General features: G+C 34.2%; 14 protein-coding genes and 3 pseudogenes across 20 annotated transcripts; 10 read left to right on the forward strand and 7 right to left on the reverse strand.

The window, feature by feature from the left end:
* Positions 1-11,196: 11,196 nt before the first annotated feature.
* Positions 11,197-23,753, forward strand: LOC129308715 (DNA topoisomerase 3-beta). Of its 3 annotated transcripts, none has more exons than XM_054950045.1 (15): positions 11,197-11,418; positions 11,508-11,572; positions 12,249-12,352; positions 13,516-13,609; positions 14,347-14,446; positions 15,207-15,450; positions 16,360-16,522; positions 16,601-16,720; positions 18,239-18,318; positions 18,418-18,696; positions 20,328-20,496; positions 21,096-21,224; positions 21,306-21,518; positions 21,937-22,188; positions 22,758-23,753. In XM_054950045.1, exons 3-15 carry the CDS (start codon positions 12,249-12,251, stop codon positions 23,394-23,396), a joined length of 2,586 nt encoding a protein of 861 aa, XP_054806020.1. In that variant the 5' UTR covers positions 11,197-11,418; positions 11,508-11,572; the 3' UTR covers positions 23,397-23,753. The 3 variants fall into 3 exon arrangements, with proteins under 3 accessions (XP_054806020.1, XP_054806018.1, XP_054806019.1); XM_054950043.1 differs by having other exon boundaries at positions 11,508-11,564; XM_054950044.1 differs by having other exon boundaries at positions 11,199-11,418; positions 11,508-11,564; positions 21,937-22,116.
* A 7,301-nt stretch (positions 23,754-31,054) lies between these two features.
* Positions 31,055-52,766, forward strand: LOC129308598 (15-cis-phytoene desaturase, chloroplastic/chromoplastic). The gene is made up of 15 exons (XM_054949824.1): positions 31,055-31,226; positions 31,430-31,702; positions 31,789-31,921; positions 32,394-32,482; positions 33,077-33,134; positions 34,757-34,912; positions 35,668-35,816; positions 35,937-36,056; positions 49,415-49,628; positions 49,719-49,821; positions 50,642-50,689; positions 51,277-51,322; positions 51,495-51,682; positions 51,889-52,051; positions 52,321-52,766. The coding sequence occupies exons 2-15, from the start codon at positions 31,487-31,489 to the stop codon at positions 52,375-52,377; spliced, it is 1,740 nt and encodes a 579-aa protein (XP_054805799.1). The 5' UTR covers positions 31,055-31,226; positions 31,430-31,486; the 3' UTR covers positions 52,378-52,766.
* A 1,476-nt stretch (positions 52,767-54,242) lies between these two features.
* On the forward strand, positions 54,243-57,228 carry LOC129309237 (probable amidase At4g34880). The gene is made up of 5 exons (XM_054950703.1): positions 54,243-54,879; positions 55,073-55,284; positions 55,633-55,869; positions 55,956-56,148; positions 56,562-57,228. The coding sequence occupies exons 1-5, from the start codon at positions 54,328-54,330 to the stop codon at positions 56,925-56,927; spliced, it is 1,560 nt and encodes a 519-aa protein (XP_054806678.1). The 5' UTR covers positions 54,243-54,327; the 3' UTR covers positions 56,928-57,228.
* A 1,264-nt stretch (positions 57,229-58,492) lies between these two features.
* LOC129308574 (probable amidase At4g34880) lies at positions 58,493-60,872 on the forward strand (annotated as a pseudogene).
* A 130-nt stretch (positions 60,873-61,002) lies between these two features.
* LOC129308576 (probable amidase At4g34880) lies at positions 61,003-67,659 on the forward strand (annotated as a pseudogene).
* LOC129308575 (oil body-associated protein 1A-like) lies at positions 66,130-67,273 on the reverse strand. Its single transcript, XM_054949773.1, has 3 exons — positions 67,035-67,273; positions 66,555-66,958; positions 66,130-66,428 (listed from the first exon to the last, which is right to left on the reverse strand). Exons 1-3 carry the CDS (start codon positions 67,271-67,273, stop codon positions 66,241-66,243), a joined length of 831 nt encoding a protein of 276 aa, XP_054805748.1. The 3' UTR covers positions 66,130-66,240.
* Positions 67,660-72,702: 5,043 nt separating the features above from the next.
* On the forward strand, positions 72,703-78,202 carry LOC129309446 (MACPF domain-containing protein At4g24290-like). Its single transcript, XM_054951028.1, has 7 exons — positions 72,703-73,481; positions 74,617-74,855; positions 75,793-75,994; positions 76,069-76,146; positions 76,228-76,411; positions 76,732-76,898; positions 77,224-78,202. Exons 1-7 carry the CDS (start codon positions 73,227-73,229, stop codon positions 77,926-77,928), a joined length of 1,830 nt encoding a protein of 609 aa, XP_054807003.1. The 5' UTR covers positions 72,703-73,226; the 3' UTR covers positions 77,929-78,202.
* Positions 78,203-80,196: 1,994 nt separating this feature from the next.
* Positions 80,197-82,996, reverse strand: LOC129309968 (rho GDP-dissociation inhibitor 1-like). 2 transcript variants are annotated; one of them, XM_054951767.1, is made up of 6 exons: positions 82,552-82,996; positions 82,375-82,441; positions 81,752-81,970; positions 81,512-81,636; positions 81,198-81,327; positions 80,197-80,402 (listed from the first exon to the last, which is right to left on the reverse strand). In XM_054951767.1, the coding sequence occupies exons 1-5, from the start codon at positions 82,753-82,755 to the stop codon at positions 81,247-81,249; spliced, it is 696 nt and encodes a 231-aa protein (XP_054807742.1). In that variant the 5' UTR covers positions 82,756-82,996; the 3' UTR covers positions 80,197-80,402; positions 81,198-81,246. The 2 variants fall into 2 exon arrangements, with proteins under 2 accessions (XP_054807742.1, XP_054807741.1); XM_054951766.1 differs by lacking the exon at positions 80,197-80,402 and having other exon boundaries at positions 81,132-81,327; positions 82,552-82,995.
* Positions 82,997-84,089: 1,093 nt separating this feature from the next.
* On the forward strand, positions 84,090-87,419 carry LOC129309465 (15-cis-zeta-carotene isomerase, chloroplastic). The gene is made up of 4 exons (XM_054951055.1): positions 84,090-84,555; positions 86,102-86,248; positions 86,421-86,630; positions 86,940-87,419. Exons 1-4 carry the CDS (start codon positions 84,142-84,144, stop codon positions 87,273-87,275), a joined length of 1,107 nt encoding a protein of 368 aa, XP_054807030.1. The 5' UTR covers positions 84,090-84,141; the 3' UTR covers positions 87,276-87,419.
* A 6,312-nt stretch (positions 87,420-93,731) lies between these two features.
* LOC129307679 (amino acid transporter AVT1H) lies at positions 93,732-96,252 on the forward strand. Its single transcript, XM_054948537.1, is given in 4 exon segments — positions 93,732-94,054; positions 94,874-95,272; positions 95,275-95,492; positions 95,608-96,252. Coding segments are annotated over 4 exon segments (1,422 nt in total). The 5' UTR covers positions 93,732-93,786; the 3' UTR covers positions 96,145-96,252.
* Positions 96,253-101,148: 4,896 nt separating this feature from the next.
* LOC129309507 (uncharacterized WD repeat-containing protein C2A9.03-like) lies at positions 101,149-107,733 on the forward strand. Its single transcript, XM_054951104.1, has 10 exons — positions 101,149-101,408; positions 102,149-102,287; positions 102,405-102,572; positions 102,705-102,791; positions 103,988-104,122; positions 104,834-104,944; positions 105,402-105,493; positions 105,687-105,792; positions 106,335-106,421; positions 107,015-107,733. Exons 2-10 carry the CDS (start codon positions 102,156-102,158, stop codon positions 107,426-107,428), a joined length of 1,332 nt encoding a protein of 443 aa, XP_054807079.1. The 5' UTR covers positions 101,149-101,408; positions 102,149-102,155; the 3' UTR covers positions 107,429-107,733.
* A 1,018-nt stretch (positions 107,734-108,751) lies between these two features.
* LOC129309589 (eukaryotic translation initiation factor 3 subunit H) lies at positions 108,752-113,863 on the reverse strand. The gene is made up of 12 exons (XM_054951213.1): positions 113,704-113,863; positions 113,530-113,609; positions 112,859-112,975; positions 112,666-112,769; positions 112,181-112,247; positions 111,413-111,546; positions 111,266-111,314; positions 110,536-110,607; positions 110,356-110,457; positions 110,196-110,263; positions 109,207-109,359; positions 108,752-109,043 (listed from the first exon to the last, which is right to left on the reverse strand). The coding sequence occupies exons 1-12, from the start codon at positions 113,711-113,713 to the stop codon at positions 108,986-108,988; spliced, it is 1,014 nt and encodes a 337-aa protein (XP_054807188.1). The 5' UTR covers positions 113,714-113,863; the 3' UTR covers positions 108,752-108,985.
* A 1,270-nt stretch (positions 113,864-115,133) lies between these two features.
* Positions 115,134-118,003, reverse strand: LOC129307796 (protein WHAT'S THIS FACTOR 1 homolog, chloroplastic). The gene is made up of 2 exons (XM_054948704.1): positions 117,779-118,003; positions 115,134-117,111 (listed from the first exon to the last, which is right to left on the reverse strand). The coding sequence occupies exon 2, from the start codon at positions 117,075-117,077 to the stop codon at positions 115,593-115,595; it is 1,485 nt and encodes a 494-aa protein (XP_054804679.1). The 5' UTR covers positions 117,078-117,111; positions 117,779-118,003; the 3' UTR covers positions 115,134-115,592.
* Positions 118,004-120,218: 2,215 nt separating this feature from the next.
* LOC129309911 (uncharacterized) lies at positions 120,219-122,132 on the reverse strand. 2 transcript variants are annotated; one of them, XM_054951668.1, is made up of 3 exons: positions 122,088-122,132; positions 121,446-121,727; positions 120,219-120,998 (listed from the first exon to the last, which is right to left on the reverse strand). In XM_054951668.1, exons 2-3 carry the CDS (start codon positions 121,559-121,561, stop codon positions 120,320-120,322), a joined length of 795 nt encoding a protein of 264 aa, XP_054807643.1. In that variant the 5' UTR covers positions 121,562-121,727; positions 122,088-122,132; the 3' UTR covers positions 120,219-120,319. The 2 variants fall into 2 exon arrangements, with proteins under 2 accessions (XP_054807643.1, XP_054807642.1); XM_054951667.1 differs by lacking the exon at positions 122,088-122,132 and adding an exon at positions 121,954-122,016.
* Positions 122,133-125,349: 3,217 nt separating this feature from the next.
* LOC129307815 (uncharacterized) lies at positions 125,350-126,394 on the reverse strand. Its single transcript, XM_054948722.1, has one exon. It carries the CDS (start codon positions 126,327-126,329, stop codon positions 125,577-125,579), a length of 753 nt encoding a protein of 250 aa, XP_054804697.1. The 5' UTR covers positions 126,330-126,394; the 3' UTR covers positions 125,350-125,576.
* A 3,050-nt stretch (positions 126,395-129,444) lies between these two features.
* Positions 129,445-130,180, forward strand: LOC129308316 (adenylate isopentenyltransferase-like; annotated as a pseudogene).
* Positions 130,181-131,251: 1,071 nt separating this feature from the next.
* On the reverse strand, positions 131,252-135,083 carry LOC129308186 (mediator of RNA polymerase II transcription subunit 18-like). Of its 3 annotated transcripts, none has more exons than XM_054949225.1 (6): positions 134,898-135,083; positions 134,059-134,099; positions 133,613-133,712; positions 132,760-132,817; positions 132,306-132,662; positions 131,252-131,531 (listed from the first exon to the last, which is right to left on the reverse strand). In XM_054949225.1, exons 2-6 carry the CDS (start codon positions 134,092-134,094, stop codon positions 131,429-131,431), a joined length of 654 nt encoding a protein of 217 aa, XP_054805200.1. In that variant the 5' UTR covers positions 134,095-134,099; positions 134,898-135,083; the 3' UTR covers positions 131,252-131,428. The 3 variants fall into 3 exon arrangements, with proteins under 3 accessions (XP_054805200.1, XP_054805201.1, XP_054805202.1); XM_054949226.1 differs by having other exon boundaries at positions 134,873-135,083; XM_054949227.1 differs by having other exon boundaries at positions 134,841-135,083.
* Positions 135,084-141,748: the final 6,665 nt, after the last annotated feature.

Here is a 141,748-nt window from a genome sequence, read left to right on the forward strand (position 1 = left end):
AAATTAATCTACAATTGATCATATCCCAATGTGTTAATAATATTATTAACACAATTTTCACTCATACTCTAACACCTAAGTATTTATTTTATTTTATTTTATATTTATTTATTTATTTATTTTTTAAGAAATTAGTGTTAGTCTCTTGAATTCTAAAATTTAATTTCATGTATTTGAACGTATCTACTTGGTTTAATAGTTTCCTTCACAATAATTTCATTCAAATATTTTTCTAATATCAAAATTTCCTTTTTTATTCCAAAAATTCGCACATAAAAATGCTCAAAAATTATAAACTTGATTTCAAGCCTAGAATCATTATTCTATAGCCATAATAATTTATTTCTCATCTCAAATAATCATCTAAATATCAACAAATCAATTTATATTTTTGAATTTAATCAAAAATCTACCCATAGGGATCTATGGATAAACTCAAATGCCTTAAATTTCAATTCTATCAACAAAATAATACTCTAGAATATTTATTATACTACCATCAACCTCAACAATCATATTTTCTCACCGAAAATTCATCCCTCTTTCAAACCCTAGATTTTTCAAAATCTCAAAATCTGCAGTCTCAGAAAAAAAAATGACTAAGAAAATATTTAGAACACTTACCTAGTCTTAGAATACTTAAAATCTCATCTAAAGTATCCTATTATGAATCTTTACCTTCTAAACAGTTCCTATCGCTGGCGACGCTCTGGCTCTGTTCTTCTTTTCTTTTTTGAACTTCTCTATTGCACGCACGGAGAGATAAGGAAGGGATCAGGAGAATTGAAAAGGGCTTGTGTGTTTTAAAATGGGTGTGGGTTCCATGGCAATAATTTACACCACTCTTCCGCCTCCCATCTCCTTTTCTTTCTCTCTTTTTTTTTTATATAATATTACACACTACACACACACCAACGTCTATATTCCTTCTCCTTTTTCTCTTTTTTTTAATATAATATTGCACACTACACACATACCCCTAACGTCTATATCCCTTCTCCTTTTCCCTTTTTTTCTATATAATATTACACACTACACACATGTACAAACGGATGAAGTTCGTTCCCAATTTTTTTTTATTTCATTCATATCCCTTTTCTCTTTTAATGATAATGATAATAATTCTATTTTCTAAAAATCATAATTTAGAATTTGGATTTATGCTAAATTAAATCCAATAATAATCTCCTAACTAAAATTATTTATATTTAAATATTCCTCCAAAATTACTCATTTACACTTGATTAACTTAATTAATCTTGAGTTAAATTTTGGAATGTTTCAACATACATCTCAGTAACTCGAATAAACCCTAAATACTGGTTACAGTTAGTAAGTAAAATCATAAACAAGAGATAGAATAGTATCATTTCAATAAAACAGTATAAATAGTGTATACACAAAAATCATACACAATCATCCACTATGCTCATGCATTCTTAGTTTTCACTATTAAAGTAAGCTCAACGATCGAACTGAGACTTCCAGCCTCACACGAAATAGTACCCACTAAACTTCTATCTCAGACCAAGTATCATCAGTATAGGTGATCTTTCGAGTCCCTACTAACGGAGTACACTCAACGCTTGGATTGTCAAGACTTCTTAGCCTTGCACAAAGTAGGACCACGTATAACATATAGGAAAATTAAGCATAATTAATTAACTTAATGAGTGTGATTAGTGAATTAATAATGTGTGTGGCCAGAAGGGTCTAATTAGTGTATTTGGCTTTGATTTTAGCCTAAGATGTGGGTCCGAATTGAAGTTGGACCATCCGAGTAAGGAAAAAGGAGGAAAAAGTAAAGAAAAGCTCTCTATACTATATGCCATAGTGTGTGGACGATCCAGCGCAGCATATAGAGGCAATCAGGTGTGAATTGGGCCTCTTTGTGCCACACGCTACGGCGGAGGGTAGCGTGTATCGCAACGCATGTCCAAAAATTAGACTTTGTTAGTTCGTGTTTGTGCACGAAAATAGAAGAAGAGGAAAGGAAAAATCAAAGAGCATGCCTAATGCTTTGCTAGGGTACGACATTAGAGGTTATTGGTAATAGTTGGAGGCATCTTAACATCTAAGGTCAGTATAATGAGCTTCCTTTCTTCCTTTTACTCTCATATTTATGAGGATTTGAGTTGAGAGATTGATTTTCAGTTCATAGTAGTTATAGGTTTGAACCCATTGACTAAAATAAATATAATGACTGTAGTTTAGAGTATTTAAACCTAATATTAATGATTTTATAAGTGGTTAATTGGGAGAGGTCATTAATATCCAAAATTTGTGATAAATGAGATTGTTGAGAAATTTTGATACTCATTAATGGTGGTCAAATGACTTATTAATGATAATATGGGTTAATGCAACCCAGTGAACCCATTGAGTATGAATGGATAGTGAATTATAAGATTGATAAAATAGTAAATGTGGAGATTAATGTTGATAAACTCACAAAAATAGGATAATGATAATATCCTTATGTTATGATTGGAGTATGGTTTAAATTGACACTATTCGAGTTTATGAGAAGCTTTAGAAGTTAGTATTATGAGGGGTAAACTTTTAATCTCTTAAAGATTTGATGTCGTAGGGGGAAACATAATTTATATTGTTGAATGTTAATTAATTTTTGTGAAGCATGGTTGATATTTTTAAATATTGATGTAATGTTTGGCCAAATGATGAACTTGTGAATTATGGTATGATTTCGAAAATAGAAACCTTTGGCAAGCCATCTTTTTGTAATTAATAATTTGATAAATGGCTAATTATTGTGAAATGGAGTGAGTTGGGTATGTGAGTGTGGATATGTGAGTCCATGTGATGTGATTAGTTGATTTGAATGCATAATATATGTAAGTTATTCATAGCATGATCATTGACGAGAGTTCGCCTAAGAAGATAAGTAGATTGATAAACCCATGTAGTATTAGTAGTGACCGTTGGAATCGGGAGGTAGCCCTTGTCCCATAGTTGATTTGGGATTGTCCCACTTATTTTATGAGGGACTCAAATCTAACTAGTCTTTACTGATTCATGAGAAGGCTAGATGAGAGGTATGACACCCCATGATTGTTAGTATTAGGGGAAACCATGTTACATAAGTAATTGAGTTAATCCTAACTCAGTAACTCCTCATAAGTAGAAGGCTAGATTAGTCCATGAAGGACGTAGCCACGTAATAGTCATTATTTTTCTGTCAGAGGTAACAGGAGGGTATAAGACTAGCATTTGATTATGCATTTAGTTTTGGCTACATGGTTCTTATTGTTGTGGTTCGACATGTGTTATAGGCCCATAGTTGGTATTTTTACGACCTTATGATGTGATTCATTATTGAATGTGATTATATGTGTTTGAGGTCTTGTCACATAGTTGTTGTAATATCCTCCTTCTCTAATCCTAATTAACTCCAAATCTCATTTAATTATGAGATTGGATTAAGGTAATTAACATAATACCAAATTATAACTAGGTGGAAAAGTTGGGATTCCAAGTGTTCAAAAACTAAAACTATTTTTGAAGTATTTAAAATAGACAAATCAGAGTTCACAATTATGCGAAAGCATGGGATCATTTCAAATAATGGTGCATTTACTAAAGAATCAGAAAACAAAGTAATTCTATAAAAAATAAGACATGCGCCACATCTCGTCGAACATGTGATGTGGTGTGTTCACCTCTGTACCATACATCGTGGCTCGTAGCACCATGTGCCACGGCGCATTGCACGATCTATGACAGCAAATTCTATTATCAATTTAACAGCTTTTAGGGCAACTTCTGACTCGCCTCATTCCTCCGTCTGACATTCGATTGACAAGCACTAGGTGTCTACAGAAAAAACTTTTTGAACTCTAACTAATGGCTTAAGTCTTAAAATCAAATTATTACACAATCAACATTTGGACACTCTTTTCAAAAAGTGCATTTTTTCAATATTTTTCTAAAAAACAAGTGTCCAACTCATTCACTAAAAACCAAAAGCCATTGACACTACTTAGACCATATGTAATACATTGAAACTCACTCGTGCAACGTACCAAATCATATCGAACACTTATAATACACAATTTTAATACTCAACCCCTTGATTTCAAAACATAAAAGGGGGAGTTTAAGTACCTTTTTCATCAACTAATTCAAAATCAATGCATAATATGCCCAACTCTTACTTGCATTAATATTTTAGCCCTATCACATATATTACAATTCATAAAATCATCCCTGGAGCCTAAAATATATTCTCAATTTATAAAACACATAATACAAGTAAGGAATGGACTATTCCTAGTTTACAATTTCAATTGTCACATACACATAAAGACTCAAAAATAAAGAGGCCTACTAAATGGGATCTCAGTCCTAAGCCTCTGGTTGCTTTCCTCTATCCGATCCTCTTGATCTATTCCCTATAATATTAAAGATAGTGGGGTAAGCACAACCACTCAGCAACTAAGATTCAACTAACTTATACTAATGCATGTTAATTAATTTAAATGTAAGTGGCAAGTATAATTAATTTTCAAACCATATAAAACATGCAAGAGCATATATTCACATTTCTAGGCATAATAGCACAATACTCATGAAATAATGCCTTTTAACATCTTCCGTATAAAATAGAGTTTTTCATACAATCAAATGACATATACTCGAAAAGAATTATAACTCGATTCCTGATTTTCATCAGTAGGGTCACAATACAGATGGTCCCATTTAGTATATGTATGATTACACCTCCCTTATATCCTCCTTATTCCTTTGAAATGAAATCATGGGCTATAACATAATGAGATAGTCTATAATTTGAGACTTGCTTAGCCTAAACACTTGTGAAGGGATTTTCCGGGCAAGGCTTACCCAACTCACTTGTAAAACACAGTTTCTCTCATTTTCTCACACTATGGGGTGTCATTCTCCCTAAACTAGCTTCCTCGTTGAACCAGTGGATAGATAGCTAGGTTCGAGTTCCTTATTAAACCAGTGAAATAGTCCCTCATTAAACAAGTGGGATAATATGAGTATAACTAATTCGAGCAAGCCATCAACTCGGATGGGAGCCCTACCATGTGGATTTAATTTTCTACTCCTCTTCCTAAGTTAAACTCTTGTCTCTCAAGATCATCTAATGCATATTCATGCAATAATTCACAATTAACATATTTTATAGAGTTTCACATAACCAATTTCATTAAACTCCACTATTTTGTAAATCATTGAACTCCTACAATACATACACTAATAAAACCTTATCAGAAAGAAATCATTGTACTCTCTAAATACATTTTCATCAAACTTAAAATCAAATAAGTCATTGAACTCCATATTCATCATAATCATTGTACCTTATGCATTCACAATTATTGAACCCCATAAATTTCAAAATCATTAAACGTCAAGGATATCACATCTTTGCACTCCCATAATAATAAATTATTGAACTCCTAATAATTCCCAATACGAATATCATTTTTCAATAGATTGCATTTTTGTGCAAAAATTATCATAGTGGATTTCTAAGCAATTCATGCCACGATTGGATTTAGAGTAATTTCACATAATTCAATTATCACTCATCAATCAATAAACTAATTAACACACAAAAACACAAGATAGAATTCTTCCGATTACCTCAAATCTTTCAGAGGTCAAAGGTTTTACTTTTTAAATACTCATTCTCAAAGCTTTTAAGAAGCTAGAATGGTGTTAAGGATAGTCACTCTACAAACATTTATAATGCAACTCATCAATATCCACATTTGGGCTAATTTTCACTAATAATTCAACACTTATTAATGCTTAAGATTCATTCTTGACTCATATAAAAGTACCCATAGGGTTTCTTAGCTCCCTTTAACCCTCATTAATAATTTTGAGCTCTTTAATGGTCATTAATGGAGCCATATTGTCCCTAACTAACATATTTATGAGAATTTTTAGACACTTAATGCTCCGCAACCATCAATCTTCATATAATCATAAATACCAAATTTACTTAGTTCAATCTAGTTCTATTAACTCTATTTAAGTTAATGAGTTTTGACTCATAGCTTCTATAGACTGAAAAATATCATTATCAATTAAATCCTAACTTTTACCACTAAGAAAATGAAAGAAGAGAGAAGAATTTAGGTATCGAAAGCTTACCTTAATATTTAGGAGCTATAAAATACTCTAAAAAATTGGGTTCTTTAAGCCCTAGCACTGCTCTCCCGCTGCTCTCTTGTATTTCTTTGTTCTTTCTCTCTTTTATGCTTCATTTCACGAACTTATGACAATAAAAATATGACCATGTGCCACGGCAGACACATAATACACCACGATGCATGACACAAAGAGCATCTCCCAGGTATGTTACTACACATGCGACAGCTTATCCACAAGCCATAGTGCGTGGCATAGAACCTTCCCTTTAGAATTTCTTCCTCTTTTCATTTTCGAGTGACCCGATTTTTCTTCAGACTCGTGTTTAGGATTGAAATTGAAACCAAACATGCTTGTTAGGCCTCTCTGGCCATACACCTTGCTAATACACTTAATTAATCTAATTGAGCTTAATTAATCCGATTAAAAATTGAGGATGTTATAGTTGTTTGTATTGTAGGCCATAGTTGTGTTTATCACACATGTTTATATGTGTATTATTTGCTAATTGCATTCATTTTTGATTGATATACAACTGTATAGATTAGGTGAAACTTGATTATTGAGTGGTTGTACCCACCCTTCAATTCTTAATATTTTTAGGGCCTAGGTTATCGAATTCGATAGGAAAAGCATACTGAGTAGGATTTTGGTGAAAATCTTATTTTTATGCCTCTCTACTTTATTTATATATATTTATGTTGTTAAATTGTTAACTAGGTCATATACCATTAATTATGAGTTATTTGCACTGTATTTATGCACACTTGTGTATTTTATGCTCTAGGTTAGTGAGTGGAGGTTCTAAACCTTATATAGGATTAAAATACTTGTGTAAGTAATATTATGTATATTTTGGGTTGATTTGAAATGAAAATGGTTGTTTTGTGTAAAGATTTCCCCCTTTATGTTTTATGAATTATGGAATTGAGTGGTAAATTTATGTTATATGAGCTTTTGGTTGAATGTGGTGCATTGCACAAGTCCCCTAGAGTCTAATAAGTATGGTTGAGTGGTTGATGTACGCTTTTGCACTTGTATGTGAGTTTAGACACTCTTGTGGTGAATTTTTATGAAAAAGTAGTGAATATAGGTTTGGGTGTCCAACTCTTTATAAAAAATAAATTTGAGTATGAAACTTATGTCATTAGCTAGATTTAGAAGAAAGCTCTATGCAGACATTAAAATCACCTCAATCGGACGTCGGACGGATATTTAAAACGCGTCAAAAGTTTGCTCCCAGTGCTATCATGTGATAGTAATTGTTTGCTATCATATTTCATGTAATGTGCCACAGTGCATGGTGCCTCACGCTGCAATGCATGGCACAGAGGTAAGGGACGTCGTGACACATGTCCCATTTTCTGCACAAACTACATATTTGAGTTTTAAATCTAACATTTTAGGTCCTAATCAATTTTCAAACTTCTGTGTTGTTTTAAAACTCTAATTTAAGTATAATGAGTGTTTAGAAGAGATTTAAATGCTAAATCTAGAGATCCCATTGTAAAGGTTTTGAAAATTGTTTCTTCCACTGGAATTTTAGAAAACTTGTTTTTCCCATTTATGAATTCCTTAGCACATGAAACTGTTTAACTAATACCTTTCAAATCCACATAATCCATTTTATATAGTCATTTGTGTTTTAGGCTATCCAAGTGACCAATACATTCCCTTTTTCCATTTATTTATTAATTTTCCCATTTTTAACCAAATAAGTTAGGTTAATTATGCCTATGCTCATAAGGTTCAACCGTCAAACTTCACACCAGTTGCAAAACCTTAGTTTCACACCCAAGAACCCTTTTTAAACATTTTCCTTAAATTTTAAATCCTTAAAACTTTTTGATCCAATTTTTCTACTAATCAAACTTAAAGAAATTAAGTCACTAGCCAATAAGTCACTGGTTGAAGCAAACTCCCAAACCTTGGATATTTGATGCCCTAGTAGAGAAATCTTCTTCTTACCCTTCAGATGCATTTTTCTTACTTTACCTTCTAATTTTCATGAGCTGAAAACGTCAGCTTTCAGCAAAATCTATACCATACACTGTGGCACATGCAATAAATGACGTCATGCATGGCATAATGAACCAAATCTCACTAATGCTTGAGCATTAATTCCCGAATGGCCGTTCTACCATTCAATCTATTAACATTCTAGCCAATTAACACAAAACATCAATCCATCATCTAAAATCATAATCAATCCACTAATTATTAATTTACGCATAATCAGCAACTAGTCTCCTGAATTGAAATTCAGGACGTTACAATAATGAAATCATGTGAATATTTAGAATTTTATAATGAACCTCTAAAAATTTATGTTTCAAGTATTAATAATATCTTGAGTTTGTCATCTCTTTTATCTATTCATGTTTGTAACTTCAATCATTACCTAATGATTGGCATATCAACTTATGGTATTTGATTAATGGTGATGTGCTTTATATTGTGATTTTGTCTTTAATATGTTTTCTTTGTTATTTGTATAATAAAAGGAAAACTTGTTACAACATTAAATCACCCCTTGTCAGTTGTCATAAGGAATCTAGGTTTCTCATAAGATAATTGTAAATTATAATGGCTTGTTTAATATTCTTTTAAATTGTTAGTTGTAATTTTGTGGGTGTTGTGTATTAATGCTTGAATGACTCTCTTGTGATGGCCATTAATTTTTATTTCAGATATAATATTTTAGATGCACTAAAGCATAATGTTTTGCCTGAAGATGAGAAAAAAAAAAGTTCATGTCAAGAAGCTCTTACATATTTATCATAATTTAAGTGAGCTATAAAGAAATACTAACCAAGAGATTCTCCTGGAAGACTGAATGAAAATGTAATTGTATTTTGAATTATACTTATAGCCATCTCCCTTATTTATTTATTTATTTTTTTGCATAGAGTAGGATGTATTTTAACATAGGCTCAATGTTATTATTATCCCTTATGGTATATTTTTTGATATGAGGTGTCTTATGATATTTGTTTATCATATTGATTATATTTGACAAAAAAATAGATCAAACCTAATGGAATTACTGTTGTTTCATTGAAATTTTTATTGTTCGTTCTTCCTCATCACATTTACTTGTTTTTCAAGGATAATTTAGTTGCTCTCCATGTTACATTGTTGAATTTGCATTATTTACACGTTACTATGGCTTGCTATATAATGTATAATACTTAAATAAGAGGGAATTTATTGTGAGCATTCCCTTATTTATTTTTTGTATAAGGTAGGATATAGGTTAACATGGACATGGTATTTTTCTTACTCCCCGTGATATATTTTTTGATTTGGGGTGTTAAAATTAAAGGGTGCAAGGATTTTGGCTTAGGGTGTAAGGGTTTTGGCTTAGATGTAAGACTTTTGGTCTAAGGTGCACGTGTTATGATTTACATGCAAAGGCTATCATTGGCTTAGGTACAAGGGATCTAATTTAGGGTGTAAAGCTTCTGGCTTAGTCATTTCCATGTAATTCATAATCATTTTCATGTAATTCAAGGGCATTGACAATGGTGCACCCTTTGCGTGTTTGATTTACAAGTAATCCGCTAGATATTACATGTAAATTATTCCTCAGGTATGCTTGTGAATTTCTTCACATATTGATTTACATGTAATCTGTAGTCATTTTCATGTAATTTAAAGGCACTAATAGAGGTGTGCTCTCTGTGTATTTGATTTACTTGTAAATCTGCTATAGATTACATGTAAATCACTCCTTAGTCATGCTCGCAAGTTTCTTCATATATTGATTTACATGTATTCCATAACCATTTTCATATAATACAGGGGCATTGATAAGGGCGTGCTCTCTGTGTGTTTGATTTATATGTAATCTGTTAGAGATTACATGTATATCATTTCTCAGTCATGCTTGCGAATTTCTTCGCACATTGATTTAAATGTAATCTATAGTCATTTTCATGTTATTTTGCGGATTGACACAGGCGTGTTCTTTGTGTGATTGATTTATATGTAATCTACTAGAGATTACTTGTAAATTATTTCTCAAACATGCTCTCGAATTTTTTTCCATATTGATTTACATGTAATTAGTTGTCATTTTCATATAATTACAGATGCATTGACAGTAGGTGCTCTTTGTGTATTTGATTTACATGTGATTCACAAGATATCACATGTAATTGTCAAAGTTAGAAGCCTTATACCTAAGCCGAAACACATGTACCCCAAGCCAGAAGCCTTGCACCTCAAGCCATATCCGTTACGCCCAAGCCATAAGCCTTGCACTCTAAGTCAAATCCCTTGCACCTAAGTTAGAAGCCTTACATCTTAAGCCAGCTCTCTTGTGTCCTAAGCTAGATCCCTTGTACCTAAGCCAGAAGCTTTGCATCCAAGTCAAAAGCCTTGCACCCTTTGATTGTTGAGTTAGAATGTAATTCTTGATTATTACATATAATTAAGGGGTGTTGAGTTTTCTAGTGATACTTTCTGACGACCCTTCACCTATCAGTCAAAATTTCGACAAGCGCACCGTCAACTATTGGAGGAGTGGCTAGAGCTTCGATCGGAGCTGGCAACTAAATGTTATACCTTTTCCTTAATTTGTTTTAATTAACATAGAGGGGTATTTTGGTCATTTGATCAAATTTTTTTATGAATAAAATAATAGACTTAGTCCTTCAATCTACTTTGATCCTTGGGCACAATTTTAATTTCAACTATGTCTTTTTTATTAGTTTTCCTTAAATCTTATGATTGTGTAAATAACTTATCTTTTGTGGTTTATTATGAATGTGAAAATATGAGATTGTCTTCATGTCTATCCATAGATAAATTTGTTTGGATAATTTATAAATTTGAGATGAGAATGGCATTTTTAGTGAGTTTATGTTTATAATTAAATCATCACAATCACAAATTTATAATTAAAATTTCATAACTAACAATTAGACTGGTTTAATGTTAGGGCATTATAATCTTTGCACAGTGATAGTTTCATGACAAATTATAATCAGGTTTCAAGAAACTTCGATTATATTTTTACAGAAGTGTGAGACGTGTTATAAAAAAGTGCCTCATTCAAGAGTTATGCTTATTCTTCCCATATTGTCATTTGATAAGATGGACTCCTCCTGAAATTTGCAGGCCGATCGAGGAAACAGTGCCTCAACTGGAGAAAAGGAGTTCAAGGTAGCCAAATAGAGTAGATACAGACAAGAGACATCCATCCCCGGAGGAATAGAAAAGCAAATCCCTTCAATAATCGAGATGGCTCCTCCTAAAGTCCTCATGGTTACTAGTCCAAGTTTTGAGTGTTTTTGGTATATTTGTCATGAATGGCTTTGTGAGTTTCGGTGCTTATTAGCTTTCGTGGCTTACAGGTCGCAGAGAAGCCTAGCATTGCTCTTTCTATTGCCTCTGTTCTCTCCCGCGGTCAGGTACTCTGGCACGTGCTATTCTTCTTCTTGCCTGCTCGCAATATCGAAACCTCGAGCTTAAGTTTAGTCTATTACGACAATAATACGAAAAAAGAGGGAGTGCATGTGTCTGAAGGCTCTGAGCACAAGAAAACTGGGGATGCGAGTCTAGTTAATGGGAGCTTTATTTTTGTTGTATTTAACTTTAGCATATGAGTTTTCTTCTTCAAGAAAAATTGGGGCCCGGGAGGATGTGGTTGTGGGAAAGAAAGGCTCTACATTAATTTTACTTCCGTTCCTTTTTAGCATCGTATTTATATTTGTCATATTTATGATACATTGAAACTTAGTAATTAGTAGTAGTAGTAACAATTCTTTAATTTCTAGTTCACTTTCTTCTGGAACTTGATTCAGTTTTAATGTATTAATTAGAAGGATTTATAGCTTGGTAGACTACGAAACAAGAAATCTTTTATAAAAATGTTATTTGTTAAAGCTTCCACTAGTTTGCGAAATAAAGTTTATTCATCGGTCGCTAACTTTTGCCTTCGTTATGTTTGAACCAGTTCGTACCATTGTGCGCTTTTGTGCTGTTATGTTTGTAACAGTCAATGGGCTCCGTTTCTTGTCTTAGAATGTCCTTTTTCTTGGCACATTATTATTGAAAGAGTCATTGATTTTTGAAGAACATTTGGGTGTTTGCAGATGTCTACAAGAAAAGGAAGCACAGACGTTCATGAATTTGAGGGGACATTTCTTGGATCCCGTTCACACTTTAAAGTAACATCAGTCATTGGGCATATATTTAGGTCCTTTTCTGATCAACTGTGGAAAATAAATACTTAATATTGGGACTGTTATAAATTGTGTATTATATATTGGTACTCACTTCATAATTCATTCCCCACTCAACAAGAATAAAATTGCGTATATATTTTCCAATTCATGGCAGAATCTCCTCTCTGAACTTCAGAATAAATTTCTGGTACTGGATACTTTATGGCATTATGCTAGGGCATTTTGATCTTGTACTCCTCCACAAATATCAAATAGTGAACTTTCCAAAGGTTGCTAACCGAGCTTAACTTTTCATGGAGAAAAATTTGTAAAATTATGTTGGAGAGTCATGTTATATTTATTGAACTATGATTCCAAATCTGATATAAATGATGATCAAGGTTCTTATGGAGTTGATTATGCTTGCATATATAGGTGTCATCTTGTCTTATGTGAATTCCATCTGTTACCGAATTTTAGTCTTGATCACCTTGCTGGAATTAGGCTGTAGAGATTGAGAGGCAGAAAATAAATAAATCTATGAGTTGTATTGATGTTCCTTCTTTTCCGGAAACATACAACTTGTTACTAATCTTTTTCACAAGGAAGAAAACTATTTCTACTCGCATCTTTTTTATTTTTTTATGTGAGTTACTGGTCCTTTTAATAATTAGATCATAGATTTCGAGGGCTGATTGTGAGTTACTGGTCCTTTTAATAATTAGATCATAGATTTCGAGGGCTGACTGTGTGAGAGAGATAATGCTTTACCTGTATTACCATCACTTTCATTGGTATTCAGCACACTGGATTAAATGTTAATGGAATTGTAGAAACTAGAAACTTGGAATGAAAAGAAGTTACAGTCTTGAGGTGTGGAAGCAGGCATGAGAATGAAATTTTGTCATGCGATTCTGTTCTATCTGGTAAAGAAAGAAAAGGAAAAAAAAGAAAAAGATAGTGCATCCTGTGATATTTAAGTAGCTCGTGTTGTTTAGTATGAATATCTATCTATGTTATATGGTACAACTTCATTGTCTTTGGAAGTGCAGCTACTGGCAAGTAATAGCATCCCTGCTTTTCTACTCATTTTTGTTTATGATGTTGACCATTCTACTCTTTGCATATTGCTCAAGCCCAAGCTTTCGTTGATTCAATATTGAACGAAGTCTTTCTGTCTCTCTTGCCAATTTAGTGTAGATTTTCCCGCTAAATATCAGGATTGGGCAGCTACAGATCCATCAGATCTTTTTCAAGCTCCAGTTATAAAGAATGAAACAAACCCAAAGGTAATTCTTACACTTATACAGTTCAAATTTTATCTCACTTATATGTTCTCATAATTTATTCTGTTCTGTTATTTGGAGAAAAATAAGTTTCTTTTCTTTTGTCCTTGATACCCAAAGCGAGAGCCAACTTGATCAGGCTTTATAACCGTTTGTCCTGTGTCATGTCCAAAAATCATAATATCTTAAAACTTAAGCTGTTAGCAAGGTGCCTTTTTTGCCTCCCTTGGCCATTTCATTAGTAAGGGTTTAAGTCTTTTTTTCTTTTAAATAACTTCCAAGTTGTTACAGCTTCGTTTTGGAAATTTAAAACTCCTTATCAGGCTAACTTTTGTTTGGAATGTGATACTTGATAAAGTATTTGTTAGACTTACAGGTGTATAGACGTCACAAGGGCCTTTTCCCCTGACTTTGTTATGCTCTGAAATGGAAAGTCATCTCCTTCCTACATGGTTTTGAGTTTTTTTGGGGAAAATGGAGAATAAGGTGCTTTGGAATTACAATCTTTATGTGGTGTTTGATGCTTTTTGATGAAGAGAAGTACTAGGATTTTAACTCTAGTTTTTAACTTCACCTCTGTTGGATAGCCAGCCAGAATTGTTTTTATAGCTTTCTGCTTTTCCTTCTTTTAATCTTTGTCATCTATTAGTTCCACCAAATGCTTAAGGTGTGTCATCTGCATTTGATCTTGTTTATGTACCTTCATTTGTTATTAATACCAGAATGCTCTTTCCTTTTAGGCACATATATGTAGACATCTGAATCAAGAAGCTCGTGGCTGTCATTATTTGGTATTGTGGTTAGACTGTGATCGTGAAGGAGAAAATATATGTTTTGAAGGTAATTGTAAATTTATCTGTATTGACATATTGTCATTATTATTCTTTATTGCCTTCGTTTCTTGATATTTTAGTAGGTCTAATGCATATGAGCCTTGTCACTGCAATGTAAAAATATTATTTTGGTAGCATGAGTTTAAAAGTAGGAGAATGCTGCCTTTATTTATCATTAACTGCTTTTCTTTGGTCTTTTGTTCTTTATCCTTCAAATACCGTCACCCCTTGCTTTCATTAATTTGAAACCAAATCCTAGATTTCTTGCTATTTATTTCATGGGAGAGAAATGGAATTTAATTCAGTCATGATCAATATCTGTTGAAAATAAATGTTTTTTTTTCCCAGAACCTTGCCTTCTCTACTTTGACCTAAACTACTGAATGTGATCAACAGAAAATGTTTGAGATTCTTTGAGCAAACCTTGAATTAAGGTTATTCTAAATGTAATTAGCTGCTGATCAACCTAAAAGTGCTGATGCCTTATGTAGTAATGTATGCATGCATACACAGGGAACATAAAGATATATCATGTGTCATGATGTGCACGGTTTATGTAGCTACAGGTTGTCTTCCTATATTTACAGTTTCCCTTCTCCATGCTTAGTGAATGGCGGAATTGACTTAACCTTACACTAGTATATTGAATGAATATATTCTTCTCTGAACTAACCTCATGCTTATCTGTTTTATTTGACGTTCTTTACATATTGAATCATGTTAGGAATTTCAAAATTTGAAGCATTTGAATATTGTTTTTTCCCCAGTTATAGAATCGACTAGCTTCAATGTAAATGACACTCGGAAGAGGATTTTTCGTGCACGCTTTTCTTCTGTTACTGAGAAGGATATCCTGAAAGCTCTGGATAAACTTGTGGAACCGAATAGAGATGAGGCACTGGCTGTGGATGCTAGGCAGGAAATTGATTTAAAAGTTGGAGTTGCCTTTACTCGATTTCAGACAAGTTATTTTCATGGAAAATATGGGAACCTAGATGCCAAAGTTATATCGTTGGTTTCCTGCTCACTTCTCTTTTTGAATTGTGACTTATCTTCTATATGCTGTTGTTCTTTTTTCTCCCATCATTTCTTTTAATTCATAAATAATGGTAGTATTATGTCTCTCCCAATCCTAACAGTAGTCTCATCTTCCTGTTAAGAACTGTCTAGATGCAGAATTATGCAACTTCACGTATACCAAATTATAATTTTCTTATCATTGAAGCAATAATGGTCTAATTGAACAGAACCTTATGGTTATTCCTTTCTTTGGTGCTTCAACATAAACCATACTTCAAGCTAAATGTTGAAGTTGGTGTAACATGAGTGCAATGAGGGTTTGCTTCTTCTAGGTTTGAAATGGACTGAAAACTGGATAGCTGAAATAATTTCAGGCTATTCTCAGTATCAGTGAACTGCCAATTGCACGAAAGGCAATTGGTCGAGTATATTCATTGGGTTTTGTTGGCTCATAACAATAAGCCATAACAACATAGTTGTTATATTTAATTATTTATATCAGCGTTTCCCCTTCATTGTGCTTTGTTCTTTAGTTCATGTCCAACTATGTGTTTGGGCACCTGGAAGGGGGTAGTTTTTCTGCCTTTTTAGGCTATGAATGCATTGCAAATTGGTGACAAAAGCCACAAATTTTCTATTTTTTAATTAAACTCTATTCAGTGGCATTCATAATGTTACTCTATGAATGCGATCTCTTAATTAATAATATTCCTAAAAGCTTGATAAATGATAGAGCACAGTAGCGTCTTGCGATCCATGTAGCCAACCCCACCTAGTGGGATAAAGGCTTGTTGTTGTTGTTGTTGTTGTTCTATTCAGTGGCATTCTCGTGTTAATATTTCAACTCAAAGTTAAGCATCACTAGACTGATTGATTCTGTCAATTGTTCGCTTATTTCAGCTATGGGCCATGTCAAACTCCTACCTTAGGCTTCTGTGTGCAGAGGTATTTGCAAATAAATACCTTCAAGCCTGAAAAGTTTTGGACTCTGCATCCGTACATAATACACAATGGCTATGAAATTAAGCTAGAATGGAATCGGGGCAGATTATTTGACATGGATGTAAAATTTCTATTCTTTTGTTGTACTGTTTTTTTCAATCTTGGAAGGCATCCTTTTAATACTTAAATATCTTTGCAGGTTGTTGTCATGTTTCAAAAGCTAGTAACTGAAGATGGACTTTTGGAAGTTACTGATGTATCTGAAGAACAGAAATGCAAGAGCCGCCCTGTTGGTCTGAATACAGTCAATCTTCTAAAGGTTAGAGAAAAGGGCAAAATACTGAGAAGTTCCACACAAGGATTTTAATTACCCTAAAGTCCCATGAAGTGTACAAATCGTTGCCCCTATGCAATGACAACTTGGCAAATGAGAATGACAATGATTTTGTGCATTTCATGGGACCTCTTGGTAATTAAAATCCTTACAAGGGACCTTGGAGTGATTTTCCCTAGCAAAAAAGTGGGGGATCATTGCTTCCTTGCCAACTAGTATTTGATATACAATTTGTGTCAACTGATTGAGGAATGGAGAATTTTCTGATTATGGACTGGCGGAATACCTCATTTCATTGCAAAAGTGACCTGAAATTAACATTTTTAAATAATTATGGAAGTCGGTATTTCATCCTGGCACTAAATGGAAGTAAAGATGAATTAGTTTGATATTTGACTTTGATATTGTCAATTTATTGCGATGCAAGTCTAATTCCCTCCACGGCTAAATTTCTGCCCCAAGTACCTGACTAAGGGTGAATGAAACAGTAAGATTTCGTTACCATGCCTTTTGGAATAGAAAGTTTACTTAATGGTAAGGGCTCATAATGCTGGATGCATTTCTTTCATGACATTTGTCCTTGGCAAGGGAACAGGTATTTGACTATTCAAGGTTTTGTCGTTAGCATAGAAGGAATAATACCCAGATATTCTTCTTGGGATAGTGAGAAGCATTGACCTTCTTGTCAGCAATATTTTCTTTTCTTCAATAAAAAAGCTGATACCGTTTGCTTCATAGAGGGGGTAGTTTTTTCCCTTTTTCGGGGGGGGGGGGGTTACTTGAGTGACGTTGTGGTGGGCACTCGAGTGAGATGGGAAACTCTTCTCTAAAAGCTAGTTATTGAGATGGGAGAATTAACCTACTTATATACCCCATAGAATATCCTATACTACTCGATATGAAACTTAGGTTTCCCAAATTAATCAAGTCTCCGTCAGTTGGCCCCCCTTGAAAATGAATGTTCTGGCAGCTGCACTCTGCATTTCTTCACTTAGGAGTTGCTTAATTCAATTAATTATATTTAATAGGAAGTGACTTCCTAGAAGTATACTTCTTGGAAAGTTAACTTCTCAGGAAGCTTCCTGAGAAGTTAACTTCCCAATAAGTTAATGTATATTTGTATGTATGACATGAAGAAAGCCAGGTTCCCTTGGACGTGGGAAGGATGCGAAGTGTCATCCAAAAATATGTGTAATAAAAACTAAAACAAATGTTTGACATTAAGTTCAAGCAGATTGTTGATCTGGTAGAACGTAGTGCATAATGGTGAGTGTGATGAAAGTTAATTTTCTTTCCCCCATCTGAAAGATTTGGCATTCCAAATATAACAGGATGTTATTTTTTCTTCTGCTTGGGTCATTAAGGTAGTTCAAAGTTATGCATGTGAAGATTGAAACTTTACTTTCAAGGCTAAGTTTGTTGAATAAGTGTTATTTTTATTTGTACCCTCATTTGTTTGATAAACGTAAATTGTAGCTTGAGTGCCATGTTTACTCTATCCAGGTTGCTTCAAGTGCTTTAGGATTTGGACCTCAGATGGCCATGCAACTAGCTGAGCGCTTGTATACTCAAGGTTTCATCAGGTTTTTCATAATTTGTTTAGTATTTTATATTGTGATGTTGTTGTTACGCCTTATGTAGATGTTGACCATTTGATTGGTTTCTGCATGCTGCTTCTCAAGCTATCCGCGCACAGAAAGCACTGCATACCCACCTTCATTTGACTTTCAGGGTGTACTCTCTTCACAAGCAAATAATCCAATATGGGGTCATTATGTACAGGGGCTACTCACTAATGGTTATCACAAACCTCGATTAGGAACAGATGTAGGTGATCACCCTCCTATCACCCCAATGCGGTCAACTTCTGAGGATGTGGTAGGCAGTGACGCTTGGAAGTTATACCAATATGTCTGTCAACACTTCATGGGGACAGTGTCCCCAGATTGCAAGTATACAAGGTAAAAGCTCTTCTCTTTCACCCTTTCTCCTATTATGATTGTGATTCATGACTTCATTCAACAAATGTCCCTTTTTATTTTCTTCAATTTTTAGGCAGCGTTTGAATTAATGGATTTAGATTTGGATTTTAAATTTGAAATCTTGGATTTCAAAGATCACATTTGAAATCTGTGTGTTTGAAATCCTTTGTTTGGATAGGTTAAAAATTTTCAAATGAAGAAGAGAGATGAGTTGAGATTTGAAATGAAGATGAAAAATTGGAAGTGCCGAGTTTATTTCTATTTTTTAATCGACAAGAGATGAGAAAAGATGTGAGTCTTACAGATATTAATAATGAAAACGCAAGGAGAACAAAATATTTGTAGTTATTAGAATTTTAAATGACTAGGGTATAGAGGGAATTTGAAATTACAAAGAAATTATAATTTAGAATAGATTTGGATTTGAACCCAAATTGATAATTTTTTTTTTTTTTTTTGCATGTCCAAATGAGAGATTTGGTTCAGATCCAAATCCAAATTCTCATTAATCCAAGCACACCATTAATGTGAATCATCTCTGATTTGATTAAAATAAGCTGGTAGTAATCTTGCCTAGTCAGTGTATTTATTATATTTCAAAAAAATGTTGGAATTTAATGGACCAAAGCTCTTTGTCCGGGAAAAAAAAAAGACCAAAGCTCAGCATAATGTACTCAACTAATTGATATGCAACTAATTGAAGTAATGAACGATCAAGGCACAGTTGTATTAACTATTATTAAGTGTAGAAAGGTGCATACTTCAGGTCCAACTCAAGGTGTGCAAACTACAAAATAGGGCCATAAATCTAGACTTGTAATCATTAGAATTTTCAATAGTTAAGGTCAAGTTATTGTTAGTAATATTGAGATTTCTGGGTGATGAGGGATGATTTAATGTCCTAAAGGTGATAATGGCTAATTTAATTTGAAGGAACCTGTTGTTGAAGACAGAGGTAGAAGAGAGATATAGAAGAGAAGAATAGGTGGGTAGTAGATTGAAAGAGAGTAGAGAAGAGAAAATGCAAAGCCGTGCCAATTTCATTAACCAAAAGGCTGCCCTTGCCCTATATACACAAAAACGGGCAATGATCACTAACCAACCGACTAATTAGTGGTGCATGCATCTGTTTTTGGCGGCAATTTTTCTCTTCTATTAGATTGACAGCTTTCAATTCTGATGGTGGGATCTGTTTCACAGTTTAGAACCTTTAGGTACTAGAGATCAGAAAAATGATGCTCATTGAAGCATGAGGATTTTCCTAGCAAGAAATTAGGTTTTGGGAAAAGTAGATAACAACAATAATGACACTGGTCAGTGGCAAAAGTTGTGAAACTTCACTTGTGAGGCTAACAATGGTTGCTTAGGTGAATTGAATTCTACTTCAATACCAATGGACTTCAAGCAATATCCCAAATCAACAGGTAATGCTTTTTGACACACCTAATAATCTATTCAGACCAAACGATAAAGGGTTAAACCCCTAAGATATATAATGAACGTTTTCTAGGCAACCCATACCCCAATTCTACTAGGACAAGCATTCTTAAAACTTGAGAGATCCTAATTCAAATTCAGAAATAACATGCCTTTTTTGCCATTCATTCCAGGAGAAAGGTAGAATTTTCAGTTGGCGGAGAGTCCTTTCATTGCACAGGGATGCATGTTACTGTCAAAGGATTTACGGCTATTATGCCTTGGTTAGCGGTAAATGATAAAAATATTCCATCCTTCACGAAAGGGCAGAAAATTGGTGTGTCAAAAATGGAGCTATATGAGGTAACTGGAATTTCCCTACCCAAATTCAGCATCAATGCGGAGTTTATGATTGTAATTTTGGATTCTTTCTGTCCTACCTAGTCTTTTCTTTCCTTTCTAGGAAGTTTTTTTTTTTTTTTTGGTTGGATGAAGGGGTTCTGTTCTGGGGTTATGTACGGAGCATGGGTGCTTCTAATCTAAGTTCAAGTTTTACTTGTATGTATACTTTGATGGGTACTTCAAAATGAGTATGGTGTAATTTTTTTTAAAGAAAAGATTGCTTTCGTTACATGCTAGAATTAGATAAATTGCAAATGTGCTTACAAACTATTAAATCTTAAAAGTTTTGAAATTAAATGTTGAAAAAGTTTAATCATTTGGTCCTTATATTTTTTAAAAATTGCTGCATCATGCACCTTTTCTTGCATCCATACCATTACCTCTACTTTGCAATGTTAGGGGGTTGTATCTTTGGATTAAATTGGGATAAAAGCTCAGTGATGAGATCTTATTGTGAATATACTTAAAAGAGAAAAGGGGGTAATTACGAAAATCATGCTACATTTGACAGCCTCTTATTTTGAACATTTATCTGACATCTGAAATGATAAATTTTACAGGGGACCACCACACCACCTGATTATCTAAGTGAAAGTGAGCTGATTTCCCTTATGGAGAAGAATGGGATTGGAACAGATGCATCAATTCCCGTACATATCAACAACATCTGTGAACGGAATTATGTGCAGGTTGTGGATATAGAGATGTCTACGTAGAATGTTCTTTAATGTATAATGTAGTGATTATTCACTTGAATTCCAAAATCGCAGGTACAAGCAGGCAGGAAGCTTGTCCCAACTCCGTTAGGTGTGAGTTTAATAAGAGGTTATCAGTCAATTGATGCAGACCTCTGCCTACCTGATATCCGTAGCTTCATTGAGCAGCAAATTACTCTAATTGCTAGGGGTCAGATAGATCATTCTCGTGTTGTGCAGCATGTACTGCAACAATTCAAGCAGAAGTTTAGTTACTTTGTTAAGAAGGTTGGGTGACCTAACTAACTATTGATTTGATGGTCGCCTTATGGTTCAATATGAGTTTTTTAAAATAAAAAAAATCAGAAAAATATATTTTCTTTTCCTAATTTTCTTTTGACTTGATAACTTAAACCAAAGTCCGTTTGTTTCTGTTAATTCTTCCTCTTCCCCTGACTCGAATGTTTGATCAAGTATTCAAAATTTTTGTGATATTTATCTTTTCATATGATTCTTCAATTTTCACATAGCGGACCTTTATTGGACTGTGGTCACATGTTTCCCATGTGCTTCACAGTTCTAGTCCATTTTATTTTAGGTCGTCTCAAAATTTGGTCCAGCATAACATTTGCCAGTAAGTTGCAGAGTTCATGGATGGAGAGTTGCATTGTTCTAATTATATTCATTTCCCTTCTATCTGGATCAGATTGAAAACATGGATGCATTATTTGAAGCACAATTCTCTGCACTTACTGATTCAGGGCGTACTCTTAGTAAATGTGGTAAATGCTTGCGATATATGAAGTACATTTCTTCTCAGCCACCACGATTGTATTGTAATACATGTGAGGAGGTTTATCATCTTCCACAGAAGGGAACAATTAAGGTAATGTATTGTTCTGGCCGAAAAAGACAGCATATTACCTATCAAATTACATGGACTCAAATCTATCTTCAAGTTAGTGAACTGCCCCCTTAATCTTTTTATATGTAGTGTGCACTTGTTCTCAGCTTTTGATATATTATTAGAGTGATTATATTTATATCCATTCTTCTTTTCCATCTAATTCCCGTCCTCTGACCCGTAAAACAAACTTATTTTTCTCTATACACGTTGCTGCCCCTCTGTTTTTAGAAACCGCTTCTCCACTAAAAATCACTGCATTTGTGAACTGTTAGATTGAATTTGATGGTTCATATTTGATAGTTCATTTTGGAAAGTACAAATTAATCTATTCCTTGATTAAAATTTGATTTAAATGGTTCAAAACTGCAACGGAGATGCAATACAGCAAAATGCACTGACATAGTAGAAACAGAGATCCTTTTCCCACATCATTTGACATGTTTTCTGTAAGAGATTGAAAGTAATTCTTGGCGTGAATGATTGTATCCACCTCTCCGTGCTTCACTATTTTCATTTTTTTTTGAGGTTGCATTTTTTGCTTTGTTTTGTTGTCTGATATCTGTTTAACTGTATGTTGAATTAACTGAAGATTTAGCGAAGCAATTAATATTCTTCCACAGCTGTACAAGGAGCTGGCTTGTCCTTTGGACAATTTCGAGCTTTTGATCTGCTCCATGCCTGGCCCAGAGGGCAAATCATTCCCACTCTGCCCGTACTGCTACAGCAATCCTCCATTTGAGGGCATTGAAACACTCGTCAATATGGCTAAAATCGGTGCTTCTGGCAAGCTAGGGAAGGGAGCTGGCATGCCATGCATCCTCTGCCCCCATCCCACCTGCCCAAACTCTCTGGTTTCACAACGGGTCTGTGCTTGCCCCGAGTGTAGTGGGACACTTGTCTTGGACCCAGTAAGCGCTCCCAATTGGCGACTCTATTGCAATATGTGCAATTGCCTTGTTCTTCTTCCTCAAGGTGCTCACAGAATCTCCACAACTCGGGAACAATGCCCTGAATGTGACTCCACAATCATAGAAGTGGACTTCAACAAGAAAACAACTCCTCTGGAAGACGGAGCTACGTTGCACCGTGGTTGTGTTCTTTGTGATGAGTTGCTTCATTCCCTTGTGGAGATGAAACATGGGAGGAGTTTCAGTTCGAGAGGGAGAGGGAGAGGTAGGGGGAGGGGAAGGGGAAGGGGAAGGGGAGGTCGTGGCAGAGGAAAAATGATTGACCCAAAAATGAGCTTCCGAGACTTCTAAGGACAACATTTCATGTCTGTGTTCATTCCAACAAGTCCATTATTATGTAGCATGAGTGCTATTATTATGTAGCATGAGTTCGCACTTCTGTGTTAATGATCCTTTGCTTCATCTATTTGGACTTGTAATTTGGTTCTTTCAACCTGTTCTCTATTCTTGTTTTCACTCAATTTTCGCTGTTATCCCCTCCACGAGATGCACAGTTGTGGTCGAACGTGCATAGATTTTCACTCAATTTTGTGACTTTGTCCTCGTCGAACTTAATTTCTTTTGGTAAAACGTTGGTGTGGTCTTATTGACAAAAAAGTTGTAATTCTCGTGTTCGGTATCAAATTGTATGTATCGAGATTATTTCTATGATTCTCGTGTTCGTCCCTCGACGAAGTCATACAGATTGAGAACATTTAGAATGAAAGATGGGGGGAATGCCGAGCATATTAGCTGGAGCTTGAGGTCGACGACGAATCAGAGGAAGAAGAAATTGCATGCCACCTATCCTTAGCATCTCCGCAAACTGCAATACGACAATATTGTTGTGCTTAAGCATCGTTGCTGCAAATACTGGTTGAAACTGTACTATCGTTGTAGAATGCTCATAATTGATGGTGATTATTTTGGATAGTTTACAAATTATTTCTTTTATCACAAAAAGAACTCGGGAATTCTTTTTTTTTTTTTTTGGCAAAAGAAATGCAAGACTTGATCATGTGGCATGTTTCCTCATATGTACAATGCAGAAGACAACGTATTTGCGATAAAAAATTGCTATTTTAGGAAAATTAATTAGTTTGTCCTCACAATCTATCTCAATTTTCGATTTAATTTAAACTTTGTAAATTACTTTTGTACTATACCTCCGTTATAAAGCAATTTTTTGTTTTTGTTTTTGTTTTGGCAGCGCTTCCAACTGCCTCTGTGCAAGAAACTGTAAAAGCATACTTTTAAAGATGTCTTTAAAGGTGTACAACTGTAAAATAATAAATATAAATTATTAAACAATGACTAGACATATCTTTTAAAGTATATTTATAAGGTAACTTGTGAATATATTCCTCTTAAATGTTATAAAGCATTTTTTTCTACTCTTTTCAGGTTTAAAATTGGAAAGCATTTTAATGTTTTTTAGGAGTAATTAATAAGATTTTTTTAAAATGATCTCAATAAATATTTAAAATTAATGAAGTTTTCATATTTATTTATAATGAAGTTGTCTTATTAAATAAGGATAGGTATGAAAAAAGTAGGTAATTTTTATAATATTTTATAATTTTAAAAAAGAAGAGTATGAGTTAATATAAATTTTATAGTTCAAGTTATAAAAAGTTATCATATACCCCTCTAGTCTTAAATAATAAATATAGAAGTTAATTGAGATTTTTTTTTTTTGTCTTGAAGGTAAGACTCCAACTTTTTTTTCCTCGCATGCTTATGATTTGTTTGTCAAACTATCCATATAATTATATTGTTGCATGACGCATAAATTATGTTACTTCAATAAAAATGATTAAAAAGATGTGTATTATATAAAAATTAATACATATTTTTCTATAAGTAACTAATTTACTTAATTTCTTTTATCCATGTGAATTAATTAATTAACCATGTCTTCCATAATTCTATCTGCGGAACGGCTGCCAAACCAAATAGCACCCGAGCTAAGATAACAGAAACATACGCATAAAGTTTTTGAGATTTAGGAATGTGATTATTATGAAATTAATGAGTGGAAACCGGAGTGATATCAATAACTTATTGAAGAAAAATATTTAAATAGATCATAAATGACGTGGTACATTTTATCTATCTAAAAATTTCTCCTAAATAGATGGCAAGTATTATAAATTTAAATCTATAAAATTATCTACTATATTATGTAGGAAACACGCTCATTTATAAATTCAAAAATTGATTTGAATTCATATATGCTTTTATATTCTATCTCTATTTTTGAGAATTACTTCTTTTGTTAAAAAATGTAAGGCATTTTTAATTTTTTGAGGTGTAATCATTATTTTTTTTTTCAAAACTGCCCTTATTGATAATGAATTTATATTTATTATAGAGTATTTAATAAGAGTAAATATAAAAAGATAAGGTTAGTTTAAAAGTAAGTAACTACTAACAAAGGGAGTGACATCTGATTGATCTTACATATTAAATTCTTAAATTTTTTTTGATATTCTTAATTCTTAAATTTTATACATTCATCTGCATATTCAACTCCAACATTCGACATGGATGTTTAATATAAACTACCAAAAAATGATTCATCTTTCCAAATCTTTCTGGTGATCTACCTTAATGTTTAATAAATGAATGAGCATTTATTTACTCAACGTTGATATCTCAATCTCAAATAGCTCTTTTACTCGACCCAAGAGTTTTGAGGAGCTCTAATGGTTCCATCTAAGTGATTTTAATAGTTATAAAATACACACACAACTACATGAGAATCTTGTTAGAAGAATATCTAATTTTCATTTTTATTTCATTGTGAAAAAGACTCTAGATCAATAATTTATAGATTACTCGTGAGTAGCCAAAATTTAAATTAACTGTCATGTGTCTGATTTTAAGAAGATTAATGTAAAATAAACTTTTTTTAAATTATTAATTTACAAGTTTGCATAGCAAATCAACAACTGAACTTAGAATGAACTAAAATTTATAAATTGAAATTAAGATAAAAGTATGAGTGTAATGTAATTTATATTTTGATGATATAATTCAAAAGCCAGTCTAGATATAAAATGATAATGGACATGAATTTTATTATTATTATTATTATTATTATTATTATTATTATTATATATATAATAATTTAAATGAAAAATAGTAAACTTCAATTTACAATTATTAAAAAGGTAGAATAAAAAATATAAAATAAATTTAAAAATTTCAAAAATTTAAATTTCAAAAAGGCAGAATGAAATGATAAATTACAAAATATTAAATTATAAAAAGCTAAAATAAATTGATAAATTACAAAATATTAAATTCTAAACTTTTTTGCCAAGCTACATAATATTTAGAAACAGTTAAATTATTATAAAGTTTCAACACAAACTTTAGTTAAACAAGTAAAAGCCTTTTTTTTTATATAGAGGAGAAAGCAAAACAATAAACAAAACTAAACCAAAGCAACCAACAAAAAAAAAAAAGCCTATGGAGGCTAGAAGAAGCTCCAAGGAGTAAGGCACCATTAAAGCAATATGATGAGGACCAGGAGCTTCATTTAAAGATCTTTTGGCAAGAGAATTAGCTTCACCATTAAGCTCACGACAAATTTGGTGGACCTCCACAATCTAACTCTAGCTAAGTAACTCACATATCTCCATAATGATACTTCTACAGTCATGAAGTTTCATGTTTCCACCTTGTATAAGATCCACAGCAATAGCAGAATTACAATTGAGTATAATGGAATGCCTTCCACTCTCCCATGCACTTTTCAAACCAATTAAACAAGCCCATATTTCAGTAGACAAAGCATCCCCAGTCTGTAGCCCGAGCATAAAAGCTCTCAATATAGTTCCGTTCTGTTCCTTGAGGATTCCTCCACATTCTGCAGCTTTTGTATGCTCTGAGAAAGTTTTGTCTACTAAAAGATTCAAGCAGTCACTCGTCAGCACCAAAGGAGAAGACTCTCCCACTTGCTTCATAAGACTAGTCTTTCCCAAATCTTTTTGGTTTTAGTGCATACTCTTTAGAATGGCTTATGCATGCCCAGAAATTGAGGAGTTAGATTCCACAATATTCTGAAACACTTATTCATTTCGCCTCTTCCATAAAAGCCAATAGATAGTCACAAACCAATAATCCCATTCGACTTCAATGCATCCGATGTCATTAGCAAGGTTAAGTCAATACCAATCCCAAAGCTGAGTATTAAAGAATTGAGTTGCAAGTTCTGGTTTAACATACCTTCTCCATAAATTTTGAACCTTTGAGCAGTCATGCAAGACATGTAAAATATCTTCATCAACAGAATTGCACCATGTGCAAAGCGCATCATTGCTTAAACGCTTTCAAACCTTAAGCTAATTTGTTGATAATCTTTCATGAAGAACCATCCACATTAAGGATTTGCATCGTTGTGGGATATGGAGTTTTCATATCTTTGCCCAAAGAGGAGAAGTAGGAGACTCATCCTCCTTTAATATAGAATACGTTAATTTAATAGAGAAGTGACCATGCTTCTCATTCTTCCACCTTACTGTTTCTTGCCCATTTTGCATGGTACATCATTTGATTCTAGTTTAGAGAAGATCCCAAGTTTTCTTAATTCTACTCCAAAGTCATGAGTTAGGTCGTTTACACTCCACTTTTTTGAATTAGATCAGCCCCACGTTTATATTTACTCCTCACAACACAAGTTCAAAGGGCCTCTTTATTATGAATAAGCCACCAATTTATTTTCATTGAAAAAGCTTGGTTTTGAGTATACATATTGCGTATCCCAAGCCCCCCTCTCTTCTTCTCTCTACAAACCTTATCCTAAGAGACAACATGAATCTTCTTTGCTTTAGTCGTAAAGCCCTATAAGAAATCATGAGACTTCTTTTATATCTCTTCACATATAGACACAAGGAGCAAGGTAGTTTGTATAAGGTACATAGGAATAGAGGATAGAACGGAAGATACTAATGTGTTTCTACCTGTAAAGGAGATCTTTTTTACCTTCTACCCACTTAGTCGTGACTTCACCTTATCGACCATATAATTATAAGTATTTTTCGTCATATATGCTAGGGGTGTTCATCCTAAACCCATCCCGATTGGCTCGGTATCGTCCCGATCATATCAGGACGGGTCTTGTCCTGACTCGAAAATAATCGGGACGGGACTTTACGGGACGGGACAGGAAAGGGGTTCGGGACGGAACGGGACATGGGATTACCATCGGAACATCCTGTCCCGTCCTGAATATTATATATATTATTTTTTATTTTAAATATATTAATTATATTAATATAATTTATACTTATATTAATTATATCAATTATAATTTTAATACTTGCAATTCTTATTTAAAACTAAAATTTTTTATATTGATAATTTTAATGGCATGGAGTAAACATGGCGATATCTTTCTTTATAATATATTAATTATATTAATATAATTTATTCTTATATCTATCTATTTAATAACTTTTATGTATAACATATTTCTTGCTTATTTTTAGAAGAGTAATTAGCTTAGTACATCTTCACTAAAGTAGAAGAATAATGATTTGATGTTGTGTTTGACTTGTCTGTTATTGCTAATCTTATAGCATAAAGATCACTTGTATTTGTTATTATAATATGTAGTTATGATTAATATAATTCAATAATTGATTTTAAATTATTGTTATTTATGTGCTTGTGTTGTTTTGATTTTAAACTTAATAAATTATATGATTTAAAATTTTAATGAATATTATTATCCAGATCTTTTTTCGATGTTATTTCATTTATCAAGACGGCGGGACGTCCCGATCTTATCCCGATCCCGTCCCGACTCTTATCGGGACGGGGACGGGATGGGACACGGAACCAAAATTCAGTCCCGATCTTTTTTTCAGGATGGGACACCGGATGGGGGTGTCCCGGTCCCGTCCCATCCCGTGAACACCCCTAATATCAATAGTCTCAACTTGGTCAACCGCAACTTCAGCAAAAATAACAAGATCATTTGTAAAGAACAAATGAGAAAGTGGTGGCCTATCCTTGTTAAGTCTGATAGGTCTCCAATTTCCTTTCCCAATCTCATCTTGAATTAAGTGAGCTAGCTACTCAATACAAATAACAAAAAGATAAGGAGAAATAGGATCACCTTGACAAAGTTCACGTAAAGGAGAGAACTCTTTAATTTTCCTACCTTCCTAGAGTATTTGTAGACTAGACGTACTTAAACAGTACTTAATAACATCGTAAATCTTTGGGAATTCCAATTTCATCAAGGTAAGAAAGAACGAAATCCTACCTAAGTCGATCATAAATCTTTTCAAGGTCAATCTTGATTTTCATAACTCCTTTCTTTCCCTTCATTTTTCGCATGGAATGAATGACCTCTTAAGCCATAATAATATTATCTAAGCTAAGCCTCCCTAGAATGAAACTACTTTTTTGGAGAAATAATTTTAGGAAGAAACCACTTAATTCTATTAGCAATGATTTTAGTAATAGTTTTGTAAATAATATTACAAAGGCTAATAGGTCAAAAATAATGGATTGTCTTAAGTTGCTCCTTCTTCGAGATAAGAATAATGTGTCCCATTGATATCTCCAATGATTTATGGAACAGAGAAAACCTATTTTACCAAATTGCAGACAGAGCTCCTAACTTGCTCCCATTGACTTTGAAAAAAGAGAGTATTAAAACCATCAGGTCTAGGAGATTTAAGTCCACCCATATTAAAAATATCTTTTTTTGATTTCCTCATCTTGAAAATTACTTGCTAAATCATCTAACATAGATCTATTGATTTCAAGGAACCTCGTAGACGTACTCAGATTCTGTCTCTCTTCATTCTCTGCTTCAAACAAATTTTTAAAAAATGAAAGAGCAACCTTCTGAATATCTTCTACCTCATAAATCCAATCATCATCATCATTTCATAAGCATGAAATTCTATTTCTCTTTCTTCAAGCATTCACCCTTGCATGAAAGTACTTGGAGTTTTTATCACCAAATTGGAACCACTCACACTTAGCTTTTTGAAATTAGAGAAGGCTTTCTTGATTTAAAACTTCTTCAAGTTCTAGCCAAAGCTTAGCTTGCAACTCCTTAATAGCTTGTGAATTACAACTAAGTTGAACCATTTTAGTCAATCCCTCAATTCTATAAGAATGTGACATTTTTTTCAACCCAAATGACCAAAAACCCTCTTTTTTCAAATATTAATCTCTTTAGCAAACAAAGCCATATTTACATTCCAAACTTCTAATTCTTTCCATTTTTTTCTTCACAAAGTGACCAAAGTCACTAACAAGCACCCAAGATGCCTTAAAGTAAAATGGCCTTTCATGATACACTGCATCCCTCTCATCCTCATAGAATTTTAAAAGAATAAGATGATGGTCAGATTTTAAAAAAAGAAAAGTTTATAACCTTAACATCCTGGAACTTTTTTTTGCACACGGATCATTGAACAAACATAAAAAACTATTTTACCACAAAGTTTATCCAAACATAAAAAAGTATGTTGAACTAGCTTTTGCTCCTCTTAAGTTTGGGCCTCCAAACGTGAGTTTCAACATAATCCATACCTAGCCTCAACTGGCATTCTCCCATTCATCCTTCTGTGTTATTTTTTGTTTTGCCCTGTTATCGTATTCTTTTCTTTGATTCGTATTATTTCAATTAGAAGCTGACGGAACCAAAATTCTGAATGAGCTGTGATTATTAATTTATTGTGCAAAAAATTAGAAGCTGACGGAGGGAGGTTACTTTATTCATCAGAGAGAGACTTTCAGAAGGATTAAATGAAAAATTTGGCACGTTGTGAATGAAAGATTGAAAGCCGTAATCCTCAAAATAAGAAAAAACACTGCTTTGTTTGAATTGTAATTTGGTACCGGACTAAAGATCCCTCAGAAAAATGTTCGCTTTGGTTAATGAGTTTGTCACTTTGCGGCAACTTTGCTCACACTACCCACGCGAGAATATTCTAAAAAAGGCCAAACCACCACCCCACAGAAACAGATGATGCGTTTGGTGCTATCTCCACAATTTCCACCGGCTTTCTTTCTTTCTCAAACTTCTCTATCCCTACTCTTACTGAATTGTCAGGGATGTCGTTCCTGTAGCTTCCCATTTTTGCTTGAACTCCTTTTCTCTCTCGAGTAATCTTCAATTTCCTTTTAGATTCATGAATTCAGTTCTCTGGTCATGCTGCGGTGCAAGTGTTTGAGCTTTTTCTTGTTGGAAATTTTCGTATGAAAAATCCCAAATTTTATCAGATTATAGATGCCCTTGAAAATAATAAGTTTGTCTTCTTGTTGTAGCTTGATTATTTGGGTTTGTAATATTTGAACTTACCTTTCAGGCCTCTGAAAGCTGAATTCTAAGCTCCAATTCCCAGTCGGAATTCGGCTGCGGTATAATGGCTGTATGTGGGTGTATATCTACGGTTAACATGAATTGGCAGAGTGATATAAAGGGAACGAGAGGTATAGGACCTCCCCCAGGATTTGGTTATAGGAACACATCAAGCCAAAAAATTTCGTTAGCTTTTGGAGGAAGCGAGTCCATGGGTCTTAGATTGAGACTTCCTTGCTCACGCCTTGTTAAAAGCAGTTTGAGGAATTATGGCTTGCAGGTTAGTATGCTTCGGTGGGTATTATTTAATCCGTTCCTCGTTGGGTGATCTATTCGGTAAATATTAACGTCTGACTTGCAACACAGGTAGTTTGCGTAGACTGTCCAAGGCCAGAGCTTGAAAATACAGTTAATTTCTTAGAAGCAGCTTACTTGTCTTCAACATTTCGCACTTCGTCACGTCCAACCAAACCATTAGAGGTTATTATTGCGGGTGCAGGTAAAGGGAGTCTATGCCAACTGATAGTAATGTTTGTGCCCATTTGTTTTTTTTTTTTAAAAAAAGAACTTGTAATTTTGTGGCTAATTGGTTGTCTTCTTTGCTGAGCTATATGATTTATCTGATTTTATTTGAAGAACTTCCTCATAAGCTGGATTCCATAATCTAATATTATGATTTCTTTCTCTTCTTCCTTTTTCATTCTTAGGGTGTGATGACATCATGAAGGAAGGCTCTTCCTTCCTTCTAGTAATTATATTAAGCTGGTTTGCGTTTTTCTGTGGTGACATGGAGAAAGAGAGACATTCACTTACGCAGATGTCATTTTGAGTGTAGAAAAGTTTGCTATTTACTTCTTCTTTGTGTCTTCCAATAGTCCAAACTTATATTAGTCAGCTTGTTCCTTGGTTTAGGAGAATTTCATATGTCAATTCTCTAACACCTCCAAATCATTCTGTTGTATTTGTCACAGGGTTAGCTGGTTTGTCGACTGCTAAATATTTGGCAGATGCTGGTCATAAACCTATACTACTGGAGGCAAGAGATGTTCTAGGTGGAAAGGTTTTCCTGCTAACTTGTCTTTGTGCTAGAAAACTTACATTTATTTTTGCTTGCTGATTAATACTGTATGCGTATGATTGTATACGATATGACTAAAAGGTAGTTAGGAGGGTAAAAAGGGGAATTAATGGGATAGTTGTGAGTCAATAGTAGAAAAAGCACTGGGCAGTTAGCTGGAGATATGGTGTCTGTTAGAGTCATTGGGTTTATTAGGAGCTGTTTAGGAGCTAAGTTGAATTCCCACAAATGATCAACTGCCTCTCAAGTAGTGTAGTATAAGAGAGGAAAAGGGTGATGCACAGGTGTGAAGGAAATAGAAGTCTTGGCCATTATGATTCACACCTGTGCATCTATTTCCTTCACATGAGACATCTACTTGACATCTTTTTTCTCTACCATTATTCAATGGATATGTCTTTTTTTTTTTTTTTTGGGTCAGGATATGTCAGGTTCACATGTGCAACAATTCCTCTGTTTTTGTTCTTCTCTGAGAGTCTGAATTGAGAGGTCTGAACTGTATTGGAAGGCTCGTTACAGATTAATTACATACATGAAGCTTAGTTATTGTATTTCAATTTTGTCTCGTTTCCTAAGGTTGCTGCCTGGAAAGATGAAGATGGTGACTGGTATGAGACTGGCCTACACATATTCTGTAAGTTCATTAAACGTGTGGCCTTCAGTTTTTCTGTCTTATAATCATGTAAAAGTTTATTGATAATATATGTAATTAGAAACTATTAATATATCTATTTTATGTGTTTCCTTAAAATGCTTCTGTAAGGCCTCCTGTAATGTTTTGCTTCAAGAGCATCTTTCCCTTGGAGATTTTTTAAGCATTAAGTATCTATTTGTTTTTTCTTTTTTTTTTTCAATGTTGCATGTTAGACATAATCTCTGTTTCTATGTTCTTTTTGTTATATGGTTACTCTTTTCATGGTGGTTCTTACAAGAACTGATCATTATTGAAAATGCTTACCTATAAAGCCATCTTACTTGGGGAAAATTATTCCTTTATGTTTTTCATTGCTAAAAGTTAGTTGGATGAGTCAAAGATTGTTGCTCTTCAAGCCAATGGTTCTAATTCTGATTGCAATGCAAGTCAGTGGTTGACCTGTTGAGTTATTTTCTGGCCCACATTAATTTTAAGACTGATTGACTGAAATGGTAGAGAAGCAAGACCTAACATTTTAAATGCTCTAGTTGCTTTCATATGTGATTCGATTGATCATGAAGTGATGCACTGGGGTTAGGTATGAAGAACTTGCCTAGTTTCATGAAAAGAAACTTCTGCTCAAATTCAGCAAAAAAAGATATATGTATATGAATTATCATTTGATCACCTATAAAAGGAATGCTTATTTATAAGGGAGAAATGTGACGAGCACAAGTCCAAAGGGAGAGTCCATTCCAAAAGACTAGTCTGTTGGGTAGGAGAACCTCCCACACTGACAAACCCTACAATACTTGTGAGGCTTCCTGATGTGGGACTCATGACAATGTCACCTTGTCAAGAGCCGACGTCCCCGGTGGCTTCACTCCACAGCACTTCACTTAGCCTTCTGCCGATCAGAACCCTCCGTGGGTAACCTTTTCCGTGACACCGGCCTTTCAATGAAAGCCTCTCAATGAAAGCATCAGTGTGACCAGCACAAATCCAAAGGGAAAGCCCATCCCAAAAGACTAGCCTATTGGGTGGGAAAGCCCCTCACGCTTATAAACCCCACAATACTTGTGAAACTCCCCGATGTGGGACTCGTGACAAGAAACCTGCCCCTAATAAGTCTTGTATATTAACAATGAAAAAGCCTCCTAACTAAATAAAATTGAATTGTATAATGATGACGATGATAAAAGTTACAAAAATACTATTAATCTGAGGAAACAATTAATATTTTGTTTAAATCAAAATTGAAAGTTTTTCTCAAGAAGTTGACCTTATGAAGGGGGATCATAATGCTTATGTGCAACAAATTACACGTCAAGGATCATGATCAGTTAGTCTGTGTTTAATTAATTTTACTTGTTGAAGGTTTACCATACATCTTAAACTTTACCTGGCCTTTTGGAGTGTCATTGTATTTTATTACTAATTTGGAAGCAAATTGCATACATGCTATAAGCTATTATTATGTCTCTCTCTTGTTGTTTTCTTTCTAGGTTGATTTGATTAGAAGCAATCTATTCTAAAATTTAGTAAATTATATTATTGCGATTATCTGAATCCTGTTCCGTTTTAGTTATCCTTACACTATGAACATTTTTTATGCTGCAAAGTTGGGGCATACCCCAATGTTCAGAATCTATTTGGAGAACTGGGTATTAATGATCGTTTACAGTGGAAGAAGCATTCTATGATTTTTGCTATGCCAAACATGCCTGGACAGTTCAGCCGATTTGATTTTCCTGAAGTCCTGCCTGCTCCTTTAAATGGTAAAATGTTTGCATTTACCATTGTAAAACTTGATATATGTTATATCTTTTATATGCTTTCTTGAAGTTGGATGTCTTTAAAAGCAGTGAAGAATCAATTGTAGGTTTGATTTGGAATGTTGTCTGTGTCCCTAGTGCTAGAAAATCTACAATAGTAGAACTTTTCCTTTGTCTGCTGCAGATTGTATGCTTGTGCTTGCCCTCTTCCTGTCTATGATATGGTAATGACTTCAAAGCTGGAATTCAGATGAAGTAACTTTTAGTTTCGTTTGAAGTTTTAGCAAGTCCATGCTTGTTGACTTTTAAACATATCTTAATTTTTCAGAAGGGTTATCTGGTTTATCCAGTCTATCTGCGGACCTTGCTGCTAATAAGGCAAACCTTGCTCCTAATAGATGGATTTTTTCAAATTAAAAAGAAAGCCCTTCATAGAAACTTGTTTGAAGTTGTCTAATCTTTTAGCTGTCCAACAACTTAAAGCTGAAATGAGTACAAATATTTTGCTTTTGTTCTTTTTTAATTGATTTTAGTTTTATGTGTTATTCACATATTATATGTGTGTGTGCGCTTTTCACATTCTAATTTTCAGGATGAGAAGATATTTTATCTTTTAAGCAGAACTGACAGATAGTTTAGGTTCCCATTCTTTATTTCAACAATTCTTGCATACTTCTGCTACCTTTTGCTCTGGATTTTTCTTTCCCTGATTGTTATATAGTGTTCACTAGTGTGCATTTTGTGATTTTGATTAATAGGAATATGGGCAATATTGAGGAACAATGAGATGCTGACCTGGCCCGAGAAAGTCAAGTTTGCTTTTGGATTGCTGCCAGCTATTCTTGGTGGGCAAGATTATGTTGAGGCTCAAGATGTTTTGTCTGTTCAAGAGTGGATGAGAAAACAGGTGCAGTGATTTTTTTGATCGTTGGTTGCTGGCAAACTTTCAACGGATCTAAGTCGCTTGGCTACTTCACAATCCTAGATCATGAGAAAGCAGATGTAACATGTTTTCTCTTCATTGCAGGGTGTACCTGATCGAGTAACTGATGAGGTGTTCATAGCAATGTCAAAAGCCCTAAACTTCATCAACCCTGACGAACTTTCAATGCAGTGTATCTTGATAGCTTTAAACCGATTTCTTCAGGTGCAATCATTTCCTTTTCTCAAATAGTATTGTCTCAAAAGATCTGTTGATACCCTGTGTTAGGTGCTGAAAATAACAAAAGGGAATAAGAAGAACAAATCTATTAAGATGATTTAAAGTAAGAATCTCGTTTTGTATTTCTCTCAATAGCCACACTTAGGAGAATTTTCAAAGAGTTTAAAAGATTGTTTTATTGATGATGATATGTTAGCTTTTAAGTTGCTGGTTATATTTATGAAGCCAAACAAAATAATGAATGAAATCTAGAAATTGGATAATTAAATAAAAAACTAAATAAAATCTCCTAGAATCTAAATCTAAATGAAATCTAAATAAAATACTCAATGAGATCTAAATAAAATCTAAAACTAAATATTTGAATAAAATATGAAGAAATATAAAATCTCCTGAAATATTTAAATCAAATAGAATCCATTCTAATTTATCTTTTAATGCTTCCTTCTTGAATAAGTCTTTATTTCAATTCTATCTAGAATCTTATCATTACTCCCCTTAAAAACTCAACTTGTCCTCAAGTTGAAAAGGGGGAAATTGAGCGTGCAAGAGGTCATAGTGCTCCCAGCTAGACTCTTCCATAAGTTGCCCATTCCATTGCACCAATAACTCTAGCAAGTGATGGCAAGTCCATTGATGATCTAAGACAGGGTGAGGCATCACATGTAACTCAAAATCAACCGATAACGGTAAGGAAGTTGGGGTAAGCGGTGGATCCATCTCATGAGTTTGTCACAAGAGAGATACATGGAAAATTGGGTGAATATGAGGAGTTGCCGGAAGTTCCAATTCACAAGCCACCTTTCCAATCTTTCGAAGAATCTTGTAGGGCCCAGAGAAATGAGGTGATAATTTTTCAAATTTTCGCTTAGTAAGTGATTGTTGGCAAAAAGGCTAAACCTATAGCCAAACGACATCGGCTACAACATATTTGACTTCCCTCCTATGCTTGTCAGCATAAGCCTTCATCCGATCCTGAGCCTTGTGCAAATCATTCTTCAACAGTCTGAGCATTGCATCCCTGGTTTCTAATTGATCTTTCAAATCAGCTACAAGTGTTTCTCCTTTCACATAAAGAAGTAGGGGAGGGGGGTCTCTCCCATATACTAGCTTGAAAGGAGAAGAGTTGGTTGATATATAATGACCTGTGTTGTACGAGTATTCAACCTAACAAAGAAACTTGTGCCAAGACCGGGGTTGCTCATGTGCAAAACATTGTAGATAGGCTTCAAGACGGTGATTGACCACCTCTATTTGACCATTAGTTTGGGAATGGTAAGTAGTACTCATTTTTAACGTAGTCTAGCTTAATCAGAATAACTCTTGTCAGAAGGAGCTCATGAAGATAAGGTCCCTATTAGAGATAATTTAGCGAGATACCACATGTAGTTAGATAATTTCCTCACAAAAGATAATGGCAACCTTCTTTGTAGTGTAAGGATGTGCAAGAGCAATAAAATGGGCATATTTACTCAAACAGTCTACCACTATCAAAATGACCTCAAAACCACTAGATTTCGGAAGACTGGTGATACAATCAAGTAAGATGTCCTCCTAAATATGAGAGGGTAAAGGTAAGGGTTGAAGAAGGCCCACTGGTGCCAAAGTTTTATACTTATTTTGTTGACAAGTGGCACAATGTCTCATGTATGCCTTTACATCTTCTTTCATCACAGGCCAGTAAAAATTCTTTGAGAGACACTTAAATGTTTTAAGAAAATCTCCGTGCCCCCTAATAGCCGTGGAGTGGGCTTCAGCTAGTAACTTCAGTCGCAATTGTGATGTATAAGGAATGACAACTTTGTGGTAATAGAAAAGTTTTTGGTTAGCCAGGTGGAATTTAGGTCGAGATGACAGATCTTTTTGCAGATCTTGCATTATTGCATTAGTGAAAGGATCTAATGCTAGCTCAAAAGAAAGGTCATACAACTCGGAAGTGAAAGGGATTGCCAATTGAAAAAAAATCTGCATGCTGTGGTCATCTGGACAATGCATCTGCGCCCTTATTTTTCACTCCTGCCTTGTAGATGATAGTAAAATTAAATGGTAAGAGCTTGATGATCAACCTCTATTGAGTATTGGTTGTGATGCGTTGTCGTAGTAAATATTGAAGGCTAGCGTGATTTGTTCTCATGAAGAAATGCCTCCCTAGTAGGTAATGGCGCCATTTTTGTGTTGCAAGAACTAATGCTAAGAGTTCGCTGAGGTAAGCAATGAAATGGTTGTTTTGCATAAGGATAGCTCTAGTTCCTTCTGTTGATGCATTGCATTCAATTGTAAATTCCTTCTTTAAGATTCATTCTCTACAATATGAATACATACCAATCCATGTTAATAGAATCAATAGGTGCCATAATATTTTTGTTAATATATTCTAGCTATCAATATTCAAGCAAGTCATTGTATAACAAGACAATTTTAAATTATAATCAAAATCACTTTACATGTCCATGAACACTTCCATATTTTTATATCATAACTACCAGTGGTCTCCACAAAAAAATTGACAAGTGAGAGAAACAATTTGACAAGTTTTATATCATAATTATATGTTTATATACAAGTAGGAACAAATTTACATTAGTAAAAACAATCATTAAGGCAATAACAACTTCACAATGTTGTATTTACAAGTAGATTTACATTATTAACAACTAATTTCAAATTGTTCACAAACTGTGACAAGCACTAGTATGAGACAAATCTTCATGGATCTACTAATATGAAAATGAAGTTGACTCATGCCTTATCTGATAGAAAATTAAAATGAAACTATGACATGCCAATTTGAAGACTCATTCCTCATTTGATATAATGGGGTGGTCGATCTTCATAAGCCATAATTTTGCTTGCTTTATGCACTATTACAGCACATTCATGTGAGAATGAGAATTATAATATTAACAACATAACATAAAGCTTTTAACAATAAGAATTATAATATTAACAACATAAATTTACCATACAAACATGTATATCATTAATATTTTAACTCTAATTACTTTATCAATACTAGACGAAGTCATAAATTTATAATAAGAATTATAATGTTAACAATATAATATAAAGCTTTTAGCAACTCACCATACAATGACAAAACTTTCAATAGCCAATAGCTTTATATTTGCAAATTTTAACATTAACACTTTATATCAACTAAAAGCACCAACTCTTTCATGCCAATCGATTGATCCATTCTATGCTCATTTGCCATACTAAAACCATACTCATGCCCATACTCATACCCATACCCATACCAATACCATATATGTATTTAACAGATAATGCCTCTAATCACTATAAATGATAGTATTTTACCTCCACATGATTCATCACTGCCAAGCCGTCCTCCAAAAACATCCTTAGTCGACACCCGTCTTGTTTGTTTCGAATCAAATTACATGGAGAAGGAAGAATCATATTACATTGAATGCATAATCAAGAAGAAGGGGAATGAATCTCATGGGCTCGTGGGTGATAAATCTTACCAACCACTCCTCCTTGAGGTGAACATTGAGAAATAGAGAACTGCATGTTGAACTTTTCCTTTTCATGCACATTTCTTTCTTTCATTATTATCTGCTAATTCTTTCTTTGTTTACAGAAAGGTATGTTTATCTTTTTTGCATTCAAGTTATTTTTAGTTCAATCCTAGAGGACTAAAATGAAGTTTCAGGTTCTTTAGGGACCCACCAGAAATTATGTGTCTTTTTAGGCCCTTAACTGAAATTCTCCCTAGATTTAATCATACTTTAGTACTATTTAAGCTTAAGGAGAGCTTTAACAGTGTTGGTAATTAAGGAGTAAAGCTTTAACCTCCCAAAAGTTTGAGATAACCGAAGGAAATTTGGTTTATGCATTTGTTTGTTGATTAATTATATGTTGAACTAAATGATTTGAAAACCAAATGATGTTTATAAACTAACATTTGATGCAAAATATGACAATGTGATTAAGTGTGTGTGATGTGTTAAAATCAATGAAAATGATGTGTACATATGTGTATGCTTACGAGATTGTTGTTATTGAGTAAAAGCATGTACATATAGAAATGAGCAACATGAGAGTTAATTGCAAATTGAAATATGTATTGAGTATGATGGAAATAAATTGTGATGAGCATGATATAATGTGATTAATGTCAATAGAACTGCATACTAAGTGTTGATGTGTGCGTGACATGATCATGTATAGTGAAATTTCACCTAGGGAGAGGAATAAAGATAAAATCTACAAGTGAATACTGATTGACATTTATAGAGCTAAATCTCTATATTGAAGTATTAGCTGAAGACAAAATAGATAGCCTTAATAGTGGAGGTGCTGAATGATACTGATTTTGAGGTCATTCTCCCTTGAAGAAATTACTCTTCCCTTAGGATGTTACATCCATGTCTATTTAAGTAGTGGATTCCTCTTCTTTTTCTCTCATCTCTCTCATTTCTAGCCCTAACGCACAACTCACTGCATCAGCATATGATGTAAACTAACTCATTTGTGGAAACATAGGCTAATATATATGTAAAGGTAACCCCCTCACAAATCTTTTAATCTATTATTTCTCTATTGGAACTAAGTAAGGTGCATAACGTAAGAGCTTTATGTAAAGAACCTTATACTGTGCACATACATATTACTGCATTTCAATGTCTCAAATATAGTAGCTTGTTGTTCTCAAACACTTTGTGGAAGAAATTGGTTGAGAAATTTTTTTCTAGATTCCTCCCATGACATAAGAGGATATCTTGCTTGCTTTCCTGGATGAATTGATCGGATCCACATCTCAATAATATTCTTCAACTGAAAAATAGGAAACTCAACATACTGCTCATCAAGACATCCAAATGGTTGGCAAAGCTTCTCAATATCATCAAGAAATTGTTTTGCATCCTCTTCAACATTAGATCCAGAGAAAGTAAAAGGTTTCAATTTAATAAAATCTATCAAGCTTACTCTAGCAACATTTCTTTAACAATCACTTGAGGTTCTTCTTCAGTAGTTGGAATTGATGATGTAGCAACTTCAATAGACTAAGAACCTTTTAATTCACCCTCAGGATTGACATTTATGGGAGGCCTAGTACTTCTACCAACCTGACATATTCCCCTTCCATGACCTTAAGCTTGACCTTGCCCTTGACCTTCAGGGGGTAAAGGATTAGACTAAATAAGTACTCTATTAGAAGCTTCATTTCTAATGGACCTACTATTGTGTTGGGCAACTATAAGATGGGTGCTATCATCAAAGCAAGCTTGAGGCGATTAAAGGCCTCTAAGCCGGTTCAGACCATAAGAAGGCATCTCGAAATTCTTCACAAAACGTCATTTATATCTAGAAAGGCCTAAAAACCCATGTAACTCCTTCGCATTTTTAGGAATAGGCCATTCTTGTACTGCCTCTACCTTTTTAGCCTCAACTTTAGCTCCTTGGGCTGAAATTTTGTGCCCTAAGAAGGGGACTCTTGGTCTCCCAAAAAAGCATTTTCTTAAATTGACATAGAACACACTTTCCTATAGGGTCCACAAGATTGTACACAAGCGATCTTGCTGCTGCTGAAAAGAGGAAATGTAGATTAAAATATCATCAAAAAAGACCAATACAAATTTTTGCAAATAGGGACGAAATAAATCATTCATAGTTGTTTGAAAAGTAGCTGGAGCATTAGTTAAACTGAAAGGCATGACTGTGAATTCATAGTGCCCGGAGTGAGTTCAAAACACTGTTTTGTAAATATCTTCGGGTAACATCTTAATTTTGTGGTAGCTAGGTCATAGATCCAGTTTGGAAAAATAAACTGTCTCGTGTAATTCGTCTAATAACTCATCAATGTTGGAAATTAGATACTTGTTTAGGATTATATGCTATTCAACTTTCGGTAATATACACAAAAACGCCATGAGCCATCTTTCTTTGTGACCAATAAGACTGGCTGGCAAATGGACTAGAACTAGGTTGAATAAACTTTTTCTTTTTTAGTAATTTTTTGACTTGCTTCTCAATCTTAGTGTTTTGATAATGTGGGTACCTATGCAGTCGTAAATTGGGAGGTTTGGCCTCTTAGTAGTAGGGAAATGGCATGGGAGTGATTTCAAAATGGAGGTAAATTTGTGGGTTCTTCAAAAACAGATGAAAATTCTACAAATGAAGGATCTGGGTTGAAATATTGGAAAGGTTTAGATTCAATGGAAGCTTCTAATTGTTGCACTGAATTAAATTGAGCACCTCTTGTGGTATTAGGGACTCTTTGTAGCTTATACCTCTTGCCATTTAACCAGAAAATCATAAAAAGTTCATTCCAATTGGCTTGCACTGTTTTAAGAGAGGCCAGCCGCTTAATATTGAGAACAAGGTCAGCCCCTCCTAATGAAAATGAAAAAAAATCTTCCTTAATAGTCAGTTTAGTGAGCTTAACTCCCACATCTTTACATGCTCGATTTCATACTCAATTTTGGTTGGTTGATACCCATCATGTTTTCAATTTCTAGGGCTAAACTCACTGCCCTGTAAACTAATCCAGGCTTGTGGATTCGGACGTCCGAGCGTAACTCTTCATTCAACCCATTCAGAAAAATGCCAAGCAAGCGATACTCTGGCCAATTCTTTACTCTCGCCGATCATTTGGCAAATTTTATGTGATAGTCCTGTATTGAACTGTGGTTAGACCTAGTATTTATTATATTCAATGTAAATATTTGTTATTATTTTATGGGATACTGGGTAGTTAAGAGTAGGAAGTACGAGATTATTTCCTATTTCTCCTCTTTTTGAATCAATCTCCATGATTCTCGGAGATATGATTGTTTTCTCTCCTGTATATATTCTCGTGCATACCTTAGATGAATATACAAGAGTTTCTCGGCTCATTCACTACATGGTATCAGAGCACCGTGACTTCCCAGTGGTGTCCGACGCCGAGAACTCTGAGTCAGAAAGTACCGAGCACGAGTCGAACCCAGTTCACAGTTCTCCCATGTCGAACAGTGATGGGTCCTCGAAGACTGATCCGAGCAGGGCAGGTGGTCCCTTCGGGTCGACTACCAGCCACGAAGGATCATCGGTACACGTTATATCAGTGAAACTAAACGGTACAAACTACCGTATGTGGGCACAAGCTATGAAACTCGCGATCGGAGGCCGAGGAAAAATGGGCTATCTTGATGGCTCATCGAAGATCCCAGAAGACCCCAAGACGCAAGAGTTCCAGCAATGGCACACCGAAAATTCACTGGTATCATCATGGTTAATAAATGCCATGATTCCAGAAATTCAACAAAGCTTTATGTTTCTCCCCTCAGCCCATGAAATCTGGAAGGCAATACGAGATTCATACTCTGATGGGAAGGACTTAGCTCGGATATATAAGCTCAAAACGAAGGCATGGACACTGCAACAAGGAGAACGTGATGTCACTGCCTTCTGGTTAGAACTGAATGCTATATGGCAGGAACTAGACTTAATGACAGATGTGGAATGGTCTAGCAGTAGTGATGCAATTCGGTATAAGGAGAAAGTTGAAAATGAGCGTGTATTTCAGTTTCTTGCTGGATTAAATCAGTCCCTGGATGATGTACGAGGACGAGTCTTGAGTCGTGCACCACTTCCATCAACCAGGGAAGTTTTTTCTGAGGTACGTCGTGAAGCCTCGAGACGCAAGGTCATGCTTCCTGGCACTACCCCTACTCCAGTACCTACTCTAGATTCTGCTGCTCTTGTAAGCAAGAGCAGTGATGCAAACCAGAAGAATCAGAAAGGGAAGGTTTCTTGTGAACATTGCAAGAAGATTGGGCATACCCGTGACACTTGCTGGGATATCCATGGAAAACCGACTGATTGGAAGCCAAGAAAAGGAAAAACACGAGGATACCACGCTTCTCATGATGTGCCACCAGATAAAATAGATTCAACTTCATCAACACCAGAGATTGATAAGGAACAGCTCGGTAAGTTACTCGAGATGCTTAGTATGCTTCAGAAGAATGAGAAAAATCAGAAACCGAATCATACCGCGTCAGTGGCTCATAAAGGTAACTGTGCCTTACTTACCTCTACTAGTAACTTCAAATGGATTGTGGATACAGGGGCAACTGATCATATGACTTCAGACTCTAAGCTATTTAGTACCTATGTCCCTAGTGCTGGAAATGAGACAGTAAGTACAGCAAATGGGTCATCTTCGTCGATAGCAGGAACAGGCAGTGTTGTTATCTCTGAAGCTATGAAATTAGAACATGTTCTACATGTACCATATTTGGCCTGCAATTTGCTGTCCATTAGTAAATTAACTAAACAGGCTAATTGTTGGGCTCACTTTTGTTCCACTCATTGTATTTTTCAGGATCTCTCATCGGGGAAGATGATTGGGAGTGATAAGGTGCATAATGGTCTTTACTACCTTGATGAATCAACCGTGAGTAGTCTTTGGTCTCGAATTCAATGCAATGTCGCATCTACCTATGAAAATAAAGACTTTAAAGATCTTATGTTATGGCATAGGAGACTAGGTCACCCAAATTTTCAATATTTATGTCGTCTGTTTCCAGAATTTCAAGTCAATAAAAACACTCCATTTCATTGTACTGATTGTGAGCTCGCTAAACATCACAGATCCGTTTTCAAACCTATTGAGTACAAATCTACTCGTCCTTTTTCTATCATTCATAGTGATTTGTGGGGTCCTACTCGTGTCACTAATCGAACTAATACAAAGTGGTTCATCACATTTATTGATGATCATACTAGGATGTGTTGGGTTTACTTATTGCAAGATAAATCCTCTGTTCCCTCTGTGTTCTCTGAGTTTTATACAATGATAAAAAACCAATTTGACACCACAATTCAAGTGCTTCATACTGATAATGGAACTGAATACTTCAATAACACCATGCATATGTTTCTAACAGAACATGGAATTATTCATAAAAGCACTTGTCCGAATACCCCTCAACAAAATGGCATTGCGGAAAGGAAAAACAAACGCCTGTTAGAAGTTGCACGTGCTTTACTCTTTACCTACAATGTTCCCAAATTCTTTTGGGGTGATGCAATTCTCACAGCTACATACTTAATCAACCGCATGCCAAGTCGTGTTCTCTCTTATATTTCACCACTTGAAAAATTACAAGAATGTCACTCTGTCACTCACCTCACCACTAATATTCCCCTCAAAATCTTTGGCTGTACCACTTATGTTCATTCTCATCATTCCCATAAATTGGAACCCAAAGCTGTCAAATGTCTCTTTCTTGGTTACTCTTCCACACAAAAGGGGTATAAATGTTTTGACCCAACTACCAAACGACTTTACATCAGCCGGGACGTTACCTTTGATGAAAATGAACCTTTTTATCCAAATGCCTCAATTCAGGGGGAGAGAGGGAGTGATCTTCAGCCTTTGGAAAGTGAGAAATACTCAATCCACGATCCTTTGTTCACGAGCTTAGATCCTTTGTTACCTATACCAGAAAATTCTTGGGTTCTTAGGCCAGAAACTGAAGTGAAAAGTCTTTCAAAATATAATAAAGATGCTGGTATTGCACTGAACAAGACACCAATAACCTACTCAAGGAAGAAATGGAAAAAGAGGGAGACTATTATGACTGACGCACAACCAGAATCTGAACTGAAAGAGGTTCCTGAAGCGGAGAATGTAGAAGGTGCTGTGTTTCCTCAAGAATCCGAGGAAGAAGCAGTGACCGAAAGGAAGGAAGTGGATGAGTTAGACCTACCTATAGCTCTCAGAAAGCAACCGAGGGCCTGCACACAACATCCTATTCAGAGGTTTGTGAGTTACCATACATTATCCTCACAATTTCGTGCATTTATAACTGATCTTGACAAGGTAAAGATTCCTAATGATGTGCATGAAGCACTGAGTGTACCTGAATGGAAGAAGGCTGTAATGGAGGAAGTAAATGCCCTAGAAAAGAATGACACATGGGAGATAGTAGATCTTCCGAAAGGAAAGAAAATTGTGAGCTGTAAGTGGGTATTTACCCCTAAATATGATGCTGATGGAAAATTAGACAGATTGAAAGCAAGGTTGGTGGCAAGGGGGTTTACTCAAACATATGGCTTGGATTACAAAGAAACATTTGCACCTGTGGCCAAGCTTAACACTATCAGAATTTTGATTTCTGTAGCTGCAAACTTGGACTGGCCCCTGCATCAACTAGACATAAAGAATGCCTTCTTAAATGGTAACCTAAAAGAAGAAGTTTTCATGACTTTACCCCCAGGTTTTGAGGAAGGGAGAACCAATCAAGTGTGTAAGCTGAAAAAATCTTTGTATGGGTTAAAGCAATCACCTCGAGCTTGGTTTGACAGATTCTCAACAGTTTTGAGAGCTGAAGGGTATAAGCAGGGGTTGGCTGATCACACTATGTTTGTGAAGAGGGAAAATAGAAAAAGATGTATCCTCATTGTATATGTTGATGATATAATTGTCACAGGTGATCATAAGGAGGAGGTGGATAGAATAAAGAGGGCTCTGGGAAAGGAGTTTGAAGTGAAAGACTTAGGCAACTTGAAGTATTTTCTAGGCATGGAGGTTGCAAGGTCACAGCAAGGGATTTATGTGTCCCAAAGAAAATATATTATTGATTTACTTGCCGAAACTGGCATGTTGGGATGCAGACCTGTAGACACACCCATTGTTGTTAAGAAAAAAAAAGGGGAAACTGAAGAAGAAGAAGAAGAAGAAAAGAATGAGCCAGTAGACAAAGAAAAATACCAAAGATTAGTTGGTAAACTAATTTATCTCTCTCACACTAGACCAGACATAGCTTTCGCAGTAAGCGTTGCAGGCCAGTATATGTGCGACCCTAGAGAGAGACATATGGAAGCTGCATACAGAATCTTGAGGTACTTAAAGGGCACACCTGGAAAAGGATTGCTGTTTAAGAAACAAAACCTAAGATCTATAGAAATATATACAGATGCAGATTGGGGAGGAACATACAAGGATAAGAGGTCAACATCAGGTTACTGTTCCTTCGTATGGGGAAATTTAGTCTCTTGGAAGAGTCAGAAGCAAAGAGTGGTCTCAAGAAGTAGTGCAGAATCAGAACTAAGGGCTCTAGCTCAAGGCATCTCAGAGGTACTATGGGTAAAAAGAGTCATGGATGAGATACATGTCAGAATTGATTCCCCATTGAAGCTTTATTGTGATAATAAAGCGGCAATAAGTATGGCTCTAAATCCAGTTCAGCATGAAAGATCCAAACATGTGGAGATTGACAGACATTTTATAAGGGAAAAGGTTGAAGAAGGAGTCGTCTGTCTCATTTATCTGCCAACAAGACTCCAAGCTGCTGATGTGCTCACCAAAGGATTACAAAGAACAGCATTTGATAGTTGTATAAGCAAGTTGGACATGTTTAGTATCTATGATCCAACTTGAGGGGGAGTGTGGTTAGACCTAGTATTTATTATATTCAATGTAAATATTTGTTATTATTTTATGGGATACTGGGTAGTTAAGAGTAGGAAGTACGAGATTATTTCCTATTTCTCCTCTTTTTGAATCAATCTCCATGATTCTCGGAGATATGATTGTTTTCTCTCCTGTATATATTCTCGTGCATACCTTAGATGAATATACAAGAGTTTCTCGGCTCATTCACTACATGAACCTTCTTGCCTGATGCTATTAGGAGTTTGTCTAGATTTTAATATTCAAGTGGTCCAAAGTTCTCTTTGAAGGCCATTACAAGCTCATCCTAGTAGTGAAGAGTTTGCTCGTGGCTGATCCAAGCGAACAATTCTAGCACATCACCCTCCAGTGTCAGTGATGCTACGTCTACCTTCTCTTTTTCAGGTGTGTTATAATATTTAAAGTACTTTTCAGCCTTTAAGATTCATCCTCATGGTCACCTCCACTGAATTTTGAAAATTCAATTTTGGTGCAATGAAATTTAGTGTGCCTGTGATTTTCTTGCTCATCTTTGCTTTCTTCATTTTCATAATAGCGCCTGTGATGTGTATCTCTAGGCTTCTTGTCTTTACTGATTGTAGAGGCCTCAAGTGCCTCAACCCTTTCTTATAATAAATCAAGAGTTTCAAGCTTTTGCACCATGGTGGCTAAATTATCTAATAGGAGGGAGTTTGGATTTTCAACGTTATTGTTGGATGAGTTGTCAGAAGGGGTGGTTTCTTGGCCAATACATGTGGTAACCATGGCTCTAATGTCAAATTTTTCGGTGCTCAAAATAACAAAAGGGAATAAGAAGAGATGATTTTGAGCAATCTCATTCTATATTTCTCACTATAGCCACGCTTAGGAGAATTTTCAAAGGCTTTAAAAGGCTGTTTTATTGATGATGATATGTTAGCTTCTAAGTTGTTGGTCATATTTATAAAGCCAAACAAAATAATGAATAAATTCTAGATAACTGGATAATTAAACAAAAACCTAAATAAAATCTCCTAAAATCTAAATTTGAATGAAATCTAAATAAAATCTCTAAATAAAATACTAAATGAAATCTAAATAAAATCTAGAACGAAATATCTGAATAAAATCTGAAGAAATATAAAATCTCCTGAAATATTTAAATCAAATAAAATGAATCCTAATTTATCTTCTGACACTTCCTTCTTGAATAAGTCTTTATTTGAATTCTATCTAGATTCTTATCACCCTGTGTCATATTTTAATGGATGCAGATTAATAATCAGAAATCATTTAAGCTGTAATTAACATGATTTGTTTTAGAACAGATGATTCTTGACAAATTTTCAATTATGCGTACAAGACCATTAGCTGAAAATCATAAGCAGGTCAAACCAATTTTTAATGGAAAAATGGATCATATTTTCAAATTGTAAAGTTGAACAAAGTAGACATTACATCCTCATCTTCTTTGCTCCTAAAACAATTATAACTTTCAGAATTTCGAAGGCATATCAGATATCCATTAGGAGAATGATTTGTGTGATTGAGGAACCTAATCAAAGGAGAACCCCTGTCTAAAAGCTAGAAGGAAGAGTTTTCACTTTTCATGCTTAGAAAATAGAGAGTTCCATCTATCATACCCGGCAAATGTGGGGCTTGTATTCGCACTCATGCTTCAGCCTTCAGCTTCCAGTGACTCACATGAGTTGTGATCGCTGGGATGGCATCCCACATTTCTGTTCTATGCCATATTTGGTTTTACCCCGTGCCACGCCATGAATTATTCTTTCTGCCACCCCCTTTAGCCCATTCTATGCACATTCCCTGTTCTTTGATTTTGCTTGGAATAATGAATAGAGAGAGTGGAGTCGTGGAGGATAGTCATTTCTGTAGAGCACTGCTCTTACAAAGCAAAGCTTAATGGTTTGTATATTATTAATTATTTTAATAGGAGAAGCATGGTTCAAAAATGGCCTTTTTGGATGGGAATCCTCCAGAAAGACTTTGTATGCCAATTGTTGATCATATTCAATCCTTGGGTGGTGAAGTTCATCTGAATTCTCGCATTCAAAAAATTGAGCTGAATGATGAAGGGACTGTAAAGAACTTGTTATTAAATAATGGGAAGGTGATTGATGGGGATGCTTATGTGTTCGCGACTCCAGGTATCATTTGTCTTATGGCATCTCCTTATAATTAATTGATTTTTTTGGGCATTCTTCTGTTTCTTCACATTTTTACTTTTATTCACTTAGTTGATATCTTGAAGCTTCTTCTGCCAAGCGACTGGAAAGAAATTCCATATTTTAAGAAATTGGAGAAACTGGTTGGAGTTCCAGTCATAAATGTTCACATATGGTCAGTGATGACTTTTACTTTGGAAAACCGTCTGCTCGTCTTTATGCTTGCCAAGTTTGCTTTTATTTAATTGTTATAGTTATGGTCTTATTGTTGCTAGCAAAATGTAGAGTTTAAGAGCCTGTTTGCTTTTTTTTTATTAAAACAAAAAAAAATAAAAAATAAAAAACTCGTTGGGATAAGTGTTTTAATTTTAATTGTTTCTGAAATTGTTCTCATTTTTTATTTTTGAAAACAAAAATATGGAAACATCTTAAAGCTATTTTCATTTTACTTTTTTTTTTATTTTTTGAAATACATTACATTTGGTTATTGAAAACTATAGTCACCTTAACCAATAATTATCATAAGCCATTACCATTAATTGTTGGCAACTGTCACTATTGGCCAATTTTTTTTTTAATTCTTAAACTATTTTTAAATTAATATAATCAAATAGATTGTCTTTCTGTTTTGTTTTGAGAAGCAATTTTAAAAACTATATTGCAAAATAGTTTTTAAAAAACTAAAAAATAGGAACACAAACAAACAGGCCCTAATACTCCCATTTTAGTCGCTGGGAAAGCATGAATTGCTTATCAGCATCCTTTGAATAAAAGTAATATTCCTGACAAAGTTTTATCTTATATTTGTCCTTGCTACTAAGGTGAAGCATTAGACAGTTGTTGGACATCCCTTGCAGTGTGCACAAAATTATTTTTCATTTTCACTTTTTACATGTTAATTAATCTTTCTTCCGACAAGGACGAAGATATATTTTGATCTTAGTCAGAAGTACATTTCCCACTGGTTTGCTAACAAACATTTATGTCTTGTGCAGGTTTGATAGAAAACTGAAGAACACATATGATCACCTACTCTTTAGCAGGTCTTTCTCTTACTTTGGATAAACTAAAATGTCCAAAATGGCTCAAAATTCTGCATGCTTGATGTCTCATTTGATTCGTGGCTTATAATTTCATGTGCTGAGAAAATCAGGTTGGACCAACCAGCTCAAAAGCAAATCCTTACCTCTTAGCCATGTCATGCGTTTGTTAAATGTGCAGACCTTTATTATATTATTTGTCCACCATTGTGAAATATTCAATTTTATTTGCAAACCATAGTCTGTTATTGTTTTTATAAAGCCTAACTACCATGTGACGATCATATTCTTTCTAGAACACTCTTAGCACTCCCCTTCTAGTTGGAGCATTGATTTTATTTGCTTGGTGTTCTAAAACTTCCAATAAAATTGTGTAAGATGTTTTTGCCCCCTTGTCTGTTACCTTGGTAGTTGAGGTTTTGATGAGGACTTTGTTCATTGAGATGAGAAGGGCCTGTAACTTTGGGATAGGAGAATGTGGTAGGGTCTTATTTGCAATTTAGCTTCCAGTTATTTGTTGATTATGAAAATTGTCAATGATTTCCGGACCTCACCCTCACAGATGTACATATCTTGTTTCCTTCATGCAGAAGTCCCCTCCTGAGTGTATATGCTGACATGTCAGTAACTTGTAAGGTAAAGCCACTTCCCATTTTTAATAGATTTGTCTTGATGTATTTCCTCAAGCCACCAAGATGCATTTGTTCCCATACAATCTCTTCTCTCCTGTTGTTTTTCTCTCTTTGCACAAATCATTTTAGATTTCAGCTATTCGTGTACGCTTTTTGTGTTTTGTTATCTTATGCAGGAATATTATAGCCCAAACCAATCTATGCTGGAGTTAGTTTTTGCACCAGCTGAAGAATGGATTTCACGCAGTGATGAAGATATTATTGAGGCTACAATGAAGGAACTTTCCAAACTATTTCCGGATGAAATTTCTGCAGACCAAAGCAAAGCGAAGATCATCAAGTACCATGTTGTTAAAACACCAAGGTTTGGTTGATTTGTCATAGAGATGGATAATTCCCTAGTTCTTTGAATATTGACTGTTAAGTGTTAACTAAATGATGGAAAATTAGTTGTTATGAAATTAGTTTTTGCAGGCATTTTCACCTCCTTTCAGCTGTGTTAGATATATAGAAGATTTAGGAAGCAATTACATCTGGTTGACTCATGTGGTTGTACTGAATATTTGTCAGGTCTGTTTATAAAACTGTTCCAAATTGCGAGCCTTGCCGTCCTGTACAAAGATCTCCAATAGAGGGTTTTTATTTAGCTGGTGATTATACAAAACAAAAGTATTTAGCTTCAATGGAAGGTGCTGTTCTTTCCGGAAAGCTCTGTGCGCAGGCTATTGTACAGGTAAAGCTGGAGCCGAATGTCTTCATAGCTTGCATCAACAATATGATATAATCATTACCCAGAAATTCTATCTGGACACGCTTTGGTAGAATTCTAGAATTGGCTGAGTTCGCTATTATTTTGGGTTAGGAAAAATCATACATTTTCTGATGACATTACTTTACAAGGCCATTGATGAATAAAGCACTTCAATTATAAATATGGAAACACTTTTATTGAAAGAAAGACTAACGTGATAACATCATGAATTCTTGTCCTTAAATGTGTAGGATTCTGAGCTGCTTGTTGCTCGGGGGCAGAGAAGGAGGGTTCAAGCAAGTGTTTGACTAAATCTGGAAATGAAGATGGATTCTACGTTTGGGGATAAGCATCATTTTGAAATTTCAATCCAGTCACCATTAAAGATTCAGCTTCATGGGGAGATTTTCTAGATTCTTGAAGTCAAATGTCTTACTTATAGACCATGTGAGCAATAGTACATGAAGAAAAGCCGATTTTAGAAGATACGCGATCATTACTTCTTGTACCCTTTTGGGCTTTGCAATGGCGGAGTGGAGAGTGACCCTCATATTGTATAGCCGCAAAAGTATTCGCAGGAAGCTCTTAGTTGAGCATTCACTTGTAAGGTTATCAAGAAAGAATCAGGTTCAAAATATGGCTTGTATCGTACTTGTAAGGATGTGATATATATATATATATATATATAAGTTTATCATATTCTCCCTATAATTTTCTTGTAATTGTCGTTGTTAGTTTTATTTATTTATTTTATTGTCACTATTATTTACGTTCTGTGTTGCAACAGATGCAGCTTGTTTTTCGACCTATATAGTAGTTTCTAGTTTTCGTTATGAATTTAAAGTTGGGATTATGTACGGGTTCCGTTTTGTTAAGCCAGACCTGTATAAATTTATTTTTTATTTGGGGCAACAGGCTGTATTGTTACCTTTTTTTTTTTGTATAACAGACTGTATTGCTATTTGTAAAACTATGGGAATTATAAACTTTCATTAATGACATAGATATTTATACCAGTTAAATAATATGTTGTCTTTGGGCTTTGCGGTCTCGAATGGCGTCTGAGATTGTCAGTTTGAATTATAAAATATTTCCACTTTTCTATTATATATGATTATTTAATATTCTATACTGCTTTATTATTTTAAAGCAATCCCTTAGAGTTAAAATATTTTAAAATATCAATATTGAATCCCAAAAGGAAGAAAGAAAGAATTTATAATGGTCTTTTATTTTTAGTTTTATCTTTTTTTTTCCTCATGAAAAATGTTTAGTGGCGTCTTTAAAAGGAAAAACATAACATGGTCTTAAAAACAGAGAGAGAAAACAAATATTTTGAGACTAAATGAGGGGGATCCGGATTTCATGAACCATACCCTTTAAACGAGTTTAAATATTTGAATCTTGTAAATAAAAAAAACTATATTAAAAATTTATCTCAATTTGAGATGACAGAACCGAGCACAAAAATAGTTGTTGAAAAAGGGAAAAGAAAAAAATTAATAAAAGCCAAGACCCCTCTCGCCAACCTAAAAGCAAGTCTTTACACATTGTGTTGAGTCATGGTCAACATGTGAATAAAAAATTATCGAAGATACTCTTCTCACGCAATTACAAAGCACTCAGGGTTAAAGGGAGATTTTGCATCTCAAAGTGTAAATATTTTGATAAAAATAAATTTTTATTAATATTTTTTAATAATTTTATTTTATTTTATTATTTATTTTTAATATTTTTATAAAGAAATATATTAAAAATATTTTTAAAAATTTATATTTATATTTTAAAAAATAAAATTTAAAAATATATTTAATTTAATCAACTTTATTAATATATACTTTTTTTGATAAAAAACTAAAGCATTTTTTGAGAGTTTAGATATTTAATCTTTTAAAATATAATTATTGATTTTTTTAAAAAAATATTTTTATTAATTAAATTATTTTATATTTATTTTAAAATAAAATATTTTATTAAATAAATATAAATATAAAAAATATAAAATTAAAAGATAATTAATTATTTTATTGATACTAAAATTTGGTAAAAAATGCTTTTAACGGGCTAATATGGTTTTGCCATAATAGTCTATCATCGAATTCTACTCGGTCAATCCACGTGATCGACATGGCTTCCCTTCTGTTTTTTAGGTGTCAACTGTGAGAGCATAATCACTCATTCTTACTGGTCATTGCCACTAAAACTTCTGTTTATTAGTCTCCTGCTGCTGCTTCTGCTTCTGCTTCACTCACACTTTCATGGCTTCCCATTCGTCAGGGCTTAGCCTCTCTTTCATATTCCCATTCCTTCTTCTTCTTCTTCTCTCCATGACCATAAACACACAAGGCAAGCACCTCTCCTTCTCATCAATAAGAGAAGCCACGGTGAGCGACATCCAGCTTGCTTTTCGCAGGAACCAACTCACCTCCAGGCAGCTCGTTGAGTTCTACGTTCGCGAAATCCACAGGCTCAACCCTATTCTCAAGGGGGTCTTGGAGCTCAATCCTGATGCCCTAGCCCAGGCTGATAGGGCCGATCGACAACGACGTCGAAGTGCAGGACGTCCTTTGCCACGCTTGCACGGAATCCCGATTCTGGTGAAGGACAACATAGCAACCAAGGATAAGATGAACACAACGGCCGGGTCGTATGCGCTTCTGGGCTCTGTGGTGCCTAGAGATGCAGGGGTGGTCTCCAAGTTGAGGAGAGCTGGGGCTGTCATATTAGGGAAGGCTACTTTGAGCGAGTGGTCCTATTTCAGGGGAAGTAATTTACCCTCTGGTTGGAGTGCTAGAGGTGGACAAGGCAAGGTGATCGATTTCGTTCTTTCTCTTTTTTTGCCCTTACTTTAGTCTATCATGTTTTGGTGATATTGAATGGAAGGTAGGGCGTCTAATGCCTAGATGTCTTGACTTTTTTTGAAGATTGTATCCATTTTTTAATATTCAAATACAGCTCAAGTGGTGATAAATCGGTGCCTCCGTGTTATGGTGTTTACTGCAGAATCCATACACAATGAGTGATCCTTGCGGGTCTAGTAGCGGATCTGCAATATCAGTAGCAGCAAATCTTGTAACTGTGTCTCTTGGTACTGAGACTGATGGCTCCATTTTATGTCCTTCGGAATATAACTCTGAAGTGGGCATCAAACCAACCGTTGGTCTCACTAGTAGAAACGGCGTAGTTCCCATCACCCCCAGACAAGACACAGTAGGGTAAGTCAACTTGTGGTGATACATCAAATACGTGGTGATGTTCTTGTACAAATTGCAAAATTGTGTGTTATGTTTCCACATGGGTCTGTCTCATATGGTTTAAAATGTGTCATCTAATCTCATGATTTTTTTTCCTGTTCTTTATTATTCATGCTGATATTTTTCATTCAATTTTGAACGAGTTTAATCATGTGTGTATTAAAGTGATAAAGAATTCTATAGTTAGAAGTGTGTGGTATCATGGAGGGGCAAATGGTACATTTTCATCTGCAAATGCGTTTTTTGATAGAGAAGACATTCTGCAGTAAGGATACTTTAACACGTGTACAATGGTGCGGAATGTTGCAGACCTATTTGCAGGACTGTATCAGATGCTGCATGTGTTCTTGAAGCCATTGCAGGCGAGGACTTTAGGGATAAGGCAACCATTGAAGCATCGAAGTATGTCCCAAAAGGTGGATATGTTCAGTTTCTGAGAATAGATGGCTTAAGAGGAAAGAGAGTTGGAATAGTGAGACGCTTCTACGATTTTGGCAGTGATACTTTCTGGCAGAAAACTTTTGAGCAACACCTGAAGACAATAAGGTATATATTGAAAACTATTATGAATGGCTCAAAGCTGTTCTAACAAATTGTCGGGTAAGCTATTCATACTTTGATTCATATTTTAGGCAACGAGGCGCTGTTTTGGTTGACAATTTGGTGATAGATAACATTGATGAACTCTTTAATGGCTCAAGTGAAGACATTGCAATGTCAATTGAATTCAAAGTATCCCTGAACTCATACCTTAAAGACCTGGTTGCTTCCCCAGTGAGAACCTTGGCAGATGTAATTGCCTTCAACAAGAAACATGCAAAATTGGTAAGGATTTTGTTCATGTTTGATTTGTATGGAAAACTATATATAACCTCCTTGAACTATAGCTTAGTTACAACTTGATACATAAGCTTTTAAACTTACCATTTTATTGCCCTAATATTAAAACGTAGCATGAGGCCACTTCTCCCCCTCGCGTGATTGCAAACTTCTCATTCCCCTAAAGTATGAGACATCATATGATAATCACATCATTTAACTGTTATGAAATGTTTTCGTATCTGTGATACTTGAAGTATTTCATTTTACAGGCTGCGAAATAAAACATTATTAGACTATAGTTTATGAGAGTTATATATAGTCTCTCTTAATACATGTGATAGTAGACACCAAGTTAAAGTGGTATGGTGAAAATAAAAGTTTTTGTGAAGCATTTGACAGTGTATAGAAAATTGCAGGAGAAACTTGATGAGTATGACCAGGACTCTATGGTGGAAGCTCAAAAGACAAATGGAATGGGAAAAACAGAAAAGGAAGCATTATTAAACATGACAAGGTTGTCGCAGAATGGATTTGAGAAACTTATGAAAATGAATAGACTAGATGCAGTGGTGATCCCTGGTTCAGGCTTTAGTCGTGTACTTGCCATTGGAGGTTATCCTGGAATTGTTGTGCCTGCAGGGTACAAGAAGGACCAGCCATTCGGGATTTGCTTTGGTGGGTTGAGAGGCTCAGAGCCAAAGCTTATTGAAATTGCTTATTCATTTGAACAAGCTACCAAGGTCAGGAGGCCACCTCCGCGCATTCATAAGCTAAAAGCTTAAGTTAAAGTGAACAGAGGATGCCGTTGTTTGTTGCAGTCATCGCTTCCCATTTCTCAGAATTTGTGTGTTGTCGCCATCACTTTCCAACAATCTGAATCCAGTGCTAGTAAATTCTTGTTCAGTTCGTAATTATTTTTCATGGTCATCTGTGAATAAAGCAATTCAATTACAAATATTGAGATTTGAGACACTTCAATTATAAATATTATTGCCTTTTGGTCAATTCATCTGGCGGACAGGGCTATCAAGGTCGTCTTTCGGCTGGTTGACCACTGATTGCAACCTGAGATTGTCACGTTAATTAACTCATAATATGATTCCATTTTAATCCACGGGAGTTGAGTTTAGCTAAACATGTTAGTTCTCCAGTGAGTTGAGGTTTACATTTCCCTAAAAAAAATGCTCTCATTTGAAAAATGTCTAACATACAAAAGTATTTTCTAGAAAGAAAATAGGTATGTATATTTTTTATTCTTTATCTAAAAAAACAATTTTTTACCTACTAAATAGTGCATTAATGCATGAACATGACTTGAATATGATTATGTTGAATAAAAAGATGGATGTGTGCAATAAAAAAAAGGTCCATTTTTATATTAATGAATGAATATCTAATTTTTTAAAATCCATTATTATTTTGTAGTAATTCCCTAAATTAAAATATTTTGAAATATCAACATAGAAACTCAAAAAAGTTAAAATAAAAAAGAAAAAAAAGAATGATGTTCGATTTTGATGAATCTCATAATGATCAACACAGTAACCAAAAAATAGCAAACTTCATTTAATATAATAATAATAAAAATCTATGCAAAGTAAATACAGATGGTGAACAATGAAACATGGAAGAAGCTTCCCAATGCGAAGGTGTTTCTTATCTTGTTCTTATCCTTCCTTCTTGCGTTCTCGTTGCCGTGGACTCGAGGCCCACCCCGTGTACCCACTACTTCAGATTGCCACTTTTGCTAGTTACATCCACCATTTTGTTGACCCAAAAACAGTTTATATATTTTTACATTTTTCACTTTCATAAGGTAATATTATTTTTATAAACTTTGAAAATTATGACCGCTACTCATATAATATTATTTTTAAACTGATATACTAGAATAATATTTTTAAATTATTTTAATCATTTAATTTTATATAAAATTTTAATTTAATATTTAAATTTTATCAAGTATTTTTTTTTTAATCATTTGACTTTAATATCTGTTTTTTATATCAATCATTATTATTTTAAAAAATTAAATTTAATATATCAATATTTAAGTATGTTTTATTAATATTTAAAAATATAATGTAAAAAATTTTTATCATAAAAAAACGGGATTAAAGAATTGAATTGATATTTTTTTAAAAGTAAAAGATTAAATTAAAATTTATAATAAAGAACTAAAATATGCTTTCAACGTTTTTATGAACTTTGAAATTATTAAGCGCCCAACTTGAGAGCATAATCACTCATTATCATTAGACACCTGACATCAATGACCCTGTGGGCCCTACTGCATTGATTCCCTCCCACCTTGGACTACCACTACTAACGGTACAGTGAAGTTCAGGCACAAACGCTAAGTTGATTTCACTGATGCTTTTTTCTAGCTCTCCCTCACTCGCCCTCTCATGGCTTCCCGCTCAGAGATTAACCTCTCTTTCGTCTTCCTCTTCCTTCTTCTCTCCAAAACCACACAAGGCAAGCGCCTCTCCTTCTCATCAATAAGAGAAGCCACGATGAGCTATCTCCAGCTTGCTTTTCGCAGGAACCAACTCACCTCCAGGCAGCTCGTTGAGTTCTACATTCGCGAAATCCACAGGCTCAACCCTATTCTCAAGGGGGTCTTGGAGCTCAATCCCGATGCCCTAGCCCAGGCTGATAGGGCCGATCGACAACGACGTCGAAGTGCAGGACGTCCTTTGCCACGCTTGCACGGAATCCCGATTCTGGTGAAGGACAACATAGCAACCAAGGATAAGATGAACACAACGGCCGGGTCGTATGCGCTTCTGGGCTCTGTGGTGCCTAGAGATGCAGGGGTGGTCTCCAAGTTGAGGAGAGCTGGGGCTGTCATATTAGGGAAGGCTACTTTGAGCGAGTGGTCCTATTTCAGGGGAAGTAATTTACCCTCTGGTTGGAGTGCTAGAGGTGGACAAGGCAAGGTGATCGATTTCGCTCTCTCTCTTTTTTTGCCCTTACTTTAGTCTATCATGTTTTGATGATATTGAATGGAAGGTAGGGCGTATAATGCCTAGATGTCTTGACTTTTTTTGAAGATTGTATCCATTTTTTAATATTCAAATACAGCTCAAGTGGTGACAAATCGGTGCCTCCGTGTATGGTGTTTACTGCAGAATCCATAGACAATGGGTGATCCTTGCGGGTCCAGTAGCGGATCTGCAATATCAGTAGCAGCAAATCTAGTAGTAGTGTCTCTGGCTCCATATTATGTCCTTCCAGCTATAACTCCGTAGTGGGGATCAAACCTTCTGTTGGTCTCACTAGTAGAGATGGGGTGGTTCCAATCTCCCTAAGACAAGACACGGTAGGGTAAGCCAATTTCAACAAGTTGCCTAAACGTGTGTGTTTCTCTAAACAAGTCACCAAATTTGTGTGTTATGGACTTATGGTGCGATATGAATGTCTCCAGAAGCTTAAAACATGTCATCTAATCATGTGAATAGATCCGTTATCAGTTTAGTTTGTTATAACCACGAACATTCAAATGTTAAAACAATTATATTACTATTGCGAAATAGGATTTTCTGATATACAAAGCTTTTGAAGTGGGAATACCGTTAACAAGTGTGCTGCAATGGTGTGGGATGGTGCAGACCTATTTGCAGGACTGTCTCAGATGCTGCATATGTTCTTGAAGCCATTGCAGGCATTGACGTTAGGGATAAGGCAACAATTAAAGCATCAAAATATGTCCCAAAAGGTGGATATGCTCAGTTCCTGAGAAAAGATGGCCTGAAAGTAAAAGGCTAGGGATAGTGAGATATTACTACAAATTTAACGGTACTTCGCTGCAGAAAACGTATGAGCAACACCTAAAGACACTAAGGTAATGGAAACTATTATGCATCGCTTAAATCATACTAGTGAATTGCTGTAACATGTTGCTTACGTTTGGAATCAAATTTAGGCAGCAAGGTGCAGAACTGATTGACAATTTGGAGATTGATGACGTTGAAATAATCGAAGCTGGGGGATATGAATTCACTGCAATGCATGCTGAATTTAAACTAGCCTTGAACTCATACCTTAAAGCTTTAATTAATTCTCCGGTGAAAACCTTAGCAGATGTGATTCACTACAAGAACAAACACGCGGACTTGGTAAGCAAGTTGTGTATATCCCTACTCTTTGTATATGTTAAGATAATGTTAATTACTTTTAAGGTCGGTAGATCGAAATTATTATCAGACAATAATGAAGAAAAATATGTATATTTCTTCTTACTATGTATACTTGGAGCATTTGACCGTTTAAACAAATTGCAGGAGAAAACTGACAAGTATAGCCAAGACGTTATGGTGGTAGCTCAAAAGACAAATGGAATTGGAAAGAAAGAACAAGCAGCATTATCAATCCTGGCATATTTGTGCAAGAATGGAATCGAGAAAGTTATGAAAGTGAATAAACTAGATGCATTGGTGACCCCTGGTTTTGAGTTTTCTACTATACTTGCCATTGGAGGGTATCCAGGAATTACTGTGCCTGCAGGCTACAATGAGGGCAAGCCAATCGGGATTGGCTTTGGAGGTTTGAGAGGTTCAGAACCAATACTGATTGAGCTTGCTTATTCATTCAAGCAAGCAACTAAGCTCAGGAGGCCACCTCCACTTCATTAACCAAGAGCTAAGTTAAAAATCAACGTATCATCTTGATGAACAACTGTCCTGACAATTAACTATCAATAAATAAGTTCATTTGAGCAATAATGTCTTCTTTTTGCATAATTATTTGTTGAAGTTATCACATAAAAATAATTCAAAGTTAACTCTATCAAAAATTAATCAACAATTAAATACATCAAAGAATGTATGAAATTAAAAAGTGTAAAATTGCACAATTAGTGCTACTCTAACTTTATAAAGTATCATTTTAAATCTCTAATCCTAAAATCTTTAGATCTTGTTTGATTATTAGAATAAAATAGAATGGAATGGATTGAAAAAATTTAGATAAAAAGAACTAAATTATCCTTACTTTCATAATAAATATAATAAAATACATTAGTATATATTATAAATGTGAGAATCATCAACTTTATAAACTAAATTATGCTTTTTCCTTTTGAATGTGTTTACATATCCCTTTTAATTATCTTATTTTTACTTTTACTTTTTTAATTCATTCATTTCTAGTAAGCAAACGAGACCTTAGTTTCTAATGATAATTTTTACGTTAATTATTGTTATTTCAAAAAAAATAAAACTTATTAAAATTTTTAATTAACATTTAAAAATTTAATGTGGGCATTTTTATCATGTGAAGTTAAAGAATCAAATATATATTTTTACCTAATCAAGAAGGGAAATATTTTCTCTTATATTTGAAAACTCTTTATAGAAATAGAAGAATGACCATAGTGGACAAGAAAACCTGATATACATTCAAATTTGTATCTATTATTATTCATGGCAATGTATATTTGTGAAAACATTGTTAATTAGTGCTAGAGATGAAGGAACTGTTTGAAACTGTTTTTATTTTATTATTTTGATAAATGGTGTTTTGTAAAATACGTTCTGAAAATAAAAATATAATATTCTCACTCTCTCTTATTCTCTAAAATAATAATCTCAGAATACGTAAAAGTTGTTTCTATTTTTTTATTTTTCAGAACAATATTTTATTTGTTTTTTTAAATATTTTTTAAAAACACATTATCAAACAGATTATTTTATTCTTTTGTTTTTGAGGATAAAAAACTATTTTTAAAACGAGTTGCCAAACAGGCCCGAAGCTTTTAACAGGAACAGACACTAATCTAGTGACCATGAGACATATAGCACATTTCAGTTTCAGAGCAGTGGAGACCCATAGAATCTGACATGAACATTCACTCTCGTACATTATCATGCAGTTACATGGAAAAAGCAGAACAAGCTAGTGATTGAGGGATACATTCATACAAAGACCCTGGCAGCAGCGTCAGGCCTGCATTGGATTGGACCTCCCTCACATGGTTCAACAGTGGCGATGGGTGAAGAAGTTGAGGACGTAATTTAAGATTTTTGACGGAAAATAACGCATAGCAGAAACAGGGCCGCGTGCAAGGACATGATGATGCTTCATGAAATTATAGCAAACTAAAGATATGTGGATTGTGGCGCTTCACTCACACCCAAACGAAATGAGGACGGAGCCAGGCCTGTTGCTTCAAACTCGATGGAGCAGAGTGGACAGCGACTGCACGAAGGTCTCCAAATTATGAAATCCAAAGGAAGAGCATTTCCTCCTTCCATTTTGGTGAGGCATATAATCATTGACATTCAACACACTCACCTTTGACAAGACACCCATTCTCACATGTTCTCATTTCTCATATTCTTCTTGCAGAGACAAGATTGGGTAGTGAAGAAAAAGTGGGGAAGAGCTAGCCCAAGAGAACACAACCACATGTCATCTTTTGATTTTTGTATCACTTTTTTTTTTTTGTTTTACTTATTAGTTGTTTCATTATTATTTTTAGCACTATGAATACGTGGCAGTGAACGCGATCAGTACTCATAAAAATAAATCTATATAACATGTCAAAAAATAAACATAAAATTATAATATCTATCTTCCACCTTCTTATCCATTATACAAATACATGATTAAAGATACAATCATTGTTTTCTCTAGTCAAGACAACAACAAAAGGCAAATTGGATTGCTTCCGATCACTCAGGCAGTGAACATTATACGTATCATATACTGCCTTTGGCAGCGTGGGTTCAACTGATACTGCTAGCTCTCCTTCACTCACTCTCGAATGGCTGCCCATTCACAACTTATTTTCTCTTTCATCTTCCCTTACCTGGTTCTTCTTCTCTTTGAAACCATACAAGGCAATTCAGTATCGTTTTCAATAAGAGAAGCCACTGTAAGCGATCTCCAACTTGCTTTCCACAGAAACCTACTGACCTCCAGGCAGCTCGTTGAGTTCTACATTCAAGAAATCCGCAGGCTCAACCCTATTCTCAAGGGGGTCTTGGAGGTCAATCCTGATGCGCTAGCCCAAGCTGGTAAGGCCGATCGAGAACGACGTCGATGTGCAGGACGTCCTTTGCTGAAATTGCACGGAGTCCCAATTCTGGTGAAGGATAACATATCAACCAAGGATAAGATGAACACAACGGCCGGGTCATATGCGCTTCTGGGATCTGTGGTGCCTAGAGATGCAGGGGTGATCTCAAAGCTCAGGAAAACTGGGGCTATCATATTAGGGAAGGCTACCTTGAGTGAGTGGTCCCATTTCAGGGGAGGTGAAGTACCCTCTTGTTGGAGTGCTAGAGGTGGACAAGGCAAGGTATTTATTTTTCATTTTCCCCTTTTACTATGTGTTTGATTCTCTACAAGACTACAGGGTGTGGGATTTTTTCTTTTTGAAGATTAAATTCAATGCTGCTAAAAGATGTAGTATGATACAAATTTTAAAAAATAAAAATAAAAAAAGAGCTGCCCGGAACCCAATAAAATGTGTGAGACTGATGCAATATCAGTAGCCGCAATCCTTGCGGGTCTAGCAGTGGATCTGCAATATCAGTAGCCGCAAATCTTGCGACAGTGTCTCTTGGTACTGAGACTGATGCCTCCATTTTATGTTCTTCTGAATCTAACTCTGTAGTGGGCATCAAACCCACCGTCGGTCTCACTAGTAGAAATGGGGTAGTTCCAATCTCCCTAAGACAAGACACAGCAGGTAAGCCATTCTATTTCAAGTAGTTGCCTACACGTCTCAAAATTTGTGTGTTATGTTCAATACAAATGTCTCCTGCGGCTTAAAACTGTCATCTAATCTTGTGATTAATTTTGTTATAAGCATGGATAGTCAAATGTTAGAACAATTTATTATTGTGAATTGGATATTCTGGTATAAAAAAGATTTTGAATGTGGGAATACCCTTAACAAGTGTGCAATTGTTCTGTGGAATGGTGCAGACCTATTTGCAGGACTGTCTCAGATGCTGCATATGTTCTTGAAGCCATTGTGGGCATTGACATTAGGGATAAGGCAACAATTAAAGCATCAAAGTATGTCCCAAAAGGAAGATATGCTCAGTTCCTGAGAAAAGATGGGATAAGAGGGAAGAGGCTAGGGATAGTGAGATATTTCTACAAATTTGACAACAGTACTTTGCTGCAAAAAATTTATGACCAACGCCAGAAGACACTAAGGTAACCTAAACTGTTATGCATAGCTTAAATCATGCTAGTGAATTGGTGCAACAAGATGCTTACACTTGGAATCACATTTAGGAAGCAAGGGGCTATCCTGGTTAACAATTTGCAGATAGATAACATTGAAATGATTAAAGCTCATGGATATGAAACAACTGCAATGTTAGCTGAATTCAAACTAGACTTGAACTCATACCTTAAAGATTTGATTGCTTCTCTCGTGAGAAACCTAGAGGAAGTGATCAACTACAACAACAAACATGCAAACTTGGTGAGCATTAGACTATACCGCTTTTTATACATACTATTATTAGGGAGAATTTCAACCAAAAACCAGGGTGCAACTTAATTATTAATGGATTCTAAAAGAATCAAAAACTTTAATTCAATCCAAGAGAATTGAAGTGAAAGTAATTTTAAATATAAAAAGATTAAAGTAGCATTCATTTGTTAATTTGTCCGAAATACGAAATCATTAGCTGTTAATTTTCTTACTTCATTTATTACTTTATCAATATGAGCTGTAAATTACATGATTTGACCTATCAATAATCATACAAGACTTAAATATCAGTTGTTCAATCAGTTTGTTAGACAAACAGTAATATCAGTTGTTAATTTGCTAACTTGTTAATTTACTAATATCAATTGTAAATTTACAACTCATATTAGTGCTAACTTGTTAATTTACTAATATCAATTGTAAATTTACAACTCATATTAGTGAGTTAACAATTTAAGTAAGAAAATTAATAACTAATGATTTTGCATCTTAAACAAAATTAAGAAGTGAAGAGAACTTTTTTTTTGAGACTTGTTAACAATTAAATCACATCCCTTATCCTTAGTTAAAATTTTCCCTTATTATTATTGTTAGAGAATAGTTCAATAAAATTATTGTTAGAGAATAGTTCAATAAAATTATGTGTGTACATTTCTTCTTTACACTTGTGATATGGTAGCCACTTGAGTTTAATTTATTTAACGCAGATAGTCATAGATATATAGTTAAAATAAAAGTTGAGAGAGAGCATTGAAATATTCAAGCAAATTGCAGGAGGAAACTAGTAAGTATAGCCAAAACTTGATGTCAGCTGCTCAAAAGACTACTGGAATTGGAAAGACAGAACAAGCAGCATTATCAACCCTGGCATATTTGTCCAAGAATGGAATCGAGAAAGTTATGAAAGTGAATAAACTAGGCGCACTGGTAAGCCCTCGTTCTGATCAGCTTGCTGCTGTACTTGCCATTGGAGGGTATCCTGGAATTACTGTGCCTGCAGGCTACAACAATGGCAAGCCAATTGGAATTGCCTTTGGAGGTTTGAGAGGTTCAGAACCTACACTGATTGAAATTGCATATTCGTTTGAGCTAGCAACTAAGCTTAGGAGGCCACCTCCAATGCATAAGCAAAAAAGCTTGAATTAAAAATCAACAGATCATTCTATAAATAGATGATCCTGATAATGAGCTATTAATAAACAAGTTCGTTTGAACAATAATGTCTTCGTTTCCTCATAATTATACCTTGTAGCTAGTTATCACTTAAAAATAATCTGAAGCTAACCCTATTAAGAAATTAATCAACAGTTAAATACATTAATGAATCGATATAGACAGAAACTGCAATTCTTTTCTTCTGATACTCGAAGACTCTATTACTCTTAATTTGTAGATATAGAAGAATGAGTACTTTACCATAATGGACAAAAAACCTAGTATTTATTTGTATCCATTATTATTCATGGCAACGTATATTTGTGGAAACGTTGTTAGTGCTAGAGACGAAGCTTTTAACAGGAACAAACACCAATCTAGTGATCGTGAGATATATAGTACATAGATATATCTGACATGAGCATTCACAGGTCCCATATATAGAAAAAGCAGAACAGGCTAGTGATTGAGGGATTCATTCATACAAAGACCCTGGCGGCACCAGGGGGAACAGCATCATCAGGGCTCAACGGGACCTCCCTCAAAACGGTCTTAAGACCCTTCCCTCCTGCATTTGCCAGAGGATGGACTCCATGTGCAAGCCCTGATATGTGTTCTCTCTTCTCTATCTCTTTCTTGAGGTCAACCCCAAAACGCTGCGCAGCATCTGCACTCATGGGAATGAATTACGACTCATATCACATATAAGCAAGCACAAAGAAGAATATATATATATATATATATATGAACAGATGGCAAAACAAAATTAAACGGCGTGTTGTCAGGCACGCACTTCGGTGGAGGTCCTCGTCAATCTGGCCGTCTCTGGTGAAAGCCATCATGAGCTGAGGCAGGCCAAATGGGAAAGAGTGACCCTTGTCGATTTGCCAGACATGGTAGGTTTTGCCATAAGTCTTGCTCAGAGTATCCATTTCTTGGAGCTCGATGGGCAGTGGCAGCCTGGGCATGAACAGTATGGCACCCTTGATCTCGTAGAGGTGAGAGTGCCAGAGCTTCTTCTCCTCGTCCGGCAGCGTCAAGAACATGTGCTCCGTTATGATATACTCCACGCCGATCATCTTGCTTTCCTTGTCCGGCCCGTCGAAGATCAGGCACTGCCTCACCTCCTCGTTCAGGTGGCCGCAGAAGTGGTGAGCCTCCACGTGCCGCGTCATGTCGTCGGCGTAAAAATGGAACCTGCATCAATTCTGGGATTTAAAAGACCAAGAACGAATATATTAAACGAAGAGTGAATGAATGGATCAATACGGACGCGCAAAGGTGCTGGTGAATGTTGCTGATGGGGGCGAAGCTTTGGATGGCGGAAGTGGCGGTCTCGAGGAGGGAGGTGGCGATGGTGGTAGGTTCACCGGGGACTTCTGTGTTGTTGGACGCGGCCATGCTGATGAAATTGTGGCGTGGGAACCCAAGTGACTGGAGGTCAGATCTTATAGGTGGGGACTGCATGGCGAGGCTAGCTGTTAGCAGTACGTGATGGCATTGGGGTCGCATGCAATTTCACGCGTGGCAGAGGATACTGCTTACCTGCCTTTCTCCACCCAAATCTGCCACGTTCAAAACCCCAAATTCCGGACTCTGGAAGGGTGAGAGAGAGAGGCGGTTTAAAGGAATCGTTATAATATAATAAACTACCCGGCTTTGGATGGCTCTGCTCGTGGCTGCCATGGCTAGAGATAAAAATCCAGTTTCAGCTGGAGGTAAATCCTATCTCTGCATCTGCAAAAGTACAAAATTTCCATTCTATGTCTATGTAATTTAATTGAAATTTGTGTTGGTGAGCCAGTAATTGAGGAGAAGAAGCTGCGGAGTGATGGAGTCCGATTGAGAGCCTGTTTTGTCACATTTTGATTTTAATGAGCAAACTTTAATTTATGATAGCTGTTGTGTTTTTTTGGGCCAGCAGAAAAAAGAATGCTACTAGTCTAGTACGAGAGCATGAAAACTGGGGGAAACTTCAATAATCATGAGCTGAACATGTCTCAATAATATTCTCCCTAGAACAAATCATTTTCTTTAGACTACTAAAATATGGTCATTTCTCTCCCTCTCTCTCTCTGTCTCTCTCTCTCACTCACCTTGCAGGCAATGTTATTTGTGGGTCGCTTTAAATATGAGCACAATTTTTTTAATAGAGATTCAAATATTTTTTTCATCACATTGCAGGGGGACTAATTAATACTTTTTAGTGGAAACTCTTGTTGGTTTATTCTTGTGTTTTTTTCCCCCGACCATGATCTCCTTAAAGAAAATAAAATGCCAACTGACTTTTGCCACTACTGCGACACGAAATGTTTCAAGTCCCTGCACAGATATTAATCACGGGTCACTTTCAAAAAATAAAAAATATAATTAAAATTTATTTAAAAATCATTTCTTTTCTTGAAAACAAAATAACATTGTCAAATGATTATTATAAAAATATGTTAAGAGTTGACAGGTATACGTACTTTGAAGCGGTACAATGTCAGAAGATTTGAATTTCAAAATTAAAGCACGCAAATTGAACAACGAAAAAGGTTCCTGGTCAAAAAAAAAAAAAAAAAAAGCTGAAGGAAAAAAAGGAGACGAAGAAGGGGCTCGGCACGTCAAAGCAATCCAAGAGAGTCAAAAGAACATGTTTAGAATTTGAACTTTAGGTCCTTGGAGCGTATGTATGTATGTCCTTGGCATAAATAAATGAGCTCATCAGTATGTTATACAAAGTACGATAAGTAAACAAAGTATAAGCCGCTTTCATAACTTATTAATAGTATAAAGTTGGAAATTTTATATTTAATTAATTGATAATTCATATTAATTAGCTTATCCATGTACTCTCAATTTCTTTATTTCTTTAATTTCTTTTCTTTGTTTAGGATTGCTAGAGGGCCCCCCGTATTTTAGTCTCTTAAAATTAAAGAATGGGATGCTGTATAATATTAATTAAGAAAAAAGTTATCGAGTGTGGCTTTAAAATATATGAATTAGTTGATGAAAATCCACATTAAAATTCCACGCGAAAAGCAAACATAAACCCCAAATGCAAAAGGTGTTCAAAATTTAAATAATCTACTTTTCTTGTGAACAGGAAAGCATTTATTTTGTTGTGAGTTTCAAATAAGGCAGCAGACTTTGGCCCACAGGTAAATATATAAATTCTGGTATGAAATCATGTCTCAATTCGACAAAAAATATTGTTTTATCGTTGCATGCTATCAATATATATACATATACACACACAAATTTTTTAGAAGATCACTAATTGGTCAGAATCTTTTTAATATTATTGGCCAATTAACTTTAGTTAAATTTTAATTCTTTTCATTCATCAGTTCATTTTATTTATCATGCATCTCATTATTAAATTTTAAATATAAAATTTAAGTTTTATGGGAGTAGTAACTTTATCCATCTCATCCTTTTCATTTATCTTGTGTCCCTCAATATTGTCCTGTCTCTATCTTTAAGAATTCATGTATCTCATTATTATATTTTAAATATCAAATTCAAGTTTTATAGAAGCAGTAACTCTATCTGTCTCAACTTTTTCATTTAAATCACATCTCTCAATATTCTCTAGTCTCTATCTTTAAAAAATTATATATCTCGTTATTAAATTTTAAATATAAAATTTAAGTTTTACGGGAACAGTAAGTACACCCATTTCAGCTTTTTTATTTATCTCATGTCTCTCAATATTCTCTCGTGTCTATTTTTAAGAATTCATGTATCTCATTCATAAATTTTAAAATAAAGTTCAAGTTTTATGAGAGCAGTAACTTCATCTTTCTCAATTTTTACATACAGTGCCAATGGCATGAGCTTAAACATCTGAGGAAGCTTGTTGTACCTCTTGGCGAGCATCTTTATTGTCATTTGTATTGGATGATAGAAAATTATCTTGTACTCCACTACCACAAAATGGAATAAAAATGTATTAATTTATAGAACTTTTTAATATTGTTGATAAGTGTTTATCTATATTACTTGACTATATCTATATTATTACTTACGATTTTCTTGTATTAAACTTTAGCAATTTACAAAGATTAATTCTCTCACTTTTAAATTATTAGACATATAATTATATACAATTTCAATGAAAAAACATTTGTGTTATAATTTTTCTAACAATACACTATAAATATAAAATCAAAATAAGAAATATAATTGTGTTTTATATATTTTAAATATAAAAAAATACATAATTCACATTTTCTTCATCATTTAAAAAAATGAAAGGATACCTATCCAAAAGTTTTTATACCATAATCATGTATAGTAAAATCATCAAAAATTCAATCTTTTCATACTATATTTTTAATTTACTATAAGCTTGAGAAACAAAGACAAGATGTACATGAATAAAATATTCAAGAAGAAGAAAACATGATTAAATAGAGAAATTTTAAAAAATTTAGCAATCTTAAATGTGTTGATATAAATAACATTCAAGGTGTTTGTTTAAAAATTTTTAAATCCAATCCGGCATGAAAAAATATCTAATTTTTTTTAATCCACGCAGACACATTGCAAACAATTTAGCATAACTTTTAACTAGATGACATTATACAAATTACTGAAACTGAATTTTAATGCACACCCAACGCCCTTTTTATTTTTCATATAACAAAATGTAGATGCGATTATTTATTGAGCGTTTTGTATTAATTTTTTTAAATAAAATGTAATCATGACATGGTTTTTTTATATTTAGGTTGTTAGTTTTTTAAAACCAACACTAAAGAAATCACTTAACAAGGATGACACACACACACACATATACACATATGTATATTCAAGCCACGGTAAAGTATTACTATATTCGTTTACTAATTAAAATTATACTTTTTTTTAAAAAAATATGAGGTATTTTTAATTGAATTTTACCCTTCAATAAAGTAGTTACCTACTTTCAAACTAACATTATCTTTCCATATTCATTACTATTAAACTCCTCATAATAAATATAAAGTCATTATTAATATGGGTACTTTTAAAAAAAAGACAATGATTATATATCAAAAGATTAAAAATATCTTACATTTTTTAACATTCAACTTTTTAAAAAATGTCTTACATTTTTTAACGGAGAGAGTGACATATGCTGATATTTTTTAAAGAAAAAATGGAAAATAACTTGATTATGTAATATTAAATTGTAACATTAGTACAGTTATATACAATAAATTTTGTTGAAGAAAAAAGATTATATACAATACTTATTCTCTTTTCGCGATCTATGAAAATTTTATAATAATTAAAAAAAACACACAAAGAATGCGGCCCACTATGTTTTTTAATCTGCGTTGATGATCCAACATTTTCCAAATGAGGCACCGTGCATGAAATGGTGCGACGCGAATAATTATTAATTGTTTAATTACACATATGGCTTTCAAAACGCATCACACATGGATTTACAAATAATGGGGGTGGCAGATTTTGGTCTCCGCATCAAATATAAAAACAGGTGTTGATGTGAAACGTACGACTTTAAAGATTTGATGCGCGCGCACATCACACCTCCACGAAAACAAATTAAATGATGCACTCACAATCACACGTCATAACCACATTGACATTTCTTGATTTGACCATACCTGCGGGATCCATTATTCTGACTTTGGAGGCTTTTGCTGTTTTGATTTTGATTTGATTATGATATTTGTTTGCTTCCGATTATGATAAGGCTCGATTCATTCATGTCCAGATTATTTTATTTTCCGGCCTCTAGCAAATGAAGAGTTACTGGTTTTAGACACTTGAAGAACTTGATCCATTCCATACACAAAACCAATAAACAAAATAAAGTGATTTTCCTGATCAACCATTCATTGCAACAAATTTGTTCCTGGACTATAAGTCCAAGTTTTTTATGATCATAAATTCATTTTTAATATAACATTCTCTTAAATTTTTTAAAATAATACAATATTACTCATATCATTAATTAATGTTAGCTTTAATTGTTAATTGATTGAAGTAATTTTTGAAAAAGACTTCAAAAATGGTAGAAAATGATCAAGATTTTTTTTTTGTAATTTGGTGGGCCATTGTCTATAATTTTTAAAATATTTTTTAATAATTTTTTGATTAACTAATAATAAAAATTAAATTTTATTAATTATAGGGATTAAAATATATAAAGAATGAGTTTAAAATATCAAACATTCTTATACTCATAGTTTAAGAGTAAAATTACTGTTTAACCTAATTATTACTGTCATCTTCTTTAAATTTTGTATATGCACTATTAGTATAATTGATTATTAATTAATTTAGATGTTGCGCCAATGCAAAGATAAAAAGAAGGTTACGCCGTGTTGTGTGTGTATGACTAGTTTGAATATTCTAATGAAGAAATTAAGAGGTACTTTGAAGTGGATTGAATTTCAAGACGAGGAAAATTGAGCAAAGATTTCGAAGTAAAGAAAAGAATCAACGGGGTCAAAGAGCATGTAAATTCGTACAAGTCCAATTTAGGTTCTCAGGGACAGGGAACATGTATCTGCTTTCTGTACAGTTAGATGAACCTTATACATATATTTTTTATAGAATATATGCACTCTCTTATTAAAAATAATTATATTTGAAATACAATCAGATCTTAATATAAATATCTCTTCTCATGATATTTGCACTATATTCATTATGCTGCGAGAGATTGGCTTTCTTTTATTAGGATTTAGAACTTAATGTGAATTGGTGGATTTAGTTATATTTAATAAAGAGAAATAAACCCCTTTTTTTTTGGGGGGGGGGGGGGGGGGGGGAGGAACGCAGAGATGAGGCTTATCATCGCAACCTATATATTCCGCCAAAGGCATAGCAACAGGGCAACAGATCGGTTTGGACGCGTATGAGATCCATCCATGTGTTTTGCGAGTGTCAAAGAAGAGTATTAATTAATGGATTGCTATTTGCAAATGCAGTGAATTGTGATAGGAACCGAATGGCTTGTGAGAGACCGAACTTAGCGGAGTAGGTGAGCTAAGGCCAAGGGCAAACCAAGTTGACTGTCCTGCTTTCAAATTCATATATTCTATTCCCACCCTCTCTCCCTCCCAGTCAACACCTTGCGGCGGGCCCTTTTAACCTCAATCAATCTTCTCCTTCCTCGAACCTTCGCAGGATTCGCCCCCTTTCTCTTCCTCACTATTTGGATAAAAATTGTATACACCCCGCGCTTCGCTGCAAATCTTTGTCTTCTTCCCCAGTCTCTGTCTTTTCGAGTACAAGCTAACCCACCCACAATCAAGGGAGGACCTTCATGTTACTTTATAATTGCAGTCTTTGGTGGCAACCCCTTTGGTCAGAAGTGAAGACTCCTCACACGCTGAAACCGTCGTTTTCAGCCCTAACAATTAAAGCTTCTGCTTTATAGCCTCCCCTTGTCTCTGCCTCCGCTCCAATTTTGTTTTTTCATTTTGTTGATTTTGTTCGTGGGTGTTTGTTGTTTGCCATGGAGGAGAGCCCGCAATCGCCCATTGAGATGAGAGCATTGGAGTGTCTCGGTACAGGGTTTGATCTGACCAGTGATTTCCGATTGAAATTTGCCAAGGGAATCGAAGGTGGGAGGCTGGTCGAGCTGGACCAAGTGAACAAAAGGGACATTTTGATTCCTGGGGGACCTACTATTAAAGGAGTTTCAGAGGATATCCGGTGTGATAAAGGGGATCGAATCCGCTTCAAATCAGATGTACTTGAATTCAACCAGGTGGGCATCGCTCTTTTCTGTATCTTTCTATTCCGAGGGTTTCATGTTTTCAGTGTTCAGATTCCGAATCGAAGCACGTTCGTATAACGTGCTGTTTTGATTGTAAAATATCATAAGAAGACAATGCTATTGATGAAAAATGTTTGAAAACAGATTATAGGGCATTATATTTCTGAGGAATTGAAGTTACATTTGAGTTCTACAGTTACATTTCAGGCGTTTAGTGTATCCTATACTTGTTCAGACACGTTTGGTCTGGAGAGCAACTTGAACGACTTTACTTCTTTTAATTTTTCTTTTCTTTTTTTTTTTTGTGGGGTAACTTGTTCTGGTGGAATAATCAAATTTACAAGTTGACAAAGGCTACTCCCTCCTTATATGTCGGCGAAAGTCTGCACTGTAGTTTTTTGCCGCCCTCCTCTTAATTTTAAGTATCCAATCATACGAGTCTCATTATCGCATGGGTCAGGTCTTTATTTGCTGAGATCTTGATTCTCATGAATACGCTTTGCTATTGGAACCGTTTTTTCTGGATAGAAAAGTTATTTGCCACTCAACATATTTTAATACCACATGACAAATAGCCTCTGTAGTTTTGAGTGCTATACACAAGACGCGTATCTGCATAAAATTGCACAACAACTTGCTATCCGGGTACTGGAACTAGGGGTCAGAACTCTCAACATAGGCAAGCCGTGTACTGTGGGTGAGGTAAATGCCCAGTAAATTTTAACAATAAAATTGAAAAGTAGTTTGTATGATACAAAGATTAAAAATTAGACGAGGTTGATCCTGAGTGGACAGGAAAAGAACAGGGGACTTAATTTCTGGATAGATACAATATGCTTAGATTGCTTATATTTTAAAAATCTCCAATTTGGAGCTCTACTTAAAGTAATCTGCAATTGTCTTCTGCACATCCTCCCTCAAAAAATTCACAATTAAATCCTGTGAAATGCGTTAGATAAAAATGACCACCTCTAAAACAGCAATGTCCGTGTTACCCCTCGCAAGAAATAAAATTAAATTTCAATGCTATGTCTCGTATCTTCCTCCCTTGTAAATCTCTATTTTCTATCAAATAAATTTTCTTGTGTTTCTAAAAAAGCATTGCATGTGGCTTTCTTTCTTGCAGATGTCAGAGTTACTCAATCAAAAGTCTGCTGTTCAAGGAAAAATTCCTTCGGGTTATTTTAATGCTCTCTTTGATTTTAGTGGCGATTGGTTTCGTGATGCCGCTGACACCAAATATCTTGCTTTTGATGGTTATTTCATTTCACTGTACTATTTGCACTTAATAGCTTCTCCACTTGTTCTGCAAGAAGAAGTAAAGAAGTCTGTTCCATCTCAATGGGATCCAGCTTCTTTGTCTAGGTAAACCTAACACCGTTTCTGTCTTTAATTAATAGACAAATGAAGGGATTTTTGTGTATATTGTGTGAGTTAACATATTCGTACTTTCACTGGCTTCTCGTGAAATAGGTTCACATTTTTTGGTTTTAACTCTTCACCATTGTGATCAATATAAAATCAGAAAACTTTAGTAAGTGGTACTTTTCTTAAGCCATGAACAGTGTTTGCTCATTTGTTAGGCTTTATATTATGTGCGGGATCAACATCTAGCTTGCCTAAATTGCACAGAACTTTCATGAACTTTGGATCATGTACAAATGACCCACTTAAATTCCAAAGTTTTACAGTGAAAATCCAACTTTGTGTAGGTAGTCCTGTTGCTGTTAGGTGATCATTATTCTAGTAATGAAATTGTGACACATCAGAAACAATGAACATAAACTTTATTTTTTCGTGCATGTAACTTGAACTCTCAAATGCATATAGATTATCTCTTCAACTTTAGTTTATTGCTCATAACAGCACTATATGTCCTGCTTTTGTTAGTGGAATATTGGACTGACATCAAGGGGATTATTTACATTAACCTGAAAGTTTAAGGGTTGATTATCAAATTTTGAAAGTGAAGTTATCTGCACATCACAGGGCCATGGCCCAAAATTTAGGATTTTAGTTCTAGCCTTGTATATAGTAGCTTAGAACTGAACAATGATTTGTTAATGAGGAACCAGATGATAAAATCTCATATAATACTGCTTGAACATAACATTTAGCTATATCTTTTAGACCAAGTCCTTGCAAGCATCCAGTTGATGTGAAATGGTGTATATATGAGTGAACCCTGAACATTTTTAAGAGTGGAATAATCTAGTTGGATATAGTAATTGATGTTGGGATCGTTTGAGGAGTATGATTTTCAGTTGATAAGTATATGCCGCTGATCAATTTTGTTAGGCAGGTTCATCCGGACATACGGCACTCACATAATAGTAGGTATGGCTGTTGGAGGGCAAGATGCAATCTTTGTTAAACAAAAGCACTCTTCAAAGCTTCCTCCTGGTGATCTTAGAAGATATTTGGAGGATCTAGGGGATTATATGTTTTCAGATAGAAGAAGCCCTTCTCTACTACAGAGGAATACAGCAGATGGAAAACATAAAGTATGACGCATTCATTGTCATCTTCTCTAATTCCAAGTGACTTGCCTATTGATGTGAGTTCTATATTCATGTAGGTTCCTGAAGTCTTCAATCGTGTGATGCAATCAAGCACAACGCATTTTACCAGTATTTCTGAAACATCAAGCAAAGATGTAAGCCAAAAAATGGAAATTCTTATTTTCACAATGAATAAAAATTCTAGGCTGTGCTTATCTTTACTTTTTTTGTTACAGGGCCTCACTATCATCTGCTCGAAAAGAGGAGGAGATATTCACAAGCCCAGTCACTCAAATTGGCTCCAGACAGTGCCTTCTAATCCTGAAGCAATTCTCTTCAAGTTTGTTCCTATATCCTCACTTTTGGCAGGGATTCCCGGAAGTGGTTATCTTAGTCATGCAATCAATTTGTATTTGCGGTGTAAGCTCTTGTTCTTAGATTCAACAATAATTGTCTTATCTGCTACTTTCTTCCATATATTTTTCAGCCTTGACTATTCAGTTAAAAAATGTAGTTACTAATGTCATCATTTGTTGCGTAATGTCACTCATAAAATTTCCCATTACTCAGCACTTGAATAAATGCTCTTTTTGCAGATAAGCCTTCATTAGACATACTTTTGTTTTTCCCTACATACGAATCTTTCAATATTATCATTTGTTGCAGTGCGCTGTTTCTTCAAATTTTCCCTGTTTAATGCATACAACACAACACTTCATTGATTCACTTCATTATTGCAGATAAGCCTGCCCCTGAAGATTTACAATACTTCTTAGAATTTCAAATTCCCAGGCAATGGGCTCCCATGTTTTGTGAGCTGCCTCTCAGGCATCAATGGAGAAAGAGCTCTTCTCCTTTCCTTCAATTTAGTTTCATGGGCCCCAAACTTCATGTTAGCCCTGCACTGGTAAAGCATAAAACCCTCCATTTGAGCAGGAAGGCATTGCATTGTTGGGATTCTTTTTTTAGTATGGATGTTTATGTTTCATTTTTCTGTAATTCTCTTCTGTCTGGACTTTGCCGGTCTTAGATTTTAAAAACTGGGGTTATAAATCTAGAGGTTTTTAGCAGTTACTGTAGACTTAAATATTTTATTGCCCTTGAGAGCTCACTTCATGGTGAGTTGGATAGCCTTCCACGGCTCATGCCTTCCCTTTTATGTTACTTCATTTCTTCTTGACATTGATATTATATTTCTCTTGTTGACTTTGTTATATTCCTCAAAATGCCAGGTATTAAGTGAAGAAAAACCTGTAGTTGGCCTCCGCTTGTACTTAGAGGGCAGAAAATGTGATAGGCTGGCAATACATGTACAGCATCTCTCAAGCCTCCCTAACACTATGGTCCTCTCCTCAAGTAACCCAACCATGAGCAGGCCATCTATGTGGCGAGGTTCTGATGATCATGAATCCAGTGACCAATTCCTGGAGCGAGTCAGATGGAAGAGATTCTCAAATGTGTGCACGTCTGTGGTAAAGCATGATCCTCATTGGTTGCATGATTCGAGTGGCGTTTATATTGTGACCGGCGCTCAACTCTTCAGCAAAGGGAGTTGGCCAAGAAATGTGCTTCATCTACGACTTCTCTTCACTTATATTCCAAACTGCAGTATCCGAAAGACAGAGTGGACTACGGCGCCAGAGGCTTCAAGGAAATCATCTTTCCTGACAAATATCAGCACAACTTTCACATTCACACAGCAGAATAATACAGGACCCAGGAAGCAGGCTCCAACTGTACTAAATTCTGGTGTTTATCCAGAAGGTCCCCCTGTGCCAGTTCGCTCTGGTAAACTGCTTAAATATGTGGAGACATCTGAGGTAGTGAGAGGTCCCCATGATGCTCCTGGACATTGGCTGGTAACAGCTGCTAAGCTAGTGGTTGAGGGTGGTAAGATTGGATTGCTGGTAAAGTTTGCATTGTTGGACTATTGGTGATGTCAGGGCGCTATACTGTATATATTGAAAAATGTTGGTAATCGCCCGTTTTCCTTTGTTTATTTTCATGTCTAAATTTTTCCTTTTCTAAAGATACAGAACACATGTAGATATGCTCTAAAATGTCTTTGTATAGGGCAGTACAGAGAGGAGTGGCTATTGAGATAGGGTAATAGAAAAATTAAATTGGGGCTATTCTGTCAATTCTGCCTTTGGATGGAGTTGCTAGGTTCTTGTTTCATCAATTTTAATAATGAGAATGGTAATTAGCAAAGGTCCAAGCCGGCTCTTTCAAGAGAAGAGCATGATCTAAAGTGAGCTATGTTCCACTCATAACCTTAATCCGAGTTCCTGAAAATTGATGCAAGTAAATTCCAAGGGCAAGGTTATATGTAAGGGAATGAAGCAGAAGTTTAACCTTATTAATGGTAATTTTAATCTTAATTTGTTATTATTTTATGTTAAGATGTATTTTTTAGTTATTTAACTTTATATAAGATTTTTTTTTAGTCTTTTAATTTTATAATGTATTTTTTCATTCATTTAACCCTAATACCATTAGTTTTATCAACACAAAATTCCTACATTAAACTTTTAAATATTTATAAAATATTTTTAAATCTAGACATATTAAATTTAAGTTTTAAAAAATAACAAAGATTGATACAAAAAATAATCATTTGAAATTGACAATGTTAAGGTTAGAAGATTAAAAAAGTCTTGACAAAATTAAATGATCAAACTAAAATTTTATACTCCTTCTGTTAAAAAATATAAAACATTTTTTAGAAGTTAAATGTTAAAAAATATGAGATATTTTTAGTATTTTAAGGTAAAATTATTACTTTTTTTTTCAAAAGTGTTTTATTAAATAAATCACTTTATATTTATTTAGAATGAAACACTTTATTAAATAAAGGTAAATATAAAAAATAGAATTAATTTGAAGACAAGTAGCTATTTTATTGATGGTAAGATTTGGTTAAAAATATTTTAACTTTTAAACAGAAAGAGTATAAAATTAGATGATCAAAAGTATACTTTAACTATTATTTTATCTTTTTTAAATTTTAAAAATTATTTTATACAATGATTTCAAAGATTTTAAAACAATCCAAAACTAAAAGTATATGTAACGTAGCGTTAAAAAACAAGACAATGTAATAAAATTAATGAGCAAATTTGGAAGGAGTTTTCTCGAAAAAAAATCCCCCCTTTTCAGAAAAGTTGGGAGGAAAACGTGCAGGTTTTACATGTTATTTTCTCCCCCAATTTTCTCTCTTTTATTTTAGTCCAATGCCATGTAGCTCCTCCTTTCCTTGCTTTTCCTCCCAGTCAACCATAGTTAAATGTCATTCGTACTTTTTAAATCGATGGCACACTACTATCATTTATGTTTGCATTATACCAACCAGTAAATTTTACACAAATATTAAGTGCACATCTACCCGACTATCGTAATAGTATTCAATATTTTGTTGTTGATTCTCATGTATAAACAATATATCAATCAAGTTATGTGGTAGGTACCGTAAAAACGGAAAGTGAAAGTCTGGGAGATAAAGGGTGGCTTGGCTGCTTTTTTCCGTTGCCTGTGGTCATGATTATAATAATTATAAAACTTTACTTGGAATGAAAGCTAGTCCAGTGGGTCAAATATTTTGATGCCTAATAAAAACCATTTGGAGGAAATAAATAAACCAGGAAACGTATCTGTCCTCTTTTTGGGACTTGAAAGCGTCACTCAATTAATAAGAAAATCTTCAAACTTCATCATTCTATCAAACCACTGCTATAATGATTATTTGAAAAAGATGTTACTGAGAATCCTTTATTTCTACCATAATAATGATCCAATCGGTGATGAACCAAAAACAAAGGATAAAAGAGAAGCTGGTATAAATAAATAAAATAAAATAAAAGATGAAGTGGATGCTTTCACTTTTTGGAGCACTGTGAGAGAGAGGAGCATACAGGGTTTGGCATAATGATAGTGGCTATGCACGCAGAGTAACATGTATACTGAGTTACAGATAATCTTATCTATTTGTCTTGCATGGATTAGGAGAATATGAGAGTTATGTATATTGCTTTTTACTTTTTCATACCTAGAAATGAGGCAGTTGAATCATGAATATAGTGGCTCTAATAAGCTGAGGTGAATATGCTAAAAGTTTGTCCTTGAAGTTGCAGCTATACGTCGTCTTTAATTAGAGAAATTTTAGTGTAACACAAGAAAACTAAACAGAGAGATATCCCCATGATAATTTTTCATCTTAGCTTTATTCTTTCACCATACCAGAAACGTATTATGATGCTCTTAACAACCAAAATGATTGGCTTTGAATCAATTGACCAACTACTTAATGGAGCACTAACAACAGTGTGTCAGGTCGGCAAATGGTAAGGTTGAGTTCACCAAATACTTTATAACAACTTCATAGCCTTCATTATTACATATCAGCTCAGATTATCTGTTTCAAAGAAGAGTTAAGAGGGCCCAATGAACCAACTTATTATGTCCTTAACTAAACCATCCACATCACATGTAAATTATTATGGAAGTACATGTCTTTGTTGAGCTAGATTTTGAAATAAAATATAAAAAATGCTGTAAGTACACTCAATTCAAATTATAAGAGAGTGGGACTAGGGTAGATGTGTCAGATTCAATTTCATAATTATAGAAGAAGAATCACAAATTACTTGAGGACGTAGATGATAAGTAAATACAAATCCCTGATCACTTACAGTTATAGTGTTAAATATGAATATTATTGACTATGTTTAAATTTTGAATCATGAAAATGGATGGGGTCAAAGATTGGTTTCATTTGAAGTTTTGCTTTATCTTCTTTCCCCCCGTTTTTTCCATTCCATCTGTAGCAAAAAGCATGTGCTTATCATACCGGAAAAACATTAGGACCACCTAAGAATTGATGGACCTTTTGGCCATTTGCTTCAAAAAGCCAAGCTAACAGCCGGAGATGCTTGTTGATTTCCGTTTCTTTATCCACATGGAGTCCCTTTCTATCCTCTAGAAGATTAATATTAGAAATTAGATCCCAATTAGGTCTTGAGGTATCTTAGGTGGAATACTGTTGGTGTCAAAGTAAAGAGGAAACATCTCTTTTTTCTGAGTACTGATAGAAAAAGGAAAAGAAACCATAGAAGGGGTAGAAACATGAGTGCAAGCATGCATGTGCATAAAGGCAATCACTGGATATGATGAACAACATGTTAGATTTCAATCTGTTTCAAATGGATACAAGATGCCAGAGGAAACAAATCGACCAACAACGTAACATAGAATGAATCTCAGTGTTCGGCTGGCCAATTCTTCTGAATTTCAAAGTGGTAGTTGACATCCATGTAGCATTTTCCATCGTCATCTACAAACTGAAGCAACAAAATTGAGCTAGTTATTTTCTTTGTTGTGCATAAAATGGTGATGAAAATAGGTTAATCGAATATTATTGATAAAAAAGCCATCGTTGCCATGATATCTATGCCAATCATTCTGGTTTGCATAACTTTGAACCAAACAATAAGTGAATCAATTCATCTAGACTGGTTTTCTTGCCTTGGTTGTTGCCGAATAGCTTCCTCTAGCAAACAAGCCAGAGGGGGTTGCTTCTTCTTCCAATAAATATGTGTACGGCTCCTGCTGTGGGCTAAAAGTTCCCAGCATTCTTTTTGAATTGTCCACTGGATAAAGCAAATCACGAAAGCCATTTAAGATTTAACAAGGACAGTCAATATATGACTAGCACAGTGTTACTCAATCATTCTGGGAAAACAGAAAAGGAAGCTTCTGTCTCACCTCTAAGACCAGTTTTCCAGACGACGTTGGTGTATTTGAGGCCAGAAACGATGTTGTTAGAGACAATGAAGGTGAATTTCAAGCGGTATTTGCTTCCTTCCTTGAGCGTGAAGAGACACTTCTTAGAAGCAGTAGTGAATGGGATCGGCAGGATAACGTCTGGCCGTCCTGGACATATTATAGTGAGGCTCACTATTTGCACTTCTGGCTCTTTGATCTCTGGTTTTCAACAAATGGGGTTTAGCTTTTCACAGCTTGGAAAAATCCAATAGTAGATGAAATGAAATTTGATGGCACAAGACTCATAGTCATGTACATTTCACGTACACGATTAGGATCTAGTTTTTGATTCAGCAGTTTTAATTATGCATTTTAACACATTAACTTGGTATGTTTGAGATTTTACTCCTGATCAGTACTTTACAGAAGAACTCTACAGCTAATATGCAAGTTAAGTTGTTTCTTAGATTTGAAGGGAAGTCTCACACTCAAGACAATCTAATTCAAGAGGGTCAGTTCACTCTAAAATGTCCATATTCCTTGAAAGAATAAAGGGTTCTGCAGAAAATTCCCTACAATCAAGAAAAACTTGAGAAACTGGAAAGGGAAAACTTCAAAAGTACCTCCAATGGCAGAGAAATCAACACTGCCAAGAAGTTGCTCCTTCCATTTTCTCAAACTTTCGTCATCCTATGAAGCAAAAATAGAAAATAAATGAATGCACTCGTTTCATCAGAAGAGCAAAAAGCAAAATCAGAGCACCAAAGAAGCATCCAGAAAGAAAGAAAAGAGAATGTTACTTTATCTTTCTCAAGCTGTTCCTTGAGTGAAAATTGAGGGCCGAGGTCCAATTCTCTGTCAGATTCCAACTTGGAGTCATCATCTTCTTCTGCTTCAGTCTCAATTTCGGTGTCTTGAGCTTCATTGTTTTCAAGCTCCTCCTCCAAATGAGGATTAAAGGGAAGGTCTTTGGTTGCAGAGACAGCTCCCACAGCTGCAGACATCTTCCCCTCACAATCAGAAACAACAAATGATGAAGCCTTTCTTTATTTCTTTCTTTCAACTGGGTGCCAAATGCAGAGCTCTTGTTTGGTAGAAATGGAGGGTGGATCTTGTCGAGTGAGAGGCCTATTATGTAGGCAAATCAGTTAAAAAGGTTGGATTTGAGAGGATGCGGTGGGCCTGCTGGGAAATGAAACACAGTTGGAACAAAAGTGATGGATGCAAAGTTGGCAGCAAGAAACCGCTAATGAAGGAGAAGCTGATGTGGACCAGAAATAAATAAAAATCTCATGTGCCCTACATTTATGTTTCTTTACCCATTTGTACGTCCTTTTAAACATAGATCACAAGATGTGAGTGAATACTACACATATTTATTATTATTTTTCTCGAGCCGCATACAGATAACTGCCATCCCTCGAATTTAATTTGCAGATGTCATGGGAATTCTTTCTCGGTACTTCTCTCTTGTGTAGTCAACATTTAACATCCCACGATTAAGAATGAGATCCAACTTTGAGGAGATCATTGTCCTTCAATACATTTCAATAGGTGATTTTTTGACCAAATTTTCTTAGTCAGTTGTATGACACGAGGTCTATTAATTAAATCGTTAATCTCACTAACCAGAAACACGCGGATAATAAGCCTATTACAAAGCATATAAGGTAACGCTAAGACCTTTCTCGATTAACCAAACCAGCCAGCCACGCATTTTCATGCATTTCCAATGATGTTCTCAGTCTCTTAGATGCTGTTACGGCTGAGAAATAGTGTCACATTTCAATAATTCTAACATCCTATACGACACACATGTATAATATATGGATCCTGTGAAATACTCCCTCCGGTCCATTTACAGGGCACTTTTTGAAAAATATTTTTTAATTTAAAATATAAAATGTTTTGTAATAATTAAACTATTTTTTTAATTTTACTCTTTTTTAATTAATGTGAAGGTATTTAAAGTAATTGTATTATTATTTAAAATAAAAAATAAAAATAAAATATATATATATTTTTATAATATAAAAAAATAATTTTTAATATGTATAAAATGATTGAAAATATTTTATAATAAAAAAAAGTGTGAGTAAATATCTACATGCTTTCATGAAAAAAAATAATCACAGGATGACGAATATTAGCTTTTATTGATGGACATGGTCTAGCAATAAAGGTCCATTTCAACTCTTAAAATGGCTCTGCCACTAATGATATTAAAATTTTTATTTGCTGAAGACCATTCCACGTGTCACATCCAGAATAGCGCAAAAATTCCAAATGACCCGACACCAAGCATAACCTTCTGCAGATACCCTCCATCTAGATTTTTCAAAAAAGTGCATATAATTCTTGGACTCACTTTGCTTTCAATTGGTCTGACCATGGCTGCTTCTCTTGCGCTTTCAACCCATGTCTCTTCTATACCCCGCAAAATCCGTCGCCGATCACTTTCTGTGCCCTCTTCTTCGGTCTCCACCGCCATTTTCATGAACCCGGTATCGAAACCAAATAAAAATGATATTTTTTTCTTAAAGAATCCTTCAAAAGCAGCGCTAATTTCTCGGAAATTCATTGCTTGTACTTCTATTGGAGACACTGACACGAAAGATTCCAGCTTGGTGGGTGAGGACTCTGCGGCGTTCGATTTTGAGGAGCAGAAGATATCTTCGTGGATTTATTTCACTGTAATTTTGGGAGTGGTTCTGTTCGTTCTTAATGTAGTTTGGATTGACAATTCCACCGGCTATGGTAAAGCTTTCATTGAGGCGGTTTCAGGACTTTCAGATAGTCATGAGGTAATTTCTTTTTTCCTTTCTCTAGCTGGACAAGTTTATGGAAGCTTTTGGTTAACCTATTCCTTCAAGTTTAGGGATGGGAGTTTTATCAGTATTTGGAGAATGATTTTGGCTTGTGAGAATGATTATGATTAAAATTTAGATCATTTCGTTTTCGTCAATTAAGATTTAGATAAACTAGAATGTGGAGAGGTGAGTTTTATGGCATATAAATAACGTGGCTTCCTATGGATTTTTGTATTATAGATGAATGTAATTAATTTGGTGTTTCTTGATATCTAGATACAAGGATTTTCATTGATGCGTATTACTTTGCAGAAGTGTTGGCTATGGTGTGTGTAGGAAACTAGTGTTGGGATGTCAAGTGTCAATGGACTTGGCTTGATGTGGAGAAAAGTTGTATATTGGATAGAGTTGGGTTAAAGAAGATGTATATAAGGGGAAAGGACTCATAAAATCAACGTCTTAAAGTTTTGGGTTAAGATGTAGCATCATATTCGCTTATAAGTGTCCTCTTGAAATCATTAGGTGGCTCAGCTATGTTCTCCACTCTTCTGAGATCGGAAGCCCACAAGCGTTATTAGGCTGAGCTGTTGGTGATAGGTTGACTTCTTCAAAGTGTGGACACTTGAGGGGGAAATTGTTGAGTTGTTAAGTGTGGGTGGGTTTGTTTGGTGTGGAGAAAAGTCTTACATTAGATAGAGTTGGGTAGAGAAGAAGTTCAACGCCTTAAAGTTTTAGGTTAATATGTAGTATCATACTCGCTTATATGTGTCCTTTCGGAACCGTTGGGTGGCCCAGTTCTGTTCTCTCCTCTTCCGAGATGCTCTCCGGACCCAACAAGTAGTGAGTATTTTTCCCTGAGCTATGCTTTTAATAGCCTAAAATAGTTTGCTATCATGGATTTTTTTGTTTGGGGGGGGGATGAGGGGAGGAATGAGAGAAAAAACCCAAAGCTCACTATACAGGGAACAAATTTGATAACAAAAGTTGTAATATTTTTCTGCTCTCCTAAATTTAAATTGAACTTGAATTCGACAAGCTTTGTGGCTTGGAAGGGGAAGAGTGTTAGTATTTACCTAGTTGGAATTGGGCAGTTTATATTTAGAAATCCAGGAATTGTTCACGGTTCACCCTTAATAAATGTGGAAACTATTTTTCTGATATTGTCTGTGAGAGGAGTTGACTCTCCCTGGTCATTTATTTCCCGGAAAATCTACAACATTTTGGAATGGAAATAGTAAATCCTCAACAAACTTTGGAATGCAAGGTTGACCTGGCTCAAATGAAAACGGCACTAGTTTTGCTGAACACATTTTTATGGATCATCATGAAGTTATTCATCTCATGAGCAGAGAGCGCCTCCACCACAAGTTGTTGGCAAAAATGATCTTTCCTTTTACCAATATCTATTTATCATCTCTGTATCATTTAACATGATGAGTAATATTATTGTTTCTGTCTTTTTGTTTGACATATGACGCCTAACTATGATAATCAGAGTGGTTTTTCATTCAGAGCTGACTCTTCACATATTACACTGCAGGTGGTAATGTTGATCCTGATACTCATCTTTGCCAGTGTCCACAGTGGCATGGCTAGCTTTCGAGACACTGCTGAGAAGGTCATTGGAGAAAGAGCTTATCGTGTTCTTTTTGCAGGAATATCACTACCCTTGGCTGTCAGTACTGTTGTAAGTTCCTTTCTGTTTTTCTTCTAAGCTGCAGAACCACTTCCTTGTCCAAGATAACTTGCGTCTATATCTTCTTTAACCTTTATATATGCATTTGCTTCGTTTATAAACAACAGATAGCCTCTCATTAGATAAAAGGAAGTTTATTCAAACTTACTTCTCTGTGACGCAGGTGTATTTTATTAACCACAGATACGATGGACTTCAACTCTGGCAAGTACAGAATGTTCCTGGGCTTCACCACCTTCTGTGGCTGGCCAATTTCATTTCCTTCTTCTTCCTATATCCTTCAACGTTTAATCTTCTAGAGGTTGCGGCAGTTGACAAGCCTAAGTTACATCTCTGGGAAACTGGCATCATGAGAATAACTAGACATCCACAGGTACAAATCTCCATTTTTGCGTCAGATTCCATATAATTTATGGATGATGTTGTGATGACTTTTCGTGCTATTTGGGTACCGTCGAATCTGTTTATAGTACGAATGTCTCCTGCTTTTGTTGATGCATAAGTGTGGACTACCTTTAGTATGTCATTTCTGACATGATGACATGTAGCCATAAAATAACTGCACTGATTTCATTCGATTTGATGCTGAGAGAAACTCTTAGTTTGAGCATTCTTAAATCTAAGCAAAGTGAAGCATCTACTTGGCATTCTCTAAAACAATTTTTGTTGTTTTGTCTTTAAGATGGTTGGGCAGGTTATATGGTGTCTAGCTCACACAATTTGGATTGGAAATTCTGTGGCTGTTGCTGCTTCTGTTGGCTTGATTGCACATCATCTATTTGGTGTTTGGAACGGTGACAGGCGACTCGCTAGAAGATATGGTGACGATTTTGAGACCGTTAAAGCTCGAACAAGCATAGTCCCATTTGCGGCAATCCTTGATGGCCGGCAAAAGTTACCGAAAGATTACTACAGGGAGTTTATCAGGTTGCCATACTTGACAATCACTGCAGTAACATTAGGAGCTTACTTTGCTCATCCCCTTATGCAATCTGCTAGTTTCAACCTTCACTGGTAGGTACTACACCGCATTATCTCCTCCAATGAAATATCATGTTGAGATGCATGACAACAATGCAAACTATGCACCTCAGCAACTAGAGATGTATACAGATCAACAAAGATACAATGATGAAAGAAATCAATTGAAAATTTGATGTGATCTTGTCTTTATGCATTCAAAACATTTAAAAAAAAAATTAAACAAAAAAACCTGTGGTCTGAAACAGTGAAGAAGTCACGTTTGCAAATGAAGCAGAGACACAGCCAAAAACTGAACTATATATAGGGCTTTTTTTGTTTAAGATTAAAAAATAAATTATTTGTAGATAGTTTAGGGGTTTTATGAAGAGAGGTTTATTTTGTAAAGATTCTAAAAAGGAAAATATTATTTTATGTTTGGTTACAATAATAATAAAATTATTATTAGTTAGTTATTTTTAAATTTTATGATATTTTTCTTGATTTTTGTTTTATGAAAATAATTTATTATTATATTATTTTAAAATTTTATAATAATTTTTTAAAAAATAAGTAATTTTTTCATGAAATAAATTAAAATAAATGGGCCCATACAATAAACCAACATTTGTGCTTCGTGTCTTGTAACTGTTATCTATGAATTATAGTATGTGGCCTATGCGATGCACGGATTGTGAAATTTTTTTAAAAAATTAGTAAATAATAATAGTTAATAATTATTCATAATATAAGAGGTTGTTTGGTGAAAATAAATTTTTTTTGTGTTAGCTATTGACATTTACAAGGTACAAATTAATTCCAAAGTAAAATTTATAAATATTACAATAATATTTTTTTATTGACTTTTAAATAAAATAATTTGTGATGCACATGATTTTTTTTTGGTATGTTTTTTGTAATTGTAATTATGGTACAATTAAGATCAGTTAAATTTAAAGCAATCTTTAAAATAAGTTTAAAAATGATAAGTCAATAATTAGTCTTGTATTAATTTTAAAAAATCAAAAATGATTCAAATTAATTTCATATGGATTTGTTTTTCACTAAATTTTAGGAATGATTATTATATTTTATTTGTTTTAAAAAAAACTTGCTCTTAATGAAAAGAGAATGAATATAAGGAACCAAATATCATAATCGCCAAAAAATAATTTATAAATCTTGAATCTTTACTAATTCAAATACATTCAACTATTTTTATATGTTCTATACTAAGTTATTATTTTATTTTAAATATTGGCTTTATTTTTTATGATACATCAAACAATTAAGAGCATAAAAATCAATCAGGTAATATATATAAAATCACATACCATGATAAGAAATGCCAAATGTCATCTAAGTTAAATTACAACCGAACAATTTGAAGCATGTAAAATACATTTTTTTCATAACATTATTTTCACTTGCTTGTATAATAAAAACTTGTGATTAAATGGTGTTCAATTGTAAAAATAAAAGGGGCATCACCTAATTTTCTCATACTTGTTTTGAAAATGAAATAATCACAATAATTCAATCATTGAAATACACAAAAGAGAAGAAAATTATAATATATTTAATCAAAATGGCATTGTTATAATGAATAAGAGATAACATATTATTGGATAAAAAAATAAAGTTGACTATTAGAGTTCAAATAGAACTAGAGCTTTTATTGTTGGACTTTCATTTGGATTATTTTTTGTCATTGTCAAGCGATTAAGAACAACTTTGCTTAAGCCTTTGATCAAACACCAATGAAATGATAACTTTACAAATTTTGCAAAAATGCGTGTGAATGTGAACAAGCACTCTAAAAAAAAAAAGAATAAATGTGAGTGTAGAAGTTGCAATTAGAAAGAGGTTTTAGGAGTTTTAAGGTGTAACTTTGAATTTGAATCATAAGTGGGGGTAGGAAAAGTGAAAAAAATATAATTGGGGTGAAGACATGAGTCTTTGGTCAGATTTTAGTTTTCCAATCTTCCAGAGTTTTTGCTTTCTTTTCCAAAAAAATGTTTTTTAAAAAATTGGATAGAAATATTTTACTTAGTAGTTTTAAATTAGAATTTTAAATTTCATTTTTTTATACAATCAAAAACATGAATTTCATTTATTATTTTTAAATTAAATGTGAAATTATGAATAAGTTAATGAAAAGTTGAGGTAGTAGGGAGAATTTTGGGGTAAGGTAGTTTTATTTGTTTTTAAAAATTAAAAAATAAATAAAGCAAAATAGAAAATAGAATAAGGGACACATGTCATTGCCATCACATGGGGTGCTCAATTTTTTATTTTTGAATTAGAAATTTAAAATTATAAATAAATAAGTTAATAAAAGTTGGGATAATGTATAAATATTTGGAGGGTAAGGTAGTTTTATTTTTTTAAAATTAGAAAATAAATAAAGCAAATTAGAATCAATAGCACCTCGTTAGATGCTGCTTGAGGTACATAATTTCTTTATTATTTTTAAATTAAAAACTGTGAAGTGTAAATAAATAAGTTCATGGAAAGTTGTGATAATTTTTCTTTAATTTTAAAATTAAAATTTTAAATTTTATTTATTATTTGAATTTATGAATATGTAACTGAGAAGTTGAGATAATTGGAGATGTCTAGAAATGAGATAGTTTTATCTATTTTAAAATTTAAAATTAAAAAATAAATATAATAAAATAATGTTAGGAACACATGTCATCGTCAGATGTTGCTTGGGGTTTTACTTTTTTAAAAAGTTGAGATAGTAAGGAAATGTTTAAAGGTAAGGTAGTTTTATTTATTTTAAAAATTAAAAAAACAAATAGAGCAAAAGAAAATTAGGGACATGTATTTTCAATTAAATGCTACTTGTAATTATGCTCTTTTAAAAAATTAAGATAATGAGGAGATATTTAAGGATAGGATAGTTTTATTTATTTTTTAAAATTAAAAAATAAATAAAACAAAATACAATTAGGGACAATGTGTTGTTATTAGATGTTATTTGCAGTTCTAGTTTTGTAGATATATAGATGGTCACATTCATCTATCCTATGTTTCGTGTAAATCATTATAAAGAACAGAATTAACAGTAAAAACACTTGAAGTAACCCAGGGAGTTCTACGAGAGGCAAGGTCATCTGGGTTGATTTGAATCATCTATTCGGCTAATTTAGCAAAGATTGAGGCCTGATTAGTTACTTGCGAAGAAACATATCTGAAAGGGTGTATGTAATGCCATACTGACCTTAATTTTGTTTGATGTACCATGTAAACCAATTCATTTTTTTTTTAAAAGTTTTTTAAAGAAAAAGGTGAGAAGACGAAAGTGCCCATCATGGGCAGCTAATGGCCGACAATGGAGGCGGGACCATGGACAGGGGTGAGTAAAGTCAAACGAGAGCAAGGGCATTTTAGACTTTTGCCATCCCATTTTTAGACGTGACGTTGACGTGGAACCGATGATTTGTGAATGATTGTGATAATGCGTCTTGAGTAGGTAATGGATAATGAACCATCCAAACAGAGACTATTTTCAGGCGACGAAACGGGCCCTTGTTGATCCCTCCGCACGGCCTGTGTACGCATCTAATCTGATCGGTATCAGACTTTGTCTTTGAGAATATAATATCTTCCAAAATTAGTGCTATGTAATCTTTGTGTAAAAGATATTTTTATCCCAAATTCGAATATTGCCAGATCTCAAAATGGGGCAGTTCTCTTGTTTTTTTTTTAAATATTTTTTTTACATTGACGTAAACTTAAATTCAAGATTTTGTGGTTAAGCAATTATAGCCCTTTTTTAAATCAAGATTGACAAGCTATTTGATATTTATATGCACGCCAATATCAAGACATTCAGGATCCTCAGAAAAAGAAAAAAGAAAAAAGAAAAAAGAAAGGAAGGAAGGAAGGAACTCACGATACATATATTATAGAAGAAAAGAGCAGATTATGAAAATGCAATGATATTAATTGTATTAGAGGGCTTTAGCCTCAGAGTAATTGGATATGAGCCATAATCTATGAGAACAGCAAAAGTAAAGCTATGTTGATGCCAAGGACAAAGTTTGTGGTAGCAGAATCTGAGAATGGCATCTATGAGAGGAAATGCTTCTAGCATTCATTTCACACGTGTTAGATTCCATAGCACTACAATGGCAACTCAGACATCTCCTTGACCCCTCCCATGGAAATTCAGAAATACGAGAATTTTCATAATCAACGTACTCAAATGTTTATTTTACAATAATGAGGAAATGACAGCCATTACGAGTGTGGAATTTTCGGTAGTGATTAATGAAACAACACTCATGGAATAGGATCAGTGAAGAAACAGATCATAAAAGGATATTAAAAGGAAAAAAAAAACAATTCTCTCAGTTACTTTACGAGTTCGTTTTGCATTATTTCAAGAGTATATTGATATTGATAAGAATAAATCTTGTTTAGTTATGCTATCAGAACAAAGTTCCATTCTTCGATATCTTTTTGTCACTTTCAGATAAGTGGGAATCAAAGTATATGAGCTGCTTAATAGTTAATAACCAATATCAAACTTCAAATCCCCTCTATTTTTTAATCGATGAAAAATAATAACAAGAGATAGGACGAATAGCAAGAATATCAAAGATACTGATATTGAAAACGTAAAGAAAATGAGAAAGTTGGAGCAGGTAGAATTTCAAATATTTAGAGTTTAGAAGAAATTTGAAATTACACAAAAGCTAAATTATAATAAAAAATGGATTAATCCAAATCTTTATATATCTAAACGCACGTTTAAGAGTTGGAATCATCAATTGAGTGCGTGCACATGCCGATATATCATGTTTCATTTTCACGTTAATCTTCTTTCTTTCTTTCCTTCTTTTTTTTTTAAAAGGAACGTTTTCCAATTGCAGGCAGCATCTTAGAAATGGATGAAGCAAGGTGATGATCTCACTTGTTTGTTGTTACGTTGTGGTGCGTTTGGCATCAACAAAGTTCTTTCTTTTTAAATAAACCGTACTGCTTTGCTTCAGTGGAAACGTGGCATGTTTCCTGGAATAAGGAAATGAATCAGCGCGTATACAATGTATTTTCTGTATTGGTTCTGTGTGTCTCTTTCTTACAGCACTACCTTCGAAATCTAAAATTATGTATGTGTACTGTGTTTCTTTCTGTACCTATTCATCAAATATAAGTCCCCATCCATGATCATATTCAAGGCAAGTAAATTTAGGCAAAATCATTAGAGAAGCTCAATTTATTCATTTAATTTTCATATTATTTTTAAAATTTTGAGTTATGTGTGCTCGATATGACGACCAATCTATTTAATGTATCTCATGACAAAATTTTAGGACAGTTGTTTCAGAAGTAGCAACTTTTAGGTATTATCAGTAATATTTTATAACCAAAGCACCTATTTGGGGAAAATATGATATTTTGATATAACTTAATATTCTAATTGAAGTATTAATTTCTGTAACATTTTTTTTCAGAAAATAAATTAAGATCAATTTCAGAATGTTCACTAGAAATTTTTTATTTAACATTAATACAGATTTGTTCAATTCATGATCTTTATTCAAAGTTTTAGATTTACTTACGGAGATCAAATGAAAAAAGAATAATGTTTACATTCTAAGTTGTTCAGATCAGCTCTCACGGGATGAAATAAATTGATATAATATATAGAAAATATTTAATATGAAAAGAAGAATTGTGCCTTATGGCTCATTTTTGTCAAAGTGTCTTTTTCGATGAATGATAAGCTTCTCATGAAAGTTACAGTGTGCATTATTTTAATAGCCATTTTACATTCTAAAAATTGTTAATTAAATAGGGTCTCGTGAAAAGACTATTTGGTTGTGTGATCTCCGTACCAATATTAATTGTTATATACAAAAATGTCTTTTCTATGAACGATGAGCTTTTCATGAAAGTTATACTTTATATCCACTTCAATAGCCATTTCTCTGAATTAATGAGTTCCAACCGTCCACTAGTCATTACCACCCTTAACGAGCATATTTTTTTGAAAGTTTTTCATGTTTCTATTCATCATTTATATATTACGAAATCAATGATATGATGCAATTAATATCTTTTTCTAATATAATACTCCTATATATAGTTGTGTTCTTAATTAGTATAGATATTATTGAGTGTTACGTTATGGTCAAGATTGAAAAATCATGTTGAAATTTATTACAAGAAATTAAAGATGCAATATTAATTTTTAAGAATATATAAAATGAATGGGGTGTCACAATCCCATTTACAGCTGTCTCTGTGTATATTATAGCGGCCTGGTGAGATCACATATACTAATTATAAAGGAGACATTCACGTTTAGCAAAAAGCCAAAGCCGATACTTGGAATATTTCATTTAGCAATTATGATTCTTCCTGCACAACACAAGATTCTCTCACCATTATACTAATATGCCTCATGACGCCATTCTTAAGCCTTAAATCTTCTATATAAATACGCACCGTCCATGTCACTGATCCCCAATTATCAAAGCTAATTAATCTGCTTCCCTTCCTTAAATCTCTGTCGTTTCAGTTTCATCCAACACATCACCATATATATACATATGATGTTGAAATCTGTTAAAGGAAGCTTGACGAACCCTCGATCAGGATCAAAGTGTACTGTGCAGCAGCAGAAGAAGAAGAAGAAGAATCAATCAGACAGTGAGTCACTAACTGGTGTCCAGTGGGCAGAGCGCGACGCGTGCTTAGAGCTCAGCAACCAATACTGTAACTGTGGCCACGCCATTGTTGAGGATGGAAACGCACCTGATGCTGAACCCAATAGTTCTTTTGCTCATGCCGTCATCAATATGGTTGGGATGCTCACAGGTCATGTATTCATATATTCCTACTTGACATCATATGCTTAATTTTTTGTCTTCTTGTCAGATGGCATATAAGAATGTAATTTCTCTTATCTTGAATCAAATATTTTTTTTTTAAATGGAAGTTATTGCCTTCTTGTCACGTGGCATATAAGAATCTCTACTTGCATGTGCTTGTTACCTTTGCTACCTCACGGAAAAAGAACACTTTCAGTGTTCCTCAGGGCGTGATGAGATACTGTACAGATTTAAATGATTATTTATATTTATATTTATATTTTACTTTTATTAAAATAAAAATTATAAATTTTTAATAAATCTATTTTAATTTATCACCCATCTAAATAATGTAGATTTAATTTGGATGGTCCAATTAAATATTATAAGCTTTTAGAATTTTATGAATTGACTATTCAATATTTTGGACAGTCTAAATTTAATATTAAATTTTTTTTAAATTTTTGGTAGTAAATATAATATTTAAAATAAAGATAATCTCCAAACTGATATTTTTAAAAAAAAACTTTTTAAGAAAAAATTTATGAATTAAAAATTTTAAATTTAGACCATTCAGAGCATAACTTAATAGTCAATTTATAAAAATTTTAATATTAAATTAGACTATCTAAATTAAACCTATATTATTCAGATGTGTGATGAAATAGATTTATTAAATTTTGTCGGTGCATATTTCACCATCTTAATTGTCCTTGAAATTGGTTCAAGCGCAATGCACCTAAAGTATTATATGTTCTGATGTTAAAACAGTTTGTGTGCATCTCTGATAATTAATGATTATCGTGCATGTTTTGTTTATATATAGGTTTGGGGCAATTATCAGCGTCATACGCTGTAGAAGAGGGAGGTTGGGCATGTGCATTAATATTCCTGATAGGGCTTGCAACGACCTGTGCTTATGCTTGTGGCCTTCTTGGGAAATGCATGGACAAGAACCCTAAGCTACGAAGCTACGCTGACATAGGCGAAGAAGCCTTTGGAAGAAGAGGAAGAATGGTGGCTTCAACCCTTATCTACACTGAGATCTTCATGGCTCTCGTCTCCTACACCATCTCACTACACGACAACTTGTTCACTGTCTTCGCGGGAAGCCACTATCTCAAGCATCTGAGGTTGCCTGAGTTTCTGTCACCTTCTCAGCTTCTCACTGTTCTCGCCGTGCTGATTGCTATGCCTAGCTTGTGGCTCAGAGACCTTTCTTCCATTTCTTCCTTTCCACGGCCGGTGTTCTCATGTCTGTCATTATTTTCTTGTCCGTCGCTGCCACTCCCATCTTCGGAGGCGTTAGGGTTGACCACCACATTCCAGTTCTTCAGATTCGTAACGGCCCTTCTGTTTCTGGCCTCTTCATCTACAGCTATGGTGGACACGTCGTGTTCCCTGATCTCTATAAATCTATGAAGGACCCCTCCAAGTTTACCAAAGTATATATCATACTCTCATACATATATCATACACGCACACATAAATATATATACACGTGATAATCTTGATTACATGCACAGTACTCATTTCCGGCAATGAAACTAAATATTTCAGGTCATAATAGTGAGCTTTCAATAGCCACCCTGCTGTTTACAACGCCTGGGATTCATGGGTGCGAAGATGTTTGGGCCACAAGTAAAGTCGCAGATCACTCTGAGCATGCCACGTAATTTCGTAGGGACGAAAGTAGCAGTGTGGGCGACAGTGATAACACCAATGACCAAATATGCGCTTGAGTTGGCGCCATTTGCTATTCAGCTACAGAAAAGATGGCTTCCCAGTTCAATAAGCAGCAGAAACAAGATGATAGTGCGAGGCACGGTGGGTTCAGTGCTGTTGCTGGTAATTCTAGCTCTTGCTCTTTCAGTGCCTTACTTTGAGGACGTGCTTAGTCTCACTGGCTCGCTTTTGACCGTTGTGATAAGCTTGATCTTCCCTTGTGCTTTCTACACTAAGATCTGCTGGGGACAAATAAAAAAGCCTCTCTTAGTCTTCAACTCGTGTCTCGCCACTCTAGGGCTCATCCTTGGAGTTATGGGCACTATTTCTTCCTCCAGGTCACTCCTCAGCAATCTTCAGGCTCATCACTGATCAGCTTGTTATATAAATATATATAGGTTTCTTTATCTGTGGTGATGGAAGAAGATCAACTTTTGTTGTTTTTGCTTTAATTTGGTAAATCACGCGCTGTGGTTTTTATGATAGCACGAACATCTTTTTGAATCCTTTTGGCTCTTGCTTTTTCATCATTGCGCGGATTTTGTGATGCAGTGGTAATCATCATTTTTACAACATCGATGGATATTTTTAAAAACTTAACACAATATAATTTGATTTTTTCTCAAAAAAAAAAAAATTCACACATAGTTTGTTCCCCTTTCATTAGTGAGTCTAATTGAAGAAAAAAACTTCTCGGATTTTATATGCGCTTTCTCTATTCTAAACTAGAAACAGGATTTGTAGAATTTAAATTTCAATTAGGGGAATAACGTTTTGGAACCAATTTAATGTCAATTGGAAGCTAAAAAGTTCTGAAGAAATTGTATTCCAATAAGACTAAATGTTCTCGAGTTATAAAAAATTCAATTTAATAATTGCTTTCCAAAATTTGACTTTGTCTGCTTAAAATTGATGTTCCAAGAAATTAAAGACCAGGAAGCACTTATAAAACGGGTCAATTTATTTATCTATGAGTTTGACACTAATCTTCCAAGATCTAATATATTAATTTGCAATTAATTTTTAAAAATTTGACAAGAAACTTAAAAAATTAGTTGCAAATTATATTATATAGACAAAAGTCAAATTGTGAAAGACAAATGTGAAACTATAATAGAACCCATAGTATTCTTTTTAATTTTAATTCTTCTTTTATTCACAGACATTTTAATTTTTCAAAAATTAAATATTTCATTCTACGAAATAATAATATTGTATGCATTGTAGTTATACTTTGAGTTAACTCTATGAGTTTATCGTTTTTATATTTTTAACTTATAAAATCGTGTTAACTTATTCATAAATTTGGATTAAGATAAACTTATTTAAACTTGTAAGTTGACTCTCCGAATTTATCATTTTCATGTTTCTAACTTATAAAATCATGTCACTTCACTTGTAAATTCATTGAGTAAGATAGTATATACTATGCAGAATTAAATTCATAAAAGCAGTGAGATTTAGTTTAATGAAAAATAAAACTAAAAATCAAAAATTAATATTAATAAAAAGAAAATAAAAATATGAAAAATAAGTTGTCATATTTTGCAATTTCTATATTGAGTATAATAATCTATAAATGTAGATAGATTTAATTTCAATAATATATATTTAAAATATATTCAAACTAAATTATGGTTGTATTTTATATTTTAATTATTAATCATATATTTTTAAAGGTTATTTATTAATAGAGATAAATTTTTGCAAGTTTACAATCCGAGTCTATATTTTAATTTTACATTCCTCTCATGAATTTAACTACCTTGATTGTATGTTACTGGCTAAGATTCAAATCGAGGAACTTTCTTTGAGGTAAAAAAATATTGAGGAACCTTCCCCTCTTTCCCTCGACTTAGTTACAACAATTTTTTATGAGGCCTTGAAATAAAAAGCGTAAGAGAAGACCTGATTTAAAATAGCAAAACTAGCATTCAATTTGTCCATACATGCGTTTTTACAAGTTAATTAAGTTCGTAGATTAAATGAACTAGAAGCCACGCTGAGATGACAAGATATGCTGAGGCCAGCATGAAGGGACTTATTAGGCAGAAAAGATTTTTCTTATTTTTTTAATTCTTAAACAAGCCAAAGTGATCGGATAAGCTTAAGGGTTAGAGCCATGGCAACATGGCGGCCCACGTTGTCATTGTCAATTTCATACTCCATCTTCGTATTTTCTTTCGTTTTTTTTAATCAAATACCGCATGTTATGTTTCATTATCACCCCATTTTTTAATTAATGTCGATAACTTTTGGGGGGGCAAATCATCCGATATATAGTAAAACTACAACAGTCAAATATGTTGTTCCATTGGGACGACCCACGGAAAATACACAAAAAGAGTGCGGAACACGGAGTTGAGTTATATAGTTCAGATTAACTTCAACCAGCTCTATTTTTATTTATTGTTTCTAATAATACATATGTTTGTGTAATAATTACCTATTAAGCTGTTATTTCTTATTATTACATATTGCATAATATATGTGTGTGTGTGTGTACTACTGTGCAGGAATGTGAGCTGGGTCACGTTGGCCAAAAAAAGTGAGTGGCTCATAATTCATGATGTGTGAATAGTATTTGCTCAAAAAAAAAAGTATGAATAGCATGTTTTGTCGTACACTTGATTATTTGCCTATGCTATATATATATATATATATATATTAATTGATTATAGATTTTCTTTGAAGTCCGATCACAATACAAATTATTATTAATTAATTTATATTTATAAAAAAAGTTAGTTAAATCTTAATTTTTTTTACTTTTTTATATTTTTTAATCATATCTTCAAATGAAATAAATATAATATTTAACATATTCAAAACACTCCAGTTAATTACTTAAATGGAATATAATAAAATAAAGATGTAATTATAAAAATAAAAATTTATTTAATATCTATATGTTAAAATAAATAAAGCTTTTACAAAATATCCTTGTTATATTGGCTGCTTCGATCATCAACTTTTTAGGGTCTGTTCCAAGTGGCAGATGGTAGAAGGTGTTGTACTGGGTTTGTAATTTCTCTTATATTCTTTGCTCCTTGAGTTAATATATAGTTTCATTCAATAAAATAAAAAAAATCCTATATTATATATTATAAAGAAAGATTAGATATCCTTAAAAAAGTTCATTGGAGGCGGAGAAGAGAAAAGTGGGGACGGCATGCATCTAGAAGGTGGGGACCACAGAAGTAGTAGTGGGCTAAGTCATGATCCCTGGCAGGCTGGCAAATTGGCAACGGGGGGTACAATTACCAATTTGCCATTCCCACCATATGGGGGGAGAGAGAGAGCATCAACGCGAGGGAAATGGGATTCAGATTCGTTTCATTTTCTTCCATTTCATATTAAAAAAACAAAATTTTATTTTTAAAAATTAAAAAATATTTAATAAAATATTTTACAAAAAAACACATATTAAAAGATACATTTAAATAATATTTAAAAATAATTTTTAAAATATAATTATTTAAAACTTTTAAAAAGTAAATTTAAAAGATATGATATTATTTGATGATATTACCTCAAATTTAATCTCTTATTATTTTTTATTTAAAAAATAGTCAATTCATTAAAAATATAATTATAATTTTAATAATAATGATTAGTCAATTTTTTAACATTATAAATTAAATAATTAATTATGTTAATTTTTAACATTCATAATAAAAATTACAAATTTTTATCATATTTTCTAAAATTACAAATTAAAAAAATATATATAATTAGAGATTAAATTTTTAGCATTATAGATTAAAATTTATGTTATTTAAAATCTTTATTATATTTTTTAAATATTTTAAATATATTACGTTTGCATAATAAAAATTGTAAATCATCATAAATCAATGTTCTTTTTAATAATTATACATTTAAAAATATATTTTACTATCATAAACTAAATATAGAGCCGGTAATTTGGATGGATAAGGCTTATTCGGGTTGAACTTCATTTAAGCTGGCTTATTCGGATCGAGTTTAAAGAATCCTACTCATTCTAAAAAAGCTATATAGTCAAATCGATCCTAATATCTTCGGACTTTGGGTTTATTTGAACTGGCCCGAATACCCAAAATTTTTTAAAAAATATTTTTTTCTTTATTTTTTAATCAATTTTAAGTTTTAAATAATTTATTAAGCATAAAATATTATTTTAACTTGAAAGAAATAAAAAATAATAATTTATTAACTTTGTAGCTAAGTACTTAAGTAGTTCTGTTACTATTTTATTGTATTATATGCAATTTATTATGAATATTTTCTTTACTTGTAAATTAATATCTTATTTATTTAAATATTGCCCTTATCATGGTTATATAAAAATATTTATAAATTTTAATTAAATTAATTATTTTAATTATGATCAAGTTAATCTTAATTCAACTACAATTAAACCACTAATTTAAAATTATTGTCCTAATTAGCTCAAAATTTTTAATGGCTATTAGATAAATTATTTTTTGTTTTTACGAATAAGAAAAAAATAGCCATCATTATATTATATAAAAAAATCATTTAATTAAGGATAAAATATTTTTTTTAAATTTTTTTCTTTAACCTTTTATATTATTTAAGCCCTATATATAAAGGGTATTTACTTTAATTATTCTTAATTTTTAACCAAGTATGACATGGATAATAATTAAATAATTATTTAAAAATATTATTTTCTTTATCATGTTTGTTTAATAGTAGAGTAAGGAATTTGTATATGCTCAAATTTTATTTTTAAAATTATTTTTAATTTAAAATTAATTATTTTATTTTATAAAAAATATAAAATATAATTTTTGGGACACGAAAATGGTGTTAAAATATAAAAATTAATATAAAAATATATTTTAATTATTATTTTGAGATATTTTATTTAATTAAAAATAATAAAAATTAGAAAATATAAATATTTTTATTTTTAAAAATAACTATAATAATACACTCAAATATATAATATTTTAGAATAAAATAATATAAAACTTTTAAATAATTAATATTTATTATATTATTTATATATATTTTAAAATTATATTTTTTTATTCGGGTATTTGGGCCCTATTCGGGTGGCCCGAATAAGCCTGAACAATAAAAAATTATTATTTTTTGAGTTCGGGTCTAATTTTTTGGTTAGGTTTGGTTGTTCCGTCGAGTTTGACTCAAATTATTAACTCTGATTAAATAGCTTTTAATGTATCAAATTAATTTTTTAAAAATATATTTAAATATAAATTTTATTAATAATTAATTTTTATTAAATAAATTTTTAATAAATTGCAAATTAAACGCACACTCGTTGGGTCAATCCGCAGCTCCCACCATCGCGATTCGTAAAGCTATAATAGTGATAGCGTGCCTTACTGCATGACGATCTCAAGCGATCTCAAGTCTGTCTCGCCTTTACCCGATTCACAATAAAGTCGGTTCCTATCTTACCCTCAAATCCCTCAACCTCAATCATCTTCCTCATACTCTCCTTGCTCCTTCACCCGAGACCTCCCAGTCGTTCTCATTATTTGAGAGAGAAACAGAAACCTCCCATCACTGCCCAGGCCCAGGCCTTCTTTCTCACCCTCTTTCGTCTTAACCATCCATCTTTCTCTTCGTCTTCCTCACTACTCACCTTTCCGTCACAGGTAACCTCAGCTAACCTCTGTTTGTTAGTTCCTTTACATGGCATCCTTTCTCCTCCTCCTCCTCTTCTGATAAATTCGCGGGAAAAGGAAATATTTTGGGTAGCCACTTGACAACGCTGTGGCTTTTTTGGTTGCTTTTCATTTTATGCTGTTCTTTTTCCGCCATAGATTTCTCTGTTCTTCTTGTGGAACATGCCCCACTTCGTCCTCGGTTTTGCTCCCTTGATTTTATATCTGATTCGGTAAAAATAAGTTTTTTTGTTGTTGTCCTTCTGAAGAATTGCCCCCATTCCAGTCGCTTCATATACGCTGATTTGGGATTATTTGTAAACTACTAAAATACCCTCTCTTTAGTGAATTGGGAATTTTTAAATTCTGGGTTTTGTTTCTGCTGTGCACATATTTGATTATCCACTTGAAATCTCTCGATTATTCTCTATGGGGCGAAAAGCTGCGCATGATCTTTATTCCTGGAATGGAATTTTTTTACCCTTCGCCAGGGCCTGGAATGAACGTTAGCTTTTGCCCATGCCATGCTCTCTTTTGCTTCCTGCTTCCAGCAATAGTTTTAGAATAATAGTTTTCTGTTTCAAAGCAATTCGTCTCTTGCACGATCGTTCCCATTATCCCTCCCCCCTTTCATGTCAGGGGATCTTTGCTTGGTTCTAGCAAGGCATTCCTATAATTTTAAATTTCTAAACATGAAGCTTTACTAAAGTTAAAGTATTTTCCTGGTGCAGGTATAGCATGTCCTATCATAACCTGTACGAATTTGCTTATATGGCTGGAGCTGATGAAATGGAAGATTTCATTGATGAGATAGAAGATGAAAACTACGGTGAATGTGGCGGAGATATGGGCGTTGATGAATATGAAGTGGTTTGTATTCTTTTCTTTGGTTAGGACTGTATTCTTGCACCATTTCATTTGTTTGTTTTAATAAGAAATCTTGATTGATTGATTGATTTATTTATTGTTGGTGCTCAACTTGAGCAGCTCACAAAGGTAACCGATACATCCGCTGCTCAAGCAAGAAAGGGGAAGGACATTCAAGGTATTCAGTGGGAGAGGTTGAACATAACGAGAGAAAGGTACAGATTGACAAGGCTTGAACAGTACCGAAATTATGAGAATATACCAGCGTCTGGGGAAGCTGTAGACAAGGTCTTACTTTCATAAACTTCTTTCCTCTTTTGCTTTCATTGAGAGTATAATGGATTTTTAGAGGGTGAGGAGGGGTTTACAAAGCATCCTAAGAAGTAAGAAAGATATAATTTTCAAATTCTCTTGTTTCAGGAGTGCAAACAAATGGAGAAGGGTGGAAAATTCTATGAATTCTTCTATAATACAAGATTGGTTAAACCTACTATTCTTCATTTTCAGGTTCGATTATTTTCATGTGTTTCCCCTGGTTATCATGCTATTGCTATCCCTGTATGTTTTCTGAATGGCTTCATGAAAGTTTATGATTATAAGCACATCTTTTATCATTCTGCGTTCAAAAGTCAAAATCGCTTGTGGCTCTCTTCTACATCAATTATGAGGTATAGGCTTGAGTGAGCTAAACGCATGCAACATGGATGACAATATACAATAGCTTTGAATTTGGTTGACCAGTGTTGGGGTTTGTGGTTCTGTCTTTATCTACAACTAGAATATAAGTTTCACACCCCACATATTCTTTTCAAGGAAGTTAAAAGTCAAAGGTGCCCTTAAGGTGCTAAATCTCTACAATGCTTATGCGAGATGCACTAGAAAGATGCATATCTGAGTGAAGTGAGGCTCTAAGTAAGAAAATTTATGCTATGAGCCAAATGTAAATGTAAATTTGGAATAACATTCTAAATATAAATTAACTAGTCAAACATAATAATTGCTGAGCCATAAGATGTCATAATCTTAAAAGCCGCCCTAATCAAGTTACTAATATTACTATTTTAGCATGATAATTATTAATCATAAGTCATAATAATATTAACTACATTCGTAAAGTCATTATTCAAGCCACGTGTCAGATAATAGAGTTGACGGATTAATTTTAAAACCCAGGAAATGCAATTGGATATGGCCCCTTGTGGGTAGCCTTTCTTTGTGTTTGTTTATAAAGTCATAAAATACTAATAGCCTGAATATTTAAAATAAGAATAACTGTCTTACCTCTCTGGCTGTGTTTGGCTTTTGAGATTGAGTTTTATAGTCTAAAAATTTTTGGGTGGTTTATAAGCTAAATCTTCCTTTTTTTCTTCCAAACACACTGGCACTTAAGGTGCTCCCTTGGCAGTGCCTCTCTCATCTGTGAGAGACACTAGCCTTGAATAGCACCTCACCTTCACAACATAGGCACTGATGCAAGCTCCTTTTAAGTACCGTGATTCTTTCATTTTATAACAAATCACTATCATTATTACTTTCCTGTGACCTCCAGATGTTGAATTCAAGTTATTTTGCTTCATATAACTTAAAATAATGTCAATTTTTGCTAATTTGTCATCCAGACAACTGTTTCTATTTATACCATATGTTGTCACAAAAGGTTCACGTGGTTTACCAAGTCTTTTTGGTATTTCATGACTTTGCAGCTGAGGAATTTAGTTTGGGCTACTTCAAAACATGATGTTTATCTTATTTCAAACTACTCTGTCATGCACTGGTCATCGTTAACTGGCCATTTGTCAGAGATCATCAATTTTGCGGGACATGTAGCACCTGCTGAGGTAAGGATGTCTAAGTAACCCTGTTTATCTGTTGAGCAAAGAAGGAAAATACAATAGATTTGTATTTCTTCACGTCTTTTTGGTGGAAGTCTAATCTGATTATTAGCATTTGTCACAATCCCACCGCTTGCTGGGTGGCGAGTTTTATATAATGGTTTCAGCCTCTGGCTGCACTGGGCCATTTGGAGTTTGAAAAAGCTAGGTTGATTGGTGTGAAGTGAGAGTAGTTGCTGAATAACAATATGCTGAACCCAAGAATTATTTAATTGTTATGCTATGCTGTAAGTTGCCAAGTGTGAAAAGTTAGCAAGAACAAAGTTGTAAAAGGAAATTTATATTTTGATTGTAAGAAACTTTTCATCAAATAATCCCGATGTGACTGCTGACAATTAGATGTATCTTTAGGTTCATATATTAGTTTAAACTTAATAGGATATATTAACACTTTGACTAGGCCATTTATACAAGAAAATTATGTATTGAAAAAAAAAGAGAGAGAGAGAATACAAATGTAATTAGTAAAGTGTTAGGACTTGAATTTATTAACTTGGAACTCCAAAATGTTAAAACATGCTGGAATAGGTATTTGGTGCCTTACCGTGTGAGGGGAAGAAAATTTGTGCAGCAAAAGTTCTTTGAACATTTGTGGTTTACTTTAATACACTTGTGCACTCATAATTTATCTACTAAGCCTGTTGCTTTGCCTTGTAGAAACATGCAGGAAGTTTGTTGGAAGGCTTTTCACAAACCCAGATTAGCACGTTGGCTGTCAAGGGAAATTTCCTTGTTGCTGGTGGGTTCCAAGGGGAGCTTACTTGTAAGGTGAGTCCACATGCTTGATAGCTTCAAAACTTGAACTAAAAGATGTGGTTTTGCTCTTAGCTTTTCTAGGGCATTGTTTGCAGTTGATTATTGTTTACAGAGGAGTTTCTCAAAAAGAAAAAGTGGCGTGTCTTCCATTGTACAAAGGTCTTAATTGCACCTGGTGTTGAAGATTTTGTGGATTAAACTTTGATTCATATCTCTGTCTTTTCTCTTATCTATTTTCATGCTCTTCACCTCTATTTTGTTTATGCCCCCTCATTCAATAATGTGTCACTGGCTTCTCCATTGTCTTCATATTGTGGTTGTAATTATTATTATCATTATTTGGGTTGATGGCACATGCCATGCAAATAAACCAATTTATTTTACTGTGCTTGGAGTATTTTCATTTATGTTCTGAGTACTTTCTTGTGGTGGTTTGACGTAAATTTTGATGTCTGTTCGCTTAATGCAGCGTTTGGACGAGAAAGGAGTAAGCTTTTGTACGCGGACCACATATGATGACAATGCAATCACAAATGCAATTGAAATATATGACACTCTGAGGTACTTCTCATGCAAAGCTTTAAATATTGGTTTGTATCTTTACGAAATAAGAAACTGTATTAAGAAGAAAGAGGAGGATAGGGAATCCTTTCTATCTAAAGGGCAAAACTTGATAAAAGATACAGGAAAAAATAGTTAGCGTTTATTTGTCATCAATTCTGGATCAGGTTTTTTGACATGGAAGTTCTTGCAGGGGTGGAACTCATTTCATGGCATCCAATAATGATTGTGGAGTACGAGAGTATGACATGGGAAAGTTTCAGCTATTAAATCACCTCCAGTTCCCTTGGCCAGTGAATGTGAGTTGTTTCTACCCATTGAGCTTTTCTGGTGTGTTTTCTTTTCTTATTCTTTCCTTTCCTGTCTATACATGACATCATATTTCCATGGCCGTTAATTTCATTTTTTTCTTTTATCCTTATATTCTCATGATGCAATTTATTTTAACTTTACATGCTAGACACATCATTGCACTATACATTTCAGCTAATCACCCTAGATCTTCTCCATGTCATCATCAGACATATGCAATCATCTAATTACTCTGATCTTTTGATATTTTATGTCTTCTAGAATTACAAAACATTTAATTCAATAATCTCAAATCCATAACTTGATGTTCTTGTTGCATTTTATTTTAGAGTGTGTTATTAAAAAGTTTTTTAAAAGTTTACACATGGATTAAGTCACACGTTAATTCTTATGGTCGCTTTCAATGTGAATCGAGAATTGATTTTGACAAGACAAATAGTTCAGACTTCAAAGTGTTTGACCCTTCATAGCGAGGGACTTGAATTTCATGTGCACAGCTTTGATGCCTAACTTGATGTTCTTGTTGCAGCACACATCAATCAGCCCAGATTGTAGGCTTATGACTGTTGTTGGGGATAACCTAGATGGATTGCTAGTGGATCCGCAAAATGGCAAGGTATATAGTTCTCTTCATTATGTATTGTCTTAGAATTTACAGAAGAGGCTTTTTAATTTTCCATTCCTTTGCTATCAAATTCTTCAACCTGAAGGTATGTCCTAAATTTTTGTTTTTATGGTGTGGTCATAGATATGCATGTTATGTTAGGCTGTTGATGTTCTCGTTGTGGCTCATTGCAATTCTTTTTTTTTTTTTTTAACTGAATAAATTGCAAAATAGGGGTTTTTGGGAGAGTATTTCCAATTTAAGGACAATTAAACCAGAGTGTTAATATTCATTGACGAGTTGAGTGTCATCAATGTATTGCATGAAATACTCATCGTTGGTTTAATTGCTAGAATCTCTCTTTTCCATGAAGTCATCTTTTTGAATCCTCACAGGAAGGAAGTAAAAAAATAAATAGATAAATAAATAAAATAAACTCTTGTACTACCTCTTCGGTTTGAAGCATGAATTTTCAGAAGATTGGTAGAATCAAGTCCCATTATACGCATATTCTTCTCCGCCAATAAATTTAGTTTGTGTAACTACTGCTGAGAGTGGATAATGCTAACCTCCTCTAACATGTTTTTGACTCGTTTGAACCTTAGACTGTTGCCACTGTGGTTGGTCATCGAGATTACTCTTTCGCATCTGCATGGCACCCTGATGGACAAACCTTTGCTACCGGCAATCAGGATAAGACTTGCAGAGTGTGGGATGTCAGACGCTTGTCATCTCCAATTGCCATTCTCAAGGGTAACCTTGGGGCTGCTCGATCTATTCGCTTTTCTTCGGATGGCCAATTTATGGTGGTTGCTGAACCTGCTGATTTTGTGCATGTGTATAGCACGAAGGCTGATTACAAAAAGCGTCAAGAGATTGATTTCTTTGGGGAAATTTCTGGGGTCTCTCTCAGTCCAGATGATGAGTGTATGTACATTGGAATCTGGGACCGTACTTATGCCAGCTTGCTTCAGTATAATAGGAGGCATTCGTATGGGTACCTTGATTCCTACTTGTGAGCATGATTCATCTGAAGGATTATCAACATCGTTAATGTTGGATTCATGGAGCACTCCTTTAAATCTTATCATTTCTGGAGGCAACATCACGAGATATTTTTGGTTTACAGGAGGTCACACTTGTATAGTTCATTAGCGATAGTTACAGGCATCAAACCTGTGTTTTTCTGTTGATGTGAATGCCACCGGCAGGAATTGGGAGCTGCTATGTTTAAGTGATGCTCATAGTCTTTCATTAATAACTGCTTTCTTTATTACTTAATGAAAATAATTGCTCTCTCTCGGGGGGCAAACAGTTTAGTTAACGTGCCGTTGGACCTATCTATGTCGGTATTGTAACTAATGCTGATACATTTTGATTTTTTTAGGAGACGTATCTAAAAATATTGAAATGTTATTAATTAAAATTGATGAAGCATTGGAGTATCCTTAAAGGCAATTTTCTAAGAAACTAAGTTGTCATTTTATTTTGCCAACAATTAGATTTTGTTTTAATCATTTTATTTCTACTATCTTTATCATTTGCTTTTAAAATAAGTTATTTTTTCTACAAGGAGGCAGTGGAGGATGAAAGAGATTAGTTTGGTTTATCTATTTTGATGTAAATTCCTTGAAGTTATGATTGCATTATCAGGAAAATAAATAAATATTTCATGATTTCAGGTGGCAAATTAGTTTGTAAATTCTTTTATTTCGTTTTATGTATTCTCTATATAATATGGAAAAATTAACATTGAAAACAAAAGGATTGGATTTTCTTAAGAAAAAAAGTATACGATATAATTAAAAAGAAATATTAGTTTATATTAGGATAGTGAGGTTTTAGCGACAATGAGATAAAGAAAAGTAAACACGTAGAAAAGGAAATATAAATTTGTGCTACTGATGAAATTTAAATTTCAAATAGCAGTTTAAAAATATTTATACTTTAAATTTAAAGAATCTGTTAATTAAAAAAGATTAAAAATTACTGTACTATAATAAATTTCCACCACCCTTTTTTTCTGGGCTAGATTCATGATTAGAACATAGAAAAAGAAAAGAAACCAACACCATGTAGCTCGTCACTATGATCATAAGAGTGGTATATAGAATTATGGTATCATCATCTAACATAGCCTGAGTAACCCAGTTAACGTATTTATAAACTTATCTAGAAGTATGATCAAAGATTGCAGTCCAACTATGAAGATTCCGTTCGTCAGCCTGAGTTATTCAACAAATTGAATTTAAGGAGCAGAGTTTTTGGGCTGAGACTAAGAATACATATTTTTTTTCAAACGACCACTAGAATAGGCAATTAATCATTGAGCAATCTGAAAATTTTGTAGTGAACCGAGTACATATATTCACATCCAAAAAACCTGAAGAACCACCGTTAAATGTTTTGACCAATATTTTGATTATACATTTGAGGTGTTCAGAAAATAAATAAAACTCTGGAGTATTACATCGTCTTGAGCAAAATAAAACATTCAATCGAAGACACAAAATTCTCCATCCTCTGACTGGAAATCAATTGGTGAATATCGGAACAGTTTCACACAATTGGCCTTATCAATCTTCATTAAGAGCCTTCATCAAATAGAGTCTGTTGAAGCTCTGCCCTGATACCCTGCGAAACAAGCAACCAGAAATGTAACTACGAAACCCTCAGGATATGGCCATGAAAAAAGGCCAATGGATCCAAGTGCAAATTGGAGATCCAGGCCTTGCTTTTCAGATGATAAAACGAAAAACCATGTCTGCATCGAAATTCTATAAATCTTATGACATACCCATTAATTTGGTTGCAATAGTTGGCAATTTGATTTGTTATGAGAAAGCTGTCCAATCGCGATGGCTCAGGGATTGGCTTGAAAATGGGATTTGACGGATCTTCCTCAGGCAATGGGTCCTCTCCAGCAGCTTTACGTGCCATGTTTTCCGCCCTATAATCACAAACCAAAACAAGAGCTACAGTACCTTATTTGCAAGATGAAACCAAGTCCGCAGCACCAATGACATATAGCATTCATTTCCACTAGTCTAATAAAGCAGATTTTGCAACCACTTAAGACACTGGATTAACTCGCCAGGGTACTTTCAAGTGTTCGAAGATAAAGCCATGCTACCCACAACAAGGAATCTTGCCACTCAACTGCCAGTCTTCTGATTCCTCATTGATTTTTCTACACATACTTGAAGAAGAATTCTAGTCCGCGCACTACATATATTTTTTGGCCAGAACACCCCTAATTTTACTTCAGTTGAAGCCATCACTGCTTGAGTCAAAATTTTGTTACCACAAATTCTCCTTGGTATACTCCACTCATTAGTGGGTGTAACAAACTAATATTCCATTAACATGTAGCATGACTTCACAGAACTTGCAGAAAATGTGTCAAACATATCCCCTCATGCCTCAATAACCCTTCAAATGAACTAATATTAGTCGCATCAAAATGCTCCCAGGTTACTAAAGCCAAACCAGAAGCAGAAATCTTCAATCTCACTTCCATTTCCATTCAGTGAACCAAATATGTCAAATTTACACCCTGTTAGTACATCTTAATCCTCAATCTCAACTAAACGATACTAAACTGTTACACCAATTGTTGCCCCTTTTACTGATTGATTGATGATTGATAAAACATACACCAATTGTTATTAAATATGCATTTTTAGTCCAAGGCATTGTATATCAAATGAGGCCACATAAACCCAATAACATGTCAAACAATTATTTAAAGCCAATGGTTTAAGCACCAATTGACCTAGAGAATACCTTCTTTTCTGAAGCCAAGCTTGCTGCTGGGCCTGCTGGCGTGACAAGCTCCGGTAGTAAAATTGAAACTAAAATTTAAGAAACCTCAGTCAAATACATTTCTAAAAGAAAAAACAAAGAGTAAATTACTTCATGAAAATTCTAGGGAAATCATGTCAACCTTCTGCTGTTCTATTGACAAATCATCCATGCATTCGATCAAAAACTCCATATTCCTCTCCATTAATGAACTAGTTGACAATTGGAGACGATCATAATCACACTACAATGGCACAACAGATCAGAATATCACTTAAATTTCAAGGGACTAAAACAATCCATGTCACAGATCCTAGTTTACCTGGGTTACTGGTGTATCAGGTTCCAGCTCAGTCATAAAGGCACTGATAAGGGCAGAATTTGAAACTTTGATCTGATGAGAGATGCGATAAGGATGTAACAGAACCAACAAATTCAGAATATTAAGAAACTAAATCATGCATTTTCATTACCTAAACAAAATACGTACTGCACAAAATTTTGTCCTGATGCCAGGCACATTAAAAAGATCATACTAAATTGTGAAGTTAGCAAAACGACTTGATGTGGTCAATCATTTATCTATACCCCATTTTGAATTGAACACCATGCTCCTGGTTATTTATCCTCAAGGGCTTAACCTATGGGTCCTTATTTGCAAAATTTCCTTTCATTTAGGAAGTTTTATTTAGTCAATATTCAAAACAACCACTGTCATGGTTCAACCACAGTTGGACCAATAAAACATAAATGAACACCCTCAGGCTCAACTGAGGATCCAATATTCAGAACACTGATATTTTGCTAGCAGTTTGTATATCTCTTACCTTAAGGTTTAAAAGGACCAATCATCTAAAGGACATCTTTCCCCTTTTACTATATTGCATCCACTATAAATGAAATGCAGCAACATATGACATGCAAATGAAGATGCAGAAAGCGCCAAAGAGTTAGAAGAAACAACTTCTTTTATTAAAGTATTACATTTCTAATGCAAGAAATGCATAATACAAATAATTTAAAGGTAGAACAACAGAATTTGGAAAGCTTACAGGTATTTCCTCGAAGATATCTACCCATGATAGGTTTTTCTCCCTCAGTCTACTCCACAAAATGACAAATAAGAATCATTTTTTTAATACAAAGGAATCAAATTTCTCAATTTCAGGTTGAATGACATCTAAAAGGAAAATTCATACTTCTCCCCGGTAATATTATTGCTGCGATAGAGTTCCATGAATGAGTCAGAGAGCTTCAAGGCCTTCAGAGCTAGGACACCTTGATCAGACCTTGATGGATCATATATTATGCAAACACAGCGTCTTATGTTCTCCTGGAAAGAATTAGAAAACATGAAAATGATGAGACTGTTAAAAAAGTGTCTGCACAATAAACCGTGACATGGAAACATGAGCTTCCAAATTCAAAGATGAGAAATCATCCACAAGTTTTGGAGCTTAAATTCAGGAATGTAATACATATTCCATCCTCGGCCAAAGGTACCAGAAATTAGCGCAGCTTGTTGGACGAAATATTTCCTTTACTACTGTAAAATTTTCTTTGAAACTGTTGATTGAGATTGTTATGCGTGCAATATTTGCTATAGCCAATGTACCTACTTTATTGTCTTGAAGCAGCAACAAGTGCTAGCTAGAAAACAAAGGCGAGCCTGAGGAAGGTAAGCATTGAGGGGGATGAAAACTGGGGCTGTCAGCCAAATAACAAGGCTTTTATGCTGCAGTCAGGATGTTGGTTTCCTTTCCCTTAAAAACTTCAGCTAAGTATATTTATCCACCTGTCATAATTGCCTCCCATTGATTAACTTTATTTGAAAATGAGTTTCATTTTTTGGACGGACATTAAAAAGGATTTCTTCATATTATTTACATTCGATAGCATAAATATCAATTTGTACAAAATACCACATCTAAATTAAAAGTACGAAGGAAAGAGTTTTTAGCCATTACCTGGTAATTCATGAAAGTTTCAATTAGCTCCACAGTCTGAAAGGAACCTAGCAATGTAGACTGATACCTAGAAATTTTCCATGAATTGTCCCATGCACAGTCAAAGATATTAAATTTACATAGAGCGGACCAAAGTTACAATATTTTACAATATTTGAACACATTTAAAAACCTGTTGGTGCATCGGGAAAAAAAGAACTAATTGCAACCCACAGTACTGGTAACTTATAACTTATGCCCCAATAACATGCATACATACACTTAAGAGGCTGCTCAAAAGGATAACAGTAATTTACTTCTTTGCCCACAAATTTAAAAAGTCGGAGTTCACACTGAGCAATTTTTTTTTTTTTTAATTATCACAACAGTCTTAATACAAAAGAAATCAAGAGAGACTAGGAAGAAGTTTGTAACTTAATATACAGGCCATCCCCTTCTTCCCCCATCGTGTGCAAACTATAAAGTCTTAAAATCATCAAACGTACCATCCAACAGTATTATTGTCAACATTAACCTCCCTCAAGCATCTCATCATTTCGAGCTGGTAATTAGCACCATCGGCCTCAATTTCCTCATCCTCTTCCCTTATCTGTAATTTTTAGCAACAAAAATGCTAGTAACTGCAGCAGGGAAAGGATAACAGTATAAGAGAAGGAAGAAAAGGGAGTTATACAATACCGGAAAGGGGAAACAGTTAGTAACTTCAAGAACACTGCCAACATCAAGCCCAAGAAGTTGTCCAGTGACCAGTGTAGGGGAATGATCCTTGCAATGTTTAATTATCTTCAAGATAACCTGTTCCATAGAAATTCAATTGACGGGGGAAAAAACTTATGAAGCCACAGCAGTCAGTGTATCAACATTATGAAGAAACAGCTTGAATACTCTCTTACAATTCGAAAAACAAACTAAAGAAACGTTGCAAACTTACATCCCATATATTTCAACATAAAACACTAGAAAATTAAAGAATAAAATGAGAAATATAGTTCAGGCATGATATAATAGATGCACCATGAACACAAACTACAATGTTGAAAAGTTTCCATAAACAACACAAAATCCTTCGTTTTTAGAAAACAAAGGGCTGATAAACATGCACATGCGAACAAATTATATGCTTTCCTAAAATTTCCAACATCTTGAGGCAAAAACAAATTAAGAAAGACAGTTACGACTAGTAGTATCCTTCACAACCACGTAAAAGGACGTTTTATATTGCTTTATAAATATTTTTTTTTCCTTTTCTTCCATGCATATTCTGAGAGAACTGTGCCTTTTACATCATCCTCAGCAATTAAACTGCAGGGAACAATTCGATTCAGAAGAGAACAAAAAAAAAAAAGTACCAATCCTTCCATCTGGATCACTCGAAGAGGGGGTACAGCCTCCTCAGTTGCCGCCACTTGCAGGAAGGACTTAGCCATAGCTGCACAGTACAAGACACCATTGAAGACGACTTAATGACAGTATTAGTGTGCTCGTGTGCATAGCAAAAGAAAAAAACGTCGTTTGGAGCGTACTGTTAGCCATGTTTGGAATGTCCCCGTACACTCTCCAAGCAGAGGGGAAGCTGCGGTATGAGCCCTAGTACAGAAGAAACCCTAGACCGGAGAGATGGCAGCCGCGGAGAGAGAGAAACTCAGTGGTTTCCCTGAAAAATTGGACTGAGACAGAAGCCGCGCCCAGTATGATATGTGGCAAGGCGAAGCCCGTCTGGCCCACCTTTAATGAGCCCAGATCAATATCATTTAAAAAAAACAGTTGTTTATAAAAATTAAAAAACAATTATAAAATTCTGCCAAGAAAACCAATTACAAAATTTATATATTTTAACAAAAAATAATAAATTTATGGAAGTCCTAGTATGTGCATTGTATAAACAGTGAAGCCTTTTTACCCATATAATCATGTTCGATCTATTTTTCACACATTTTTTAAGTTTCATACTAGTTTAATTTTATTTCTCCAACATATCTCTGCATTATCCGATTGGATTTAAATGTTAAAAGTGGTATGATATCTAAGAAATTTTTAAGCAATTATCTTTTATGTACGTATCATGTATTGCACGAAAAATAATATCTAGCTATATTTTATTTTTATTAAAAAATAAGTGTTATTTTTCCAAAAAATAAAAGAAACAACCATCACATGTTCTCACGGTTATCTAAATTTCAAATGTAAGGATTTCATATTTTCATATGATTTTTTTTTCACCTCGGATTTCATATAACTTTAAATTTAAACTTTCAGAAGGCATCGATTCCAATGTCAATCACCCATACATGGTAAACGTCATGAACAAAATATCAAAACACAAATTTTTTTGCCCAAATATACCAAATACAATTTAATTCACGACGTTGCATGTGTGTGTGTGTGTGTATCTCCAAGTTACCTCCCTCCTATGTGACAACCATTCCATAGCGGTTTTCATACGATCCCCCATCAGCCACGTCGAAGTTCTATTGGAATGTTAAAAAGCGATAAATCTTCCGTTTAGATGATACGCCATATTTGCATTTTCAATCTAAAGTAAGATTAATATAATAAATTATTGATCACTTCCTAAACTTTACCGAAATCAGCTTTGAATTTGTCTTTCAGCATCATCTTATGCTCACAAACGTTTTTAGTCTATAAATTAATATTTTCCAAAAATTAACGCTCAAATTACAACATATTTTCAATTCAATGCTTATTCGTATTCCTAATTTATGCCCCCTTGTGAATTTGGGCCTGGTGGGATTTTGGACAGTAATTTGCCGACCATGAGACATTTAGATTGAAGATGCCATTCTGACTTTGAAGGGGATTCTCATGTGTAAGTTTGAGGCACTTATTATTTAGTTTATTACGCGAATAGATTCTCGTAAGTTAATACCATAGTGCTGAGGACATGCAAGGGCAGCTCCCGTTTCGTAGCTCCGTCCAGGATATAAGGGAGAAATACCATAACAACTGTTACTTGCATTTAAAAACATTATAATTACATGCGGGAACCCGGAAGCAAAGCTTCAACACTAAATCAGAATTCAACCCATTTCATGAAACACATTCTGATGCACGGTAGTCGTAATACTAAAACTTCTACCAATTCGCGCGCGCGCGTGTATGTATGAGAGAGAGAGAGAGAGAGAGAGAGAGAGAGAGAGTGAGAGTGTGTTTGTAGAGAACTCCCTAACTAGCCAACCCTTTAACAGATTCCTATCTGCCCATTAATTCATTTGATCCTTTGAATTATCTTCAAGGAACCCTGGTCGATGATCAATCAGCAAGCTGTATAAAAATATTTAAATTAAAACGCCTCAAAATTTTAGGAGCCAATTATATCAATGTGGAAGCGGACACTTCCACCCTTCATCCCAGACAATAGTCATGCGAATAAAGGCATTTCTCACATTCAGTACTACCAAGGTTGCACTCGTGCTCCATCCAAACCACTTTGACTAGAAGATCCAGAAGTCCAAAAATCCCCATTCTTATTTTGGGCAAACAACTTGTTTTTGACGTTGTCGTCCTCCTCGTCATTGTCAAAATCCAAGTCCTCAAATAAATCCTCAAAGCCATCATCATAGCCATTTTTGAAGTTATCAATCTCATAATCATCATCATCTTCGTCATTATCATCCGTATCAATATCATTACTAGCACTGACACGACCAACATCCTTGTCAAACCTAGACTTTCTTCTTTCCCATCTCATTCTTTTGGATTCCATGGCCAAAGCCAGCCATTGATCTTGTAATACCAAAAGCTTTTCATTCTCTAACAGGTCACCCTTCTCATCAAACTTCTCAACCAAGAACACAGAGTCTCTTTGCCCTTTCAAACTAACATAAAATAACTCCGGGTGCCTCAGGATCATCCCCCTCAACTTGTTTGGGAGCCCAAACTCCTTCCTGAAATGGGTCAAGTGATCTATCAAAGTCCTCTTTTCAACCATCATTCCAAGAGCCTCTCTTACTAGAGCACAAGATCTCTTCTCTGCCTCAGCTGATTTCTTTTCCAGACTTTCAATAGGGGTCCTATAAGGACACACTTCGGGCATTTCTTCAAACTTTATCAAAAAATCCTGGTGGCGTCTCTTCAAATTAAGCCCCTTTCGAAGTCTCAGTTGCTTAAACTTCAAAGGTCTGTCAACTATTAAATCAAAAGAATGGAATGTAGGAGAGGGCAAAGACTGCGCCAAGCTGGAGTCCCAGGATACAAGCTCAAGTGCACGGCCATAGGAAGTGTCAACAGTTTTAAATCTATCAGGATGGTCATTGCAAAGCCTGGATCGAAAACTAGGAGGAAGCCCAAGATCCGGAGCAAGGTGAACCAACTTTGACAAAAGGAGCCGACGGTGAGAAGATAGCATAAGAAGTTTCTGGAGTTTGGTTGCCAAGGTGGTGGAAACGGCATCTTTGAGACTCAATTCCTCAGCAGCAAGAGATGCTGCAGCTGGAGTTAGACGAACACAGAGTTGAGGATATGGCTTTGTAGCATTGAGCGGCGTGGGCGGATATGGTATAGTGAAGAGTTCAAAAACGGATGGATAGCGATGGATCATAGCAAGTAAAGAACGAGGTGAATAAAGATTTAGATACGACCGGCATTTTGTAAGTATGTGAAGTGGAAGATAGTGCTTTGGCTTAGAAAGAAGTAAAGTCAGCAGTTTTTGAACAAAACGAATTTTATTCTTATTAACAACATGCCTGTCAAGTGACCTATCCCGTACAAGTTTGAGAGAGGAGCAAGAAACTGAAACTGAAACACTGCCAAGGCAGTTACTATGTCTTTGGTTCCTGCTATTGTGGAAGAACATCGGAATTTCACCAGAAAGGAAGTTGGAATTTAGGGAAGCAACTAGCCAGTCATTTCTGAGTGAGGAATAAGGGCGCAATGCCATCTTTAAGGGCTTCAAGCAATCACGTATCCAGAAGCTGCGAAAAAAATTAGTAAAAGAAAAAAAAAACAATGAATGAATATTTTGAAACCATGGGGTGGGATAGGAGTACCTAAGCCAGACTCTCAGATTTCGTGCGACATAGTTCTCCCTCAGAACACATAAGGTTATGGGTAACAACGTCACTCAACTTATCAGCAGTTTATTTTACATGAGTTTACAACGGATACACCAAAGCTCACCAGTGTCATTGTGACAACAAAAATCTGGCTATCAGAAACTTCACTCTACAATTAAAGTTCACTGGTTGCACATATACTAGCATTCTAGCCTCGACAGAAAGAACGTGAAGGAGTACGAATTCTATTAAGTGAAAAATTGAAAAGATAAAGCTGCATAATTTTAAACTTAAAAATCATAAAATTACTTCTTTGGCCGTAAAAAGGGGAAAAACATGAAATTATAATAACCATAAAATCATGAAATTCTAAGAACCATAAAATCTAAGTTACATTTTAAAAGCAGAAATTATCGGCAAAAGAAAGATTTATGGCATTTAGCCATCAAAAGAGCAACACGAAGCTGCATATTAAGAGGCGAATATCTTTATCTGCTTATACAAATCAATCTAGCTATATCTCTGTGACCGAGGCTCAAGAAATTGAAAAGTGCAAATATCCGAAAACTCAAATGAAAAATCTAACCAATTAGGCAATATGAGCCAGGTTCGGCAAAGAGACTTGTTAATTTGCTTAAGGTGAACAAGCAGACCAAGTGAAGGAGAGAACGAAGGCGGCGGACTGCGGACTGCGATTCTGCGAAGGCCGAAGGTGAAGGCGTGAAGGATGGGCGAAAGGATGAAAGCCGAAGTGCCGAAGGTTGAGGAGAAGATCGAAGGTGAAGGGGAAATTGAAGGAGGAGGGCGCACGTGACCGCGCAGCCGGCATCATAGGATGAGATTTTTTTTAAGGGCAGAATGGTAAAGTATAGCTAAAATTTAAATCATTTAATAACTTTAACTTATAACATATATATATATATATATATACACAGACACATGCGTACACACACTCCATTATATATATAAAATATTTTTAAAAATTATTTTATTTTTAAATATAAGGAATGATAACAATATTTTTTAATATTAAATAATTTTATTTTTATCTTAAAAAATAAAATAAATTATTAATTATATTTTTTTTACTATTATATGATATTAATTATAATATTATTAGAAATTAAATTAAAAAATTATTATATTCTTATAAAGTTTAATTAAATAACAAACATGAAATTCGATTAAAAATAGAGGGGGGATATGTATAGGGGCAGCGACAAGCACCTTCTCTCGTGACTTGTCGTCTCAATCAAGTCCCTACTCGGCTACTCCTACCCGCAACCCGCCCTCCGGGGCTAGCTCGTCTTTACTCAAGAATTGCCATTTGAAGGGAGTAATTGGTTATTTTAAATTATTTATTGATATAATATCACCCATCGAATATTAAAATTTCTGAAACTGGCATCTATTATTTATCATCTGCCCAGCTGATGTCTTTTTACAATAAAATAAAAGTTTTAATCAATAATCACTGGTTTGTATCAGGCATTGTTGAGTTGTTTTTTTTCTTTTCCAGTGATTTACTATACATTAAAAAGTGATCGGAGGCTTCAAGCATGACGATCAGACGTAGTTACATACAGATGTGAGATATAAAACTAACTGGTTCCTAACCTTTGAAGATGTAATTTTATTCTCAGTAATAATAGTTTCATGTTAGCTAGGCTATTTTCCTGCTAGTGTCTGATCCCGTTTCAAGTTAAGAATAACAAAGATTACATACGACATCCATCCACTCGACTCCTCTAGCTTCAGATTCCTTGATTCTCTTGAAGAAATCAAGGTCTGACTTTGGACATTTACGTGTAAAACTTCAACTTCATTATTTAATTTGCAGTGATGTTTCAAGCATAATTAACTTGAAAAATGGAATGAATTAATTCTTACATGCAATTCTTCGGACAAGCGGACGACTTGATGATGGGAAAGAGACGGAGTTAATTACTCATATAATTTTCTGAGAAGCTATTATACTCGTTTAATTTATATATATATATATATATATATATATATCATCCCATATATTATGCTACCGTGTGTCTTGTGTACTTCAGGTTGCAATTTCCTTCTGTTACGTTCTTTCAATTTCACACCCGGCCCGATGATATTGCTAGCTGTGCTTATGTATGTATATGCCTGTGCACTTGCTTATGGGTGCAGCTTCTATCCCTCCTCTCCAGGTATTGGTATAATTAATTAAGTATGAATTTTATTTTGAATTATTGTCAGGATCGATAACTCTAACTTTGATGCTTGTGTGTGTGTAGCTAAATATAGGTAAATTCAATCGTTATCATGGCTAAATAGAAGTAACAATTTTTAACATGACTTCTTTTTTTTTTTTTTTTACAAGGTTTGAATCATCGACCTTTAAGAAATTTTGAGTTATTTTTATTTGGCCCAAATATCACTGATAGTATGTACTTTTTTTATTTTCTCAAATATTTATATCAGCAAATTAAAGATAGATGTATAAGTATTTCTTTGACCAAGGACATGACTATACATATATATAATATTGCTAGACACCAAATTATAGAGCTTGTATATGAATTTTAATTTCTGGATGAGGATAGTACTTGGGTCTGGAAACCGAGTGAAACTTCTGTCCTGCAGTTGCATATAATGAAGCACTACTGGTAGGAGGAAATTAGAACACTGCAGGAAAGAATGAATGATGATTTTTAATTTGTTTCTGCCTGTTAGCTAATGAATTCATATGAAATAACATCATTAATTTGTTACCAAATTAAAGGCATAGAACCAACCATTAAAATATCAGATTGATTATTTTGTTTTTTCAATAATTATACAACTATCCGTCATATTCAGAGAAAATAACATAAAAAAAGTGTGATATACTGTGATTACGTGTTATTTACTTTTTATTTTTACTATCATCCCCTCTCTCTGATTCTCTTGATAAACAGTAAACACAACATTTTGTAATAGTAGAGAATCATCGTGCTGAAAATGCTTCATGCTGACCTTTGGGAGCAATAATGCATGATACTGATAATCAGAAGGCTCAATATATTGATTTGTAATGCAAAGACACAGAAGAAATGGTACTGCACTAATTAATATTGCACCTAGCTTAGTACATTTGTTGGAAGAAATCAATTTATCTTAGACAAGTGACATTAACATCAACATCAACTAGCTCATGATCACCTCTAGTACTTTTAGAATCAATCTCAAGAGGTGCTGTTTCATGGCAATATCCTTCAATAATATTCTCAGTTGCAGTGTAAGAGAACAGGTTTACCCTATAAATTTCCTCTAAAGTACAATGCTTTGCCACTGCTAGAATATCCGCCATTGACCTTTTCTTGCATCTTCCTTTTCTTCTTCTTCTTCTGTCCAACTTGGCTGACTTTGATGAAAAATTCAGCATTTGGCTGCTCTTTTCGACACAAACTCGGGGTGAAACTGAAATCACACCCACTTCCTGCAGGCTGCTCATCATCGCTTTTGATCTTTCTTCCTTATTGGAGAACAGACCAGAATCACTGTGGTTCGTAATATTCTGCTTCTTCAGTTCAAGGGGATCATAATGATGTTCTGGTGATGATTCAGGTTTGAAAACTCTAACATTCTTAGCATCATAATCTTGATCACAAGGAGCAATATTCAAGTTTGGCAAGTCATTATGTGATGACTCAGAAACCAAGTCATCACTACGCTGCACGAAAGGTGGCAACACATTTCTCAGACCTCGATCAAGACACATTTGCAGGTATTTCTCTGGAAATGGCCAGCTTTGAAGGAGATTTCTCTGACGGGAAGCAAGAGCATACTGTCTGCAACAAATATATATAAACAATCAAAATCCTTCTTTTATTCTCAACAAATTCGTTCATAGAGAAGCAGTACTGAGCTCAAATCATCAAATTTGTGAGGCGTTGAAAGCTTATGGACAAATTATAACCAAACGCCACAGAAGTGCAAACACAAGTAACGAAGGTAGAATTTAGAACCCACATGTGGATGATCATGACCAAAAAAAAGGTGCATGAGAAAGCAATGGCTAACAAGAAGCAATGAGCTGAGAAAATTATCAAAGTTGTAAGGGTTTGAAAGATTATAACGAAATTATACCTAAACGGCACTTCAAATCACTGAAGTGAAAAGGATATGAAGGTTAAGAGATCAGATGAGGGCAAATAGAACATGCAATAATGATTCACAAAAAACCAGATAAGCACGGATATATTCGTTGAGACAAAATTTGCGGGCGTAGGTTGTACCTTATTGAGAATGTTTTAACATCTGCTTCACCTTCACTGTTTATTTCCTTCGAATCAATTTGTTGCTGTTGCAGAGAGCACAAGAGCGCATGTGGGTTTTGTTGCTGAGCCAACATTTTTCCGCCAAGATTGAATTCCAATTTCGGTATAATTAGTAAAGGATGAACTTTTAACCAAAACTACAACAAACCCAGATTGGATTGAAGACTTTGGAACACTATATATGAAGCGGAGATGAAAAGGCTCATAAAATTACGAACCCACAGGAGCAAAATTGATACCCTATAACAAGCAAAAGAAAAATCAGAGATATTTAGGCACAAAATCTAAAAGTGGGTTGCCAGAACAAGATTACCCATTCAATAAAATATAAACAAAAGAACGAAACTAGAATAGCTGATTGAGTTTTCCAGCGAAACAAAACAAGGTCCTTCACACAGAAAAAACAGACAGAGGTAACAAGAAAAAAGCTTTGAAATTGCAGAGGAAGGGAAGAGTCAAGTAATACGGGTCACGGGTCGGTTTCGGAAAATGGGTGACGAAGCCATTGAAGTTGAAAAAAGGAGAAAACGAGAAAGAGCGAGGGTGAGAGATGTTAATAAGGTTAGAAGTAGCTAAGCGAGAAAGCGGTAGTGAAAGTACCAAGAGAGCGTTCTATCTTCTGTTTGTTGTCTTTCTTTGGGTTTGTTGTTTAGTTGACTTGCTTTAACCATTTCTAGCGCAACTATGTGCCGAATTTAATGTTGTTAATATTATTAACTTTTACTGGTTGGGTTTTGCTTTTACATAGACTTGGGTCGTGAGAAAAAAGCGGTTCTTTACCCTCTCTCTTTTTTATTTTTTTCCTCTTCATTGTTCAATCGTTCGTCACTATCTAACAAGATTATGATTAAAATTAATTTATTTACTGAAATCAAAATAATTAAAAAGAAGAAGAGAGAAAAAAAAGTGACGAGGTCCTCTTAAAAAAAAAAAAAAACAGGGCATTTTCACAAAGTTCATGCCTTTTCCCGGACATGAAAACTGACACTCGGATCATTTTTTATTGCGCCTAAACAACATTAGAGAATTGAAACCAAGTGGTGATAAAGCGGAGATTTTGTAGAAGTCGAAGTGGGAAAAAACAAATGGCAAAATCAAAACAATCGACGATCTGGGATGGCTTAATTACTAATCAAGATCTCACCTTTTGTTGTTCAGTGGTATATAATATATGGATATCATCATACTCATATGCAGGGCAAATCCATATGGTGATGGAAAAGAGGTACAATAAGGTGAAGCCGAAGACATCGGCGTGTCAGTTTCCAGTACTCGGCTTCACCATAAACAACTGTTTGTATTCTTTGGCAGTATCTGGAAGACTGGAACGAGTTTCTTTTCGTTTGCTGATTTGTACCGTTGAGTTTCTTTTTTGGCAGGCTTACCTAAGCAGACGTACCAAATGGAAGCTCATCGAGCTAGGCTAAATCTAAAGCCTAGCACTTAAAGTCATTTTGGCTTCTCCAGTTTGAACTTTTAAGAGTAATAAAAGCCGATAAGGAGCAGTTGGCGTTTAATCATGACTATCCCTTCACAATTTCTGCAGAAAAAGCTTCAGCGGATGGAACGAAGAAAAAAGTTTCTGATATAAGAGAGGCCAAATTGAAAATGAACTAATAGATCTGGTATTATCATCTCATGATTATTACTGATGATTATCAAAAACCTAAGTTCTTTGTTTGTGTAGTTCAACCACCAAGTCACTCCTTCAGATCTTGACAAGAGCATTTAGTACCACATAGATATGTATTATGATATCTCGAGTCATTATTTGATTGATTTCTTTTATGGGAAAATTACTTATCATACCAAGGGATCAGACACACCTGTAACGCATGAAAGATAGAGTTTTAGTATATATTTGGAGCGTTTTCTTTCAGAGTTATGGGTTATATCTAAATTGTCATGTTGCGGATTCTATATTACCGAGGACTGTGAGATGCTTTTATTTCTTTACATTAGTTCAAAATATACGTGTGTATATGTTGGTATATATGCTTGCATGTGTCGAGAAATAGGTGCCTGTGAATATTCCTTAATTAATCTTGCAAAACATTATTAGGTAATGAGGCATCCCTGCGCTCTGCCATGGAAACATGAATTATGACGAGTTGGCTTTGGTTTCAAATATGGGTAGTCAATATTTTTGATATTTCAGATAAGAGGGAATGAAGCAGAATCCGTATTAACAACGTGGGGTATATTCACCTTGACTTTAATATGAACAGAATAATTGCAGCCTATATCATACATCGCAAGAAGGTATATGGATTCCACTTTATAGGTTAGCCACAATTTTTTCACCATATAACTACGAGAGCTCGTAGTTCTGAGTCATATTTTGGAGCAATAAATTAATGATGTATAATTTCTTTTGAAACAGGGTTTCGGCAATTAATTAACTCAACTCGGGAAAGAGGACGATATATGCTGCCCTTTTCCATTTCATTTCCTCTGCCATGCTTCTCCACATATATAGTTTTAGTCGAAGAACAAAAAATCTTGTAATTATTACCGAATTATCATTATCAACATGTAAAATGATTCCGACGACTGGTGATCATACTCTCATATATATAGCATGGGACAGTACACACATATATTATTCAGTATACAACTTGAGATGGAGAGTTTAATTTCTTGACAAAAGAGTAAACAAGAATATATAGATATTTTATAATATACATCTATTGCCATCCCACACTAAACAAGGTGATCATCAGTGAAACTAGAGCATTATGTGTTGTTATTATTTAGCAGAGACCCAGCATTTTTCCTTTGGGTACTTGTGGAATTTTTCCCACACTAATTTTTCATGTCATGCTGATTATCCAGACAATCACAGTATATCAGATCATTCAGTACAATATGAGGATTGGAGCATAACACTGGAAAAACCTGATATATATATATATATATATATATAATTTTATTTTAATTTTTGGGACGGAAGAGATATATGTACATCAGTACATAGACACGCATCTATATATATTTTCATTGCCAACAGAATAAGACATGACAGAGAGTTTTCATACTGTATAGTAGTGAAAATCTACAACATTCGCAAGTGCAGATAAATTTTCTTCCCGGCACACTTCAGGAAGTCTATTTTTCTCTTATTTTTTTAGATATTTTATCTTCTATAAACAAATCAGGAGTGTAATCCAGCGGCGCCAATAACTTTATCGTGTGAGTGATGACAAGGTTTTAAAAAAGAGACAAGAACGAATGGCATTGAGATTGAAATAATTTCCCAAAAAAAAAAAAACAATATACAAGGCAAATGATGAATATAATTTTATTTCACAACAAATATTGTTATTATTATCATCATGGCACATTAAACTTCACACCTAACTATCTAAATTAAACCACTAAGCAGATCCCCGGGGGTTGAAAGTTATATATTAAACATGCTTCCACAATGGTGATGAAGGTACGTAATATGCAGTCATCAAGAAAATGAGAATATCGATCTATATTTATAGAACAGCGGAAACAAGAGCATTAGGGGAATAAGCAGAGAAAAGTAATCAGGTTGTGGTTATTTAATCATTGTGTGAATTCATTAAAAAAATTATTCACCAATCTCTTCTTCAAAGACATTAAGACTTAATTTGAGCCCTAATACAATGTGTTTAACCGTATATGACCTGCCAGCCTATTTATAAGAAACATGAGTATAATATCAAATCGTCCACTCACAATATAAACAAAAACATATTACGCCAACCAAAATATTAATTGTCTCCAGCAGATATATATATATATATGTATGTATGTATGTATGTATGTATGTGTATGTGTATCTGGTCACCTGAGGAATAATACTTGGATTATAAATTTATGCTGCCGGAGTGTAAGAGTTCAAGTTAACGAGCCTCTTGCTCTTTATTTTTACTGATCTTGAATATAGTTTGAAGCGTAACAATATTGTTTCAAGTTTACATTGCCGCTTGTAAGCCGCCAGCAGGAACATTAAAAATCATGCATGCGAGAAACATAATCCATAATTAAATATGCATATATACATATATATACTTATACCTGCTGCACCAATCATAAGGGGAAGACAATTAAAACTGGTTATGAAACTGAGAAACTTGGCTTGGATTGGAAGCAACATTGATCTAAATCGTCCTCGAGTTTTTGAATTGTCTCTGAAAGCCTCCTATTCTCCTCACTAATGGCCTCAAACTGGCAAACTATACCTTCAATCTGAGCTTCAATGGCTTCATCACTCAACTCGAAGGCACTTTCCAGAACTCTAATTACCCTCCACAGCATCACTACCACAACCAGACCTCCTCCTTTCTCCTCCAAGAATCCTTCCAAAACCAAAGCCCCAATCACCACACTCCCATCCACAACATACCCACCATGCCTGAAGAAGGACCACCCTAAGCCCACCAATAAAGCCATCGTCTTCACAGAAAGCAAACCCAGGATCCCGATCCCAACCCAGTGGAGAATAAACCCAAGTTCTGCAGCTTTCTTTTGTGTTCTGTTCTGACAGGAACTTAGCAAAGAGGAGGACAGCTCGAGGATGGTGATGAGGAGATCCAGTGCGAGGAAGAGGACCGAGAACATGTGAACCCATGTTGATTCTAGGAAACTAACCAAATGGGTCCGCCAATTTGGACCAAAGTTTTGATCTAGAGGAACTTGGGTTCTGGGTTTGGTGATGGAGAGGAGGTGAAGCCATTTCTGTCTTGCACGCCACGAGTTTATCAGAGTTTGGATTGATGAATGGAGGATTTGTATGGAAAGCGAGTCATGATCAGAACTGGGGGGTTTGGTTTGAGAGCAGGCATGGATGGATATGGAAGAAGTGTTCATGATTCAGTTGTGTGGATTAATTTGGGAGGTACAAGGAGGATGATATAATATTAGTAATGGAAGAAAAAAATGACACACGCACGCACGCACGGTTTGTTATAAGAATTACGTGATGGATATGAAGGTGAAGTGAAAGTCAGGATTGAAAGGTTTTGCATGCTTCGGGGTCACGTTGGTTGGATATATGATTGTCGTCACTCAGAAAAACTTTAAGCGATCATGGGCGACTGCATGACCTTGATTTGCTTAATGGATTGAAGAACAAAATTAAATCTTTTTTTCCTCTTGCGAAATTGAATATTTAAGGGTTCTGCTGCCATTGTTACTTATGTGAAAAATTACATGATGATCCTTATAATTAGTCGATATTAACAAAGTAGCTTTGGCTTTATTTGCCATCCTTTTGCTGGGGTGCCTCGAGTTTTTGTAAATGCTGCAACATAGTATTTAGTTTTGCGTTGGCGTATTGCCCCGAGATGCGATATGATAAGGATCTGCATAAGATTTATTTTTTTTCCCAAATAAAAAGACAGTTTTGGTGGTGTGATGTGAATGATGAACTAATTAAATTAATAATTGCCCATTGTGGGTGCGCGAAAGCAATATTGTCGTATCTTGAAACTCTTTAAGTCATTAGACGGGCAAAGCAAAACCATCTCCCTGAAAATTTATGAAAAACAGAATTGCACTTCCACATGTCTCTTGCCATACTATTCCCTAATTTGATTTCGTGTTATTTCTTGCCAAATACAACATCTCTCTCATTGACTCTTTGTTGTCAAATGTTTGGTCAGCATCATTGACATCACATTCATCAAGAAATTTAGGCCCTATTTAATATGCAGGTCTCAATTTAAAAAGATTAAGATTAAAATTGAAATTGAAATTAGAATTAAGATTAAAATTGAGAATAAGGTTTTAAAATCATGTTTAGCATAAAGTGATAATACTTGTGAGGAATACTTCCTTTTTTTTTATTTTATAATTAAATGTAAATTATGAAATATTATAATACCTCTTGAAATTAAAAAAAAAATTGATTAGAAATCCCTTCAAAGAAACTGTTGGTTTTTATTCAATTTTGGCTATTCTTTTTTTGCGTGCGTCCTTTTTCTATTACTTCCTAAGCTTCTTGTTCGCATTCATAGCAGATCACAACCACAATCTCTTGCCTCTCTCTCGCAAGAACAAAGCCATGTCCTAAAACCTAAGATTAATTTTTTAATATCAGAGGAGTGGTGGTATTGGATGATCCTATTTAGGTGGATTTGAGATTAAGATTAAATTTCTTATTCCTTCATACCAAAGATAAAAGGTGAGATTATTTAATCTCAATACCAATCTCATACTCATAATCATTCCTACCAAATAGGGCCCTAGTGTACTCCCCCACATATTTTCTTGTAATTTCATAATTTCATTATGCACACATTTTTGGGCAGCTTTCTGCATAGTTACCCTTTAATTCATTTGTCGTGAAGATATGAAGATTGTTTAATTATAAATTTTATTTAAATGATCTTGTATTTATGCAATATATTTACCTTTTAATATAGGAAAAATTACTCCAAAGTCCCTTATAGAAATTCTAAATACAGTAAGGTCCAAATGGATAAATACCCCCAAGGCCCATTTTTTTTAAAATATATTTTATGTTTAACTACTAAAACATATCCTTACTTTAATTACAAAAACTATTCACGGTTGATTACCAAGGCTCCAGTATAATTAAACAGAAAATATATCTAAAATAAAAAATTTGGAACTGGGAATAATTTGTCTATTTTATGGGACCTTATTATGTTTATAGTCCTTTGACTTTGTAGTGATTTTTCCTTTAATCTATCGGTCCCATTCAAAGCATTCTGATGTGTAAAATTTGCACAATGAATTACATGGCATTACTCTTATGTTGATTTATTATTAATTAAATTATTCTTTTTTATGAGTTAATTAAATTATTCTATATGAAAGATGACCGGATCCTTGCAGTTTTCTTCCCCCCCCCCCCCCCGAATTAATGCTACGCGATCAGAAGTTTAGAGCCCTTACCAATTGGCAAACATTTTTATTTTAATCCTGATTAGCAGAACTTGCAAGTTTTATTTTAAGTTCAAACCGTTCGAGATAGAACTGAAAAATAGACAGGACGAGCTTATATGGGCTGGCCATATAAGTAAGTCCATAAGTCCAGTTATATCAAAATTAATTATGTTATTGTTTACCAGCAGGCACTTGTCTAAGTAATTAAAATCTTAGACAGCTTAATTTGAGATCTCATATTTGAGCATCAAGGCACAGCTGAGCACGCAAATTGTGTCTCTCCAATAGTACCCGCAAAACCACCAAGTTAAAGGCTCAATCTACGCAAACATCTGAATTAATGTAAAATAGGATAGGTGGGCAATAAACTTAAAATACTCACACTCTTCAAAATACCCGATGAAAAAAAAAATGGTTATTTTTTAAATACCGATTCTTATTTAAAAAGCTTAAAGTTTGGCTCATAAGCCTGCACTTATTTTTTTTTTTTGTTTAAATTTTTAAAAATTAAATTTTTTATTATAATATTTTATATTCTTTTTTTTAAAATACAAATTATGACATTCAAATGTTAAAAATAAATAGTAAAAATTTTAATATTAAAGTATAAACAAATATAAACAAATATTCTAAAATTTAAATTTGGTTTAAAAGTTAAAAATATTTTTTTGGAATAAAATATAAATGGGCCACTCGAACCATTTTTTATCAAAATTTATCAGAATTAAGCTAAAGTTTAATTTCTTCAATATATGTTATTTTTTTAAACTCAAACTCTAATTTAACCTTTAATTATTTTTTTAAAAATTATTGGATGGTTTATATTATGAAATGGTGTGAAATAAATTTGTAATTATAAAAATTGATGCATCCGTCGCCTGTCATCTTCTTATTTTTAATAGGATGGGACCCCCACACTCTCTCCCTCCCTCTGCTTCATCCTCACTTCCATCTACTTCACTCACTCCTACCATTGCCCTGTTCCAATTAACGTACAGGGTTCTTGTTCGCCTGCCCTTTTCCCTACTTCTTCCTCTACCGCCACCGCAGGAAAGATAAGGTGGTTCTCATAATGGGCACCATTGGCTGCGAGGAGTCTCGCCTGTCCATCAACCTCGCCACTCGCTGCTCTTACTCAAAAGTTATCAACGTAGACAAAATGCAAGTTTCCTGCAAGCCTCGTTGGCCGCGAATGGATGCAAACTCTGCCTACCACCGCCACCACAGGAAAGATAAGGTTGTTATCATAATGGGCGCCACTAGCAGCATGAAGTTTTGCCTGTCCATTGACCTCGCAACTCGCTGCGCCTGCTGAAAAGTTATCAACATAAACAAAATGCAAGTTTACAAAGGACTCCACATCACCACTACCAAGATTCCTTTGGCTGAATGAAACAGCGTCCCACACCACCTCCTCGGAGATGTGGACCCTCTGAACGAGGAGTTCTCATCGTCGGATTTTCGCTTAGTCGTCAGGTCCATTATTTCCGATATCAGCTCAAGGAGGAAGCTCCCCATCATCATTGATGGGTCCCACTTGTTCATTCATGCTCTTCTGGTGGACCAATTTGACCCCACGATAAATGCGTTTGATGATTGTACATCGCCACTAAGCTCGATCTCATCCAAGGTACAATTGCTGCATCCTCTAGGTGGACGTGTCTTTCCCTCTATTATCGAATTACTTGACGAAGCGAGTCAACGACATGCTTGACTTGGGAATGGTGGACGAGCTAGCTCGATTCTTCAACCCAGAAGCGAGTGACTTTGTGAGAGTGAAGAGAGGATATGTTGGGGAGAGAGAGTGAAGTAGATAAAAGTGGTGATGAAGCAAAGGGAGAGAAAGAATGCGTGGAATTAGTTTAAAAATCATTTGCTCATAAAAAATGGGATCTTAGTGGATAAAACATGTCTCTATCTAATCCCCACAAGTTATCAACAGACAATATGTTATACCTCATACTGAAATACTCAGTATTCAACCTGCTGTAAGAGAAAACAACAACAACAACAACAACAAGCCTTTATCCCACTAGGTGGGGTCGGCTACATGGATTGCAAGACGCCATTGTACTCTATCATTTATTAAGCTTTTAGAAATATTATTAATTAAGAGATCACGTTCAACAACTTCCAAGAGTGTTCTCTTAGGCCTTCCTCTACCTCTCTTAATCGGACTCAAAGTTATATGTTCCACTCTTCTCACTGGTGCCTCCCTTGGTCTTCTTTGTACATGCCCAAACCATCTCAACCGATTTTCTACCATTTTTTCCTCAATAGGTGCCACCCTCACTTTTTCACGTATGTGCTCATTTCGAATTTTATCTTTACGTGTATGTCCGCACATCCATCGTAACATTCTCATCTCTGCTACTCCAACTTTATGCTCTTGCTGTCCCGTTAGAGCCCAGCATTCACTACTATATAACATTGCCGGTCTGATAGCAATACGATAAAACTTTCCTTTAAGTTTATTAGGCACCTCACGGTCACAAATAACTCCTTTAACTTTTCTCCAATTAAACCACCCAGCTTGAATTCTATGTGAAATATCTCCACTGATTTCGCCATCATTTTGAATAATGGCTCCCAAATATCTAAACTTTTCCACTTGAGGTATAATTTGATCTCCCAATTTCACTTCCAAATTATTTTCGAATAGTCCTTTACCAAATTTACAATATAAATATTCCGTCTTACTTCTTTACCAAATTTACAATGCTGTAAGAGAAAATGAAAGTTTTTTTTTTTTGGGCCAAACATATTGCAACGGAAGTTTAAAATGGGATCTTCAGTGGGGAAAATGCATATTGGACATTTTTCATCCCACATAACTCATCTATCGCTAGCTCACTTTGGGATCAAATTAGTCAGTCCAGTTAAAAAATGAACTGGGCCAAACCAAGGCTACACCATTTGATTATAAAATAAACAATTGAATATTGCAATAGATGTCATATTTCTATTTTCTAGATAGCAAAAAGAATACAAAATCCTATTTATGATTCATTAAAAAATGTAGTAGAAATAAAGGGCATTACAACAGAACAAGAAAGCTACAAGGCGGTACCCCCACCATCAGACATAAGAGACGCAGCAGCTGCAGCAGCAGTAGGAACAACTCCAGTTGAGATGCCTGGTTTTGATAGATGGAGAAGCCTGAAATTTTGATACCAAATGATTGGGCGTATCAGTGATTATATCAATAGAAACAAAAACTTTGATAATGCCATCGTAAAGTGTCAGTTTTAAAATTTCAATTGCCAGTCCACTCGGATTCAAAAGACCCTATGACTAATTCCCAGCGGCAAGGAAGACATCAGACAACAATTTCTTTGATTTGGATCCTCTGAAATTAAAAGTTTGTAAAATATATTTACAAAAAAATGTCAAATATCTCAGAAATAACAGAAAAAAGAGAGTGGGTAGTAAAAACGGACTCCATGCACGCTCATTTCTCGTGTCACTCTCTCTCTCCTCTCCCTCCCCCTCTCTATCCAGTGACATTTCAATCTTAGACGATTGAAGGGAAAGAAGGGGAATGAACAACTTGGAAAAACTCTCTCCTCCAAAATCTCTAAAATAGAAGGAACATAAAATCACAAGGGAGGACATACTTTCCAGGATTTTGAAAGGTCAGTTAAACTCACTGCAATATCCGCTATTTTTCCTTAATAACTCTCGACCAAGTAAAAAGTTTAAAGGTCACCTCTTTTCTTCCCTTTTCCTCAACTATCCCCTATCAAAACATGCCCTTAGTTTTATCAATAATTATGCAAAGAACATCAGCAAGCTATGACAAGAATGGATATAATGGCTTTCTAGTACAATCCACGTGGCACCAGCCACAGCCACCATGCACAGATAGAAAGGTAGCAGCTCTTGACGAGTACATAAAATTGTGCAATTCAGAAGACAATAAAGGCATCTTACGGTGCAAGGTATTCGCAAAAGGATGACACAGCAGAAACAATCTCCGTATAGGTTTCAGAAGTAGCAGGGGCTGTTACTTCAACCAGCTGAATACCAGGCGTTACTGGCACAGCCTCATCAGTTGCATGCAGCTTCAGCATTTTATTGATTGATGACACAGTTACAGTGATTTGTGCACCCCTGTTGAAATGGAAAGCAAAGCCCACCCTCAACAATTCATGGTCTAACTTGTACCCTAACGCATAAAACAAGCGGAGTACATTCTTGCTTGCTTTGCTTTCCACCATTGTCCTGACCAGAACTGAAATTTGCTCAGCACCAGCACCTCTCATTGCACCCCCTATATGTCTGACGGTCCTGCACCAAGTCATTACACATATAAGACACGCATACACGGGTATAAAATGGAGAATAAATGGCAAGAATAAATGGCTATAAAATTCATAATTAATACCATGATGGTTCAGTCTGCTCAAGATCACACAAGAGTCTAATCTCCGAAGATACAGCTCCTGAAAAAGGAAGGTCAGAGAATCATTATTCACCTGACAAATGCACAAAACTAATAATTCTCAATTTTATTTAGATGCGTTAATGGACAAACATTTCAAACACACCAGAAGAAATGCTTTGAGGAAAAAAAAAAAATCAAAAGTCATGGAATCACTCCACTTCATCCTGGTCTAAACGCTGCAACATCCTGAATCTTCCAATTGTGCAGTAAGAAAAAGGGTAATGATCACCATCAGGTTGCATTGTCCACAGCAAATAATTATAAAAATATAATTACATCTTCAGAGGCCTGATAAAGAACTTACTCCAGATACAATAAGAAAAAATTGCTCTTTATTCTCGAATTGGTCTGCTGCAATGATATCAAGAATTGACACGTTGAATTTGTCAAGAAATGCTAGGTTTGCCCCAAACAAATTTTGATGATTTATAGTGGCAGGAGAAAATGTGGAAAGCCTATTAGTGACAGGCTCTTCAGCTGCTATTTGGTGCATTGGGTGGAGGATGATGCTCATATCTTGAAGAGCAATTCATTCAGAGTTGTTTATCTGTCGTTTCACTGGTGTCCTAGTGATGAGTATTTTCAAGGGCCATTTCGTAAGATAATTAGAGAGATTGAAGAGCCTTATTTTAATAATGAATCTTCGCTTGTTCTAATTTTATTATTGTTTGCTCTAAGAAAATAACATTCTTCCTTCTTCTTTAGTAACAAAATTTCTTCTTTTACAGGACAAAAGAAACGGAAATATTGCTTGCCACACATTATCATGATATGGCAAAATACAGAAACTCACCAAGGTTGGGACCACTCTTGAGGCAAATTTCATGGATCCTCAATCGCTCTTTATGAACACCACATAGACCTTGTAGGAGAATCTCAAGGGCCTCGACATGCTACAAAAGATAGCAATGTGTAAACTATATACGTTGACTTGAAACACTGATGGGCCTATGATTTACTTCCAGGGTGCCTGCCAATCCTAGCAACTTGATATGCATTTTATGAATAAAGTTCAAACATGAAACACAAGAAATACTTCACCAACCACACATTGCACTGCCTTAAAGAATGGCATAAAATGGTCAAGACTTGATGTCTTTGACACCGTAAAAACAGGATCAAGAACTTGCAATAACAAGAGACAGACCAAAAGTCATCAATTTAATCGAACCAAAAGACCACCCCAATTGTTCAAAGAAAGCAACCGACCCAAAGGACAGAGTAGAACAAGGAACTAACCTGTGTTTCTATAATGCCCTGCACCACACACTCCATATAAACTGTTTCACAACATCAAACACCAAAAGATAAATTATTTATATGTTTACAAATTTGTAACAAATCTGTAATGTACTCATATAAATATTACAAATCATAGGGTTCACTCTGAGGCTTAGACCAATACGAATGCTTTAAAACTACCACAGAACGGGATGCAGAAAAAGTTGAAGAAACATGTTTGAAAGGAAAAACTGATTCATTGAACTGCACATCATTAGAGATATAAAGACGACCATCTGGCGCAAGACATTTGTGGTGAGACATGCTGTAACCTAAGAAGGTACACTCAACAGACCGAAAAGAGGGCTTGTGAGAATTATAGGGACACATAAGAGGATAGCAAGCACAACCAAAGACCCTGAGTGTGGAGTAATAAGGAGTTCTGTGAAAGAGTTTGGTAAATGGAGTTGCAAACTGAATAGCAGAAGAAGGAAGTAAATTTGTCACATAAGCAGCAGTGAGAGATGCATCTTCCCATAATTTTAAAGGTAAACCAGCATTAGCTAATAAAGCAAGACCATTTCAACAATGTATCCATGTCTACGTTCATTAGTGCCCATTTCATAGTGTGCATAACGATGACTAATGCCACATGTGGCAAGAAAAAAGTCAAAACTACGAAATTCATCACCAATCAGTTTAAATAGCTTTGATTTTGGCATTTAATTGGTTTTCAACCAAAGTTTTAAATTGGAAACAACAGAAAAAGCATCAGATTTTTGTTTGAGACTGAAACGAACGCAAGCTGCAACTAAGACACAGTGAAACGGACTATTCGGATGCAAGGGAGAACACACAAAGTTGCAGATCGGAGCGGCCAGTGGAGACTAGGCTCAACGTGCGCGTGAGAAAAACAAGACCGGAGCAGATTCAAGAAGGTGAGCACGAGCACCGGCAGAAGACGGGCAGTCAATGACTCACGGCGAGCAACTTTGCACCTGGGAGTTGGGCCTCGAGCCTGGTCCGGTGGATTCGCGGGACAACTGTATAAACAGAATAAAATCTAATCATATCAAGAGTTATAAGGCTTGTGAAGTCCTAAGTGGATTGAGCTAACGCTGTGAAAATAGGTTCTGGGCCAGCCCGCACTTTTTAAAGTTTTAGGGAATTGGGTTAGATTAGTCTGTCAAGATAAAAGGAGTGGAAAAACTCAATCCAGCACACCTACTAGCAGTTGGTGAGCCCATAACTTTATTTTTTTAAATGATTTAAAATTTATAATTAATATATCATGCATATATATTAAATTATCCCTCTAAATCATACTAGTCTCACACAGTAAACTGTATTTTTTCCAACACCTATCTAAATTTAAATGGTCTTTTATGCATTCTTAAAAAACTGCAGTGTTACAAAAAAAATGTAGAATCCAAACCTTTTTTTTTCACTTGGATGTCCCACTAGAAGTAAGCTTGAATATTAAAATGGATATGAAATTGATAAAAAAAATAAAATTAAAAATATTTTTGGTATCACACAAAATTTAAATGTGGTTTCGATATTATTTATATTTGTTTTTATAGATTAAGAATTGAATAGAAAAATGAAGCTAAAATATCAAAAAAAATTGCTAGATTTTACTATTAATCATCTTCTTGTCTAAGTATATTATCCTTTTTACTGAAAAAGATTTAAATATAAACTCATATTATTTTTTTCAATAAATTATTATTTGTGATTTCGATTAATAGATTTTATGAGAGTAACAAATAATATATATTCAAAATATTTCCATAAAAACTAATAAATCATCAATTTACAAATTATAACAAAAATTTCATTTGTAAATTGTAAGAAATATTTACATTATCTTTCAAATGTAAAGAATATGTTTAAGAGTAATAAATTATATATTTAAGAAATATCATTATTATTGTAAATTTACAAGAAAACATATTGCAATTAAAAAATAAATTAATTTTTTTAAAAAAATAAGTTCACTCACGAGCCAACTCATTTTAACCTATTAATTTTTCAGGTTGGGCTAGCCCAACTCATTTTAAAAAATGAGCCAATTCTTTCAATCCAACCCATTAAAATTGGTGGGTTAAACAGGCTAGCTCGTAAACTCAACCTATTTTCTTAACTCTAGGCTTGATGAAGATAGAAATATCAAAATTTTCACTTGATATCTTGTATGCAAGTGGATTGATGCATTTTATTAGCTTCCTTATAAACATTGTCAAATATGACCTAATCTCTCATAATGAGATCTCCTATTCTCTTGGTAATCACAAAAAGATAGTGGCTTTCATAGTAGTTGCCATCAATAAGTGATAGAACCTCAATAAAATTAAAGTAAATGTTAATTTTGGATAATTCACATTTCGGCAAATATCGAGGCCTTCCAAAATTCTCAAGAGCTTAGCAATTGTGTTGGGGTAATATTCAAGATATTTGAAAAGTCTCTTAATTCAATTACTCTTATCATCTCTAATGATTCCGCCACAAGCAACAAGCCCATTAACACTAACAAAACTATTAATGTCAAGTCTAACCTATCCTAGTTTAAGATGACTCTACTTAACTTTATATCTCTATCTCTTCTGCTCAAATGATTGGTTTTAGATTAAAACCTTCTGTTGTTGATTATCTATTAAGCACAAGAGGAGGTAATGTCGCTTTTTGGAATATCATCTTCAAAGTACATCTTTTTGCATATAGTTTTCCATATATTCCAACGTGCTTGTGCAAGAAGTCTTTGTCAAGATATTTTTCTTATTCTCAAACTACCTGCTTTGTTTTTAGCATTTCAATTTATAAAATGGTACAGCTGAATACTTTTTGATAGAAAGGGAATGAGAGTGTGAATTGGCTTAAAAAGTATGTTTATTATGGCTAAAATTTTCAATGGAATCATACCTTTGCGCTTGTTTGGTATGCAGGATTTAATCATGGAAAGCAGTGATTTATTTTCTTTTAAAAGACTGGATTGACATTAATTAAAAACATTAAAAAAAAAAAACCACATGACTAAAACACACAAACCTGCTGCAACCTCCAACTTCTTCACATAAACGCTAAGCCGCATCAAGGAAGCTTCAATCAAGAAATTCTTAACTACCAGAATTTTTTACTTTTGCTATTCAAAAACACAAAAGGCAGGATATTGTTGTACAGGAATGGAACACAAAAATAAAGAAGAACAAGTAGCACTCAGGCGAAGAAGAAGAATTATTAAATGAATAAACAACAACAAAACAGGACTTGCATGGGTGAATCAACAATGGCGAAACAGCTTAGTTCATAAAGAAATGGGAAGAATGACCAGGAACTCACTAGCGTTGAAGCTCTCGTTACATAACGGACTCACACCGAAAAACAGCTCCACTCACCATCTTGACCTGTGCAAGTCGTGAAAACAGGGTGGGCAGTGGACTTAGACAACCAATAGTATTTTTTTCAACAACAAAAATTAAAGTGACTGGAGAGACATATCAACGGGGATTCAATTAGGGCACATGAATTGTATTTTTGTCAATAAAGAAGAACAATAACAACAGTGATTGATGAACAGATATAATCACTCAAGAGATATCCTGGACGAGAAATTTAGAATTTTCCCCCTTTTCAAGAAAGAAGAAGACAAAAGTATAGGAATTATAGAGAAATCAAAGTAGACATGCAAGCAGAGCACGACAGATTGTCTTTTTTCTTGGAAAAAAAATTCTTTTGAAAACAACAACAACAATTAATGGGACTCTTGATCAAAGAGGCAGGAAGAATGCACGCACAGCAGCGCATGAAGTGTCAAAGAACAAGTATATCAAATATGATAGACAAGACAAGGAATGGCAAGGAACTCACCTGCGATGAAGCTATCGTGCTGATGGATGAGAACAGAAGACAAGATTGCATGGAAACTAAAATGGGATCATATAGATGACAACATTGCCGAGACTTATCACCGGTGAAGGTGGAATCGCAACGACGACTTCAAACTTGCAAAGAAGAGAAGACAAGTGTTGATTGACAATGATAGTTATTTATAATTTAGGTACATTGATTTAGGTTATTTATAGTTTAGGTATATTGATTTAATTTTTAAATTCATAATATAATATGAAAGTTACATGATCAACTTTTTCTTATTTTTAAATATTCTCACCCTTTGTTATTTTATTTATTACCATAACTTCTCAACTAATTTACAATTTTAATTTTTAATTTTTAATTTTTAATTTTAAAAATCTTAAAAAATTTCAAGCATAATAACTTGCAACACCTCAATCCGGTTTGTGAAATTAATTTTACTTCTTAATTATAATTTAATTGTGAAATATGGAAACCATACTCACAGAACACCACATAGGAATTCCAAGCACAATAACGTCCTGCTTACTTCTCAACTATTTGCGAAACATGGTGAAGTTAGTCTAACTAGTATATGGCTCGTGCAAGGTAGTAGTATCAAATGAATTGAAAAAAAATATAGAAATAAATTGTGTAACATTTTTCATAACTTATGAGCATTGTGATTTATTTGAAAAAATATAAAGAAATAAACATGTAAATATTGGCTTTAGTGTGAAGAAGAAATTAAAATTTATCATATGTGCATAGGATGGAATGATAAATTATGAAGAGTTTGTAACAGTGATGGAAAAGGGAGATCCAAAAGCCATGTCCTGCAGGAAGAGGTGTGAGTCATGTTTGATATCTATCATGTATAATTTTTTCATAAGCTTATGGTTTGGGGATAATAAGTTAACCATACAATAAACAACCAAAAAAAAAAAGTTAACCATACAATAAGATAATTTATTATTTAGTGATTCATATTTTTTGAATTAACTATAAAAATTAGTAATTTGATTTCACATAAAGAATTTCATTTTCACTCTAATTCTATTTAAGTATAAGGGTTTACTTGTTTTGTCAAAAAAACATATTGAAATTTTACCCATTATTAGCTAAGCATAAATTAAAATTTTAAAATTGATACCAATGATTGTATCAAAAATTTGATATCATTTTATCATTTTTAAAGACTATGATTTGTATGCTTTCATTAATTTAAATTAGATTTGAATTAAGAGCTGAATTCTTTTGATTCGTAGCATTAAGTTGTTGTTTTAAGGACAACAACTTTAATTCTTAGTAAAAGAGAAACCAAGGTGGCACTAAGCTTTTTAAAGGATTGAGGATGAACATATAAAAAAAAAAAATCCAATAGAGCGTGCGATAGGATTTACCTTCTTGGAATTTCAATTTCACACTTGGGGTTCCATCACTCACTTTGATCTAGTTAGAAGATCATTGACACAAGCTATCTTTTAAAAATGTTCTTGCAAGGTTGTATACATAACAGAGAAGGATTTATATTAATAGAGGATTTAGACTATGCCAAGTACTAAAAAGAGGACAATTTTAAGTTATATGATTCACTAGAATTATATAATGAGAAATAATAAAAATGAGATGGAATACATTATTGAGTAGATTTCATAGTGACTAATCATCACAACATGTCATGATAACAACTACCATATTTCAGGTAGATTCAATAAAGGAGGAAAAAATAAAATTCTTACTTTTCAGGCCTTAAATTTTTAAGAAAGTTTAGTTAAAGAGAGGTTGAATACCTATGAAATTGGCAAAACTTGTAACATTCATTAATTGAGACAAGGTGATATTAGGTAAAGTGAGTGGCGATTTTCTTCCATTGAGAAGGACAATTCCAAAGCAATGCACAATTCTTTTTACATTGAGTCCAAAGTGGTAGAATAAATACAAAATTAACAATAATGAATGGAACAAAAAGTATATAAAAAGAATTTTTCAAACAAATTATATACACGTTGTTAGAGAAGTGTTGTTAGAGACCTATTATAACCAAACAAAGTTCAAAATTAGACCATGTTTCAACAACCAAAAAGAGAGAGAGAGAGCAAAGATTGTGTTAATTTTGAAAGAGATGAATGAGGCTAAGAATAGAATGGAGATTGAGGGGGGGGAGATGAATTAACTAAGAGTGAAATGAATGAAAAATCTCATCAAGAAACATGAGGCGCCACTCGTGGCTTGTGGACTTCAAACTTAACTTTGATGGTGGTTGATAGCATCTTGATGTCGAATGAGGATGAAATTCAAAAAGTTCATGTGCACTTACATATGTAATGAAAGAATTTATGCTTGAAGCTGGAGCGAGAGCTAAATGTCACAATATTAGATTTTGAATGAAGTTATAATAGGATGAAAGTTACGGGGATAAAAATAATTTATGATTAATCATTAAATCTCATATTCATGTAATTAGTTAAATATATTTTAGGAAATTTGTCAATGTTCAATTTTATAAATTTTAAATTAGTTTAGAATCTCATAAGTATTAAATTAATTTGTATTGCTTGTGATAATTTGGAAAAAATAGTTAGACTGAAAAGATAATTAATCTTGAATTAGTAGAGAAATTTTTGAGAATAGATTGTGAAAGTTGAGGAATTGAAGGCATTTTATTAATTTTTAAGTTGAGGACGTTATGATATGATAATAAATGGGATTATGGGATTACGGGAGAGAAGCTTCAGGAATAAATTGAAAAAAATTAACATAATAGGAGAGAAAATAAGGGAGAAGAGGTTATCTTGATAGTTAGAGATATCATGCTTATTATTTTTAAAAAATATTTTAAAAATTAATGTTGATGTGGATAGGTTAGAATTGCAACATTACAAAATTTGCTTACTTGTCAAGTTATAGATGATACTCATGGTTCTATTTTTATGGAATTTATTAATTTTTAGAGAAATACTTAAGCAAATCGGGTGCACCACATTATTTGTGGCCTGTCTAATTAAAATGTTTCAAGTAATAAAAAAAATCTTATATGATATTTTAAAATTAATTTTATTTTATAACAGAATGCACATTTGATTTCTTGCTTTTTCTCTCTCTACCATCATTAATATTAAAATTAATTTATATTTAATGCAATCTAAATGTTATATTTTTATTGAACAGACCACAAATGACATGATGCATCTGATCTTCCTAAATATTTCTCTAATTTTTAGGTTGAGGGAAGTTGCCTTTTATTAATGTTTAAGTTAAGGGAGGTTATTATATAATAATAGATGGGATCATGGGAGAAAAAATTTAGGAATAAATTGAAAAAAAGGAATAGGATAACAAGGGATAAAATAAGGGATGATAGAAAGTTATCTTAATAGTTAGAGATATCATGCTTATTATTTTTTAAAACATTTTAAAAATCAATGTTGACATGGATAGGTTAGAATTGTAGCATTACAAAATTTGCTTGTGTTAATCTGTAGATGATACTTGCAATTCTACTTATATTTTATATATATATATATATATATATATTTGCGCCTTAATAACTTCTCCTTGCCAAGGAATAGAGTAAATAATTGTCATTTATATCTCTGAATGCACAAATTCATGAATAAAGGTAATAGGCAGTAGCAAGCATTTGTCTACTTTTTAACAAGGATGAGCAAGATTGAATAGAAACTAAAAATCAAATTAAATCAAATCAAATTTTTATTATTTCATTTGGCTTTTCGGTTTGATTTGATCTTTTATTGAAAAAATATTTTGATTGATCGGTTTAATTTGATTAGTTAGATTTAAAATTGAATATACCAAACCAACTAAATTATCATATATTTATATATATGTACAA

This window comes from Prosopis cineraria, unplaced genomic scaffold, assembly GCF_029017545.1.
Source record: "Prosopis cineraria cultivar Desert tree isolate PC_DT_omini unplaced genomic scaffold, ASM2901754v1 PC4, whole genome shotgun sequence".
Lineage (NCBI taxonomy): Eukaryota > Viridiplantae > Streptophyta > Magnoliopsida > Fabales > Fabaceae > Prosopis > Prosopis cineraria.

What these genes read in the sequence shown, in the direction of transcription:
- LOC129309465 (XM_054951055.1), top strand. Translation starts at nt 84,142, where the DNA reads ATGGCTGCTTCTCTTGCGCTTTCAACCCATGTCTCTTCTATACCCCGC. An exon ending in GACTTTCAGATAGTCATGAG is followed by an intron (nt 84,556 to 86,101) that starts GTAATTTCTTTT and finishes ATTACACTGCAG; the next exon opens with GTGGTAATGTTGATCCTGAT. An exon ending in GAATAACTAGACATCCACAG is followed by an intron (nt 86,631 to 86,939) that starts GTACAAATCTCC and finishes TTTGTCTTTAAG; the next exon opens with ATGGTTGGGCAGGTTATATG.
- LOC129309237 (XM_054950703.1), top strand. Translation starts at nt 54,328, where the DNA reads ATGGCTTCCCATTCGTCAGGGCTTAGCCTCTCTTTCATATTCCCATTC. An exon ending in CAACACCTGAAGACAATAAG is followed by an intron (nt 55,870 to 55,955) that starts GTATATATTGAA and finishes TTCATATTTTAG; the next exon opens with GCAACGAGGCGCTGTTTTGG. An exon ending in ACAAGAAACATGCAAAATTG is followed by an intron (nt 56,149 to 56,561) that starts GTAAGGATTTTG and finishes AGAAAATTGCAG; the next exon opens with GAGAAACTTGATGAGTATGA.
- LOC129309968 (XM_054951767.1), bottom strand. Translation starts at nt 82,755, where the DNA reads ATGTCTGCAGCTGTGGGAGCTGTCTCTGCAACCAAAGACCTTCCCTTT. An exon ending in TGATTTCTCTGCCATTGGAG is followed by an intron (nt 81,971 to 82,374) that starts GTACTTTTGAAG and finishes GTTGAAAACCAG; the next exon opens with AGATCAAAGAGCCAGAAGTG. An exon ending in CTGGAAAACTGGTCTTAGAG is followed by an intron (nt 81,637 to 81,751) that starts GTGAGACAGAAG and finishes TGCTTTATCCAG; the next exon opens with TGGACAATTCAAAAAGAATG.
- LOC129307796 (XM_054948704.1), bottom strand. Translation starts at nt 117,077, where the DNA reads ATGGCATTGCGCCCTTATTCCTCACTCAGAAATGACTGGCTAGTTGCT.
- LOC129309507 (XM_054951104.1), top strand. Translation starts at nt 102,156, where the DNA reads ATGTCCTATCATAACCTGTACGAATTTGCTTATATGGCTGGAGCTGAT. An exon ending in GAAATATATGACACTCTGAG is followed by an intron (nt 105,494 to 105,686) that starts GTACTTCTCATG and finishes AAGTTCTTGCAG; the next exon opens with GGGTGGAACTCATTTCATGG. An exon ending in AGTTCCCTTGGCCAGTGAAT is followed by an intron (nt 105,793 to 106,334) that starts GTGAGTTGTTTC and finishes TTCTTGTTGCAG; the next exon opens with CACACATCAATCAGCCCAGA.
- LOC129308575 (XM_054949773.1), bottom strand. Translation starts at nt 67,273, where the DNA reads ATGCGACCCCAATGCCATCACGTACTGCTAACAGCTAGCCTCGCCATG. An exon ending in ATTCACCAGCACCTTTGCGC is followed by an intron (nt 66,959 to 67,034) that starts GTCCGTATTGAT and finishes GAATTGATGCAG; the next exon opens with GTTCCATTTTTACGCCGACG. An exon ending in TGACGAGGACCTCCACCGAA is followed by an intron (nt 66,429 to 66,554) that starts GTGCGTGCCTGA and finishes CCATGAGTGCAG; the next exon opens with ATGCTGCGCAGCGTTTTGGG.
- LOC129308186 (XM_054949225.1), bottom strand. Translation starts at nt 134,094, where the DNA reads ATGGAGTGTGTGGTGCAGGGCATTATAGAAACACAG. An exon ending in AGGGCATTATAGAAACACAG is followed by an intron (nt 133,713 to 134,058) that starts GTTAGTTCCTTG and finishes TATCTTTTGTAG; the next exon opens with CATGTCGAGGCCCTTGAGAT. An exon ending in CAAGAGTGGTCCCAACCTTG is followed by an intron (nt 132,818 to 133,612) that starts GTGAGTTTCTGT and finishes TTCCTTTTTCAG; the next exon opens with GAGCTGTATCTTCGGAGATT.
- LOC129309911 (XM_054951668.1), bottom strand. Translation starts at nt 121,561, where the DNA reads ATGTTGGCTCAGCAACAAAACCCACATGCGCTCTTGTGCTCTCTGCAA. An exon ending in GTTAAAACATTCTCAATAAG is followed by an intron (nt 120,999 to 121,445) that starts GTACAACCTACG and finishes TATTTGTTGCAG; the next exon opens with ACAGTATGCTCTTGCTTCCC.
- LOC129309446 (XM_054951028.1), top strand. Translation starts at nt 73,227, where the DNA reads ATGGAGGAGAGCCCGCAATCGCCCATTGAGATGAGAGCATTGGAGTGT. An exon ending in ATGTACTTGAATTCAACCAG is followed by an intron (nt 73,482 to 74,616) that starts GTGGGCATCGCT and finishes TCTTTCTTGCAG; the next exon opens with ATGTCAGAGTTACTCAATCA. An exon ending in GATCCAGCTTCTTTGTCTAG is followed by an intron (nt 74,856 to 75,792) that starts GTAAACCTAACA and finishes TTTGTTAGGCAG; the next exon opens with GTTCATCCGGACATACGGCA.
- LOC129309589 (XM_054951213.1), bottom strand. An exon ending in AAACTTTCATGAATTACCAG is followed by an intron (nt 111,547 to 112,180) that starts GTAATGGCTAAA and finishes AATTCTTTCCAG; the next exon opens with GAGAACATAAGACGCTGTGT. An exon ending in TGTCAATAGAACAGCAGAAG is followed by an intron (nt 110,264 to 110,355) that starts GTTGACATGATT and finishes CTTAAATTTTAG; the next exon opens with TTTCAATTTTACTACCGGAG.
- LOC129307815 (XM_054948722.1), bottom strand. Translation starts at nt 126,329, where the DNA reads ATGAACACTTCTTCCATATCCATCCATGCCTGCTCTCAAACCAAACCC.
- LOC129308598 (XM_054949824.1), top strand. Translation starts at nt 31,487, where the DNA reads ATGGCTGTATGTGGGTGTATATCTACGGTTAACATGAATTGGCAGAGT. An exon ending in AAGAGTGGATGAGAAAACAG is followed by an intron (nt 35,817 to 35,936) that starts GTGCAGTGATTT and finishes TCTTCATTGCAG; the next exon opens with GGTGTACCTGATCGAGTAAC. An exon ending in GATCACCTACTCTTTAGCAG is followed by an intron (nt 50,690 to 51,276) that starts GTCTTTCTCTTA and finishes TCCTTCATGCAG; the next exon opens with AAGTCCCCTCCTGAGTGTAT.
- LOC129308715 (XM_054950043.1), top strand. Translation starts at nt 11,395, where the DNA reads ATGGCTCCTCCTAAAGTCCTCATG. An exon ending in CTGTTCTCTCCCGCGGTCAG is followed by an intron (nt 11,565 to 12,248) that starts GTACTCTGGCAC and finishes GGGTGTTTGCAG; the next exon opens with ATGTCTACAAGAAAAGGAAG. An exon ending in TATACTCAAGGTTTCATCAG is followed by an intron (nt 18,319 to 18,417) that starts GTTTTTCATAAT and finishes CTGCTTCTCAAG; the next exon opens with CTATCCGCGCACAGAAAGCA.